Source organism: Arachis ipaensis, chromosome B10 (assembly GCF_059453495.1).
Source record: "Arachis ipaensis isolate K30076 ecotype BB chromosome B10, ASM5945349v1, whole genome shotgun sequence".
Taxonomy (NCBI): Eukaryota; Viridiplantae; Streptophyta; class Magnoliopsida; order Fabales; family Fabaceae; genus Arachis; species Arachis ipaensis.
In genome coordinates, this window is record NC_142435.1 from 24,272,335 (window position 1) to 24,416,513 (window position 144,179).

Below are 144,179 nucleotides of genomic sequence, written 5' to 3' on the forward strand. Positions count from 1 at the left end.
ATAGCAGTAGAGAAGATCAAGAGGCAAGCAATAGAGAGTGTTATGAGTTATCTGATTCAAAGGTAAGGTGGGGAGCTACCACCAGACAACGCTGCACGAATGAATCCTAATTCGTTACAAGATCTGTCATTTGAGTTTTATTTAAGAATAAAATCTTATTTTATATTTTTTAATAAAATAAAAATATTATCTCTTAGAAACACTGTTAAATGTGTGCAAGAAGGACAGTAGCTCTCATCGAACTCTGTGGAATGAGTTCTTGAGAGGAGAAGAATGTGAAAGTAAGATGAAAATAGAGATGTTGGAGATGCAGAGAAGATGAAGAGAAGAGAGAGAAAATAAAGGGAAATAGTTTTGTAAAGTGAAACAGAAAGCTTGAAGTTTTCTATTAGTCATGAGGCTAATATATATACATCAGGAAATGAATTCATCTGTAACAAACTTGTCAAGTGACCAAAAATATCTACAACTAATTACCACTTTGTTAGCTATCTCTAATTGCTTTGATTTACAAATTAATTATCTCTAACAAAATATTATTAACTTATTGGACTGAACCAATCAAGTCACAGCCTCCCGCAAGCTAGGACCATGGAGATCAAGCAGTCCTAGCTTGGACAAATTGGTGGAGAAAGGTTCTGGTGCCAAAGGTTTGGTGAGGAAGTCTGCCAATTGATCAGTAGAGGAAACAGGTAGTAAGTGCGTCAAGCTGCTTTGTAGCTTCTCACGAGTAATATGGCAGTCGACTTCAATGTGCTTAGTACGCTCATGGAAGATGGGATTGGCGGCAATGTGAATCGCAGATCTGTTGTCACAAAAATGGTAATCGGAGCCGTAAGTGGCATGCCAATGTCTTGGAAAATGAAAGAAAGCCACTGAGCTTCGCAAGTAGCATTTGCTAATGCACGATATTCAGCTTCAGATGAAGACCTGGAGGCGGTTGATTGTTTCTTGCTCTTCCAACTAATCAAAGCTGACCCAAGATAAAAATAGTAACCGGTGATTGAACGTCGTGTATCTACATAAGCAGCCCAATCAGAATTGGAGAAACCAGTTACTGAAAAGTCAGAATTAGAAGGAATGAAAAGGCCAAGTGTGGGACAACCCTTGAGATACCTCAAGACCCTAAAAGCTGCCTCGAGGTGAGCAATAGTTGGACAGTCAATGAATTGACTCAATCTGCCCATCACATAAGAGATGTCCGGACGTGTGTTGGCTAGATACATAAGGCGACCAACTAGTTGCCGGTAATTGGTGAAATCAGAGAGCAAAGTGCCATTTTCGGAAGATAGTTTCGCATGGTAGTCCATGGGGGTACTGACAGGTTTGCAATCCAAGAAACCAAAATCTTCAAGAATGTCAAAGGCATATTTTTGCTGACAAAGATGAATACCTTTGGCTGAACGTGCAACTTCCATGCCTAAGAAAAACTTCAAGTCACCAATGTCCTTGATTTTGAACTTGTCATGAAGAATTCCTTTAATTCGATTAATCTCCGAAATATCATCCCCCGTGAGCACTAAATCATCGACATAGACAAAGATAATGGTGATCCCTGAAGCTGTATTTTTGGTAAAAAGAGAGTGATCCGAAACGGACTTCTTGTATCCCGAGGTAATAAGTGTGGCTGTCAACTTTAAATTCCATTGTCTACTCGCTTATCGCAATCCATAAAGAGATTTCTGTAACTTGCACACCATCCCTTGCTGTTCATCCAAGCCCGGAGGGATTTTCATGTAAACATCTTCATTTAGATCCCATGTAAGAATGCCATATTGACGTCAAGTTGTTTCAAGTGCCACTTCTTAGCTACTGCCACTGCTAACACTAATCTCAAAGTAGTCATCCGAACCACAAGGCTGAATGTATCAATGAAGTCGACCCCTTCAATATGTGTGAAACCTTTCGCAACCAACCTAGCTTTGCGTCTTTCAATGCTACCATCCGCATGAAATTTGGTTCGGAAGACCCACTTGCAACCAATGGCTCGCTTACCAATTGGAAGCTTGCAAACTCTCCAAGTATCGTTTAACTTCAATGCCTCCAACTCACTTTGAATTGCCTCTCTCCAGCAATGATGAGCAGCAGCCTCCTTATAAGTGCGAGGATCAGGATTTGAAGAGACGGCCAAACAAAAAGACTTATAATTAAAATTCAGCTTATCATATGAAAGAAAGTTATAAATTGGATATCTTTGAGTAGAAGGAGGTGCTAAACCTGTTGTGGCCAACATACAATAATAGTCCTGTAAGTAGGAGGGTGGCTTGCGGTTCCTAATAGGTCTTGTTGATGCAATAGGAATGATGTCAGCAGAAATATGTGTGCCTAAATTCTGCTGAGATGCGGTGTGGTGTTGTGTTGTATTTAAATTCTCATGTGGTGTGTCTAATGAATGAGACTCATAATGATTTAATGAATGAGATGTGTTATTTTCTAATGAATGTGCTGCATTATTTTCCAATGAAATAGGAATGTCAGGGAAAGTTGCATTTGAAGAATGCGGCGATGCAGGTGAGTGATAAGTGCAGGAAGTAAATGGATCTAAATCTAGAAATTGAAGATTATTAGTCCTGCAACCAGCACCAATGGTTGAAGTGCAATTGGAATCATGCAACTTTGAAGAATGAGACAAGTAGGGAAAATAATTTTCATAGAAGATAACATGTCTTGAAGTAAAGATCTCCCTAGTGTTAAGATCAAGTAAAGTGTAACCTTCTGTACCATCTTTAAAACCCAAGAATACACACTTCTTAGCTCTAGGGTCCAATTTCATTCTGCCATGAGCAATGTACTAGCATAAGCCAAGCATCCAAATGCTTTCAAATTTTGTAAATTCGGCAAAGTTTGAAATAGAATCTGATAAGGACTGCAATGGTCTAAAAAAATACTTGGAATTCGGTTTATCAAATGAATTGCATGAGCTTTGGCAAATCGCCAAAAAATTTTAGGTATGTGAGACTGAAACAGTAATGCCCTTGCAACGCCAAGTATCTGTTGATGCTTGTGCTCAATGATACCGTTTTGTTGTGGAGTTTCTACACAAGAGGTGTGATGGATTATCCCACTCTTAGTGAAGAAATCTCTCAATAAAAACTCAGGTCCATTATCAGTTCTAATGCATTTTATTTGTGCATTAAACTAAACGTCAGCATATTGCACAGAATTTTGTAAAAGTATGGATGCTTCTGACTTTGTTTTCATGAAATAAACCCATGTGTATCTACTCTTGTCATCTACCACTGTTAAAAAATATTTGTGTCTGGAACTAGAAAGTGTGGATAGTGGTCCCCAAATATCTATGTGTACAAGATCAAAACAATTTTTAGATTTACTAATACTATGAAAAAATGGTAATCTCTTTTGTTTAGCGAAATGACATGGGTCACAAGGTGTGACTTTGATGTCTCTACATTTGATATAAGGAAAATCTTTCTGCAACATTGCAATTTTATTAAATGTAATATGTCCTAACCTTACACGCCAAAGATGTTCATCAGAAATAGAAACTACATCTAAATGCTTATTATTCTGACCTAATGAATTATTGGAAGAATGAAGTGTTAATGCTGCAGATTTTGATGAATCACTATGTATTGTAGGGCTGTTCATTGTATATAGTCCATCGGCACATTTAGCTACTCCAATCGTCCTCAATGTAGCTTGATCCTGAATTTCACATGTTTCATCATCAATAAGCATTTTGCATTTTAAAAGTGTTGTAAGTTTTGACACTGAAATCAATTTGAAATCAAAAGATGGAATGAAAAGAACATTTGTTAAAAATAGATTGTTAGAGAACATGATGATGCCTACAATGCTACTAGTTGTAAAGCTGCCATCAGGTAATTTAACAACCAAGGGCTTAACCCTTTGATAAGTTTTGAAATCGGTTAGATCAAAAGAAACATGATCTGTGGCTCCAGTGTCTATGACCCAAAGAGCAGATTTTGGTCTAACCAATGATAAAATTCTTGCACTGAATTGCAAAAAATGAATTTTAGCTTGACCTGAAATAGGATTGGATGATTTTTGACCCTGGTTTGCACCATGAGAGTGTTGCTGAGCACATTGTTCCTTGAGAAAGGACATCAAGGCTTGCCTTTGGTTCACTGTTAATGCAACACTTACAGGTTCACTCACTTCTTCTTGGTTCATAGCCAATTCATTACTATTGACTTCATAAATTTTTTGCTCAGTAGTTATCATTTGATTGATATTGCCTTGCTGCCACTGTCTTAAGTGTGGAGGCAATCCATGCTTTTTATAGCATGTGTCCACAATGTGTCCCATTTTTCCACAGAAGGTGCACTGCATCTTGGTGCCCCTACCTCTGCCTCTTCCATTTGTCCGACTACCTTTGTTTCCTTCTCTACCTCGGCCTCTATTTCCTGAGCCATCTAAGTAGTTTATCCTTGCATCATTCAGTAAAGTTTTGGAGTCAATCAAATCCAGATTGCCAAACTGCCTCTCTTGTTGAGTGAGCAAAGAAAATGCGGTGTTTATGTCAGGAATAGGGTTCATAAGCATGATGTGGGATCTGACATTCGAATATTGTTCATTGAGGCCTCTTAGAAACCTCACTGTGTAACGCTCTTCTCTGTATTCTCTCATTCTAGCCAAGCCACACTTACAATCCTCAGCACACATTACACAATTAGGAATTGGTTTGAATCCATTTAATTGCTCCCAAATAGCCTTCAACTATGTAAAATATGTTGTAATTATCAATTCGCCTTGTCTCATTTGGTACATCTCTTCCTCTAAATCAGCCACTCGAAACTGATCTCCCTGACAATATCTATGTTCCAAATCTCTCCACAGATCAGAGGCAACATTATTCCAAATCACACTTTCGGAAATTTCAAAACTCAAAGATAGATTAATCCACGAGACAATAAATGTATTGCATCTCTCCCATGCCTCAAACAATGCATTTGTTGGATCTGACTTCTTTATTGAACCATCTATGAATTTTAATTTATTCTTTGATTTTAATGCTAACAGCATTGCTCTACTCCAGCTATGGTAATTATTTGTATTTAGAGTAATTGATATCAGAGGCGAACCAGGACTCTCACCAGGATGTATGAAGTAGGGACTTGCGGGATTTGAAATCGGAGTTTAACCAACTTTGGAGATTTGAGCTTGTAATGTGGACAATTGATTAAGAAAGCTTGCAATTTGATGCACATCCATGGATCCCAGTTGCGCTCTACTAGAGGATCGATTGAAACCCTTTGGATTTTCTTCAGCCATCAAGAAATCACTACTGTTGAATATCTCACTTGATTAGGAGAATTTCAAAGTAATTCCTCAACCTATTCAACTTAATGACTTTGTTTTATCACAAATTCAAATCTTTCTCTCATGAACTCGTCGATCGGAACACCACTACCTTTTCCACGCTCACCGCACCATGTTAAATGCGTGCGAGAAGGACAGTAGCTCTCATCGAACTCTGTGGAATGAGTTCTTGAGAGGAGAAGAATGTGAAAGTAGGATGAAAATAGAGAGGTTGGAGATTCAGAGAAGATGAAGAAGAGAGAGAGAAAAAATAAAGGGAAATAGTTTTGTAAAGTGAAACAGAAAGCTTGGAGTTTTCTATTAGTCATGAGGCTAATATTTATACATCAGGGAATGAATTCATCTGTAACAAACTTGTCAAGTGACCAAAAATATCTACAACTAATTACCACTTCGTTAGCTATCCCTAACTGCTTTGATTTACAAATTAATTATCTCTAACAAACTATTATTAACTTATTGGACTGAACCAATCAAGTCACAAACACTTTTATATAAAATGACATTTTTCTGCGATTAATTTTTTTTATATAAAAAATATTGGTATTTTTGTTAAAAATAAGATTATTTAGTGCAATTACAAGTGGGTGGATTTTGTAGGTAGAGAGTTAACATGCAGGATGTGTATTGCAACATGCAGGATGCGTGTTGAACATGTGTCATCATCCTCGCAACATGCAGAATTCGTGTTGGACACATGTCAATATCCAAGCAACACGTAGAGTTTATGTTAAATATTTTTTTATACATCCACAATACTGTATTACATTTCAAATATCAATATTCAAATAAAACACTATCTTCATCTCTATATTAAAAATAATTTCTGTTTTTCTGCTTCTATATAAAATGGAGGGCATGGCTGCTACTTGCTTGTTGCTTCACCATCAAGTACGTAGATGGTTGAGTCAGTGTCATGTTATCAAGACTCAAGTGGGCAGTGGCCAAGTGGGGGTATAAGTGCGTCAGACTAGAGCAGGTTTTCTTTTATATTTTTTTTTAAAATTGCATCTAGCAATGAGAATGTATATAAGTCTGAATGAGGTGCACCTCGTGCAAATTATTAGACGCACGAGACATGCTGGACACAAGATAAAAATGTTTAACGAGCGTTGTGTCTAAAATGGTCCCTGCAATCTAGCCAACAAGGTAACAACTGTTAACCCTTTCCCCTTCTATTCATCAACTACTCAACTAGATTCAATCCTTATCCACTAGTGATATCCTTGACAATGATTGTAACAATTCCGACAATAAAATTATGAATTTTGCTAAATTATATTTTAAGAGTATATGTTAAATATATCATAAAAAAATATTTTCTAAAAATTATTGTAATTTTTTTTATGTTTTCAATGTATTGAATATGAAAATATAAAAAAATTTCTATTATTATATTTTTAAAATGTATTATTAAAACACAAATTAGTTAAATCCTAAAATTATTATGTTGATTTCCAAACAAAAAATTAAGAAATTTAAATTACCAATGTATGTTATTCTTCAAGGAACTATTGACCGGTGTTTTCTAAAGCAGTAAACACCGTTTACACTTTACAGATTTGCTTTTGAAAGCAAGCTATTCACTGCTATATTGCTGTACATATAGAATGCAAGACTAATTATCTTTCTTAACTTTAAAAGGTTCAAAGATTTTAACATTAATGTGGTCTTAACACACTCAATTTTAACTTAAATTTCTTGATTAGTCATAATAGACAAGCTTTCTATATTACGATTTATAAAAAATTTTTTTTTATGTTCTTATATTTCGTACATCGTAATAATGCTAACATAATTTAATGATAGAAACAAAATTCGACCTTAACAAGTGCTCAAATGAAATCTTTAGTGAGAGAACAAGCTTGACTATACCTGATAATTTTCATCTAGTGATGATGAAAAAAGAGAAACAAGTTACAACTGAAGAACCAAAAGACATAATAACTTCATTTTGATTCATTGATATTTTTATATAATGATATACTTCTATATACCCGGTCACACAGGTAAAGTTTGTCACTAAAGGGTGTGTTTGGTGAACCAGTCAAAATAAGAAAAACTCACCCTTATTTGTTACCCCCCATCATAGTCTAGTATCTTTCAGTGAGTTGTGGGGCAAACAGAACCTCCATCATGTATGGCTTTTACTTTCTTCCAACATAAGATCCCAACTTAGACAAATCTGGGACCCAAAATGATAGCTCAGAAGATCCGGTTGCGAACATGAGACTTCCTGGTGCCCATTTTATCACCGGTGGTCCAGTATCAGCAGTTGCACTCCTCCAGCTACCAACCTATATGGTGCACGAAATTACAATCACACTTTTGTAATTCTGCACAACTAACCAACAAGTGCACTGGGTCGTCCAAGTAATCCCTTACGTGAGTAAGGGTCGATCCCACGGAGATTGTCGGCTTGAAGCAAGCTATGGTTATTTTGTAACTCTTCGTCAGGATATCAATAATAATTCTCAGTTTTAATTGGAATGAGTTAAAGAACAGGGATTAAATAATACTTTTATAAATAATGCTTTCCTACTGTCTTCTTCTTCATGCACGCAAGGCTCCTTCCATGGTAAGCTGTATGTTGGTGGATCACCGTTGTCAATGGCTACTATCCGTCCTCTCAGTGAAAATGGTCCAGCTACGGGTTTCGTAGGGCTAATCATCTGTCGGTTCTCACTAGTGTTGGAATAAGATCCATTGATCCTTTTGCACACTATCACTGCGCCCAACATTTGTGAGTTTGAAGCTCGTCACAGTCATCCCTTCCTGGATCCTACTCGGAATACCACAGACAAGGTTTAGACTTTTCAGATCTCAAGAATGCTGCCAATTGATTCTAGCTTATACCACGAAGACTCTGATCTCACAAATTTGAATGCTCTGTTGTCAGGAGAGGTAATCAAACTCGTGAACCAGGAACCAAAGAGATACACACTCAATCTAAGGTAGAACGAAAGTGGTTGTCAGGCACGCTGAAAGAACTGAAGATTGATGGTTTAGAAGTTATAGTAAACTTTCGTTGTAAGTATAGTTACTAAACCAAGCAATCAACCTTTCTTACAAAAGTTTTGGTTGTCACAAGTAACAAACCCCTTTAAAATTGATAACCGAGTATTTAAACCTCGGGTCGTCTTTTCAAGGAATTGCAGGGAGGTATGTTCTTATTATTGGTTATGAGTCTTGTAAATTGGGGGTTTTGAAAGTAAGGAAGCAGTATGTTGAATGATAATAAGAATAAAATAAATAACTATAAAATAGACTCTTGGCAAGGTATGAAAACTGGAAGTCCTATCCTGGTTATCCTTATCAATTGTAATGAGAATTGGATTTTTCTCCCACTTTGTTAACCTCTAACTATGAAGGTAAGTTAAGTGGATGAATTCATTCTGATTCCTCAAGTCCTAGTCTTTCCTTGGGAAAAGTTAGAGTTATTGGAACCCGAATTAATTCTGGAAGAATTCCAATTTTCAATCAACCATGAGTTTGATAACTTAAGTGTCTCCAATGACTCAACCAAAGCCAAAAGGGAAAAATTCAAATTATTTATATCATAAATAAAAGAGAGCAATCATAAATCTGAAATACCTCAAGTTGCACTAATAAAGATGTCAAATATAACATGGAAGAGTTCATAAATTAAATTGGGAAAATAAATAAAAGGAAAATTGAACCTGATAAAAAGAAACAATCCTGAAAGCAAAGAAATCCTAAATCCTAATCCTAAGAGAGAGGAGAGAACCTCTCTCTCTAAAAACTACATCTAATCCTAAAATTGTAAATTTGAAAGCTTGTTGATGAATGGATGTATTCCCTCACTTTATAGCCTCTAATCTGTGTTTCTGGACCGAGAACTGGGTTAGAAACAACCCAGAATTCGCTGGTTTTGAAATCTGCCACGCTGGTTTTTCGTCACTGCGACGCATTCGCATGGAGCACGCGTTCACGTCACCTATCGTCAGGGAAACTATGGCATATTATATATCAAATTGAAGCCGCGGACGTTAGCTTTCCAACGCAACTGGAACCGCATCATTTGGACCTCTGTAGATAAAGTTATAGCCGTTTGAGTGCGAAGAGGTCAGGTTGGACAACTTAGCAATTTCTCCAACTTCTTGTATTCCTTCCACTTTTGCATGCTTCCTTTCCATCCTCTGAGCCATTCCTGCCCTGTAATCTCTGAAATCACTTAACACACATATCAAGGCATCTATTGGTAATAAGAGAGGATTAAACATAGGGAACTTAAGGCCAAAGAAGCATGTTTTCAATCAAAGCACATAATTAGGAAGGTAAATGTGAAACCATGCAAATAGTATGAATAAGTGGGTAAAGAGTTGATAAAAACCACTCAATTGAGCATAAGATAAACCATAAAATAGTGGTTTATCAACCTCCCCACACTTAAACATTAGCATGTCCTCATGCTAAGTTCAAGAGAAGCTATAAAGATGAAGAGGAATGGTAGAATGTATGAAATGCAACCTATGAATGCAATTACATGCTAAATGCTTTTACTTACTTGGTTAAGAGTAAATAAGTTCTCCAAGAATAAACATGAACTGGATTTCACTAATTCAAATCATAAAAATGAAGTACAAATAGACTTGTAGAAGAAAATTGCTCATGAAAGCCGGGAACAAAGAATCGAGCATCGAACCCTCACTGGAAGTGTATGCACTCTAATCACTTAAGTGTTTTAGGTTCGATTCTCTCAATTCTTCACTAACCTTGCTTTCTAAGGCTTGCTCTTCATCTAACAATCAATATAAATTTAATACACAGATACACATATCAAGAGGTCTTTTAAGGGTTGTAATGGGGTTAGGGTCAAGGTAGGATTGTATTTGGCCAAGTGGACTAAAATCTGAATCCTTAATTAACTTAAACTTTCCACCTAACTTTAGACAATCCATGTAATCATAATACCACATCTAACTATCCATTAACCATGTTTTCCACATATTCATGCATTCTAATTTCAAGTACAGTACATATGCATTGCTTTCACCACTTACTTTGGGGCATTTTGTCCCCTTTTTGCTTAATTGCTCTTTTTTTTTCTTTTCTTTTTCTCACTTTTTTTATATATTTTTTTTCTTTTCTTTTCATTTTTTCAATGCATATGATTAAATTATTGGATGCATGAATCATGTCCTAAACATTTTTTTTCACATTTTCAGAAATTTCTAACATACTCAATTCTCAAACCAAATGTTTCCAAATTCAACTTTTCCCATACTTAATTCATGAGCACTCTCACTAGTCTAAGCTAACCAAGGATTCAAATTAAGGACATTATTGTTTTTCGTTTAGAGTTAATGATGTGCTAAAGTAAAGAACAAAGGGGTATAATAGGCTCAACATTGGTTTGCAAAGAATAATGAAAGGGTAAGGCCATATGGGTATGTAAGCTCAGTGAAACAAAGGCCTCAATCATGTAAGTGTATGCATACATCAAACCATGGAAATATAGAATTAAGCAAGACAAAGATCACAATTTTAGAGAGAAAAACACACACTAAAAATAAAATATTGGTTGGTAAAATACAACCAATTCAAATAGGCTCAAAAATCTCACAGGTTTTGTGTGTTCGAGCTCTAAACCATGTTCCAGTATAATATTTCTTCAAACAAGTGTAACATTAAATTTTATTCAAATTAGTGAAATGCTCTTAAAAGGTTTCTTGAAAAAGAAAATATTACTTCAACCAAGTGGTAAAATATGCACAAAATCAAATAATCATGCAATCAAACATGCAAATGCAATAACTAACAAGGAAAATAAAACAATGGTGTTGGAAAGAAGAAAATAGCTAACCCATGGAGATCGGTATCGACCTCCCCACACTTAAAGATTGCACCGTCCTCAGTGCATGCTGAGATGTGCAGGTGGACGGGTTGTTCCAACTGATGCTTTTCTTCAAGAATTGTGTAGATGGACTTGTTTGTCTCCCTTTTTAGAAGTTTTTCCCTTTTTCCGTCTTTGGTGGCCAGCCTGAAAGAAGAGAAAAAGAAGAACAGTAACCCAGAGATAAAGATAAGAAAATAAATGAAGTATGGGTGGGTTAATGCCAACTGATAAGGGTCTCATTTACATGGAAGCTTCAACATGTACGTGAGAAAACAATAGAAGCACATGGCATACCAGTGGTGCAAAATTTGCAACAAAGGGGAGGAGTGTGGGTAATGAAAATATCAATATAAGTTCATGTCAATGCAAATGAAGTGCAAATATCATAAAATATTGACATTGGCAGATAATTAATATCATTCCACAGTGTAAAACAAGTCAATAAAAATAGTTCAAGAAAAGATGCAACAGTTGAATAAGAACATTTAACACCAATGGTAAAATAATAAATTTAGAAAAGAAAAATAAAAATATACACAAAATTAAAATGCAATGAATGAAATATACAAATAAATTGAGTAAAATAGAATGAAGGTGAAAAGGAATGAGAAGTGAAAGAAATAAAGTGAGAAAGAAAGAAGAAAAGATAGAAGAAATTAGGATTAGAAAAGAAAAGAGAAGATAATTGGCGCTGATTTGGATGAGTTGTGCGGCACAGGCGACGCAGACGCGTAGGTGACGCGGTCGCGTGGTGCGCGATAAGGTCAGGTGACGCGGACACGTGGGTCACGCGATCGCGTGGCCTGATTTGTGCGATTGGCGCGAGTGCAGCCTCGCGTTCGCACAACTCTCTGTTCGAAACTCTTTTCGCCAAATTTTTGGGTGTCGCGGTCGTGTGGTGGACGCAATCGCGTGAATGGCCTTATTTTCAATATGACGCGGACGCGTGGGTGACGCGTTCGCGTGGGAGGACTTGGGCTTCTAGCACAAGTCCAGCCCTACTCTAGTACAACTTTCGGCCATGCACCCCTTTGACGTCGATCTGTTGGAGCACGCGTTCGCGTGGGCGACGCGGACGCGTGGGAGGCTATTTTCCAAATGACGCGGCCGCGTCGGTGATGCGATCGCGTGGATCAATTTGTGCCAAAGGCACGCCTCCATCCACGCTCTCGTGTGACTCTCTGTCCACTTTTCTTTTCTTCCTAATGCACTTGTGACGCGGACGCGTCAGCGACGCTGCCGCGTCGCGTGCGTGTTTTTTTTTATGCAATATGCAGATGCAAAATGCAATGATAATATGGATGCTATGAATAATTCCAGGTTCAATGAAAACAGAATAAAATAAAACTCAAAATCAAACAAAATGAAATAAAATCAAAATTGAAGAAAGGAACGATTATACCATGGTGGGTTGTCTCCCACCTAGCACTTTTAGTTAAAGTCCTTAAGTTGGACATTTGGGGATTCCTTTGTTATGGTGGCTTGTGCTTGAACTCATTCAGGAATCTCCACCAATGTTTGTGATTCCAATGGCCTCCGGGATCCCAAATCTTGTTTCTACACCCATCTTCAAGTTGATTATTATGATTCCATCCAGGTGGTTCATCTTTAGAATTCTCAGTGAAGCGTCCAAACAACTTCCTAGACCCATTCAATTGAGCTCTACACCAACCTTTGCGTTTAAACTTAAAGCTTCCAACCATAATGAACCTTGCAGGATAATTCTTACCACTGACCATCTTCCTCTTACTCTTAATGCCACAAAGAGCTCTAAGTTGACCATCCATCTCCAGTAGCCCATATTCAAGTGGAATTAGAAAGCTAAGGGATATGAATTTTTCCCACTTGAATGTTGTGAAGGATGATGGCAACTTAGGTGGAGGTATTTCTAACAAATTTGTAGGCTCCACTTCCTTGTGCTCTTCTCTGACAACTTCCACCTCTTTGCAATTTTCTTCAATATCAACACTTTCCTCTTGGTAGCTTTCTTCCCGTTCAATCTCTTCTTCATTGCTCACCAAGGGCATGAGAGGTTGTGCTTCTTTTTCTTGAATCTCCATCTCTTGATCGACCTCTTCCAAGTCCTTAACCATGACATGCCTTGGGGGTTGTACACCCTCCTCAACATCAAATGCAACCGTCTTGGAAGGAGGCTCTATGTCTTGACTTTTCCATGGAGGTACAGCATCTCTTAAGTCTGCAACCACTTCTTCCTTTTTAATAATTGCTGCTTTGTCCAGTTGTTTAAGTATAAAATCGTACTCATCCTCGATGATTTTCTTTCCATGACAACTCCTTTCAACTACTCTTTCATCTTTAAGGGTCTCTCCTACCTTTACCCATAGGGCCTCCTCTAGCTCCTTATGAAGTATGGATTCGCAAAGATGATTCCTTCTTTCCTGTTCCATATCAATAGCATAATTGGGATCATCTTGCTCTTGGATTGATGGATGTGGGTGCTCTTCCATGGAGGGTGGTGATGGGATGAAAAGATCATTATGTGGTTGAAAAGAAAGTGCACTATAGCTTGAGCGTTGAATATTAGAGGTAGAGGGTTGGTTCATGCAGGATATAAGATTTTGAAGTGTAGAGGTGAGACCAATGATGTTAGAGATGAGTGTATTGTTATCCAATGGAGGTTGGGGTGGATCTATGTATGGTTCATTCGGTTCATAGGGTGGTTGGTATGGTGGATGTGTGTTAGGGTCATATGGAGGTAAATGGTGTAAAGGGGCTTGTGAGTTTGGTGGTTCAAAGGTATGTTGGGAAGGTGGTTCATAAGCACAGGGTGGGACTTGTTGGTAATTACAAGGGGGTCCACCATATTTATCATCTTGGTATGCATTGTAGAGTGGTCCTTGCCCATGATATCTTGGAGGGTGTTGTTGCCTAAAGGGTTGATCAGATCCTCTTAGCTCCATCCATCCTTGATTGCTTAGACCTTGATGCATATTCCTGTTATAGCTTCCACTCCTTTCAACAGATTTAGAACCAAACTCAAAGCGAGAGGGGTGAGAATTCATGGTAGCTAATAAAAATTAAAAACGAAAATAAAAACAAATTTTAAATTAAAAGGTTATTAAAATTTTGAATTTTTAATTTTTGAAATTTGAATTTTGAAATTTGAAATTTAAATATTGAAATTTGATTTTTGAAAAAGATATGATTTTTTTGAAAAAGATTTAAATTTTGAAATTTGAATTTTGAAAATTGAAATTTGAAATTTGAAATTTGAGTTTTAACTTTTGAATTTTTGAATTTAATGAGGAAAGGGAAAAACAATAAAATGACACCAAACTGAAAATTTTTAGATCAAAACGAAGAAAACAACTAAGAACAACTTGAAGGTCAAGATGAACACGAAAAACAAATTTTTGAAAAATTTTTAATAACTAAATAAAAACCAATAACCTCTTAATTTATGAAAAAGAAAAAATAAAAACAAATAAACAAGCAAAAAGCAAATATTTACAATAACCAATAATAAGGCACACATTTGCAATTCCCTGGCAACGACGCCATTTTGAAAGAACTGAAGATTGATGGTTTAGAAGTTATAGTAAACTCTCATTGTAAGTATAGTTACTAAACCAAGCAATCAACCTTTCTTACAAAAGTTTTGGTTGTCACAAGTAACAAACCCCTTTAAAATTGATAACCGAGTATTTAAACATCGGGTCGTCTTCTCAAGGAATTGTAGGGAAGTATGTTCTTATTATTGGTTATGAGTCTTGTAAATTGGGGGTTTTGAAAGTAAGGAAGCAGTATGTTGAATGATAATAAGAATAAAATAAATAACTATAAAATAGACTCTTGGCAAGGTATGAAAACTGGAAGTCCTATCCTGGTTATCCTTATCAATTGTAATGAGAATTGGATTTTTCTCCCACTTTGTTAACCTCTAACTATGAAGGTAAGTTAAGTGGATGAATTAATTCTGATTCCTCAAGTCCTAGTCTTTCCTTGGGAAAAGTTAGAGTTATTGGAACCCGAATTAATTCTGGAAGAATTCCAATTTTCAATCAACCATGAGTTTGATAACTCAAGTGTCTCCAATGACTCAACCAAAGCCAAAAGGGAAAAATTCAAATTATTTATATCATAAATAAAAGAGAGCAATCATAAATCTGAAATACCTCAAGTTGCACTAATAAAGATATCAAATGTAACATGAAAGAGTTCATAAATTAAATTGGAAAAATAAATAAAAGGAAAATTGAACCTGATAAAAAGAAACAATCCTGAAAGCAAAGAAATCCTAAATCCTAATCCTAAGAGAGAGGAGAGAACCTCTCTCTATAAAAACTACATCTAATCCTAAAATTGTGAATTTGAAAGCTTGTTGATGAATGGATGTATTCCCCCACTTTATAGCCTCTAATCTGTGTTTTCTGGGCCGAGAACTGGGTCAGAAACAACCCAGAATTTGCTGGTTTCGAAATCTGCCACGCTGGTTTTTCGTCACTGCGACGCGTCCGCGTGGAGCACGCGTTCGTGTCGCCTATCCTCAGGGCAAATATGGCATATTATATATCAAATCGAATCCCCGGACGTTAGCTTTCCAACGCAACTGGAACCGCATCATTTGGATCTCTTTAGCTAAAGTTATAGCCGTTTGAGTGCGAAGAGGTCAGGCTGGACAGCTTAGCAATTTCTCCAACTTCTTGTATTCCTTCCACTTTTGCATGCTTCCTTTCCATCCTCTGAGCCATTCCTGCCCTGTAATCTCTGAAATCACTTAACACACATATCAAGGCATCTATTGGTAATAAGAGAGGATTAAACATAGGGAACTTAAGGCCAAAGAAGCATGTTTTCAATCAAAGCACATAATTAGGAAGGTAAATGTGAAACCATGCAAATAGTATGAATAAGTGGGTAAAGAGTTGATAAAAACCACTCAATTGAGCACAAGATAAACCATAAAATAGTGGTTTATCACATGCATTCATAGGTTGAGAATGGTGATGAGTGTCACAGATCATCACATTCATCATGTTGAAGTGCGAATGAATATCTTAGAATAGAAACAAGCGTGATTGAATGGAAAACAGTAGTAATTGCATTAATCCATCGAGACACAGCAGAGCTCCTCACCCCCAACCATGGAGTTTAGAGACTCATGCCATAAAAGATACAAAATTTAGATGTAAAAGTGTCATGAGGTACAAAATGAATCTCTAAAAGGGGTTTTTATAATCAACTAGTAACCAAGGTTTACAGAAAATGAGTAAGCTAAGATAGATAGTGCAGAAATCCACTTCTGGGGCCCACTTGGTGTGTGTTTGGACTGAGCATTGAAGATTTCACGTGCATAGGCTATTCCTGGCATTGAACTCCAGCTTTTGTGCCAGTTTGGGCGTTTAACTCCAACTTTTATGCCAGTTCTGGCGTTTAACGCCAGAAAAGAGTAAGGAACTGGCGTTTAAACGCCAGTTCGTGCTACCAAATCTCGGGCCAAGTATGGACTATTATATATTTCTGGAAAGCCCAAGATGTCTACTTTCTAAAGCAGTTGAGAGAGCATCAATTGGACTTCTATAGCTCTAGAAAATCCATTTCAAGTGCAGAGAGGTCAGAATCCAATAGCATCTGCAGTCCTTTCTCAGCCTCTGAATCAGATTTTTGCTCAGGTCCCTCAATTTCAGCCAGAAAATACCTGAAATTACAGAAAAACACACAAACTCATAGTAAAGTCCAGAAATGTGATTTTTGCATAAAAACTAATAAAAATATAATAAAAAGTAACTAAAACATACTAAAAACTACATGAAAATATCACCAAAAAGCGTATAAAATATCTGCTCATCACAACACCAAACTTAAACTGTTGCTTGTCCTCAAGCAACTAGACAAATAAAATAGGATAAAAAAGGGATCAAGTTGCAATAGAATCCCAGTGTTTTAAGTGTAGCTCAAATTCTAATAAGATGAGCGGGGCTAGTAGCTTTTTGCTTCTGAACAGTTTTGGCATCTCACTTTATCCCTTGAAGTTCAGAATGATTGGCATCTATAGGAACTCAAAATTCAGATAGTGTTATTGATTCTCCTAGTTTAATATGTTGATTCTTGAACACAGCTACTTTATGAGTCTTGGTTGTGACCCTAAGCATCTTGTTTTCCAGTCATACTACAGGATACATAAATGCCACAGACACATAACTGGGTGAACCTTTTCAGATTGTGACTCAGCTTTGCTAAAGTCTCCAGTTAGAGGTGTCCAGAGTTCTTAAGCACACTCTTTTGCTTTGGATCACGACTTTAAACACTCAGTCTCAAGCTTTTCACTTGGACCTGCATGCCACAAGCACATGGTTAGGGACAGCTTGATTCAGCTGCTTAGGCCAGAATTTTATGCCTTTAGGTCCTCCTATCCATTAATGCTCAAAGCCTTGGATCCTTTTTACCCTTGCCTTTTGGTTTAAAGGGCTATTGACTTTTTATGCTTGCTTTTTCTTTTTCTTTTAATTTTTTTGCCATTTTTTTCGTAAGCTTTGTTCTTCACTGCTTTTTCTTGCTTCAAGAATCAATTTCATGATTTTTCAGATTATCAATAACATTTCTCTTTTTTTATTATTCTTTCAAGAGCCAATAATTTTAACAGTCATAAACTTCACTATAAAAAATATGCACTGTTCAAGCATTCATTCAGGAAACAAAAAGTATTGCCACCACAATTAAATAATTTTGAATTCTACTCTTAAAAACTCGAAATAATTGCATCTTTACTCAAAGGATCTACTATTTTATTCATGTTTAATGATGAAGAGAAAAATAAATTATAGCTTACTTGGAGATAAAAATAAAATTAAAAATAAAGACCCTAATTACTAATATTCATATAATTCTTAAGATAGGTTTCTAATAATAAAAATTATCACAGAGTTAAGATTAGGACTCAACAACCTTTATTTTGGGAGATGGATGTTCCTTCAATCTGTGGGGTGTCTGGTCCCTCAAGGGAGAGCCTCTGGCGCTTTAGCTCCTGTAGCTCACGCCCTTGCTTTTCTTGCTCCTTAAGTAGTTTGCAGAGCATGCTATTTTGATTTTGCTGTTCTTTTTTAAGTTGATCCATAGCTTCTTTCAGCTTGGTGACAGATGCTTCTAGGCGGGTCCAGTAGTTAATCTGAGGAATTTCTGGGAGAAACTCTTGTGACCTCCTTTTGATGGAGTTATCTTGCACTTGTTGTCCTTCCATTGACTTCTTGGTGATTGGGTGCTCGAATGGGATGAACTCATCTACCCCCATCTTCACCCCAGCATCTTTACATAGCAGAGAGATTAAGCTTGGGTAAGCCAATTTGGATTCAGTGGAGTTCTTATTTGCAATTGTGTAGATCTCACAAGAAATCAGATGATGAATCTCCACTTCGTTTTCCAGCATAATGCAATGAATCATCACCACTCTTTTGACAGTAACCTCAGAGCGGTTGCTAGTGGGCAGTATAGAATGCCCAATGAAGTCCAACCAGCCCCTAGCAACTGGTTTGAGATCTCCTCTCTTGAGTTGGTTTGGGACACCTTTTGAGTTGGTTATTGGTGCACGAAATTACAATCACACTTTTGCAACTCCGCACAACTAACCAGCAAGTGCACTGGGTCGTCCAAGTAATACCTTACGTGAGTAAGGGTCGATCCCACGGAGATTGTCGGCTTGAAGCAAGCTATGGTTATCTTGTAACTCTTAGTCAGGATATCAATAATTCTCAGATTTAATTGTAAAAAGTAAAATAACATGAAATAAATACTTGTTATGCAGTAATGAAGAACAGGTTGAGGCTTTGGAGATGCTTTGTCTTCTGAATCTCTGCTTTCCTACTATCTTCTTCTTCATGCACGCAAGGCTCCTTCCATGGCAAGCTTTATGTTGGGCATCACCGTTGTTAATGGCTACTTCCCGTCCTCTCAGTGAAAATGTTCCAAATGCGCTGTCACCGCACAGCTAATCATCCGTCGGTTCTCGATCATGTCGGAATAGGATCCATTGATCCTTTTGCGTCTGTCACTACGCCCAACACTCGCGAGTTTGAAGCTCGTCACAGTCATCCCTTCCCAGATCCTACTCAGAATACCACAGACAAGGTTTAGACGTTCCGGATCTCAGGAATGGCCGCCAATAATTCTAGCTTATACCACGAAGATTCTGATCTGAATCATGAGGCTAAGAGATATGCATTCAATCTAAGGTAGAACGGAGGTGGTTGTCAGGCACGTGTTCATAGGTGAGAATGATGATGAGTGTCACGGATCATCACATTCATCAGGTTGAAGTGCGAATGAATATCTTAGAATAGAAGCAAGCGTGATAGAATGGAAAACAGTAGTAATTGCATTAATTCATGAAGAACAGCAGAGCTCGTCACCCCCAACAATGGGGTTCAGAGACTCATGCCGTAGAGAATACAATATGAAACGTGTAAAGTGTCATGAGGTACAAGATGAATCACTAAAAGTAGTTTTTTATAGTAAACTGGTGACCTAGGGTTACAAAAAATGAGTAAGCTAGGGTGTTTAGTGTAAAATCCACTTCCGGGGCCCACTTGGTGTGTGCTTGGGCTGAGCATTGAAGCTTTCATATGTAGAGACTTTTCTTGGAGTTAAACGCCAGCTTTTGTGCCAGTTTGGGCGTTTAACTCCAGCTTTTGTGCCAGTTCTGGAGTTAAACGCCAGAATTCTTGAGCTGACTTGGAACGCCTATTTGGGCTATCAAATCTCGGGAAAAGTATGGTATATTATATATTGCTGGAAAGCCCAGGATGTCTACTTTCCAAGGCACTTAAGAGCGTGCCAATTGGGCTTCTGTAGCTCCAGAAAATCCACTTCGAGTGTAGGGAGGTCAGAATCCAACAGCATCTGCAGTCCTTTTTCAGCCTCTGAATCAGATTTTTGCTCAGGTCCCTCAATTTCAGCCAGAAAATACCTGAAATCACAGAAAAACATACAAACTCATTGTAAAGTCCAGAAAATTAATTTTTATTTAAAAACTAATAAAAACATAATAAAAACTGACTAAAATATACTAAAAATATACTAAAAACAATGCCAAAAAGCGTATAAATTATCCGCTCATCACAACACCAAACTTAAATTGTTGCTTGTCCCCAAGCAACTAAAAATCAAATAGGATAAAAAGAAGAGAATATACAATGAATTCCAAAAACATCTATGAAGATCAGTATTAATTAGATGAGCGGGGCTTTTAGCTTTTTGCCTCTGAATAGTTTTGGCATCTCACTTTATCCTTTGAAGTTCAGAATGATTGGCTTCTATAGGAACTCAGAATCCAGATAGTGTTATTGATTCTCCTAGTTAAGTATGTTGATTCTTGAACACAGCTACTTTATGAGTCTTGGCCTTGACCCTAAGCATTTTGTTTTCCAGTATTACCACCGGATACATAAATGCCAGAGACACATAACTGGGTGAACCTTTTCAGATTGTGACTCAGCTTTGCTAGAGTCCCCAATTAGAGGTGTCCAGAGCTCTTAAGCACACTCTTTTTGCTTTTGGACCACGACTTTAACCGCTCAGTCTCAAGTTTTTTACTTGACACCTTCACGCCACAAGCACATGGTTAGGGACAGCTTGGTTCAGCCGCTTAGGCCAGGATTTTATTCCTGTAGGCCCTCCTATCCACTGATGTTCAAAGCCTTGGATCCTTTTTTATTTCACCATTGCCTTTTGGTTTAAAGGGCTATTAGCTTTTTCTTCTTGCTTTTTCTTTTTCTTTTTTTTTTCTCTTTCTCTTTTTTTTCTGCAAGCTTTTCACTGCTTTTTCTTGCTTAAAGAATCAATTTTATGATTTTTCAGATTATCAAATAACATTTCTCCTTTTCCATCATTCTTTTAAGAGCCAACAATTTTTACATTCATGAATCAACAAATTCGAAAATATACATTGTTCAAGCATTCATTCAGAAAAACAAAAGTATTGCCACCACATCAAAATAATTAATCTGTTTTAAAATTCGAAATTCATGCACTTCTTTTTATTTTTCAGTTAAAAACATTTTTCATTTAAGAGAGGTGATGGATTCATTTTCATAGCTTTAAGGCATAGACACTAAGACACTAGTGATCATGTAATAAAGACACAAACATAGATAAACATAAAGCATAAAAATTCGAAAAACAGAAGATAAAGAACAAGGAGATTAAAGAACAGGTCCACCTTAATGATGGCGGCTAGTTCTTCCTCTTGAAGATGTTATGGAGTGCTTGAGCTCCTCAATGTCTCTTCCTTGCCTTTGTTGCTCCTCTCTCATGACTCTTTGATCTTGTCTAATTTCATGAAGGAGGATGGAATGCTCTTGGTGCTCCACCTTTAGTTGTCCCCTATTGGAACTTAATTCTCCTAGGGAGGTGTTAATTTGCTCCCAATAGTTTTGTGGAGGAAAATGCATCCCTTGAGGCATCTCAGGAATTTCATGATGATGATTTTCCTCATGCTCTTGTTGAGGTCCATGAGTGGGCTCTCTTGTTTGCTCCATCCTTTTCTTAGTGATGGGCTTGTCCTCTTCAATGAGGAGTCTTGGCCACAACTTCATAGAAGTGGTCTTGATGGACCTTTGAGATGAATCTCTCCATCTCTCATGACTCGAAGGTGGAAGCAATTGCCTTTCCATTCTTCTTTCTAGAGGTTTCTCTGGCCTTAGGTGCCATAAATAGTTATGGAAAAACAGAAAAAGCTGAGCTTTTCCACACCAAACTTAAAAGGTTTGCTCGTCTTCGAGCAAAAGAATAAAGAAAGGAGGAGAAGAAGAAGAGATGGATGAAATAGAGGTGTGTGAGTTATTCGGCCAAGGGGGGTTTTAGGTGGTTATGATGTGGAAAAGGAAGGAGTGATGGTTTGAATTTGAGTGGGTGGGTGTAGGTGGTTTGTATGATGGTCTTGGAGGAGTAATGGAGGTGGTTGGTGGAGGTTATTTGGGGAAGAGTATTATGAAAAGGTGTGAAGAAGTAAGAGAATGAGTTGAGATTGGTGGGGATCCTGTGGGGTCCACAGATCCTGAGGTGTCAAGGATTTCCCATCCCTGCACCAATTAGGCTTGCAAAATGCCCTTTGCTGCCAATCCTGGCGTTAAACGCCAGGTTGCTGCCCATTTCTGCCGTTTAACGCCAGCTTCTTGCCCTTTTCTGGCGTTAAACGCTAGTCTGGTGCCCATTTATGGTGTTAAACGCCCAGAATGGTGCCAGACTGGGCGTTTAACGCCCATTCTGCTGCCTTTACTGGCGTTTAAACGCTAGTAGGCTTCTCCTCTAGGGTGTGCTATTTTTCATTCTGTTTTTCAGTTTGTTTTTGCTTTTTCAATTGTTTTTGTGATTTCACATGATCATCAACCTACAGAAAACATAAAATAACAATGGAAAATAGAAATTAACATAGATAAGTAAAATTGGGTTGCCTCACAACAAGCGCTTCTTTAATGTCAATAGCTTGACAGTGGGCTCTCATGGAGCCTCATAGATACTCAGAGCATGATGATGGCCTCTTAACACCAAACTTAGAGTTTGGTTGTGGCCTTCCAACACCAAACTTAGAGTTTGAATGTGGGGGGTTTTATTTGACTCTGTATTGAGAAAAGCCTTTCATGCTTCTTCCTTTTCCTGTCTGCAAACCATGGTGCTTTCTAAATGGCGAAGAGTTGCTCATCCAAAAAGGTTTCAGAGATCTCAGTAGGAGGGTGGGACGCCCCTGCTACTGGTTCTATCCGGGACAGGTGATCAGCTACCTGGTTCTCTGTCCCTTTTCTGTCTCTTATTTCTATATCAAACTCTTGCAGAAGCAACACCCATCTTATGAGCTTGGGTTTTGAATCCTGCTTTGTGAGTAGGTATTTAAGAGAAGCATGGTCAGTATACACAATCAATTTTGAACCTACTAAATAGGATCTAAACTTGTCAATGGCATAAACCACTGCAAGTAACTCTTTTTCTGTGGTTGTGTAATTCTTCTGTGCATTATTTAAAACACGGCTAGCATAGTAAATGACGTGCAGAAGCTTGTTATGCCTCTGTCCCAACACTGCACCAATGGCATGGTCACTGGCATCACCCATTAGTTCGAATGGTAATGTCCAGTCAGGTGCAGAGATGACTGGTGCTGTGACCAGCTTGGCTTTCAGGGTTTCAAACGCCTGCAGACACTCTGTGTCAAACACAAATGGCGTGTCAACAGCTAGCAGGTTGCTTAGAGGTTTTGCAATTTTTGAAAAATCCTTCATGAACCTCCTATAGAATCTTGCATGTCCTAGAAAGCTTCTGATTGCCTTTACATTGGCAGGTGGTGGTAATTTTTCAATTACTTCCACTTTAGCTTGATCCACCTCTATTCCCTTGTTTAAAATTTTATGCCCAAGGACAATTTCTTCAGTCACCATGAAGTGACATTTTTCCCAGTTTAAAACTAGGTTGGTCTCTTGGCATCTTTTCAGAACAAGTGCTAAATGGTCAAGACAGGAGCTGAATGAGTCTCCAAATACTGAAAAGTCATCCATGAAGACTTCCAGAAATTTTTCCACCATATCAGAGAAAATAGAGAGCATGCATCTCTGAAAGGTCGCAGGTGCATTGCACAGACCAAAAGGCATCCTTCTGTAGGCAAATACTCCAGAAGGACATGTGAATGCTATTTTCTCTTGGTCCTGAGGATCCACTGTAATTTGGTTGTAACCTGAATAGCCATCCAAAAAGCAGTAATATTCATGACCTGCTAGTCTCTCTAGCATTTGGTCTATGAATGGTAAAGGAAAGTGATCCTTTCGGGTGGCTGTATTGAGCCTTCTGTAGTCAATACACATACGCCACCCTATAACTGTTCTTGTAGGAACCAGTTCATTCTTTTCATTATGAACCACTGTTATGCCTCCCTTTTTGGGGACAACGTGGACAGGGCTCACCCAGGGGCTATCAGAAATAGGATAAATAATCCCAGCCTCTAGTAACTTAGTGACCTCTTTCTACACCACTTCCTTCATGGCTGGATTTAGCCGCCTCTGTGGTTGAACCACTGGCTTAGCATCATCCTCCAATAGGATTTTGTGCATGCATCTCGCTGGGATAATGCCCTTAAGGTCACTTATGGACCACCCAAGAGCTGTCTTGTGTGTCCTTAGCACTTGAATTAGTGCTTTCTCTTCCTGTGGATTTAAAGCAGAGCTTATGATCACTGGAAAAGTGTCACCCTCTCCCAGAAATGCATATTTCAGGGATGGTGGTAGTGGTTTGAGCTCGGGTTTAGGAGGTTTCTCCTCTTCTTGAGGGATTTTCAGAGGTTCTTTTATTTCCTCTGATTCCTCCAGATCAGGCTGAACATCTTTAAAGATGTCCTCTAGCTCTGATTCAAGACTTTCAATCATATTGACCTCTTCCACCAGGGAGTCAATAATATCAACGCTCATGCAGTCATTTGACGTGTCTGGATGTTGCCTAGCTTTGACAACATTTAACTTGAACTCATCCTCATTGACTCTCAGGGTCACTTTCCCTTTTTGGACATCAATGAGAGTTCGTCCAGTTGCTAGGAAAGGCCTTCCTAGAATCAGAGTTGCACTCTTGTGCTCCTCTATTTCCAGCACTACAAAGTCAGTGGGAAAGGCAAATGGCCCAACCTTGACAATCATGTCTTCAATTATGCCTGATGGGTATTTAATGGAGCCATCAGCAAGTTGAAGACATATCCGGGTTGGTTTGACCTCTTCAGTCAAGCCAAGCTTTCTGATGGTGGATGCAGGTATTAGATTGATACTTACTCCAAGGTCATGTAGAGCTATCTTAGTACAAGCACCCTCTATTGTGCATGGTATCATAAAGCTCCCTGGATCTTGAAGCTTCTCTGGTAAGCTTTTCAGAATGACTGCACTGCATTCTTCAGTGAGAAACACTTTTTCAGTTTCTCTCCAATCCTTCTTATGACTTAAAATCTCTTTCATGAACTTAGCATAAGAGGGTATTTGCTCAAGTGCCTCTGCAAATGGGATCTTTATCTCAAGAGTCCTGAGATAGTCTGCAAAGCGGGAAAATTATTTATCCTATTTCGCTTGGCGGAGTTTCTGAGGATAAGGCATCTTGGCTTTATATTCTTCAACCTTAGTTGCTGCAGGTTTATTCCTTACAGAGGTGGTTGGAGAAGCCTTCTTAGAGGGGTTACTATCAGCACTTGCAGGTGTCTGATCCCTCATTGGCGTTTGAACGCCATGATTGGGTGCTGGATGGGCGTTTAACGCCAGCTTCCCACCCTTTTCTGGCGTTTGAACGCCAGAACTGGGCAGGGAATGGGCGTTTAACGCCAACTTTTCTCCCTTTTCTGGCATTTGAACACCAGAAGTGGGCATCCACTGGGCGTTTAACGCCAATCTTTCACCCTTTTCTGGCGTTTGAAAGCCAGAATTATTCCTCTCTGGGCTCTTGCTGTCCTTAGAGGGATTTTGGGTAGTGGTTTGGTCATCCTCTGTCAGTTGTTCCTTTCTTGGCTTTCTGCTACTTTGAGCTGATTTATTCAATGTCTTCCCGCTCCTTAATTGGACAGCTTGGCATTCTTCTGTTATCTGTTTAGATAGTTGCTGTCTTGTCTGATTCAATTGTGCTTCCATATTCTTGTTAGCATTTTTAGTGTCTTGGAGCATCTCTTTAAATTCTGCTAATTGTTTTGTCACAAGGAGTAATTGCTGATTAAGTTCAACAATCTGTTCTTGAGGATTAGGATCAGTAGTTACTACCCTAGCCTCTTCTTTTATAAAGGATTCACTGCTTGAGTACAGATGCTGATTTCTAGCAACCGTAACTATGAGTTCTTGAGCTTCTTCAATCGTCTTCCTCATGTGTATAGATCCATGGTGCACAAAATTGTAATGTCAATATTCACATTACTCTCTTACAACTTCGCACAACTAACCAGCAAGTGCACTGGGTCATCCAAGTAATACCTTACGTGAGTAAGGGTCGATCCCACGGAGATTGTTGGCTTGAAGCAAGCTATGGTTATCTCGTAACTCTTAGTCAGGATATAATATCAATAATAATTTTTAATTTGAATTGTAAAAAGTAAAAAGGGCAGAACAGAAATTATACTTGTATGCAGTAATGGAGAATATGTTGGAGTTTTGGAGATGCTTTGTCTTCTGAAATTCTACTTTCCTCTGTTTTCTGATTCACGCACGCACGTTCTCCTATGGCAAGCTGTGTGTTGGTGGATCACCGTTGTCAATGGCTACCATCCATCCTTCCAGTGAAAAGGGTCCAGGTGCGCTGTCACCGCACGGCTAATCATCTGCAGGTTCTCAATCGTACCGGAATAGGATTTACTATCATTTTGCGTCTGTCACTACACCCAGCACTCGCGAGTTTGAAGCTCGTCACAGTCATTCAATCCCTGAATCCTACTCAGAATACCACAGACAAGGTTTAGACTTTCCGGATTCTCTTGAATGCTACCATCAATCTAGCTTATACCACGAAGATTCTGATTTAGAGATCCAAGAGATATTCATTCATTCTACGGTAGAACGGAAGTGGTTATCAGGCACGCGTTCGTGGGGGAATGATGATGATTGTCACGTTCATCACATTCATGTTGAAGTGCGAATGGATATCTTAGATAGGAACACGCATGTTTGAATGGAAAACAGAAATACTTGCATTAATTCATCGAGACACAGCAGAGCTCCTCACCCCCAACAATGGAGTTTAGAGACTCATGCCGTCAAAGAGTACAAAATTCAGATCTAAAATGTCATGAGATACAAAATAAATCTCTAAAAGTTGTTTAAATACTAAACTAGTAACCTAGGTTTACAGAAAATGAGTAAACTATGATAGAGAGTGCAGAAATCCACTTCTAGGGCCCACTTGGTGTGTGCTGGGGCTGAGACTAAAGCTTCTCACGTGCCTGGGCTGTTTTGGGCGTTCAACGCCAGGCTGTAACCTGTTTCTGGCGTTGAACTCCAACTTATAACGTGTTTCTGGCGCTGGACGCCAGACTGCAACATGGAACTGGCGTTGAACGCCAGTTTACGTCATCTATCCTTGAGCAAAGTATGGACTATTATATATTGCTGAAAAGCCCTGGATGTCTACTTTCCAACGCAATTGGAAGCGCATCAATTGGACTCCTGTAGCTCCAGAAATTTCTTTTCGTGTGCAGAGAGATCAGGATCCAACAGCATCAGCAGTCCTTTTTCAGCCTGAATCAGATTTTTGCTTAGCTCCCTCAATTTCAGCCAGAAAATACCTGAAATTATAGAAAAACACACAAACTCATAGTAAAGTCCAGAAATATAAATTTTTCCTAGAAACTAATGAAAATAAACTAAAAACTAACTGAAACATACTAAAAACTATATGAAATTAACCCCAAAAAGCGTATAAAATATCCGCTCATCACAACACCAAACTTAAACTGTTGCTTGTCCTCAAGCAACTAGATAAATAAAATCTAATATACATGATTCAAGAAACAATAATATCTCAGAGTTTTTGAGTGAAGCTTAGATTCTAATTAAATGAGCAGGGCTAGTAGCTTTTTGCTTCCGAACAGTTTTGGCATCTCACTTTATCCATTGAAGCTCAGAATGATTGGCATCTATAGGAACTTAAAATTCAGATAGTGTTATTGATTCTCCTAGTTCAGTATGTTGATTCTTGAACACAACTACTTTTATGAGTCTTGGCCGTGGCCCTAAGCACTTTGTTTTCCAGTATTACCACCGGATACATAAATGCCACAGACACATAATTGGGTGAACCTTTTCAGATTGTGACTCAGCTTTGCTAAAGCCCCCAATTAGAGGTGTCCAGGGTTCTTAAGCACACTCTTCTCTTTGCTTTGGACCTTGACTTTAACCGCTCAGTCTCAAGTTTTCACTTGACACCTTTACGCCACAAGCACATGGTTAGGGACAGATTGGTTTAGCCGCTTAGACCAGGATTTGATTTCCTTAGGTCCTCCTATCCACTGATGCTCAAAGCCTTGGATCCTTTTTATTACCCTTGCCTTTTGGTTTTAAGGGTTATTGGCTTTTTCTGCTTGCTTTCTCTTTTTTTTTTTTTTTTTGCAAGCTTTGTATTCACTGCTTTTTCTTGCTTCAAGAATTATTTTTATGATTTTTCAGATTACCAATAACATGTCTCATATTTATCATTCTTTCAAGAGCCAACATATTTAACATTCAAGAACATCAAATTCCAAAGACATATGCACTGTTCAAGCATTCATTCAGAAGGCAGAAAGCATTGCCACCACATGTAAACAATTAGAATTTGTTTTATTAAAAACTCGAAAAATATTGCCTCCTTATTCTAAAGAAAATCTTCTATTTTATTCATGTTTAATGATGATGAGAAAAATAAATTATAGCTTAATTGGGGATAAAATCAAAATATAAATACTAATTACCACTATATGACTCCTAAGGTAAAACTCAAATAATAATAATAAAAAAAAGTTATCATAGGGTTAAGGTTAAGATTAGAACTCAACAACCTTGACTTTGGGAAGCGGATGCCTCTTTAGTCTGTGGGGTGCTTGGCCCTTCAAGAGATAGTTTCTGATGCTTTAGTTCTCTTAATTCACGGCCTTGCACCTCTTGTTCTCTGAGCAGTTTGCAAAGCATGCTGTTTTGATTTTGCTGTTCTTCCTTCAATTGGTTCATGGTTTCTTGCAACTTAGTGACAGATGCCTCAAGATGCTCCCAGTATTCAAATTGAGGGAGTTCTGGTAGGAATTCTTGCGCCCTCCTCTTGATGGGGTCATCCTGCATTTGTTGTTTTTCCATTGTGATTTTAGTGATTGGTTGCTCCACTGAGATATACTCTGTTATTCCCATCTTTACTCCAGCGTCTTTGCAGAGCATAGAGATTAGGCTTGGATAAGCCAACCTGGCATCCTTGGAGTTCATGTTGGCAAGTATGTAGAATTCAGATGGGATTAGTTGATGAACTTCTACTTCTTTTCCCAACATAATGCAATGGATCATCACTGCTCTTCTAATATTGACTTCAGAACGGTTGCTGGTGGGCAATATAGAACGCCCAATGAAGTCCAGCCATCCTCTGGCGACTGGTTTGAGATCTTCTCTCTTGAGTTGATTTGGGGCACCCCTCGTGCTGGTGGTCCACCTGGCTCCAGGGACGCATATATCCTCTAGAATATTATCCAGGCCCTTGTTTGTTCTCATCATTCTCCTATTGAAGGAGTCTGGGTCATCTTTCAGCTGAGGTAGCTTAAAGATCTCCCTGATTTTGTCAGGGTAGATGTGAACAATCTTTCCTCTGACCACAGTCCTATAGTCATAGAGGGCAGCTCCAGATATTCTCTGCCTGTCTGTTTGCCACAGATTAGCGTAGAATTCCTGAACCATATTCCTTCCCACTTTCGTTTCAGGATTAGCTAGGACTTCCCAGTTCCTGTTTCGAATCTACTCTTGGATCTCCGGATATTCATCTTCTTTCAGATCGAACTTGACTTCCGGGATCACAGATCTTAGACCCATTATTTTGTAGTAATGGTCTGAATGTTCTTTGGTTAAGAACCTCCCTTGATTCCAAAGTGGTTTTGGAACACTCTCTTTCTTGCCTCTTGGAGTAGGTTGTTTTCCTTTAGGAGCCATGATCTTAGTGGGTATGGTTTAGTGATCACGAATAAACACACCAAACTTAGAGGATTGCTTGTCCTCAAGCAAAAGAAAAGAAAGGAGAGGGATAGAAGGAGAGTTAGTGTTGAATGGTGGATAAGAGGAAGGAGGCCGAATGTGTTTTTAAAAGGGAGGGGGGTGGGTTTTCGAAAATAGGGAGAAAGATAAGATAGAAGATATAATTTAAAAAGAGATAAGTATGATAAGAAAAGATATAATTTAAAATTGAAAAGATATGAAAGATATTTGAAAAAGATAAATTTGGATTTTTGAAAAAGATAATATGGATATTTGAAAAAGATATTGATTAGTTGAAAAGATTTTTGAATGAAAAGAGATAGATTTGTTTTGAAAATTTTGAAAAAGAGTTGAATTGGATAAAAAAAAAAGATTTGTGCTTATGGATTAAGATACATTTGATATTTTTAAATTAGGGTTTTTAGAAATTAGGGATTTTAGAAATTAGGGTTTGTAACATGTTTATGCAAGAAGTCATGAATTGAAACATGAAAATTAAAATTAAAATGAAAAATATGAAGTGAAAATGAAATTACCTCCTCCCCACCATCCTGGCGTTTGAACGCCCAAACCCTGCATGTTTTGGGCATTCAACGCCCAACTGCTGCTTCTCCTGGGCGTTCAACGCCCAGCTGTTGCTTCTTTCTGGCGTTGAACGCCAGGAACTCCTTTGTCACTGGGCATTTTTCTGAACGCCCAGGATGCTGTAAATCTGGCGTTAAACGCCCAGAAGGAGCTTCTTTCTGGCGTTTAACGCCCAGATGGCTATCCTTACTGGCGTTCAACGCCCAGTGGATGCTTCTTTTGGGCGTTGAACGCCCAAAACAAACTTTTACTGGCATTTTCTTGCCAGTGAGCTCTTTTTCTCTGTTTTGTGTGCAGAATCCTTTTGTAACCCTGTAAACTTATACAATTGACTTTTTACCTTAGTGTCAATGAACTTTATATAAACAAATAAAATCAAGAATAGGGCAAAATGCTTAGAGGAAGTGATGCCCCATGGCTGGGTTGCCTCCCAGCAAGCGCTTCTTTATTGTCTTTAGCTGGACCTTGCTGAGTTTTTAATCTAGCCTCAGCCTTGAGCATTCTTGCTCAACATTGCCTTCAAGATAGTGCTTGATTCTTTGTCCATTAACAATGAACTTCTTATCAGAATCAATATCTTGAAGCTCCACATAACCATATGGTGATACACTTGTAATCACATATGGTCCCCTCCACCGGGACTTCAGTTTCCTGGGAAATAGCCTGAGCCTAGAGTTAAACAACAGAACCTTTTGTCCTGGTTCAAAGATTCTAGACGACAACTTTCTGTCATGCCACCTTTTTTATTTCTCTTTGTAAAGCTTGGCATTTTCGAAAGTAGTAAATCTGAATTCCTCAAGCTCATTCAGCTGGAGCAATCTTTTCTCTCCAGCTAATTTGGCATCAAAGTTAAGGAATATGGTTGCCCAGTAGGCCTTATGTTCCAGTTCCACGGGCAGGTGACAAGCCTTACCATACACAAGTTGGTAAGGAGAGGTCCCTATGGGGGTCTTGAATGCTGTTCTGTAAGCCCACAGAGCATCATCCAAGCTTCGTGCCCAATCCTTTCTATGGGTACTTACAGTCCGTTCCAGAATTCTTTTTAGTTCTCTGTTAGAGACTTCAGCTTGCCCATTTGTCTATGGATGATATGGAGTCGCCACCTTATGGCGAATCCCATACCGGACCATGGCAGAGTAAAGCTGTTTGTTGCAGAAGTGAGTGCCCACATCACTGATTAGTACCCTAGGGACACCAAACCTGCTGAATATATGTTTCTGGAGGAACTTCAGTACTGTTTTAGTATCATTGGTAGGTGTGGCAATGGCCTCTACCCACTTTGATACATAGTCAACCGCCACCAGAATATAAGTGTTTGAGTATGATGGTGGGAAAGGCCCCATGAAATCAATTCCCCATACATCAAACAACTCAATCTCCAAGATTCCTTGTTGAGGCATGGCGTAACTGAGAGGTAAATTACCAGCTCTCTGGCAACTGTCACAATTACGTACAAACTCTCGGGAATCTCTGTAAAGTGTAGGCCAGTAGAAACCACATTAGAGGACCTTGGTGGCTGTTTGCTCACCTCCGAAATGACCTCCATATTGTGACCCATGGCAATGCCATAAGATCCTTTGTGCTTCTTCCTTAGGCACACACCTACGGATTATGCCGTCTGCACATCTCTTAAAGAGATAGGGTTCATCCCACAAGTAGTACTTTGCATCAGTAATTAATTTTTTCTTTTGTTGCCTGCTGTACTCTTTGGGAATGAACTTTGCAGCTTTGTAGTTTGCAATGTCTGCAAACCATGGTAATTCCTGAATGGCGAACAAATGCTCATCCGGAAAGGTTTCAGAGATCTCAATAGAGGGGGAGGACGCCCCTTCCACTGGTTCTATCCGGGACAGATGGTCAGCCACTTGGTTCTCTGTCCCTTTTCTGTCTCTTATTTCTATATCAAACTCTTGCAGAAGCAACACCCATCTTATGAGTCTGGGTTTTGAATCCTGCTTTGTGAGTAGATATTTAAGAGCAGCATGATCTGTGTACACAATCACTTTTGATCCTACTAAGTATGATCTAAACTTGTCAATGGCATAAACCACTGCAAGCAATTCTTTTTCTGTGGTTGTGTAATTTTTCTGGGCATCATTCAAAACACGGCTAGCATAATAAATGACATGCAGAAGCTTGTCATACCTCTGCCCCAGTACTGCACCAATGGCGTGATCACTGGCATCACACATTAATTAGAATGGTAATGTCCAGTCTGGTGCAGAGATAACTGGTGCTGTGACCAGTTTAGCTTTCAGAGTTTTAAACGCTTGCAGGCACTCTGTGTCAAACACAAATGGCGTGTCAGCAGCTAGCAGATTGCTTAGAGGTTTTGCAATTTTTAAAAAATCCTTTATAAACCTTCTATAGAATCCTGCATGCCCCAGAAAGCTTCTGATTGCCTTAACATTGGCAGGTGGTGGTAATTTTTCAATTACCTCTATTTTAGCTTGATCTACCTCTATTCCCTTGTTTGAAATTTTATGCCCAAGGACAATCCCTTCAGTCACCATAAAGTGACATTTTTCCCAGTTTAAAACCAGGTTGGTCTCTTGGCATCTTTTCAAAACCAGTGTCAGGTGATCAAGACAGGAGCTGAATGAGTCTCCATATACTGAGAAGTCATCCATGAAGACTTCCAGAAATTTTTCCACCATATCAGAGAAAATAGAGAGCATGCATCTCTGAAAGGTTGCAAGCGCATTACACAGCCCAAAAGGCATCCTTCTGTAAGCAAATACTCCAGATGGACATGTGATTGCTATTTTCTCTTGATCCTGGGGATCTACTGTAATTTGGTTGTAGCCTGAATAGCCATCCAAAAAGCAGTAATAATTATGACCTGCTAGTCTTTCTAGCATCTGGTCTATGAATGGTAAAGGAAAATGATCCTTTCTGGTGGCTGTATTGAGCCTTCTGTAATCAATACACATGCGCCACCCTGTAACTGTTCTTGTAGGAACCGGTTCATTTTTTTCATTATGAACCACTGTCATGCCTCCCTTTTTGGGGACAACTTGGACAGGGCTCACCCAGGGGCTATCAGAAATAGGATAAATAATCACAGCCTCCAGTAATTTGGTGACCTCTTTCTGTACCACTTCCTTCATGGCTGGATTTAGCCGCCTCTGTGGTTGAACCACTGGCTTAGCATTGTCCTCCAATAAGATCTTGTGCATGCATCTAGCTGGGCTTATGCCCTTAAGGTCACTTATGGACCACCCAAGAGCTGTCTTGTGTGTCCTTAGCACTTGAATTAGTGCTTCCTCTTCCTGTGGATTTAAAGCAGAGCTTATGATCACTGGAAAAGTATCACCTTCTCCCATAAGTGCATATTTCAGGGATGGTGGTAATGGTTTGAGCTCGGGTTTAGGAGGTTTTTCCTCTCCCTGAGGAAATTTCAGAGGCTCTTTCAATTCCTCTGAATCCTCTAGGTCAGGCGGAACATCTTTAAAGATGTTTTCCAGCTCTGATTCGAGACTCTCAGCCATGTTGATCTCCTCCACCAGAGAGTCAATGAGATCAACTTTCATGCAGTCTTTTGGTGTGTCTGGATGCTGCATGGAATTGACAGCATTCAACTTAAACTCATCCTCATTGACTCTCAGGGTTATTTCCCCCTGTTGGACATCAATGAGAGTTCGTCCAGTTGCTAGGAAAGGTCTTCCTAGAATGAGAGTAGCACTCTTGTGCTCCTCCATCTCCAGCACTACAAAGTCAGTGGGAAAGGCGAATGGCCCAACCCTGACAATCATGTCCTCAATCACGCCTGATGGGTATTTAATGGAGCCATCAGCAAGTTGGAGACATATCCGGGTTGGTTTAACTTCTTCAGTTAAACCAAGCTTTCTGATAGTGGATGCAGGTATTAGGTTGATGCTTTCCCCAAGATCGCATAAAGCTGTCTTGGTGCAATTTCCCTCTAATGTGCATAGTATCAGAAAGCTTCCGGGATCTTTAAGCTTTTCAGGAAAGCTTTTCAGAATGACTGCACTGCATTCTTCAATGAGGAGAACTCTTTCAGTTTCTCTCCAATCCTTCTTATGACTCAAGATCTCTTTCATGAACTTGGCGTAAGAAGTTATTTGCTCAAGTGCTTCTGCAAACGGAATCTTTATTTCAAGAGTCCTGAGATAATCTGCAAAGCGAGCAAGTTGCTTATCCTGCTCCTCTTGGCGGAGTTTTTGAGGATAAGGTATCTTGGCTTTATATTCCTCAACCTTGGTTGCTGTAGGTTTATTTCCTACAGAAGTGGTTGAAGAAGCCTTTTTAGAGGGGTTGTCATCAGTACTTGTGTGTGTCTGATCCCTCACTGGCATTTGATTGCCAGGGTTGGAAGCTGGAGTGACGTTAGATGCAAACTCCTCAGCTGTTCCTGGCGTATGAACGCCAGAATTGTGCTTCCTTTGGGCGTTCAACGCCAGTTCCTTGCTTGTTTTTGGCGTTGAACGCCAGTCCTGAGCATGGTCTGGGCGTTCAGCGCCAACCTTCCATCCAATCTCTGGCGTTTTAGCACCAGAATTATTTCTCTCTGGAGTCTTACTGTCCTCAGATGGATTTTGGGTAGTTTGCTCATTTCTTGGCTTCCTGCTACCTTGAGGTGGGGTATTTAATGTCTTCCCACTTCTTAATTGAACTGCTTGGCATTCTTCTATTATTTGTTTTGACAGCTGCTGCTTTGTTTGCTTTAATTGTACTTCCATATTTATATTAGCCATCCTTGTCTCTTGTAGTCTATCCTTGAATTCGGCTAACTGCTTTGTTAGAAAATCCAATTGCTGATTGAATTCAGTAGCTTGTTCAGCAGGACTGGGTTCAGTAGTTACTGTTTTAGCCTCTTCTTTCATGAAAGATTCGCTGCTTAGGTACATATGCTGATTTTTGGCAACTGTATCAATGAGCTCTTGAGCTTCTTCAATTGTCTTTCTCATGTGGATAGATCCACCAGCTGAGTAATCTAGAGACATCTGAGCTCTTTCTGCAAGTCCATAATAGAAGATGTCTAACTGAACCCACTCTAAAAACATTTCAGAGGGGCATTTTATTAGCATCTCTCTGTATCTCTCCCAGGCATCATAAAGATATTCATTATCTCCTTGTTTAAAGCCTTAGATGTCAAGCCTTAGCTGTGTCATCCGTTTTGGAGGAAAGTATTGATTCAGGAATTTCTCTGTCAGCTGTTTCCATGTCTTTATGCTAGCCTTAGGTTGGTTATTTAACCACCTCTTGGCTTGGTCTTTTACAGCAAATGGAAACAGTAATAATCTGTAAACATCCTGATCTACTTCCTTATCATGTACTGTGTCAGCAATTTGTAAAAACTGTGCTAGAAACTCTGTAGGTTCTTCTTGTGGAAGACCGGAATACTGGCAGCTTTGCTGCACCATGATAATGAGCTGAGGATTCAACTCAAAGCTACTGACTCCAATGGAGGGTATGCAGATACTACTCCCATATGAAGCAGTAGAGGGGTTAGCATATGACCCCAGAGTCCTTCTGGACTGTTCATTTCCACTTAGATCCATGATGGAGAAAGGGAGATGATGTAATATAAAAAATTATTTTTATTTATTTATTTATTTATTTATTTATTTCGAAAATAAAATAAATTAAAATAAAATAAATAAAAATGGGTGAAGATTTTCGAAAAAATAAGGAGAGAGAAAGTGGTTAGGAAGTTTTGAAAAGGATATGATGATTTTTGAAAAAGGTTTTAAATTTTGAAATAAAAATCTGAATTTTAAAGGTAAATTTTGAAAATTTGCTTTAAAATAGAGAGAAAAGATATTTTTGAATTTAAAGAGGAGAGAGAAAAACAATAAGATAGCACAAGATTTAAAATTTTTAGATCTAATGCTCCTTGTTTTCGAAAATTTTGGAGGGAAAACACCGAGGAACACCAAACTTAAAAATTTTAAGATAAAGACACAAGGAAAACTCAAGAACACTTTGAAGATTCACAAGAACACAAAAACATGAAGAAAGAACACCAAACTTAAAATTTTTAGAAAACCAAAATAAGATTTTCGAAAACCAAAGAAAAATCAACAAGAAAACACCAAACTTAAAGTTTGGCACAAGATTTAATGTAAAAATTATTTTTGAAAAAGAATTTTAAAAAGAAGGTACCCAATTACCAAGAACACAGACCAACGCTCTAGCCAAATGGGCAGTAAATGTAACACTTGTTTTAAAAAAAATATTTTTAATAACTAAGAAAAAATATTATTTTTATTTTTTTAAAAATAATATAAAAGACTTTGACCCAAAAGACAAAATTTTCCTAATCTAAGCAACAGGATTCACCGTCAGTTGTTCAAACTCAAACAATCCCCGGCAATGGCGCCAAAAACTTGGTGCACAAAATTATAATGTCAATGTTCACATTACTCTCTTACAACTTCACACAAGTAACCAGCAAGTGCACTGGGTCGTCCAAGTAATACCTTACGTGAGTAAGGGTCGATCCCACGGAGATTGTTGGCTTGAAGCAAGCTATGGTTATCTCGTAACTCTTAGTCAGGATATAATATTAATAATAATTTTTAATTTGAACCGTAAAAAGTAAAAAGGGCAGAACACAAATTATACTTGTATGCAATAATGGAGAATAAGTTGGAGTTTGGGAGATGCTTTGTCTTCTGAAATTCTGCTTTCCTCTGTTTTCTGATTCACGCACGCACGTCCTCCTATGGCAAGCTATGTGTTGGTGGATCACCATTGTCAATGGCTACCATCCATCCTTCCAGTGAAAAGGGTCCAGGTGCACTGTCACCGCACGGCTAATCATCTGCAGGTTCTCAATCGTACCGGAATAGGATTTACTATCCTTTTGCGTCTGTCACTACGCCCAGCACTCGCGAGTTTGAAGCTCGTCACAGTCATTCAATCCCTGAATCCTACTCAGAATACCACAGACAAGGTTTAGACTTTCCGGATTCTCTTGAATGCTGCCATCAATCTAGCTTATACCACGAAGATTCTGATTTAGAGATCCAAGAGATATTCATTCATTCTATGGTGGAATGGAAGTGGTTGTCAGGCACGCGTTCGTGGGGGAATGATGATGATTGTCACGTTCATCACATTCATGTTGAAGTGCGAATGGATATCTTAGATAGGAACACGCATGTTTGAATGGAAAACAGAAATACTTGCATTAATTCATCGAGACACAGCAGAGCTCCTCACCCCCCAAAAATGGAGTTTAGAGACTCATGCCGTCAAAGAGTACAAAATTCAGATCTAAAATGTCATGAAATACAAAATAAATCTCTAAAAGTTGTTTAAATACTAAACTAGTAACCTAGGTTTACAGAAAATGAGTAAACTATGATAGAGAGTGCAGAAATCCACTTCTGGGGCCCACATGGTGTGTGCTGGGGCTGAGACTAAAGCTTCTCACGTACCTGGGCTGTTTTGGGCGTTCAATGCCAGGCTGTAACTTGTTTCTGGCGTTGAACTCCAACTTGTAACGTGTTTCTGGCGCCGGACGCCAGACTGCAACATGGAATTGGCGTTGAACGCCAGTTTACGTCATCTATCCTTGAGCAAAGTATGGAATATTATATATTTCTAGAAAGCCCTGGATGTCTACTTTCCAACGCAATTAGAAGCGCATCAATTGGACTCCTGTAGCTCCAGAAATTCTATTCCGAGTGCAGAGAGGTCAGGATCCAACAGCATCAGCAGTCCTTTTTCAGCCTGAATCAGATTTTTGCTCAGCTCCCTCAATTTCAGCCAGAAAATACCTGAAATTACAGAAAAACACACAAACTCATAGTAAAGTCCAGAAATATGAATTTTTCCTAGAAACTAATGAAAATAAACTAAAAACTAACTGAAACATACTAAAAACTATATGAAATTAACCCCAAAAAGCGTATAAAATATCCGCTCATCAATGCACCAACTGAGTGATCTAGAGACATCTGAGCTTTTTCTGTAAACCCATAGTAGAAGATGTCTAACTGTACCCACTCTGAAAACATTTCAGAGGGGCATTTTCTCAGCATCCCTCTGTACCTCTCCCAGACATTATAAAGGGATTCATTATCCTCTTGTCTAAAGCCTTGGATGTCCAGCCTTAGCTGTGTCATCCTTTTTGGAGGGTAAAATTGATTCAGGAATTTGTCTGTTAATTGTCTCCATGTTTTTATGCTTGCTGTGGGTTGGTTATTTAACCACCTCTTAGCTTGATCTTTTACAGCAAATGGAAACAGTAATAATCTGTAGACATCCTGATCTACTTCTTTATCACGTACTGTGTCAACAACTTGTGAGAACTGTGCCAGAAACTCAGTAGGTTCTTCCTGTGAAAGACCGAAATACTGGCAATTTTGCTGCACCATGATAATGAGCTGAGGATTTAGCTCAAAGCTGCTTGCTTTGATGGGAGGTATACAGATGCTACTCCCATATGCAGCTGTAATGGGGTTAGCATATGACCCCAGAGTCCTTCTGGACTGTTCACTTCCACTTATGTCCATGATGGAGAAAAAGAAAATTGATATGAATTATTTTTTTTATTTAAAAGTAACCGAAAATAATAAGTAAAATAAATGGAAAATAAAATAAAATTTTGAAAATAAAAAGAAAAGAAAATAAAATAAAAGAAAATTGAAAACTAAATTAATTAATTAATTAAAAGATTTTGAAATTAGCAATTAAAAAGATATGATTGAAAATTATTTTGAAAAAGATATGATTTAGAAGATATGATTGCAAATTAAAAAAAAAAGATATGATTGAGAATTATTTTGAAAAAGATATGATTGAGAAGATATGATTGCAAATTAAAAAAAAAGATATGATTGAAAAGATATGATTGAAGAAATTAAAAAGATTTGATTTTTGAAAAAGATTTGAAAAGATCAATTTTTTTAAATTAGAATATTGACATGACAAAAAAAAGATATGATTTTGAAAATCTTTGACTAAATTAATGCAAAATTTCGAAATTTATGAGTAAAATAAGAAAAGGATTTTTTTTTTATTTTTGAATTTTAATGCGGAAAGAGAAAATAACAAAATGACACTAAACCTAGAAATTTTAGATCAAAACATAGAGAACAAACAAGAAAACTTTGAATGTCAAGATGAACACCAAGAATACTTTGAAGATCAAGATGAGCACTAAGAACAAATTTTTGAAAAATTTTTAAGTAAATAAAAGCACAAAAACACACCAAACTTAAAATTTTTAGAGAATCAAACAAAAATTTTCGAAAAATTAAAGGAAAACACAAAGAAGACACCAAACTTAGAATTTTTAAAAATCAAGAAAGAACTGAGGACATGCAATTTCGAAAAATTAAAAGAAAATAAAAGCATGCAATTGACACCAAACTTAAAATATAAAACTAAACTCAAATAAAAGACTCTAAACCAACAAAAATAATTTATTCCTAATCTAAGCAACAAGATAAACCGTCAGTTGTCCAAACTCGAACAATCCCCGACAACGGCGCCAAAAACTTGGTGCATGAAATTACAATCACACTTTTGCAACTCCGCACAACTAACCAGCAAGTGCACTGGGTCGTCCAAGTAATACCTTACGTGAGTAAGGGTCGATCCCACGGAGATTGTCGACTTGAAGCAAGCTATGATTATCTTGTAACTCTTAGTCAGGATATCAATAATTCTCATATTTAATTGTAAAAAGTAAAAGAACATGAAATAAATACTTGTTATGCAGTAATGAAGAACAGGTTGAGGCTTTGGAGATGCTTTGTCTTCTGAATCTCTGCTTTCCTACTATCTTCTTCTTCATGCACGCAAGGCTCCTTCCATGGCAAGCTTTATGTTGGGCATCACCGTTGTCAATGGCTACTTCCCGTCCTCTCAGTGAAAATGTTCCAAATGCGCTGTCACCGCACGGCTAATCATCTGTCGGTTCTCGATCATGTCGGAATAGGATCCATTGATCCTTTTGCGTCTGTCACTACGTCCAACACTCACGAGTTTGAAGCTCGTCACAGTTATCCCATCCCAGATCCTACTCAGAATACCACAGACAAGGTTTAGACGTTCCGGATCTCAGGAATGGCCGCCAATAATTCTAGCTTATACCACGAAGACTCTGATCTGAATCATGAGGCTAAGAGATATGCATTCAATCTAAGGTAGAACGGAGGTAGTTGTCAGGCACGCGTTCATAGGTAAGAATGATGATGAGTGTCACGGATCATCACATTCATCAGGTTGAAGTGCGAATGAATATCTTAGAATAGAAGCAAGCGTGATAGAATGGAAAACAGTAGTAATTGTATTAATTCATGAAGAACAGCAGAGCTCCTCACCCCCAACAATGGAGTTTAGAGACTCATGCCGTAGAAAATACAATATGAAACGTGTAAAGTGTCATGAGGTACAAGATGAATCACTAAAAGTAGTTTTTTATAGTAAACTGGTGACCTAGGGTTACAAAAAATGAGTAAGCTAGGGTGTTTAGTGTAAAAATCTACTTCCGGGGCCCACTTGGTATGTTCTTGGGCTGAGCATTGAAGCTTTCATGTGTAGAGACTTTTCTTGGAGTTAAACACCAGATTTTGTGCCAGTTTGGGCGTTTAACTCCAGCTTTTGTGCCAGTTCTGGAGTTAAACGCCAGAATTCTTGAGCTGACTTGGAACGCCTGTTTGGGCCATCAAATCTCAGAAAAAGTATGGACTATTGTATATTGATGGAAAGCCCAGGTTGTCTACTTTTCAACGCACTTAAGAGCGCACCAATTGGACTTTTGTAGCTCCAGAAAATCCATTTCGAGTGTAGAGAGGTCAGAATCCAACAGCATCTGCAGTCCTTTTTCAGTCTCTGAATCAGATTTTTGTTCAGGTCCCTCAATTTCAGCCAGAAAATACCTGAAATCATAGAAAAATACACAAACTCATAGTAAAGTCCAGAAAATTGATTTTTATTTAAAAACTAATAAAAACATAATAAAAACTGACTAAAATATACTAAAAACATACTAAAAACAATGCCAAAAAGCGTATAAATTATCCGCTCATCAGTTATCCTCTTAGTTCCAGGGAGGCATATGTCCTCTAGAACTTGGTCCAACCGCTTATCTACTCTCACCATTCTCCTATTAAAGGATTCTAGATCATCTTACAGTTGAGCTAGCATGAAGACCTCTCTTATTTTGTCAAGGTGGAAGTAAATAATCCTCCCTCTGACCATAGTTCGAAAGGTATGGAAGGCAGTTCCAGTCATTCTCTACTTATCTATCAGCCACAGATTTGAGTGGAATTCCTAAACCATATTTCTTCCCACCTTTGTCTCAGGATTAGCTAGAATTTCCCAGCCTCTGTTTCGAATCTGCTCTTGGATCTCCGGATATTCGTCTTTTTTCAGATCAAATTTAACTTCCGAGATCACTGACCTCAGACCCATTATTTTGTGGTAATGGTCTGCATGTTCCTTGGTTAAGAACCTCTCTTGATTCCAAAGTGGCTTTGGAGTATTCTCTTTCTTGCCTCTTGAAGTGGTTTATTTTCCCTTAGGAGCCATGATCTTAATGAGTCTTAGCTCGGTGATCACGGAAAAACACACCAAACTTAGAGGTTTGCTTGTCCTCAAGCAAAAGAAAGGAAAGGAGAGGAATAGGAGGAGAGTCAAATTCGAGTTGTGGAGGAGAGGGATGGCCGAACATGTATTTAAAAGTGGAGGGGTGGGGTTTCGAAAATTTTGAAAAAGATATGATAGAAAGATATGACTGGTAAAAAAAATAAATCATGATATGAAAAAGATGAGATTTTAAAATTCAAAAGATATGAAAAAAGAAAAGAAGTTAAATCTGAAAATTTGTTGATGCATTTAAGAATTAAGAGAATACATGATGAGTTGGAAAAGATTTGGAAAGGAATTGAAAAGATAAATGAGTTTTTGAAAAAGATTTGGATAGGATTTGAAAGAAATTGAAAAGGGATTTACAAGATTATTAAATTTTTGAAAATTGAGTGTGAGTGATGAAAATTTGTAACATGTTTATGCAGAAAATTATGAATTAAAACATGAAAGTTTGAAAAAAATTTGAAGTGGAAACAAAATCTCCTCCCCCTACCTTTTCTGGCGTTAAACGCCCAGAATGGTATCCATTCTAGCGTTTAACGCCCATATGTTGGACAATGTGGGCGTTTAACGCCCAGCCAGGTACCCTGGCTGGCGTTAAACGCCAGAAATCCTTTGTCACTGGGCATTTTTCTGAACACCCAGGATGCTGCAATTCTGGCGTTAAACGCCCAGAATGGTACCCATTCTGGCGTTTAAACGCCCAGAATACCCCTTACTGGCGTTTTCGTGCCAGTGAGCTCCTTTTCTCCACTTTATGCTCTGAATCCTTCAGTAACTCCGTGAACTCTTGCAATTGATAATTAACCTTGAAGATGATTTGTATCAAAATCCTATAATTATTATTTAAATAACAAATAAACTTTGCTAATGGCTGGGTTGCCTCCCAGCAAGCGCTTCTTTATTGTCTTTAGCTGGACTTTACTGAGCTTTAATCTAGTCTCAGTTTTGAGCATTCTTGCTCAACATTGCTTTCAAGATAATACTTTACTCTCTGTCCATTAACAATGAACTTTTTGTTAGAGTCAATATCCTGAAGCTCTACATATCCATATGGTGACACACTTGTAATCACATATGGTCCCCTCCACCGGGATTTTAATTTCCCAGGGAATAATCTGAGCCTAGAGTTAAACAGCAGAACCTTCTGTCCTGGCTCAAAGACTCTGGATGACAGTTCCTTGTCATGCCATCTTTTTGCTTTCTCCTTGTAAATTTTTGCATTTTCAAAAGCATTGAGTCTGAATTCCTCTAGCTCATTCAATTGGAGCAATCTTTTCTCTCCAGCTAACTTGGCATCAAGGTTTAGGAATCTGGTTGCCCAGTAGGCCTTGTATTCTAGTTCCACTGGCAGGTGACAAGCTTTTCCATACACAAGCTGGTATGGAGAGGTCCCTATAGGAGTTTTGAATGCAGTTTTGTATGCCCATAGAGCATCATCCAGACTCCTTGCCCAATCCTTTCTACGGGTACTTACAGTCCATTCCAGGATTCATTTTAGTTCTCTATTTGAGACTTCAGCCTGCCCATTTGTCTGTCGATGATATGGAGTTGCCACTTTGTGGTTAATTCCATATCGGATCAGAGCAGAGTCAAGCTGTTCATTGCAGAAATGAGTCCCTCCATCACTGATTAGTATTCTAGGGACACCAAATTTGCTGAAGATATGCTTCTGAAGGAACTTCAGCACTGTCTTAGTATTTTTAGTGGGTGTGGCAATTGCCTCTACCCATTTAGATACATAGTCTACTGCCACCAGAATGTAAGTGTTTGAGTATGATGGTGGGAAAGGCCCCATGAAGTCAATACCCCATACATCAAACAACTCAATCTCTAAGATCCCTTGCTGAGGCATGGCGTAACCATGAGGCAGATTACCAGCTCTCTGGCAACTGTCACAGTTACGTACAAACTCTCGGGAGTCTCTATAGAGGGTAGGCCAGTAGAAGCCACATTGGAGAACTTTTGTGGCTGTTCGCTCACCTCCGAAATGTCCTCCATATTGTGATCCATGACAATGCCATAGGATCTTCTGTGCCTCTTCTCTAGGCACGCATCTGCGGATCATTCCGTCTGCACATCTCTTAAAGAGATATGGTTCATCCCACAAGTAGTACCTTGCATCAGAAATTAATTTTTTTGTTTGCTGTCTACTGTACTCTTTGGGTATAAATCTCACAGCCTTATAGTTTACAATGTCTACAAACCATGGTATTTCCTGAATGGCAAAGAGTTGCTCATCCGAAAAGGTTTCAGAGATCTCAGTTAGGGGAAGAGGTGCCCCTGCTACTGGTTCTATCCGGGACAGGTGATCAGCTACTTGGTTCTCTATTCCTTTTCTGTCTCTTATTTCTATATCAAACTCTTGTTGAAGCAACACCCATCTTATGAGCCTGGGTTTTAAATCCTGCTTTGTGAGTAGATATTTGAGAGCAGCATGGTCAGTGTACACAATCACTTTTGATCCTACTAGATAGGATCTAAACTTGTCAATGGCATAAACCACTATAAGCAGCTCTTTTTCTGTGGTTGTGTAATTCTTCTGTGCGTCATTTAGAACACGGCTGGCATAGTAAATGGCGTGCAGGAGCTTGTTATGCCTTTGTCCCAATACTGCACCAATATCATGGTCACTGGCATCACACATTAGTTCGAATGGTAATGTCCAGTCTGGTGTAGAAATAACTGGTGCTGTGACCAGCTTAGCTTTCAGAGTTTTAAACGCCTACAGACACTCCGTGTCAAAGACAAATGGCGTGTCAGCAGCTAACAGATTGCTTAGAGGTTTTGTGATTTTTGAAAAATCCTTTATAAACCTCCTATAGAATCCTGCATGCCCCAGAAAGCTTCTGATTGCTTTAACATTGGCAGGTGGTGGTAATTTTTCAATTACCTCTACCTTAGCTTGATCCACCTCTATTCCCTTCTTTGAAATTTTGTGCCCAAGGACAATTCCTTCAGTCACCATGAAGTGACATTTTTCCCAGTTTAAAACCAGGATAGTCTCTTGGCACCTTTTCAGAACAAGTGCTAGATGATCAAGACAGGAGCTGAATGAGTCTCCAAATATTGAGAAGTCATCCATGAAGACTTCCAGAAATTTTTCCACCATATCAGAGAAAATAGAGAGCATGCATCTCTGAAAGGTTGCAGGTGCATTGCACAGACCAAAAGGCATCCTTCTGTAGGCAAATACTCCATATGGACATGTGAATGCTGTTTTCTCTTGATCCTGAGGATCTACTACAATTTGGTTATAACCTGAATAGCCATCCAAAAAGCAGTAATAGTCATGACCTGCTAGTCTTTCTAGCATCTGGTCTATGAATGGTAGAGGAAAATGATCCTTTCTGGTGGCTGTATTGAGCCTTCTGTAGTCAATACACATACGCCACCCTGTAACTATTCTTGTAGGAACCAGTTCATTTTTTTCATTATGAATCACTGTCATACCTCCCTTCTTTGGGACGACTTGGACAAGGCTCACCCAGGGGCTATCAGAAATAAGATAAATAATCTCAGCCTCTAGTAATTTAGTAACCTCTTTCTGCACCACTTCCTTCATGGCCGGATTTAACCGCCTCTGTGGTTGAACCACTGGTTTAGCATCATCCTCCAATAGGATCTTGTGCATGCATCTGGTGGGGCTAATGCCCTTAAGGTCACTTATGGACCACCCAAGAGCTGTCTTGTGTGTCTTTAGCACCTGAATTAGTGCTCTCTCTTCCTGTGGATTTAAGGCAGAGCTTATGATCACTGGAAAAGTGTCACCTTCTCCCAGAAATGCATATTTCAGGGATGGTGGTAGTGGTTTGAGCTCGGGTTTAGGAGGCTTATCCTCTTCCTGAGGAGTTTTCAGAGGTTCTTTTGTTCTCTCTGGTTCCTCCAGATCAGGCTGAACATCTTTAAAAATGTCCTCTAGCTCTGATTCGAGACTCTCAGTCATATTGACCTCTTCCACTAAGGAGTCAATAACATCTATGCTCAGGCAGTCTTTTGGTGTGTCTGGATGCTGCATAGCTTTGATAGCATTCAACTTAAACTCATCCTCATTGACTCTCAGAGTTATCTCTCCTCTTTGGACATCAATGGGGGTTCGTCCAGTTGCTAGAAAAGGTCTTCCTAGAATGAGAGTTGCACTCTTGTGCTCCTCCATTTCCAGCACTACAAAGTCAGTGGGGAAGAAAAATGGCCCAACCTTGACAATCATGTCCTCAATTATTCCTGATGGATATTTAATGGAGCCATCAGCATGTTGGAGGTATATTCGGGTTAGTTTGACTTCTTCAGTCAAGCCAAGTTTTCGGATAATGGATGCAGGTATTAGGTTGATACTTGCTCCGAGATCACATAGAGCTGTCTTGGTCCAAGTACCCTCTAATGTGCATGGTATCATAAAGCTTCCGGGATCTTTAAGCTTCTCTGGTAAACTTTTCAGAATGACTGCACTGCATTCTTCAGTGAGGAAAACTTTTTCAGTTTCTCTCCAATCCTTCTTATGACTTAAGATCTCTTTCATGAACTTAGCATAAGAGGGTATTTGCTTAAGTGCCTCTGCAAATGGGATCTTTATTTCAAGAGTCCTGAGATAGTCTGCAAAGCGGACAAATTATTTATCCTATTCCGCTTGGCAGAGTTTCTGAGGATAAGGCATCTTGGCTTTGTATTCCTCAACCTTAGTTGCTGCAGGTTTATTTCCTACAGAGGTGGTTAGAGAAGCTTTCTTAGGAGGGTTACAATCAGCACTTGCAGGTGTCTGATCCCTCATTGGCGTTTGAACGCCAGGATTAGGGGTTGGATGGGCGTTTAACACCAAAATTTCACCCTTTTCTGGCGTTTGAACGCTAGAAGTGGGCATCCATTGGGCGTTTAACGCCAATTTTTCACCTTTTTCTGGCGTTTGAACGCCAGAATTATTTCTCTCTGGGCTCTTACTATCCTCAGAGGGATTTTGGGTAGTAGTTTGGTCATCCTCTGTCAGTTGTTCCTTTCTTGGCTTTCTGCTACCTTAAGTTGAATTATTCAATGTCTTCCCACTCCTTAGTTGAACAGCTTTGCACTCTTCTGTTATCTGTTTAGATAACTGCTGTCTTGTCTGATTCAATTGTGCTTCCATATTCTTGTTAGTATATTTAGTGTCTTGGAGCATCTCTTTAAATTCTGCTAACTATTTTGTCATAAAAAGTAATTGCTGATTAAGTTCAGCAGCTTGTTCTTGAGGACTAGGATCAGTAGATACTGCCCTAGCCTCTTCTTTCATGGAGGACTCACTGTTTGAGTACAGATGTTGATTTCTATCAACTGTATCAATGAGCTCTTAAACCTCTTCAATTGTCTTTCTCATCTGTATAGATCCACCAGCTGAGTGGTCTAGAGACATCTGGGCTTTTTCTGTAAGCCCGTAGTAAAAGATGTCTAATTACACCCATTCTGAGAACATTTCAGAGGGGCATTTCCTTAGCATTCCCCTGTACCTTTCCCAGGCGTTATAAAGGGATTCATCATCCTCTTGTTTAAAGCCTTGGATGTCCAGCCTTAGTTGTGTCATCCTTTTTGGAGGGAAATATTGATTCAGAAATTTGTCGGATAACTGTTTCTAAGTTTTTATGCTTGCTGTGGGTTGGTTATTTAACCACCTCTTAGCTTAATCTTTTACAGCGAATGGAAACAGTAATAATCTGTAGACATCCTGATCTACTTCCTTGTCACGTACTGTGTCAGTAATTTGCAAGAACTGTGCCAGAAACTCAGTAGGTTCTTCCTGTGGAAGACTGGAATACTGGCAATTTTGCTGCACCATGACGATGAGCTGAGGATTTAGCTCAAAACTGCTTGCTTTGATGGGAGGTATACAGATGCTACTCCCATATGCAGCCATAATGGGGTTAGCATATGACCCCAGAGTCCTTCTGGACTGTTCATTTCCACTTAGGTCCATGATGAAAAAAAAGGGAATTGATGTGAATTGCAGATAAAATATATTTTTATTTTTATTTTATTTAATTAAAAACAAACCGAATTAAAAAAGAAATAAGATAAAATAAAATAATTAGAAATTAAAATATAAATTTCAAAAACTAAAAGAAAAAGGAAAAATAAATTCTAAAACTAGAATAATTACTTAACTAAGAAGATTTGAAAAACTTTGGATATGATTTTTGAAAGGGATTTTGAATTTAATGAGGAAAGAGAAAAACAATAAAATGACACCAAACTTAGAATTTTTAGATCAAAACAAAGAAAACAAACAGGAAAACTTTGAATATCAAGATGAACACCAAAAGCAACTTTTGAAAATTTTTTAAGAAAACTAAAACAATAAAAGGACACCAAACTTAAAAATTTTTATACTTTGAACACTAATAATTCGAAAAAAATTGAAAGAAAAATAAACTTATGCAATTGACACCAAACTTAAAATATAAAACTAAACTCAAACGGAAGACTCTAAACCAAAAAGAAAATTTTTTTCCTAATCTAAGCAACAAAATAAACCGTCAGTTGTCCAAACTCGAACAATCTCCGGCAACGGCGCCAAAAACTTGGTGCACAAAATTACAATCACACTTTTGTAATTCCACACAACTAACCAGCAAGTGCACTGGGTCGTCCAAGTAATACCTTACGTGAGTAAGGGTTGATCCCACGGAGATTGTCGGCTTGAAGCAAGCTATGGTTAGTTTGTAACTCTTAGTCAGGATATCAATAATAATTCTCAGTTTTAATTGGAATGAGTAAAAGAACAGGGATTAAATAATACTTGTTATACAGTAATGGAGAACAGGTTGAGGTTTTGGAGATACTCTGTCTTCTGAATCTCTGCTTTCCTACTGTCTTCTTCTTCACGCACGCAAGGCTCCTTCCATGGTAAGCTGTATGTTGGTGGATCACCGTTGTCAATGGCTACCATCCGTCTTCTTAGTGAAAATGGCCCAGCTACGGGTTTCGTAGGGCTAATCATCTGTCGATTCTCACTAGTGTTGGAATAAGATCCATTGATCCTTTTGCACACTATCACTGCGCCTAACATTTGTGAGTTTGAAGCTCGTCACAGTCATCCCTTCCCGGATCCTACTCAGAATATCACAGACAAGGTTTAGACTTTTCGGATCTCAAGAATGCTTCCAATTGATTCTAGCTTATACCACGAAGACTCTGATCTCACAGATTTGAATGCTCTGTTGTCAGGAGAGGCAATCAAACTCGTGAACCAGGAACTAAAGAGATACACACTCAATCTAAGGTAGAACGGAAGTGATTTTCAGGCACGCGTTCATAGGTTGAGAATAGTGATGAGTGTCACGGATCATCACATTCATCATGTTGAAGTGTGAATGAATATCTTAGAATAGAAACAAGCGTGATTGAAGGGAAAACAGTAGTAATTGCATTAATCCATCGAGACACAGCAGAGCTCCTCACCCCCAACCATGGAGTTTAGAGACTCATGCTGTAAAAGATACAAAATTTAGATGTAAAAGTGTCATGAGGTACAAAATGAATCTCTAAAAGGGGTTTTTATAATCAACTAGTAACCTAGGTTTACAGAAAATGAGTAAGCTAAGATAGATAGTGCAGAAATCCACTTCCGGGGCCCACTTGGTGTGTGTTTGGGCTGAGCATTGAAGATTTCACGTGCATAGGCTATTCCTGGCATTGAACTCCAGCTTTTGTGCCAGTTTGGGCGTTTAACTCCAACTTTTATGCCAGTTCGCACTACCAAATCTCGGGCCAAGTATGGACTATTATATATTTCTAGAAAGCCCAAGATGTCTACTTTCCAAAGCAGTTAAGAGAGCGTCGATTGGACTTCTGTAACTCCAGAAAATCCATTTCAAGTGCAGGGAGGTCAGAATCCAACAGCATCTGCAATCCTTTCTCAGCCTCTGAATCAGATTTTTGCTCAGGTCCCTCAATTTCAGCCAGAAAATACCTGAAATTACAGAAAAACACACAAACTCATAGTAAAGTCCAGAAATGTGATTTTTGCATAAAAACTAATAAAAATATAATAAAAAGTAACTAAAACATACTAAAAACTACATGAAAATATCACCAAAAAGCGTATAAAATATCCGCTCATCACAACACCAAACTTAAACTGTTGCTTGTCCTTAAGCAAATAGACAAATAAAATAGGATAAAAAAGGGATCAAGTTGCAATAGAATCCCAGTGTTTTAAGTGAAGCTCAAATTCTAATCAGATGAGCGGGGCTAGTAGCTTTTTGCTTCTGAACAGTTTTGGCATCTCACTTTATCCCTTGAAGTTCAGAATGATTGGCATCTATAGGAACTCAAAATTCAGATAGTGTTATTGATTCTCCTAGTTTAATATGATGATTCTTGAACACAACTACTTTATGAGTCTTGGCTGTGACCCTAAGCATCTTGTTTTCCAGTAATACTACAGGATACATAAATGCCACAGACACAACTGGGTGAACCTTTTCAGATTGTGACTCAGCTTTGCTAAAGTCCCCAGTTAGAGGTGTCCAGAGTTCTTAAGCACACTCTTTTGCTTTGGATCACGACTTTAACCACTCAGTCTCAAGCTTTTCACTTGGACCTGCATACCACAAGCACATGGTTAGGGACAACTTGATTCAGCCGCTTAGGCCAGGATTTTATGCCTTTATGTCCTCCTATCCATTAATGCCCAAAGCCTTGGATCCTTTTTACCCTTGCCTTTTGGTTTAAAGGGCTATTGGCTTTTTCTGCTTGCTTTTTCTTTTTCTTTTATTTTTTTCACCATTTTTTTTCGCAAGCTTTGTTCTTCACTGCTTTTTCTTGCTTCAAAAATCAATTTCATGATTTTTCAGATTATCAATAATATTTCTCTTTTTTCATCATTCTTTCAAGAGCCAACAATTTTAACAGTCATAAACTTCACTATAAAAAATATGCACTGTTCAAGCATTCATTCAGGAAACAAAAAGTATTGCCACTACAATTAAATAATTTTGAATTCTACTCTTAAAAACTCAAAATAATTGAATCTTTACTCAAAGGATCTACTATTTTATTCATGTTTAATGATGAAGAGAAAAATAAATTATAGCTTACTTGGAGATAAAAATAAAATTAAAAATAAAGACCCTAATTACTAATATTCATATAATTCTTAAGATAGGTTTCTAATAATAAAAGTTATCACAGAGTTAAGATTAGGACTCAACAACCTTTATTTTAGGAGATGGATGTTCCTTCAATCTGTGGGGTGTCTGGTCCCTCAAGGGAGAGCCTCTGGCGCTTTAGCTCCTGTAGCTCACGCCCTTGCTTTTCTTGCTCCTTAAGCAATTTGCAGAGCATGCTATTTTGAGTCCATTTCGAGTGCAGGGAGGTCAGAATCCAACAGCATCTGCAGTCCTTTCTCAGCCTCTGAATCAGATTTTTGCTCAGGTCCCTCAATTTCAGCCAGAAAATACCTGAAATTACAGAAAAACACACAAACTCATAGTAAAGTCCAGAAATGTGATTTTTGCATAAAAACTAATAAAAATATAATAAAATGTAACTAAAACATACTAAAAACTACATGAAAATATCACCAAAAAGCGTATAAAATATCCGCTCATTACTATACAAGCAGGGTATAACTATAAACGTTGAAGTTCGGTTGGAATTACATATAGCATTGGAGAGATTTACATTTAACTGTCATTCAATAAGATTCTGATGCCAAACACTATTTTAGGTGTGAGTTTGTATATAAGTGATTGATTTGACTGCAAATATTACATTTTAGTTTTTGTAATGAAAAAAATATTTAAATTAAATTTTATATGTGATTTCAATATTTGGTGTTTTCTAGGAAATAAATCGAAGGAGAAAAAGATGACAAAGAGCAATTATTAGTTAATTAATTTAAGAGAGCTATCTTCCACTTAAATATTTGTTGCGGCTATCATAGCACATTCCATAAGGTTCTTAGCAAAAAAGAAAAGGAAAGAGAAAACTAAAAGTATGGCTGGACACGGATCGAATAGGATATCGAGTAAATCCGCGTAATTAAAAAAAAATCGTTTTAAGGCCCTGTTTGGCTTTTTCACAAAAAATGTCCAGAAAATCCATTTTTTCACCTGTTTAAGCCTATTTACTCCTAAATATTATCAATAAAAATTCTCTTGAATAGCAAAAAAAATAATAATAACACAAGATCTAAGTTTAATTATTCTAAGTTGAAGTACGACATAAAAAATAAAAAAACAATATATCATAAACTATGCTATTTATATGAGACATGCGGATATGCGGATCGGATCTGCGAATATCACTGCCGAATTCGCAATCCGATCCTACCATAGTGCAAATAGGATCCGATCCGATCCGATACGATTGCTCTGCGGATCGGATAATATCCACAAATTTGGATCGGATGCGGATAATTACCGCTGATATGCTGATATTATCCGATCCATGTGCAGCCCTAACTGAAAGAACATGCTTTATCATGTAAAGTTGAACATATATGACGCAATTAAGCATATGATTTTAGATTAACTATCTGTACACTAGTTAAATCCTGTAGCTAATCTTTACCTCTTTACCACTTCGAACACTTCATGCATAAATGCTGCCATCCCTAGAACCTGTAAAGGTCCAGTAGAATGTAAATTTAGCATAATAACCATCATTCAGCATAAGCAGTAAGCAGAGAATAACTAGATCCCATACCAAGCTAAGAGGATTGAAAAAGTTGGTTGAAAATAAATGGCAGGATGCAAGACATTTTAAAGTTATATTGCTTCTAAATTTTCTAGTCTCTTCAAAACACAATTTAAAGCAAGAAAGAAACAAGTAAATAAAACTTCAGAATTCCTTCAATCTGATTAAGGTTAGCAGAGCTTAAACCACTTTGTGCAAGAATTAATGCACGAACAGGTGAATAATGAACTGACAATTTTCCATTGATGCAAAAAGTGCTTACCTGATATTACAAACATTCCCTCTAAACTGAAAGAAGCTTCTAACGTGGAGTTGCACGAGACAGGTGTGACATTATACGTTGATAACTATATACATATGACAGAAGAATAGTCACACAGAAACCCTATCAAGGCATATATAAATAAAACATAAGTAGAAATGAACTGAGTTTAAGTAACAAAGATACTAACAAGTGTGCCACGAAATGAATCAAGAACATGAATATGCCCATCTGCAGTTGTTAAAAGCATAAGTCTCCCATCGTTACTAAATTTTACTGTATTTGCATCAGAAATATCTCCCCCAACAAAAAAGATCTCAAAGGAACCCTGTAGAGTATATCACAATTAATACTCCAAATTATAAAACCAATGTAAGAACCAAATTTTATACATATTCTTGTACACCTTCTCTTCTCTGTTTTCCTGTTGTATCCCTGCGAATGTAAAACATTTTCAACAGTGAAGAGACGAGCAAGCAAAGTAGAAACAAAAGTTGTTACATTTGAAACCTACAAATTAAAACCACAGCATGTTCGACATACCGCCCATTTTTTTGGAGCGAAGAAACATTGGGTTTCTGAGAAGGATTAGAAGGAACCTTTATCCAACCACGACAACTGGTGATGTCTTCGATTTGTCGGGAAAACGCAAACAAAATCACCGGACTCAGAGGCAGAGCTCAACGGATTGTGAAATTACCGCCATAACCTTTGTTGGGTCAAATTTCAGGGCCCAATTTGGATTCCAATATCGGCTTCTTCAAGCCCTAGTATTGGATCCTCAAAATTCGATAAGTTGTTCTTCAAGCCCTGGTATTGTATTCCAATATTGGCTTCTTCATGACCAAAAAAAACAAAGAAAGCCTGGTATCAAGGTTGCGGGAACCAGACCGGTCAATGAACCGGTCAATCTACTGTACAGATCAATCTATATATGTATTACCTATATAGTTAAAGGTCAATCTACTGTACAGATCAATTTCCATACAGATATACAGATATTCTCTCTACTTACATCTCCTTCCCACACGTGTTGCTTAATTTTGTAGAATGGAGCAGGCTCTGAGCAGAATATGGGAGCTCATGGGAAGGGTTCCCTGAGCCGAGTCGATGGGTTGAACAAGGAACGGGATTTCATTATAGTGGGTTCCGTGAGTCCAGCTTCATGGGTTGTGCCTTATTGGTGGTTGGGAGTAGTTTCAGAAAATAAAAATGATTAAAATAGGTTGGATTGGGTCTTCAATTCTCTCTCCTCCTCTCACCATGCCCAGTTCTTTCTGGATATGTATTACATTTTGGATATGTATTATATTTTGGAAGTTAGGTTTTTTATGTTTTAAAATTTAAAATATGTATAGTATGTGAACTTATTACTTAATCTATATAATTTTTTACTATATAATATGAATAGTTTCTATAAATGAATATAAAGTATTTGACTATCTTTTTTCATCTCTTGTATTAACAATTAAATTAGTATGGTTATTTTTTTTAAAACAAAAATATTAATATTAGATATGAGAGTTTCTCTAAAATATATTGAGTATATTGAATAATTTCATTTTTTAAAATGTTAACAAAGCTTTAATCCCGTACTTTTGCACGGGTCTTCACGCTAGTTAATACATACATAGTATTACCTCGTTATGTATTAATATCTAAGTGTCTATTACCTATGTATTAATTAATACATACATAGCTAATTATGTAATAATACTTAATTATGTATTACTTATATATTAATTAGTATTACTTATGTTATATATGTATTAATACATATGTAATACATAATTACTATGTGTGTATTAATGTATAAATACATTATTCATAATTAATTATGTATTACGTATGAATTAATTAATATATACTTAAGTATTACATAATACATATGAAATACGTAATTATTCATAAATACAAAATTATTTATTAATACATAGCTTCAACTTGAATCTTGGATCAAAACTTATAAATCCCACAATAACTCCAATAAGACAAATTATTGACCAGATAACTGGATGCCACAACACCTATTTTTGTGATGTTGATTATAATGCAATTTCATTTAACTGATTATTATTCTCTGGTCCTGCTCAATAGGTACTAATGGTAGATTAAAATATGTACATACTCCTCTTTGCTAAATGATTATGTAATTTATGTGATGTATTTTTACCATGCTTTGTTAGACATGAATTAACTTTAGCAATAAAATCGAATATAGGGAGAGAGAGCTCTTCCCCCGAATTTTGTTTCAACTTATGAAGAAGAATTAGAGTCAACCATCTATGTCATTGATGAGCTCGATAATTTCTTGGTGCTACAGCTGAAACGAAACAATGATCAGCTGCTTATAACTAACAGCTCCTTTGAACAAATTAGAGTTTTCTATTTTGTCAATAGAAGGGCAACTATTCAATTCAGATATGTTGGTTTTGGAATCTTTTTTATTTCACTATGGAAAATCATGAACCAACCGATTCAGATTCCCCCTAATCATAACTCTTATGTGACTAACCGTATGGACTAAGAAACACTTAATAACATATATAAAGTGTTCAACATAAAATATAACAAGAATTATGAGCCTTTATCATCTGATGTGATGGTGTTGTCTGAGTCTGAACTATTTGATGATGAGTTCTCATCAAACGGTGATGAAAATGATGATGAAGGTGACACACTGGAAGGGGATGATCCTCATAATCCCATAGATTTATCTCGTGCAACGAATTCATCAACGAAGGTCAACAAAGAAAGTAATGAAACAACAGAATTGTCAAATAACGGGTGAGGCTAAATGCAACTTTTTTTCTTATGTTTTGCATTTTAATATCGTGGTACATATAAATATCTTTAAATGTGGTGACTAACATGTTTAAATATTCCGAATAAGATACAATCCAGATGCTTATTATCAGAAGACCATCACAAATTCGGATTTGAGTCAATTTAGGCTGACAAGTTGATTTTAAACGAGTTATTTCTTTTTTTTCCAAACTTAAAATATTGGTTCTGTATCTATTATTCATTATATAGAAAATTACTCTCTTTACCCTAACTATGAATCATTCATTGCATTATCTGCCTTAAAAATTTGCTGCATATCTTAAACTCTCAAGTGATGGTTCGGTTTGGAAGATCATTGGTCCACCTTCTAGTGTAGGAAAGAATATTTTCTTTTTTCACCTACTGAAAAGTGTATGAAGAGATGGAGAATGGAAGTTTGTGGTTGAATGGAAAGAATGTTGTAAAATATACAATTTAAAAGGAGGGGACAAGATTACCTTAAAGCTGGACTCCCTGCCTAACCGATAGATAGAGTTGTTGATTCAAAGATCTTAAAGCTTATAAAAAAATGCCTCATATGTATTACTTTGTGTGACACATATATTGAACAATATGTTGAACTGTGTTGGACATAGTTTGTTTTCTTATTATTGGCAAAGTAATTATTTAGGTAGTTTAAAACTTTCTGGATATGTATTACATTTTGGATATGTATTACATTTTGGAAGCTAGGTTTTTTGTGTTCTAAAATTTAAAATATGTATAGTATGTGAACTTGTTACTTAATCTATGTAATTTTTTTCTATATGATATGAATAGTTGCTGTAAATGATTATAACGTATTTGACTATCTTTTTTCTTCTTTTGTATTAACAATTAAATTAGTATGATTATTTTTTTAAAACTATAATACTAATATTAGATATGAGAGTTTTCTCTAAAATATATTGACTATATTTAATAATTTCATTTTTCAAAAAATTAACAAAACTTTAATCCGTGCATTTGCACGGGACTTCATGCTAGTTAATACATACATAGTATTACCTCGTTATATATTAATATCTAAGTGTCTATTACCTATGTATTAATTAATACATACATAATTAATTATGTAATAATATTTAATTATGTATTACCTATTTATGTATTAATACATAATTATGTATTACTTATATATTAATTAGTATTACCTATGTTATATATGTATTAATACATATGTAATACATAATTACTTTGTGTGTATTAATGTATAAATACATTATTAATAATTAATTATGTATTACGTATGTATTATTTAATATATACTTAAGTATTACATAATACATATGTAATACATAATTATTTATTAATACATATCTTCAACTTGAATTTTGGATCAAAACTTATAAATTTCACAATAACTCCAATAAGACAAATCATCGACCAGATAACTAGATGCCGCAACACCTATTTGTGTGATGTTGATTATAATGCCATTTCATTTAGCTGATTATTGTTCTTTGGTCCTGCTCAATAGGTACTAATGGTAGATTTAAATGTGTACATACTCCTCTTTCCTAAATGATTATGTAATATTATGTGATGCATTTTTACCATGCTTTGTTAGACATGAAATAACTTTAGCAATAAAATCGAATATAGGATTAGAGAACTCTTCATCTAAGTTTTGTTTCAACTTATGGAGAAGAATTAAGGTCTACCTTCTATGTGATTGATGAGCTCGATAATTGCCTGGTGCTACAGCTGAAAACAAAATAATGATCAGCTGGTTATAACTGACAGCTCCTTTGAACAAAATTAGAGTTTTCTATTTTCTCAATAGAGGGGACAACTGTGCAATTCAGATATGTTGGTTTCAAAATCTTTTTATTTCACGGAGGAATCACATGAACCAATCAATTCAGATTCACCTCGATCGCAACTCTTATGTAACTGACCGTATGGACCAAGAAACACTTAATAACATATATAGAGTATTCCACATAAAATACAACAAGAATAGTGAGTCTTCATCACCTGATGTGATAGTGTTGTCTGGGTCTGAACCATCTGATAATGAGTTCTCATCAGTCGGTGATGAAAATGAAGATGATGACACACTGAAGGGGGATGATCCTCATAATTCCATAAATGCAACGAATTCATCAACGGAGGTCAATGAAAAAAGTAAAGAAACAACAGAATTATCTGACAACGGGTAATGCTAAATGTAATTTTTTTCTTATGTTTTGCATTTTAGTATCGAGGTACATATAGATATCTTTTAATGTGGTGACTAACAAGTTTAAATATCTTGAATCCGATACACTCCAGATGCTTATTATTAGAAGATCATCACAAATTCGGATTTGAATCAATCTAGACTAGCAAGTTAATCTTAAAAGAGTTATTTCTTTTTTTTCAAACTTATTAAATATTGGTTCTGTATCTGTTATTCATTATACATAAAATTACTCTTTTTACCCTAATTATGAATCATTAATTGCAGTATCTGCCCTTGAAATTTGCTGCATATCTTAAACTCTCTAGTGATAATTCGGTTTGGAAGATTATTAGTCCACATTCCAACATAGGCAAGAATATATTCTTTTTTCACCTTCTGAAAAGTGAAGGAAGAGATGGAGAATGAAAGTTTGGGGTTGAATAGAAAGAATGTTGTAAAGTATACAATTTAAAGGAAGCGGACAAGATTACCTTGAAGTTGGACTCCCTAACTAACCAGTAGATAGAGTTTTTGATTCAAAGATCTTAAAGCTTATAAAAAGGCCTCCTATGTATTACTCTGTGTGACACATATTTTGAACAATATGTTGAACTGTGTTGGATATATTTTGTTTTCTTATTAATGGGAAAGTAATTATTTAGGTGGTTTGAATCTTTCTAGATATGTATGACATTTTGGATATGTATTACATTTTGGAACCTAGATTTTTTTTGTTCTAAAGTATAAAATATGTATAGTATGTGAACTTGTTACTTAATCTATGTAATTTTTTGCTGTATGGTATGAATAGTTGCTGTAAATGAATATGAAGTATTTGACTATCTTTTTTCTTCTCTTGTATTAACAATTAAATTAGTATGGTTATTTTTTTAAAATTATAACATTAATATTAGATATGAGAGTTTTCTCTAAAATATAATGAGTATATTGAATAATTTCATTTTTCAAAATTTTAACAAAACTTTAATCCTGTGCATTTGCACGGGTCTTCACGCTAGTTAATACATATATAGTATTACCTCATTATGTAATAATACTTAATTATATATTATCTATTTATGTATTAATACATAATTATTTAATACTTATATATTAATTAGTATTACCTATGTTATATATGTATTAATACATATATAATACATAATTACTATGTATGTATTAATATATAAATACATTATTCATAATTAATTATGTATTACATATGTATTAATTAATATATACTTAAGTATTACATAATATATATGTAATACATAATTATTTATTAAAACATAGCGTCAACTTGAATCTTGGATCAAAACTTATAAATCACACAATAGCTCCAACAAGACAAATCATTGACCAGTTAACTAGATGCCGCAACATCTAACTTTGAACCCATGTTTCGAACATGTTGGGTCTGTTGTGGTGATCGAGGGCTAAAGCGGCGTTATCACTTTTCATATTGCAAAGTTACGAAATTTCTGTTTTTCCTGGCTGAAGGAAAGGATGATTCACAAATTAGTCAAACTATAGAATCATTACCTCTCGATTCACACCCCTTCTCTCGCGCTTTCCCCCTCTGACAGTGATCCATGCATTCGTTTTCCAATTTGATGAGCGGATAATTTATACGCTTTTTGGCATTGTTTTTAGTATGTTTTTAGTAGGATCTAGTTACTTTTAGGGATGTTTTCATTAGTTTTTATGCTAAATTCACATTTCTGGACTTTACTATGAGTTTGTGTGTTTTTCTGTGATTTCAGGTATTTTCTGGCTGAAATTGAGGGACTTGAGCAAAAACCAGATTCAGAGGTTGAAAAAGGACTGCTGATGCTGTTGGATTCTGACCTCCCTGCACTCAAAGTGGATTTTCTGGAGCTACAGAACTCGAAATGGCGCGCTTCCAATTGCGTTGGAAAGTAGACATCCAGGGCTTTCCAACAATATATAATAGTCCATACTTTGGCCAAGAATAGACGACGTAAACTGGCGTTCAACGCCAGCTCTCTGCCCAAATCTGGCGTCCAGCGCCAGAAAAGGATCCAAAACCAGAGTTGAACGCCCAAACTGGCACAAAAACTGGCGTTCAACTCCACAAATGGCCTCTGCACGTGGAACACTCAGGCTCAGCCCAAACACACACCAAGTGGGCCCCGGAAGTGGATTTATTCATCAATTACTTACTCATGTAAACCCTAGTGACTAGTTTATTATAAATAGGATCTTTTACTAGTCTTTTTGACCATCTTTGATAAGTTGTATGCTATCTTAGATCACAATAGGGGGCTGGCCATCTCGGCCATGCCTGGACCTTCACTTATGTATTTTCAACGGTAGAGTTTCTACACTCCATAGATTAAGGTGTGGAGCTCTGCTGTTCCTCAAAGATTAATGCAAAGTACTACTGTTTTCTATTCAATTCTTCTTATTTCTCTTCTAAGATATCCATTCGCACCCAAGAACGTGATGAAGGTGATGATTATGTGTGACGCTCATCACCATCTCCCCTATGAACACGTGCCTGACAAACACTTCCGTTCTACATGAAATAAGCTAGAATGAATATCTCTTAGATCTCCTAACCGGAATCTTCGTGGCGTAAGCTAGAATGATGGCGGCATTCAAGAGAATCCGGAAGGTCTAAACCTTGTCTGTGGTATTCTAAGTAGGATTCAATGATTGAATGACTGTGACGAGCTTCAAATTCGCAAGTGCTGGGCGTTAGTGACAGACGCAAAAGGAGGGTGAATCCTATTCCAGCATGATCGAGAACCGACAGATGAATAGCCATGCCGTGACAGGGTGCGTGAGCATATTATTCACTGAGAGGAGGGGATGTAGCCACTGACAACGGTGATGCCCTTGCATAAAGCCAGCCATGGAAAGGAGTAAGACCGATTGGATGAAGATAGCAGGAAAGCAGAGGTTCAGAGGAACGAAAAGCATCTCCATTCGCTTATCTGAAATTCTCACCAATGAATTACATAAGTATCTCTATCCCTATTTTATTATATTAAATTCGAAAACACCATTATCACTTTATATCTGCCTGACTGAGATTTACAAGGTGACCATAGCTTGCTTCATACCAACAATCTCCGTGGGATTCGACCCTTACTCACGTAAGGTATTACTTGGACGACCCAGTGCACTTGCTGGTTAGTTGTATCGAAGTTGTGACAATTATGAATTAAGATCAAAGCACCAAGTTTTTGGCGCCGTTGCCGGGGATTGTTTGAGTCTTCGGCAAGCTTTTGGTCCGGTAACATCAGTGCCAGATTCCCTTTTGATCCGGCAACAGCACCAAGTTTTGGCGCCGTTGCCGGGGATTGTTTGAGTTTGGACAACTGACGGCTCATCTTGTTGCTCAGATTAGGTAATTTTCTTTTTATTTTAATTTCAAAAATTTTTCAAAAATATTTTCAAAATTTTCTCATCTGTTTTCGAAAAAAAAATGTTTTCAAAAATTTGATTCAAAATTTTAAGAATGAATTCTAGTGTTTCATAGAGCATGTAAAGCCTGGCTGGCTGTAAAGCCATGTCTAAATTCATTTGGACTGAGGCTTGCAATTTGTTATCAAGAGCAAATTAGTTGTTGCTCATCCACCCGCTGCTGATCCATGATCACCTGCTGAAGCTTGGCTGGCCATTGGCCATGTCTAGTGTTTTGGACTGGAGCTTTCTTTGAAAGCTTGGCTGGCTAGTGAGCCATGTCTAATTCCTGGACTGAAGCTTTAGACTAAGAATGCAAGATTCCTGGAATTCATATTAAAAATTTTGGAATCCTTATTTTTCTTTTTCATATAATTTTTGAAAAATATAAAATAAAAATCCAAAAAAATTAGAAAATCATAAAAATCAAAAATATTTTCTGTTTCTTGTTTGAGTCTTGAGTCACATTATAAGTTTGGTGTCACTTGCATATGCATCTTGCATTTTTTCGAAAATATCATGCATTCATAGTGTTCTTCATGATCTTCAAGTTGTTCTTGGTAAGTCTTCTTGTTTGATCTTGATGATTTTTTGTTTTGTGTCTTTTCATGTTTATCATATGCATTCTTGAATTCTTAGTGCCTAAGCATTAAAGAATTCTAAGTTTGGTGTCTTGCATGTTTTCTTTGCATTAAAAATTTTTCAAAAATATGTTCTTGATGTTCATCATGACATTCAAAGTGTTCTTGGTGTTCATCTTGACATTCATAGCATTCTTGCATGCATTCATTGTTTTGATCTAAAAATTTCATGCATTGCATAATTTTCATGTTTTCATAAAAATTTCAAAAATCAAAAAAATATCTTTCCCTTTTTCTCTCATCAAATTCGAAAATTGAGTTGACTTTTTTAAAAATTTTTAAAATCAAATTGTTTCTCATGAGTCAAATCAAATTTTCAATTTGAAAATCTTATCTTTTTCAAAATCTTTTTCAAAAATCAAATCTTTTTTCAAAATTCTTAGTTATTTTCGAAAATTCCAAAAATATTTTTCAAAAATCTTTTTTTTATTTCTATACCAAATTTTCGAAAATAACATAAACAATTAATGTTTTGATTCAAAAATTTGAAGTTTGTTACTTGCTTGTTAAGAAAGATTCAAACTTTAAGTTCTAGAATCATATCTTGTGATTTCTTATGAATCAAGTCATTAATTGAAATTTTAAAAATCAAATCTTTTTCAAAAAACTAACTTCAATCATATCTTTTCAAAAATATCTTCTTATCTTATCTTTTTCAAAAATATCTTTTCAAAATATCTTCTCTAACCTCCTAACTTCTTATCTTTTCAAAATTTGTTTCAACTAACTAACTAACTTTTTGTTTGTTTCTTAACTTTTTCAAAACCACCTAACTAACTCTCTCTCTCTAATTTTCGAAAATATCTTCCCTCTTTTTCAAAAATTTCTTTTTAATTAACTAATTATTTTTTATTTTTAATTTCAAAAAAAAAAATAAATAAAAAAATACTAACACTTTTTCAAAAACCATTTTTCAAAAATCACTAACTCTTTTTCAAAATAATTTTCGAAAATTATCCCTCCCCCATCTCATTCTATTTATTCATTCATATCCTAACATCTCATCTCACATCTCTTCCATTGGTACAGTTGTGTTTCTTCCCTTACATCACATCCTTTATCTCCCCCTCTTCTTCTACTTACAAAGGGATCCCTATACTGTGGTATAAAGGATCTCTATTATTATTATTATTTTTCTGTGCCTTCTTCTTTGTCATATGAGCAGGAGCAAGGATAAGAACATTCTTGTGGAAGCAGATCCAGAACCTGAAAGGACTCTGAAGAGAAAATTAAGAGAAGCTAAAATACAACAATCCAGAGATAACCTTTCAGAAATTTTCGAACAGGCAGAGGAGATGGCAGCCGAAAATAATAATAATGAAAGGAGGATGCTTGGTGATTTTACTGCACCTAATTCCAATTTACATGGAAGAAGCATCTCCATTCCTGCCATTGGAGCAAACAACTTTGAGCTGAAACCTCAATTAGTTTCTCTGATGCAGCAGAACTGCAAGTTTCATGGACTTCCATCTGAAGATCCTTTTCAGTTCTTAACTGAATTCTTGCAGATATGTGATACTGTTAAGACTAATGGAGTAGATCCTGAAGTCTACAGGCTCATGCTTTTCCCTTTTGCTGTAAGAGACAGAGCTAGATTATGGTTGGATTCTCAACCCAAAGACAGCCTGAACTCTTGGGATAAGCTGGTCACGGCTTTCTTAGCCAAGTACTTTCCTCCTCAAAAGCTGAGCAAGCTTAGAGCTGATGTTCAAACCTTCAGGCAGAAAGAAGGTGAATCCCTCTATGAAGCTTGGGAAAGATACAAACAGTTGACCAAAAAGTGTCCTTCTGACATGCTTTCAGAATGGACCATCCTGGATATATTCTATGATGGTTTATCTGAGCTATCAAAGATGTCACTGGACACTTCTGCAGGTGGATCCATTCACCTAAAGAAAACGCCTGCAGAAGCTCAAGAACTCATTGACATGGTTGCTAATAACCAGTTCATGTACACTTCTGAAAGGAATCCTATGAATAATGGGACGCCTATGAAGAAGGGAGTTCTTGAAGTTGATACTCTGAATGCCATATTGGCTCAGAATAAAATATTGACTTAGCAGGTCAATATGATCTCTCAGAGTTTGCATGGAATGCAAGCTGCTTCCAACAGTACTCAAGAGGCATCTTCTGAAGAAGAAGCCTATGATCCTGAGAACCCTGCAATAGCAGAGGTAAATTACTTAGGTGAACCTTATGGAAACACCTATAACTCAACATGGAGAAATCATCCAAATTTCTCATGGAAGGATCAGAAGCCTCAACAAGACTTTAATAATGGTGGAAGAAACAGGTTTAGCAATAGCAAACCTTTTCCATCATCAACTCAGCAACAGACAGAGAACTCTGAACAAAATGCTTCTAATTTAGCAAATCTAGTCTCTGATCTATCTAAGGCCACTGTAAGTTTCATGAATGAAACAAGGTCATCCATTAGAAATCTGGAAGCACAAGTGGGCCAGCTGAGTAAAAGGATCACTGAAATCCCTCCTAGTACTCTCCCAAGCAATACAGAAGAGAATCCAAAAAGAGAGTGCAAGGCCATTGACATAAGCGCCATGGCCGAACCTGTGAGGAGAGGAGAGGACGTGAATCCCAAGGAGGAAGACCTCCTGGGACGTCCAGTGGTCAATAAAGAGCTTCCCTCTGAGGAACCAAAGGACTCTGGGACTCATCTAGAGACCATAGAGATCCCATTGAACCTCCTTATGCCCTTCATGAGCTCTGATGAGTATTCCTCTTCTGAAGAGAATGAGGATGTTACTGAAGAGCAAACTGCCAAGTTTCTTGGTGCAATCATGAAGCTGAATGCCAAATTGTTTGGCATTGATACTTGGGAAGTTGAACCTCCCTTGTTCATCAATGAACTAAGTGATCTGGATCAACTGACATTGCCTCAGAAGAGACAGGATCCTGGAAAGTTCATAATCCCTTGTACCATAGGCACCATGATCTTTAAGGCTCTGTGTGACCTTGGTTCAGGGATAAACCTCATGCCCCTCTCTGTAATAGAGAAACTGGGAATCTATGGGGTGCAAGCTGCTAAAATCTCATTAGAGATGGCAGACAGCTCAAGAAAACAGGCATATGGACAAGTAGAGGACGTTTTAGTAAAGGTTGAGGGCCTTTACATCCCTGCTGATTTCATAGTCCTGGATACTGGAAAGGAAGAGGATGAATCCATCATCCTAGGAAGACCTTTCCTGGCCACAGCAAGAGCTGTGATTAATGTTGACAGAGGTGAAATATTCCTTCAATGGAATGAGAACTCCCTTGTATTCAAAACTCAAGGATCTCCCTCTGCAACCATGGAGAGGAAGCAGGAAAAGCTTCTCTCCAAGCAGAGTCAACCAGAGCCCCCACAGTCAAACTCTAAGTTTGGTGTTGAACTCCCATATCCAAAATCTAAGTTTGGTGTTGGAGAGTCTCAACAAAGCTCTGCACATCTGTGAGGCTCCATGAGAGCCCACTGTCAAGCTATTGACATTAAAGAAGCGCTTGTTGGGAGGCAACCCAATGTTTATCTAATTCTTATTTTTATTGTTTTTCATGCTTTCTTAGGTTAATGATCATGTGGAGTCACAAAATAAATATAAAAATTGGAAACGGAATCAAAAACAGCAGAAGAAAAATCACACCCTGGAGGAGCATCTGTCTGGCGTTCAGCGCCAGAACAGAGCATGGTTCTGGCGCTGAACGCCCAAAATGGGCAGCTTCTGGGCGCTGAACGCCAGAACAGGCATGGTTCTGGCGTTCAACGCCAGAAATGGCACACAGATGGGCGTTGAACGCCCAAAATGGCCACCAACCTGGCGCTGAACGCCCAGAGTTGGGTACAAAGGCATTTTTACATGCCTAATGGGTGCAGGGATGTAATTCCTTGAACACCTCAGGATCTGTGGACCCCACAGGATCCCCACCTACCTCCACTCACTTCTTCTCACCACTCTCTTTCACACAACCCCACAAACACTCTTCCCTAAAAACCCATCACCAATCACCTCAATCTCTCTTCCCCACTAAACCTTCACCACTCACATCCATCTCCTCTTCCCCATAAACCTACCTCATAAACTCCACCTACCATCAAAATTCAAAACCAATTTCCCACCCAAACCCACCCATATGGCCAAACCTTTACCCCCCCTCCCTTCCCTATATAAAGACCTCCATTCTTCATCAAATTCACACAACACACCCCTCTACACTCTCCTTGACCGAAACCACATCTCCCTCTCCCTCTCCATATTTCTTCTTCTTCTTCCTCTATTCTTTTGTTTATTGCTCGAGGGCGAGCAATATTCTAAGTTTGGTGTGGTAAAAGCATAGCTTTTTTGTTTTTCCATTACCATTGATGGCATCTAAGACCGGAGAATCCTCTAGAAGAGGGAAAGGGAAGATAAAAGCTTCCACATCCGAGTCATGGGAGATGGAAAGGTTCATCTCCAAAGCCCATCAAGACCACTTCTATGATGTTGTGGCCAAGAAAAAGGTGATCCCTGAAGTCCCTTTTAAACTCAAAAGAAATGAGTATCCGGAGATCCGACATGAAATTCAAAGAAGAGGTTGGGAAGTTCTAACAAATCCCATCCAACAAGTCGGCATCTTAATGGTTCAAGAGTTCTATGCCAATGCATGGATCACCAAGAACCATGATCAAAGTAAGAACCCGGATCCAAAGAACTATGTTACAATGGTTCGGGGGAAATACTTAGATTTTAGTCCGGAAAATGTGAGGTTGGCGTTCAACTTGCCATACATGGAAGAGAACGCACGCCCCTACACAAGGAGAGTCAACTTTGATCAAAGGTTGGACCAAGTCCTTATGGACATATGTGTAGAAGGAGCTCAATGGAAGATTGACTCCAAAGGCAAGCCGGTTCAACTAAGAAGATTGGACCTCAAGCCTATAGCTAGAGGATGGTTGGAGTTTATTCAATGCTCAATCATTCCCACTAGCAACCGGTCTGAAGTTACTATAGATCGGGCCATCATGATCCATAGCATCATGATTGGAGAAGAGGTGGAAGTTCATGAGATTATACCTCAAGAACTCTACAAGGTAGCTGACAAGTCCTCCACCATGGCAAGGTTAGCCTTTCCTCACCTCATTTGCCACCTATGCAATTCAGCTGGGATTGTCATAGAGGGAGATATCCTCATTAAAGAGGACAAGCCCATCACTAAGAAAAAGATGGAGCAAGCAAGAGAGCCCAGTCATGGAGCTCAAGAGGCGCAAGAAGCTCATCACCATGGGATTCCGGAAATGCCTCAAATGCACTTTTCTCCACAAAACTATTGGGAGCACATCAACACCTCCCTAGAAGAATTGAGTTCCAATATGGGACAACTAAGGGTGGAACATCAAGAGCACTCCATCATGCTCCATGAAATAAGAGAAGATCAAAAAGCAATGAGGGAGGAGCAACAAAGACAAGGAAGAGACATAGAAGAGCTCAAGGACATCATTGGTTCCTCAAGAAGGAAACGCCACCATCACTAAGGTGGATTCATTCCTTGTTCTTGCTTTCTCTGTTTTTCGTTTTCTATGTTATGTGCTTATCTATGTTTGTGTCTTCATTACATGATCATTAGTAGTTAGTAACTTTGTCTTAAAGATATGAATGTCCTATGAATCCATCACCTCTCTTAAATGAAAAATGTTTTAATTCAAAAGAACAAGAAGTACATGAGTTTTGAATTTATCCTTGAACTTAGTTTAATTATATTGATGTGGTGACAATGCTTCTTGTTTTCTGAATGTATGCTTGAACAGTGCATATGTCTTTTGAAGTTGTTGTTTAAGAATGTTAAATATGTTGGCTCTTGAAAGAATGATGACTAGGAGACATGTTATTTGATAATCTGAAAAATCATAAAAATGATTCTTGAAGCAAAAAAAAAAGCAGCAAAGAACAAAGCTTGCAGAAAAAAAAAGGGCGAAAAAAAAAGAATAGAAAAAAAAATAGAAAGAAAAAGAAAAAGCAAGCAGAAAAAGCCAATAACCCTTAAAACCAAAAGGCAAGGGCAAATAAAAAGGATCCCAAGGCTTTGAGCATCAGTGGATAGGAGGGCCTAAAGGAATAAAATCCTGGTCTAAGCGGCTAAACCAAGCTGTCCCTAACCATGTGCTTGTGGCGTGTAGGTGTCAAGTGAAAACTTGAGACTGAGCGGTTAAAGTCAAGGTCCAAAGCAAAAGAAGAGTGTGCTTAAGAACCCTGGACACCTCTAATTGGGGATTTTAGCAAAGCTGAGTCACAATCTGAAAAGGTTCACCCAATTATGAGTCTGTGGCATTTATGTATCCGGTGGTATTACTGGAAAACAAAGTGCTTAGGGCCACGGCCAAGACTCATAAAGAAGCTGTGTTCAAGAATCATCATACTGAACTAGGAGAGTCAATAACACTATTCGAAATCTGAAGTTCCTATAGATGCCAATCATTCTGAACCTCAATGGATAAAGTGAGATGCCAAAACTATTCAAGAGGCAAAAAGCTATAAGTCCCGCTCATATGATTGAAGCTCTGTTTCATTGATAGTTTGGAATTTATAGTATATTCTCTTCTTTTTATCCTATTTTGATTTTCAGTTGCTTGGGGACAAGCAACAATTTAAGTTTGGTGTTGTGATGAGCGGATAATTTATACGCTTTTTGGCATTGTTTTTAGTATGTTTTTAGTAGGATCTAGTTACTTTTAGGGATGTTTTCATTAGTTTTTATGCTAAATTCACATTTCTGGAATTTACTATGAGTTTGTGTATTTTTCTGTGATTTTAGGTATTTTCTGGCTGAAATTGAGGGACTTGAGCAAAAACCAGATTCAGAGGTTGAAAAAGGACTGCTGATACTGTTGGATTCTGACCTCCCTGCACTCAAAGTGGATTTTCTGGAGCTACAGAACTCGAAATGGCGCGCTTCCAATTGCGTTGGAAAGTAGACATCCAGGGCTTTCCAGAAATATATAATAGTCCATACTTTGGCCAAGAATAGACGACATAAACTGGCGTTCAACACCAGCTCTCTGCCCAAATCTGGCGTCCAGCGCCAGAAAAGAATCCAAAACCAGAGTTGAACGCCGAAACTGGCACAAAAACTGGCGTTCAACTCCACAAATGGCCTCTGCACGTGGAACACTCAGGCTCAGCCCAAACACACACCAAGTGGGCCCCGGAAGTGGATTTATTCATCAATTACTTACTCATGTAAACCCTAGTGACTAGTTTATTATAAATAGGACCTTTTACTAGTCTTTTTGACCATCTTTGATCAGTTGTATGCTATCTTAGATCACAATAGGGGGCTGGCCATCTCGGCCATGCCTGGACCTTCACTTATGTATTTTCAACGGTAGAGTTTCTACACTCCATAGATTAAGGTGTGGAGCTCTGCTGTTCCTCAAAGATTAATGCAAAGTACTACTGTTTTCTATTCAATTCTTCTTATTTCTCTTCTAAGATATCCATTCACACCCAAGAACGTGATGAAGGTGATGATTATGTGTGACGCTCATCACCATCTCCCCTATGAACACGTGCCTGACAAACACTTCCGTTCTACATGAAATAAGCTAGAATGAATATCTCTTAGATCTCCTAACCGGAATCTTCGTGGCGTAAGCTAGAATGATGGCGGCATTCAAGAGAATCCGGAAGGTCTAAACCTTGTCTGTGGTATTCTGAGTAGGATTCAATGATTGAATGACTGTGACGAGCTTCAAACTCGCGAGTGCTGGGCGTTAGTGACAGACGCAAAAGGAGGGTGAATCCTATTCCAGCATGATCGAGAACCGACAGATGAATAGCCGTGCCGTGACAGGGTGCGTGAGCATATTATTCACTGAGAGGAGGGGATGTAGCCACTCACAACGGTGATGCCCTTGCATAAAGCCAGCCATGGAAAGGAGTAAGACCGATTGGATGAAGATAGCAGGAAAGCAGAGGTTCAAAGGAACGAAAAGCATCTCCATTCGCTTATCTGAAATTCTCACCAATGAATTACATAAGTATCTCTATCCCTATTTTATTATATTAAATTCGAAAACACCATTATCACTTTATATCTGCCTGACTGAGATTTACAAGGTGACCATAGCTTGCTTCATACCAACAATCTCCGTGGGATTCGACCCTTACTCACGTAAGGTATTACTTGGACGACCCAGTGCACTTGCTGGTTAGTTGTATCGAAGTTGTGACAATTATGAATTAAGATCAAAGCACCAAGCTTTGGAGCCATTACCAGGGATTGTTCGAGCCTGGACATCACAATTTCGTGCACCACAATTGTTAGCCACTGTTCTTCAACCCTTTCTATCGTTAATCCAGGTTTTATTTTTCTGAATTTCTAATTATTTCTTTTTATTTCTTGCTTGAATTAGATTATTTGTTCTTCTTGGTTCTGTTGAAATCTTCTATTAGAATTCAGTTGATTATCATACTCTGTTTTTCAGTAAAAGCCAAAATCTTCAGTTTGTTCTCCAATCTTTATACGAAGTCTAACAATCTGATAAGGCTGAATGACTTTGCATACAGACAGAGAAGATCCAAACAGGTAAGGTGCTGAACATTAGTAGAAAATTCGTCAGTTCCAACAATCTTAGCTGGGTCTCATATGTAACGATTTTACCCCCTTCTTACCCAAAGTTGTTGGAATTAATTAACATGCATATCCCTTTTCTGAATAACGAGAACAAAATGAGTGAATCTTTACTGAAGGAAATGATCATATTCACTTTGGTTTTGTCATCAAAAAATTGTTTTGGTTTTAAGTTAGATATTCTCTCTTTTTTTTTATAAAAAAAAAACAACGGCCATGAATGAGTTGAGAAAACAAAAGAAAGAAATGGTTCAAGAACAGGATCATTGAGTTTTCAATCTCTATCCTTTGAAAGCAATTTTTAAGTTACAACTATTTATATGTGTAAAAATAGTTTAGACTAAAATTTTGTTGTCATACAGTGAGCATTAAAACACCTCCTGGAATACAGGGTTAGCTTGATCTCTTCATTGTTTGGATTATGTTATTATGGTTAATATTTTCCTTTATTTTTAAAAATAAATTTCTGAAAACCATCAATCTTTGTAATTTTATTTATTAACTTGATACTTAGGTTTGTTTTCTTTGCTGCATTTTGCATTTCATTGAAATATGATCTACCTTTCTATTCAATGTATTTCACATTAAATTCTGAAAATTTTAATGTCTGTTGAATTTCCATGTTATGCCATCTATAATTTTCCTTAAATGTTTTGTTAGATATTTTTCATGCTCTAATTCAATTTTATTGCCTTTTCATTTATATCTAGGCCACATTTCATAAGTTTCCATAATCTCTAAAATGTGTTATATAGTAGTTTAGTGAAGTGGTTTCTTGGACTTTAGTTTGAGGAATCGAGCATTATTATAGAAAGGATAGGGTAATAAGTTGCATTCCCTGTGATATTTAATCCTGTTGATAGCTTCATGTTTGTTTGGATTTCAGAAGTAACTAATTAAAGAGTGGTGATGCTTTTTACTCATATTTGGTATTGTTAAAAATCAGTAGTCAATGAGGGATGAAGCTTTTGGTAACAATTTATAATGTTCATTAATTGGTTTCTTTTTTTTTATACTTAGTTACTTGGTTCGTTGCTTAAAAGTCTCAATTTTAACCTCTAATGATACGATTATGTGCTAATAGGAGGTTTGTAGTAACCCAAGAATATTGGCACAAAGGAAAAGAACGGATTTTCAGATTTCGTCTTTTCAATTGGTAGGTAATTAAATATATCATACAATGTTATATCATGCAAGTTAAGCCATTAAAGAGGTGGATTAAGTGTTTAACTTCAAATGCTTTGTTTTTAGTTTATACTCAGTTAGTGGCCTTTCTATTTTCCTCCTCTTGCTACTTTCTTTTGCGTGTTAGATAACTTTGATTAGCTAACTTTGAATACCTGATCTTTTTAATCTGAAACATGTGTAGACTACAACAACACTAATAGACTTGCGAAATGCTTATAAAAGATTAATTTTGATAAATTATCAATGTACATTCAAAATAAATAAATAAATATTTACTAATCCTATATATAATGATCATGACTCTAAAAATCATTACCTTTAAAATAATGATCATGTTAATTAAGGTTTACCTTCTATGTGATTGATGAGCTCGATAATTGCTTGGTGCTATAGCTGAAAAAAAAAACAATGATTAGCTGCTTATAACTGACAGCTAATTCGAACAAATTAGATTTTTCTATTTTGTCAATAGAAGAGCAACTGTGCAACTCAGATATGTTGGTTTTGAAATCTTTTTTATTTCACTATGAAATCATATGAACCAACCAATTCAAACTCATCCCGATTGTAACTCTTATGTGACTGACCGTATGAACCAAGAAACACTTAATAATATATATAGAGTGTTCCATATAAAATATAACAAGAAAATGAGCTTTCATCACCTGATGTGATGGTGTTGTCGGTGTCTGAACCATCTGATGATGAGTTTTCAAAAGACGGTTATAAAAATGATGATGAAGATGACACACTGGAAGGGGATGATCCTCATAATCCCATAGATTTGTCTCGTGTAACGAATTCATCAACGGAGGTCAACGAAAAAAGTAATGAAACAATAGAATTGTTTGACAATGGGTAATGCTAAATACAACTTTTTTTCTTATATTTTGCATTTTAATATCGTGTTATATATAGATATCTTTTAATGTGGTGTCTAACAAGTTTAAATATCCTGAATCAGACATACTCCAGATGCTTATTATCAGAAGACCATCAGAAATTTGGATTTGAGTCAATCTAAATAGGCAAGTTGATCTTAAAAGAGTTATTTCTTTTTTTTTCAAACTTATTAAATATTCATTCTATATCTGTTATTCATTATATAGAAAAATACTCTCTTTACCCTAACTATGAATCATTCATTGCAGTATCTGCCTTGGAAATTTGCTGCATATTTTAAACTCTCTGGAGATGGTTCGGTTTAAGAGATCACTGGTCCACCTTCCAGTGTAGGCAAGAATATATTCTTTTTTCACCTACTGAGAAGTGGAAGAAGAAATAGAAAATGGAAGTTTGGGGTTGGATAGAAAGAATGTTGTAAAGTATATAATTTAAAAGAAGGGACAAAATTACCTTGAAGTTGGACTCCCTACCTAACCAATAAATAGAATTGTTGATTCAAAGATCTTAAAGCTTATAAAAAAAGCCTCCTATGTATTACTCTGTGTGACACATATTTTGAACAATATATTGAACTGTGTTGGACATATTTTGTCTTCTTATTAATAGAAAAGTAATTATTTAAGTGGTTTGAAACTTTCTGGATATATATTACATTTTGGATATGTATTACATGTTGGAACCTAGTTTCTTTCTGTTCTAAAATTTAAAATATGTATAGTATGTGAACTTGTTACTTAATCTATGTAATTTTTTGCTATATGGTATGAATAGTTGCTGTAAATGAATATGAAGTATTTGACTATCTTTTTCTTTTCTTGTATTAACAATTAAATTAGTATGGTTATTTTGTTTAAAACTATAATATTAATATTAGATATAAGAGTTTTCTCTAAAATATATTGAGTATATTGAATATTTTCGTTTTTCAAATTCTTAACAAACTTTAATCCCGTGCATTTGCACACGGGTCTTCACGCTAGTTAATACATTCATAGTATTACCTTGTTATCTATTAATATTCAAGTGTCTATTACCTATGTATTAATTAATACATACATAGTAAATTATGTAATAATACTTAATTATTTATTACCTATGTTATATATGTATATGTATTAATATATATGTAATACATAATTACTATGTGCGTATTAATGTATAAATATATTATTAATAATTAATTATGTAGTACGTATATATTAATTAATATATTCTTAAGTATTACATAATACATATGTAATACATAATTATTTATTAATACGTAATTATTTATTAATACATAGCTTCAACTTGAATCTTGGATCAAAACTTATAAATCGTACAATAGTTCCAATAAGACAAATCATCGATCAGATAACTAGATACCGCAACATCTAACTTTGAACCCATGTTACGAACATGTTAGGTCTGTTGTGGTCATCGGGGGCTAAGGCGGCGTTATCAATTTTCATATTGCAAGGTTACGAAATGTCTATTTTTTCTGGCTGAAGGAAAGGAAGAACCACAAATTAGTCAAAATATAGGGTAAAAGATATTCAATTCAGTTATTCTAATTGAAAATGAAGTTACGCTAACAAAAAAATTTACATTGCTGATTGATTCTGATAAACCTTTTTTCCAATAACGTCATAATTAATACATACAAAGATATGTATCACCTATGTATGTAATAATTATGTATGTATGTATTACCTATGTATGTATTAATACATAACTAATACATATATAGTTAATTATGTATGAACGTATTACTTATGTATGAATTACCTATGTAGTTAATATATAATTATGAATTAATACATACATAGTTAAATTAACATCAACGTCTAACTTCTTCAAGCCAAACTCTAGAGACAACCAAAAAATTTTGTAAACGTAGTTGTTAGCCTTAGCATACCCTAACTCCTTATAATATCCCTTCACAAAAATAACATATATTGTATCTATTTCAATACTCATTAACACTTTTGTGTAATCTGATTCATAAGTCATTCTTCCACTTTTATCGGTTTTAAACTTTCCACCGTGGTAAAACATAAATGTCATTGGAGGTCCTTCTATCTACAAAAAATAAAGATAAAACTCAGCCTAAACCAAAAATGACAAACAACTCTGTAATGTACATTATCTTTTTACAAGAGTTTTGACAACATAAAAAAAGTTTAATTCATTAGTAATAGTATACAAGGAAAATTATCAATTATATTCTCTAAGAGGATTACTAAGTAATATCATACAAGTAAACTTATAGATGGAGACATTATACATTGTTGTTTCACATGAATGTGCCAAGAATTATTTTTCATGCTACTTAGAACGTAATCAATTTTTTATCTCCATATTTTATCTCATGACAATGCATGATCTTATTCGTGGGAAGCAGATCAATATAAGTAATTGAAAAAATTGATGTCTTTGTAACTGTTCATACCCTGGGTCGAGCTGTCCGACCCGGGATGATTAATGACAAGGCGACCGACCTCTTCAGGTCCGACTATCCGACCTCTTCTCAAAGAGATCGGCCAAATTGACAGGAAAGCCTAACAAAGGGCCCAAATAAAGGAACACGACCCACATCCAAAGGCAGTCCAAACCTATAGAGATAAAGGCGGTTCCCTTAAAGATAAGCTGACCTCACCCAAAGATAAGATAAGATAAGATAAGATAACTAACTTATCTTACCTAAAAAGGTCAGTCCACAACCATTATAAATACACTACAGCACCCAGGTATAACTCATACTCTGATTCCAATAAAAACCTGTTTAATACCCATGCTAACTTAAGCATCGGAGTCTCTTGCAGGTACCCCCCACCCTCCGGTGATGAAGGATCAGCAGTGCAGCCAGTCCCACAAGTCGAACATGACAGCTCTGGCCGCCGCCCACCAGCCGGACATGTCATCTCCGACCAGTACAGAAGATCTCGTCCGAGATCGACCTACAGTTTCAGGTAACCCTCGGAACATTGGCGCCGTTGCCGGGGACCTGGAAGTCATCCCATCACCATGGTGGACGACCATGACAACGACCACGATTCAGATCTAGAGGATAGAACACCGCACAAAAATGCGGACACTACACTGAAAGATACCCCGGAATCTAACAGGGACAAAAACTCATCAAATCCGGGAGGGATAGAAGCGCTTCAAGATCGTTTAAAGAAACTTGAAAAAGAAAGCCAACATCAACAAGAAGTCGGGAAGGATCTACAAAAAGAGGTAAGGCGACGCCGAGAATTAGAAGATAAACTTCTAAAACTCGAAGCCGATCTCAAAGTTAAAGCTACTCGGTCCACTCCTGAGGACAACTCTCGCAAGGATCAAGATCCATTCACTAGGGAGATCATGAAGACCAAAATCCCTAAGGACTTCAAACTTCCGGATATGGCTTTGTACGATGGCACTACAGATCCCAACCATCACCTCAGAAATTTCAGAAGTAGAATGTACCTCACCGACACCTCAGATGCAGTTCGCTGCAAAGCCTTTCCAACAACTCTTACAAAGACAGCAATTAGTTGGTTCGACAATCTACCTCCGAGGTCCATCTCAAGCTTTGACGACTTAGCCAAAAAGTTTCTGGCCAGATTCTCCATCCAAAAAGATAAGGCTAAGCACGCCCCCAGTCTATTAGGAATCAAGCAAGGAGATCGAAAAAGTTTTCGCAACTACATGGAAAGATTCAACAAAACATGCCTAGACATACAAAACCTACCAACAGAGGCCGCCATCATGGGCCTCATCAATGGCCTACGAGAGGGACCTTTTAGCCAATCTATATCAAAGAAATACCCCACATCTCTGAACGAAGTGCAAGAAAGAGCGGAGAAATACATCAACATGGAAGAAAATTCTCGATTAGGAGAAACCTTGAAATCCGGATTCACCTACCCCCCCCTCCCGAGACAAGGATAAAGAGTCCAAAAAGAAGGAAGATCGACATGGGGAAAAAATTAAAAAATATCATAATTATACCCCTCTTTGGGTGTCCCTTGTGGATATCTATAAAGAAGTCTGCCACATAGAAAAATACCCCCAACTTGACCACTCAAAGGCAAAAAAGGAGGAGGAAACCGGAACGAATATTGTGAATACCATCGAGTCCGTGGGCATTCCACCAACGAATGTTTTGACTTAAAAAATGTCATAGAAAAATTAGTAAGAGAGGAAAAACTAGATCGGTATCTGGCCACCCGGGACGATGAGCAAAGAAAAAGGAGAAGGGACGAGGATGTTGGACGAACCGAGCGATCACCTTGTACACCAGAAAGACATGTCCATATGATACACGGAGGGTTCGCAGGAGGAGGAATCTCCAAATCATCTCGCAAAAGATATCTCAAAGAAGTATATCATGTCGAAGGAAAGGAGGAAGCGCCCGACATCCCTGCAATTACGTTTACCAAAAAAGATGCATCCGGTGTCATCTCGGGACACGACGATCCCATGGTCATCACCATTATACTGGCAAATGCAAATCTCCACCGCACACTAATAGACCAAGGGAGCTCCGCCGACATCTTATTCAAAACTGCCTTCGACAAGCTCGGCTTAGAAGAAAAAGAGCTTAGAGCATATCCAAATAGCTTGTTCAGACTGGGAGACACCCCAGTGCAACCACTGGGATACATCTCACTACACACAACCTTCATAAAAGGAAACCAATCCAGAACACTCAAGATAGACTACATCGTGGTCGACGTGAGTTCAGCCTACAATGCCTTAATAGGTCGGACAACATTAAATCAACTCGGCGCAATAGTCTCAACTCCACATCTATGCATGAAATTCCCAACTACAGAAGGGATAGCTACGATAAAAGCAGATCAGAAGATAGCGCGCCGCTGTTACAATGAAAGTCTAAACCTCAGAGGCAGAGGAGAAGAATTCCACACAATCGAACTTGGTGGAGTTCAGAGGCGAGAAGAACTCCGTCCACAACTTGAAGGTGAAGTAGAAAAAGTCCAGATCGGAGACATCCCAGACAAAACAACCAATATTGGCACGATTCTAAGAGGAGACATAAAAGAATCACTCGTACAGTTCTTACGAGATAACGTCGATCTCTTTGCATGAAAAGCTGCAGACATGCTAGGCATAGACTCCAAACTAATGTGCCACAAGTTGGCGGTCCACCCAGGATCTCGGCCAGTACAGCAGAGACGAAGAAAACTTGGGCCAGAACGATCCCAAGCTATGGAAGAGCTGGTACAAGCCCTACTGGAGGCAGGATTCATAAGAGAAGTCAAGTACCCACTATGGCTAGCTAACGTCGTCTTGGTGAAAAAGTCAAATGGGAAGTGGCAAATGTGCACTGATTACACTGATCTCAACAAAGCCTGCCCAAAAGATCCTTATCCACTCCCAAGTATCGATGCTCTGGTGGATGCCTCATCCGGATATAAATACCTCTCATTTATGGATGCATATTCTGGATACAATCAAATCCCAATGTATCCACCTGATCAAGAAAAAACCTCGTTTCTAACACCAAAAGCAAACTACTGCTATATCGTAATGCCTTTTGGTCTTAAAAAAGCGGGAGCTACTTATCAAAGGTTAATGAATAAAGTCTTTTCAGATCATATCGGAAAAATCATGGAAGTCTATGTGGACGACATGTTGATAAAGACACAAAGCGAAGAGACATTATTGTCCGACCTGGCCCAAGTGTACGCCACTATAAGAAAGCATGGCATGCGACTCAATCCTGCAAAATGCACATTTGCAGTAGAAGCTGGCAAATTCTTGGGTTTTATGCTCACACAAAGAGGAATCGAGGCAAATCTGGATAAATGCCAGGCCATACTCGACTTGAAGAGCCCAACTTGTGTCAAAGGGGTACAACAACCCAACCGATTTGAATATGAATCACCTTCTAAGAGCTATTGAAGATTTGGGGATGAGACATATGGAAGGACAAGAGCAAATATTGAACTGGATGAGTCAACAAGAAGAGTGGAAGAAACAACAAATGGAGCAGCAACAGGAACAATACTCCCAGCTCACTCAAACCATCCACTAAGTTACTGAGAGGCAAGAACGTCAAGATAAGCATTTGCAGAAACTGAATCAGCGACGAATAGCCCAGATGAAAGAATTCAATGAGTTCACTATACTTAATGAAGGACGGCAACTACATCGGGAGGAGTTCAACGTCAACACTCAAGCCAAGTTGAACTACATGTCCAGTAATATGCATCATCTACACTATGCCATCCCTACATATGATGAGGTCCAAAAAGAACTTGTAGAACAAGAAGAGAGGAAGGTGAAACAGCAAAAGGAAACACTCAAGAAGAAGATGGAAGATGGTGGTTTCTAGAAGAAGCTTCTTGGAAAAGGCAAGGGAAGTGGGAGCACAAGCAATCAAGAAGGAGAGCATGGACATCCACAAGAGTAAAAGGTGGTGGAGTTCCCTCTTTGGTCCATCTTTTTCTATGTTTTGAATAAGGAAGATCTTGTATGAAATAGAACATGCTTCCATGTTAGTTACACTTTTTAAATCCTATCTTTAAAATTTCTTTCCGAGAAGGTCTCTGTGTGCTAGTTTTTATGTTACTGCATCATTCCTTTACTTACTTGTATGCTTGTCCATTTAAATCAAATGAAAAGAGAATGATTGTTCACAAAAGACCAGAGAGGAGTTCATACTAGGGAGTAAGTCCATGAGTTTGTGGTGTGGTCATAAGTTAGCTAAGTTGGTTCAACCATAAGGTGGGAAGACAACTATCTGTCATGAATACTATGCTTGAGACACACCCCATGAGATTAGATAAATAAGAAGATCCTAACAAGAAAAAGGGAAAGAACAATCAAAGTTGAGGAATAAAAGAAAAATAGTAAGTAATAAGGCTAGGCACCAATGGTTTTAATCTTGAAGCATGTGTCTGTGGTGCTCCTGTGTGAGGGATCTACTTGGATGAATAAGCTCTTAGGGGTGCCTTATCACTTGGTAACTTGGGTTAACTAACCCGGGATTATTAGCTGAAAGTCCACTATCAAGAGTAACCCTCACCACAGAGCATTTAGTAACCCAAAGAGGTGCTGGACACCAAGGACTCAAGAAAAGAAAATAAATAAACTATGTGCCTGTGGTGTGTATGTATGGGGGAGAGACTTGAGCAAGTAAGTCCTTAGGGGTGCTTCAACACCTAACAACTTGAGCCAACTGGCTCGGGAGTGTTGGCTGAAAGCTTATTTTAAAGAGTTGCCTCCTTACAGAGCACTTAGCTTAAGAACAGAAATAAACCCTGAAATAACAACAAAAGGATCAATAAATAAAAGTCTCATGGGATGCAATCACAGTGAATATTCTAGGACATGATAAAGGTCTGAAAGCCAGGAATGAACCTAAGTTGCTATGCATGAAACCACCATAAAACCAGGGACATGATTTCCATAAGAATGACTCATTTCTCTTAGCATTCCTTTCATCATTCTCTTGTTCCAGTACTTGCTTAGGGACAAGCAAGCTTTAAGTTTGGTGTTGTGATGCCAGGGCATTTTGGCCAGTTTCACTGACTTTTTCTCTACTGTTTTTAGGGTAGTTTCATGCATTTCCTTAGGAAATAAGCTAGTTTTGGGTAGATATTCACTTACATCTTGATTCAAGCATACATTGTGCACTTTACATGATTTCATGAGGATTTTGCATAAATTTAAGGACAAATTGGATGTTTCATTTCCCATGACTTGGACTAGAACTTTGATGCACTTTATTGCTTGATTTCAGAACAAAGGAAGCAAAGAAGAACCGCATTAGAGGCTACGTTAGTTACACTAACGTTAACACTAACGTGGAATGGGAGTAACTTGCAAAGTTAATGAGAAAAGTGATTGCCAATAACGCTCTCGAAGCCATCAGTGCCCACGTTAAGAGTCACGTTAACTAAGTTAACGTGAACTCTAACGTGGAAGTAAAGAAATGGAGCCAACGTTAGTGACATTTAACATTATCACTAACGTTGGACCAAGATCATGAGTGGCCACGTTAGAGTCCACGTTAACTTAGTTAACGTGGCCTCTAACGTTAAGAAGAGAGGGGGAGCCAACGTTAGTGACACTCAACATTGTTACTAACGTTGGCCAAAGCACATTAAGCCACGTTAACTCCCACGTTAACCTAGTTAACGTGGAAGCTAACGTGAAGGAACAAAGTGGTCGACAACGTTAGTGACACCCAACATTGTCACTAACGTTGTAAGAACACAAGCCCCCAATGAGCCACATTGACTCCCATGTTAACCTAGTTAACGTGGAAGCTAATGTGAAGAAAGAAGGTGGTCGCCAATGTTAGTGACACCCAACATTGTCACTAACGTTGGAAGGAGCCACACATGCCACCATGAGCCACGTTAACTCCCACGTTAACTTAGTTAACGTGGAAGCTAACGTGGATAAGGGAAAGATGAGCCAATGTTAGTGACACTCAACTTTTTCACTAACGTTGGAGATGGCTAGCAAGGCCACGTTAGAAGCCACGTTAATCTAGTTAACGTGGATTCTAACGTGGAAAATAGGGGCAATTTGGAACGTTAGTGACAATGGTAAGTGTCACTAACGTTCTCGAAGGATGGCAAGCCTACGTTAAAAGAGCCACGTTAACTAAGTTAACATGGAGTCTAACGTAGGAAGGGGGAGGCTTCTCAACGTTATTGGGAAAGTTGAGTCCCAATAACGTGTGCGAAGGACATAGTGGAAATGTTAGTGGCAACGTTTGTGCCACTAACGTTGAGGTTAACATGGCTTTTAACTTTGGTGAGGAACGTTAGTGAAAAAGGTGATTGTCACTAACGTTCTTGAACCCATATTTTCACTGAACGTTAACACCACTAACTTCTTGAGCCAAAGGCCCTGCCCACTTCATACTTTCTCTCTGCAAGTAAAAGCTAAGCCCAATGAAGAAGAGAACTACTTCAAACTCAAGATCCAAAGGTCCAAGACTTGAAGAATCAACTAGAAGAACAGAAGAGTAGTATATATAGGAGTAGCTTTGAAATATTTTAGAGAGTTGAAAATTATAGGGAGACTCTTAGCATAGAACTACTCTCTGTATTTACTTTCTCTGCACTTCTAAGTTTTCATCATGTATTCTCCATATTTGTTTTCATTTTTCAGAGCTATGAACAACTAAACCCCTGTCATTGGGTTAGGGAGCTCTTTTGTAATTTGATGGATCAATACTAGTTTTCATTATTCTTCTTCTATCTTTTCTCTTGATTTTACTTGAAAGCTTTCGATCTTCATCCAATTGAGTAGTTATCTTGAAAGAGAAGCTTTTCATACTTGGATCTCTTCTGAACCTTGAAAGAGGAATGAAGAGATCAAGCTAGAAATGCTTTCTCATGCTGGACCAAATTGGGTTTGGATGGATATGTGACTATAATCCTCTCAACACTTGGTTTGGGAAATGCATGTGGTATAATCAGTGACCATACTTCATCTCTTCTCATGAGAAATTGACCAAGGAATTGGCTATTGATCAAGATTTGAGAGATTGAATTACAAGAAATTGTAATTCAATCACTTAAGATTGCCAAGGAGATCAATGAGTGCATTGATTGAGGAAGAGATGAAAATGAAATTGATCCAGAAAATGCAACATCTCCTAAGCCCAATGAACTCCCCATTTCTGATCTTACCTATTCTCTTTAATTTCTGTTATTTACCTTAATGAGCAATTCCCCCATTCCCATTTACAATTCTGCAATTTACCTTCCATCATTTACTTTCAGATCTATAATTCTAGCATTTACTTTCCTGTCAATTTCCTTCCCGCCATTTTATTTTCTGCAATTCTCAACTCAAATTCTGGATTCGCTTAACTAGAGCAGTCCTCTAATTAAAGTTGCTTGATCAATCAATCCTTGTGGGATTTGACCTCACTCTATTGTGAGTTTTTACCTGACGACAAATTCGGTACACTTGCCGAAGGAAATTTGTTGTGAGACAAGTTTTCCATGCATCAAGTTTATGGTGCCGTTGCCGGGGATTGATTGTGCATCAACAATGATTAGATTGGAGGATAACTAGATTGAGCATTTTATTTTTGTTTGATTTAAATTTCTGTTTAAGTCATTTACTTTCTGTTTTAGATAACTTCTTCCCTTCCCCCTTACTTTTTCTTTGTTATTTACTATTCATCTCACTAACCCACTAACTGTTTGATATATTACATCACTCACACTAACAGTAATTCTGACAGATATACTTTCTGCACCTATTCTCTTTGCTTGTACTTGTTGGTTGTATGACAGGGAGAAGAAGCGGGGCTTCAACTTCCTTTGATTCTGAACCTGAGAGAACCTTCCTTAGACTAAGGAGGGAGGCAAGAGAAAAATGTATAGTTGGTGGTGAAGAAGAGGAGGAACACTTTGAGGAATACTTTGAACCAAACATGGAAGAAAACATGGAAAACCATCATGAAGAAGAGGCTCACAACCATGGCAGAGGAGGTCGAGCAAATCATGCTGGGGAGGATAGAAGAGTTTTAGGCTTTTACATCAATCCAAACCCAGGAAACTGTGGAAGTAGCATTCAAAAGCCAACCATCCATGCCAACAATTTTGAACTGAAGCCACAGCTCATCACCCTTGTGCAGAACAACTGTTCGTTTGGAGGGAGTGTCCAAGAGGACCCAAATCAATATTTAACCACTTTCCTGAGAATATGTGACACAGTAAAATCTAATGGTGTTCATCCTGACGCCTATAGACTGCTCTTATTTCCATTCTCACTCAGGGATAAGGCAGCTAAGTGGCTGGAGTCTTTCCCAAGGGAGAGCTTGACAACTTGGGAAGACGTGGTGAACAAATTCTTAGCAAGATTTTACCCTCCTCAACGAATCAATAAGCTGAGAGCTGAGGTCCAAACTTTCAGGCAACAAGATGGTGAGACTCTATATGAAGCATGGGAGAGGTTTAAAGACTTAACAAGGAGGTGCCCACCAGATATGTTCAACGAATGGGTGCAGTTGCACATTTTCTATGAAGGACTCTCTTATGAGTCAAAGAAGGCCGTAGACCATTCATCCGGAGGATCTTTGAACAAGAAGAAGACTATTGAGGAAGCCATAGATGTCATTGAAATAGTAGTAGAGAACGACTACTTCTATGCTTCCGAAAGAGGGAACACAAGAGGAGTAATGGAGCTAAACAATGTAGATGCTCTGCTGGCCCAAAACAAGCTCATTACCCAGCAGCTGGCTGACCTCACCAAGAAGATGGAGAGGAACCAAGTAGCAGCAGTCTCCACTTCATCAACAACCCAAGAAGGAGTGAATGAAGAAGCAGAGGGTAGTCAGAAGCAAGCCAACTACATTGGGAATTCACCTAGGCAAAACCATGATCCATACTCCAAGACCTACAACCCTGGATGGAGGAATCACCCAAACTTTGGATGGGGAAATCAACAAGACCAAAGCCTTGATCAAAGACGCCCAAATCCAAACAATGCAGCCACCCAACACTTCACATCTAGACCATATCAACACCCCCATAACAACAACTCCCCACATTCATATCAAGGCCAGAATAACCCTACTCAGCCTGACCTGTCATCATTTGATGAAAGAATCTCAAAGATTGAGAATCTACTTGAAGGCCTAAGCAAGGAGATTCAAGACAACAAGGTCTTCAAGGAGGAAGTGCGAGCCAGTTTCAAGAACCAGGGAGACACAATCAAGAGGTTGGAATCTCAAGTAGGATATCTCTCTGAGCAAATTCCCAAACCCACAGATGGATTCCCAAGTGACACAGAGAAGAATCTGAGAGGTGAAACAAAGAAGGTAAGATGGGAAGATTGCAAGATGGTCACTATAAGTGATAAGGAGACTGAGGACAAGCCAAGCAAGCTGTCAGAACAACCTGAAGATACCTCAGTAGAGGAGGTGGAAAAAGATTACCAAGAACCAGAAATCTCAAAACAGGAGTTGCTGAGACTCTATGCACCTTTTCCCCAACTGCTCAAGGGAGCTGTGGAGAGGAGAATATACTCAAGATTTCTTGACTTATTTGCATCTCTGCATGTGAACATACCATTCATCAAGACTATCCAACAAATGCCTGCATTCATCAAGTACATGAAGGAGTTGCTTCCTAGGAAAAGCTCACTCAAGGGAGGCCAAACTATAGTGATGAACAAGGAGTGCAGTGCCCTCATTCAAACGCAGTTGCCTACAAAAAGAAAAGATCCAGGGAGTTTTCATGTCCCCTGTGCCATAGGAGAAACAATGTTTGATAGAGCACTCTGCGATTTGGGAGCAAGCATCAACTTAATGCCTCTATCCCTGGTGAAGAGGCTGCAGATCAATGAGATATTGCCCACAGATGTAGTCATCAGGCTGGCTGACAAAACTCAAAAACAAGCAAGAGGGGTGTGGAAAACGTGTTGTTAAAGGTGGGGAAATACTTTCTTCCCACAGACTTTGTCATCTTGGACATGGAAGAGAGTCACACTCACCCAATCATATTGGGAAGACCATTCCTAGCTACAGCCAGAGCACTCATAGATGTGGAGCGAGGGGAGCTAATATTGAGGATCCATGATGAACGACTCAGCTTTAATGTCTTCAAACTCTCACAAGAAGCAGACCAAGAAAACAAAGAACCAAGCAATAATCATAATGAGATGCTGACAGAGGAAACAAGCACTGAAGCACAACTAACACATCTGAGAACCCCACTGAATGAGGAATAAGGCAAACAGCAATTGTCACAGCTCAAGGAGAAGTTGGAGGAACCTAAACCACCAGAAACATCTGAACGCAACAACAAAATTCCCTTAAAAGAAGAAGTCACCAAGAGCAAGGCAACATCAAAAGGGACAAAGAAGAAGGTACCAAGGGGGTGGAGGAACAAGAAGATCCCTACGGAAGGTTTCTCTCCAGGAGATAAAGTGATCTCAGCTTACTTCCCAGATATCCCCCCTAATCTCCCCACTGTACCATCTCAGTTACCTAAGGTCTTCACTATCAACAGAGTTCTTTCCTTGGAACATGTAGAGATCATTGATACAACCAATGGATATAAGTCCAAGGCAAGAGGGGAGGACTTGAAGCATTATCAACCACCCTGATGAAGGAGAAACGTCAAGCTAGTGACGCTAAAGAAGCGCTTCATGGGAGGCAACCCATGTTTTATTAGCTTTTACTAGTGAATAAGTCAATATTCATAAATTCCAACCAAAACTTGGTGAAGTCCTTATATTGCAGTATATAGTGAAGAACAAGTTTGGTGTTCAAAGCATACCAAGAAAGCATGAATGCAACAGAGAGCATGCTAGTCTTGGAGCTTTGAACAGAACTTTTCATCACAGTGTTCCAAACTAAGTTTGGTGTCACCCCATGGTGCCACCAATGTGCATATAAGGATACACAGTTAGTTAGTTAGTTGGAGTTCATGAATAAACAAATTTTTTTCTTATTCTAGCCGTAAAAACCTAAACTGATTTTTTTTATGATATTTCTTACTTTTCTCATTTGATCTTTATAGGGAAAGGAAAGGAGCATTGAAAGAGATAGATTGGACAATTTAATGGGAAAGGTTCGGCCACTTCATGAAGAGGGTACTACACACGTGCCTCAAGGGGGAATGCATTGGGAATGGTTGCCATGCAACATTAGAGGAAGAACAAACTTGGAAAGTGAACCAACTCTATCATAAAGTTGAGAATCCTCGTGCTTACTCCATACAAAACCCCATCCGTTCATCATACACCAACCCCATCAATCCACACCTTTCATCTCTTTATCACTTCTATATATAAGTGGATCAAATTCACACCATCTCCACATTCGAAATTCATACCCCTTGCACTTCAATTTCTAGCAACCAATTCTTCAACTTCCCAACTCTCTAAATCCCACATCTCTTCCCCTCACTACACCCTTTTCGCTTGAACTTCATTCATGGCATCATCAAGCTCCAAGAGGCAGAAGAGGAAGGAACCAATGGAGAACATTCCCTTCGACGAGAAGAGATTCAAGACTGCCTTCCATGAACAAGAATTTGAGCGGATAAAGCTCAAAAAGATACTGCCTGAGTTAACCTTCCAAATCAACGAAGACGAATGCCCACAAATTCGGGAGAAGATTGAAGGAAGAGGGTGGCAATTGCTCACCAATCCAGAAGGGAAGATCAATGCAAACCTCATCAAAGAGTTCTACACAAATGTGGTCAGAGAAGACAAAACCAGGGCCCCAACCTTCAAAAGCTATGTAAGAGGAAAGGAGGTAGACTTCAGCCCGAATGCCATAATAAGAACTCTTCACCTGAAAACACCACACTTTGATGAGCCTAGATATCATGCAAGGATAAGTAAAAGCCAAGACAATGATGAGCTCACTGAGATAGTGACTGACATCTGTGTTATAGCAGCTGACTGGGAGAGGTATGGAGACGGGAGACCCCGGTTCATCAAGAGGGGAGACCTTAGCCCAGAAGCCAAGGGGTGGTTTGAACTCGTGAGGAGGTCTATTCTCTCAGCTGCAAATAATTCAGAGGTAAATATTAATCGAGCAACTATGGTACATTGCCTAGTACAAGGTGGAGAAATCAACGTGCATGAACTTATAGCTGAGGGAATTCAAGATTCAGCTGAGAAGCTTGAATCAGGTGCCAGGCTTTGGTAAGCACCATTCTCCAATTGTGCACAAAGGCCAAGGTGGTCTTTGAGGATAGCAATCCAGACTGGGTGAACCCAGAGAGGCTAATGACAACCCAGCGTATGGCCTATACCACACCTGCTCAGCAACAAAGAAGGCCACAAATAGGGAAACTAAAAGCAAAGGAAGGAGCTCACCAAGAGGAGTCTCATCAGGAAGAATATCAACAGGGAGAATATCCTTACCCAACCGATTTGAATATAAATCACCTTCTAAGAGCTATTGAAGATTTGGGGATGAGACATATGGAAGGACAAGAGCAAATATTGAACTGGATGAGTCAACAAGAAGAGTGGAAGAAACAACAAATGGAGCAGCAACAGGAACAATACTCCCAGCTCACTCAAACCATCCACTAAGTTACTGAGAGGTAAGAACGTCAAGATAAGCATTTGCAGGAACTGAATCAGCGACAAATAGCCCAGATGAAAGCATTCAATGAGTTCACTATACTTAATGAAGGACGGCAACTACATCGGGAGGAGTTCAACGTCAACACTCAAGCCAAGTTGAACTACATGTCCAGTAATATGCATCATCTACACTATGCCATCCCTACATATGATGAGGTCCAAAAAGAACTTGTAAAACAAGAAGAGAGGAAGGTGAAACAGCAAAAGGAAACACTCAAGAAGAAGATGGAAGATGGTGGTTTCTGGAAGAAGCTTCTTGGAAAAGGCAAGGGAAGTGGGAGCACAAGCAATCAAGAAGGAGAGCATGGACATCCACAAGAGTAAAAGGTGGTGGAGTTCCCTCTTTGGTCCATCTTTTTCTATGTTTTAAATAAGGAAGATCTTGTATGAAATAGAACATGCTTCCATGTTAGTTACACTTTTTAAATCCTATCTTTAAAATTTCTTTCCGAGAAGGTCTCTGTGTGCTAGTTTTTATGTTACTACATCATTCCTTTACTTACTTGTATGCTTGTCCATTTAAATCAAATGAAAAGAGAATGATTGTTCACAAAAGACCAGAGAGGAGTTCATACTAGGGAGTAAGTCCATGAGTTTGTGGTGTGGTCGTAAGTTAGCTAAGTTGGTTCAACCATAAGGTGGGAAGACAACTATCTGTCATGAATACTATGCTTGCGACACACCCCATGAGATTAGATAAATAAGAAGATCCTAATAAGAAAAAGGGAAAGAACAATCAAAGTTGAGGAATAAAAGAAAAATAGTAAGCAATAAGGCTAGGCACCAATGGTTTTAATCTTGAAGCATGTGTCTGTGGTGCTCCTGTGTGAGGGATCTACTTGGATGAATAAGCTCTTAGGGGTGCCTTATCACTTGGTAACTTGGGTTAACTAACCCGGGATTATCAGCTGAAAGTTCACTATCAAGAGTAACCCTCACCACAGAGCATTCAGTAACCCAAAGAGGTGCTGGACACTAAGGACTCAAGAAAAGAAAATAAATAAACTATGTGCCTGTGGTGTGTATGTATGGGGGAGAGACTTGAGCAAGTAAGTCCTTAGGGGTGCTTCAACACCTAACACCTTGAACCAACTGGCTCGGGAGTGTTGGCTGAAAGCTTATTTTAAAGAGTTGCTTCCTTACAGAGCACTTAGCTTAAGAACAGAAATAAACCCTGAAATAACAACAAAAGGATCAATAAATAAAAGTCTCATGGGATGCAATCACAGTGAATATTCTAGGACATGATAAAGGTCTGAAAGCCAGGAATGAACCTAAGTTGCTATGCATGAAACCACCATAAAACTAGGGACATGACTTCCACAAGAATGACTCATTTCTCTTAGCATTCCTTTCATCATTCTCTTGTTCCAGTACTTGCTTAGGGACAAGCAAGCTTTAAGTTTGGTGTTGTGATGCCAGGGCATTTTGGCCAGTTTCACTGACCTTTTCTCTACTGTTTTTAGGGTAGTTTCATGCATTTCCTTAGGAAATAAGCTAGTTTTGGGTAGATATTCACTTACATCTTGATTCAAGCATACATTGTGCACTTTACATGATTTCATGAGGATTTTGCATAAATTTAAGGACAAATTGGATGTTGCATTTCCCATGACTTGGACTAGAACTTTGATGCACTTTATTGCTTGATTTCAGGACAAAGGAAGCAAAGAAGAACCACATTAGAGGCTACGTTAGTTACACTAACGTTAACACTAACGTGGAATGGGAGTAACTTGCAAAGTTAATGAGAAAAGTGATTGCCAATAATGCTCTCGAAGCCATCAGTGCCCACGTTAAGAGTCACGTTAACTAAGTTAACGTGAACTCTAACGTAGAAGTAAAGAAATGGAGCCAACGTTAGTGACATTTAACATTATCACTAACGTTGGACCAAGATCATGAGTGGCCACGTTAGAGTCCATGTTAACTTAGTTAACGTGGCCTCTAACGTTAAGAAGAGAGGGGGAGCCAACGTTAGTGACACTCAACATTGTCACTAACGTTGGCCAAAGCACATTAAGCCATGTTAACTCCCACGTTAACCTAGTTAACGTGGAAGCTAACGTGAAGGAACAAAGTGGTCGACAACGTTAGTGACACCCAACATTGTCACTAACGTTGGAAGAACACAAGCCCCCAATGAGCCACGTTGACTCCCACGTTAACCTAGTTAACGTGGAAGCTAACGTGAAGAAAGAAGGTGGTCGCCAACGTTAGTGACACCCAACATTGTCACTAATGTTGGAAGGAGCCACACATGCCACCATGAGCCACGTTAACTCCCACGTTAACTTAGTTAACGTGGAAGCTAACGTGGATAAGGGAAAGATGAGCCAACGTTAGTGACACTCAACTTTGTCACTAACATTGGAGATGGCTAGCAAGGCCACGTTAGAAGCCACGTTAACCTAGTTAACGTGGATTCTAACGTGGAAAATAGGGGCAATTTGGAACGTTAGTGACAATGGTAAGTGTCACTAACATTCTCGAAGGATGGCAAGCCTACGTTAAAAGAGCCATGTTAACTAAGTTAACGTGGACTCTAACGTAGGAAGGGGGAGGCTTCTCAACGTTATTGGGAAAGTTGAGTCCCAATAACGTGTGCGAAGGACATAGTGGAAACGTTAGTGGCAACGTTTGTGCCACTAACGTTGAGGTTAACGTGGATTTTAACTTTGGTGAGGAACGTTAGTGAAAAAGGTGATTGTCACTAACGTTCTCGAACTCATATTTTCACTGAACGTTAACACCACTAACTTCCTGAGCCAAAGGCCCTGCCCACTTCATACTTTCTCTCTGCAAGTAAAAGCTAAGCCCAATGAAGAAGAGAACTACTTCAAACTCAAGATACAAAGGCCCAAGACTTGAAGAATCAACTAGAAGAATAGAAGAGTAGTATATATAGGAGTAGCTTTGAAATATTTTAGAGAGTTGGAAATTATAGGGAGACTCTTAGCATAGAACTACTCTCTGTATTTACTTTCTCTGCACTTCTAAGTTTTCATCATGTATTCTCCATCTTTGTTTTCATTTTTCAGAGCTATGAACAACTAAACCCCTGTCATTGGGTTAGGGAGCTCTTTTGTAATTTGATGGATCAATACTAGTTTTCATTATTCTTCTTCTATCTTTTCTCTTGATTTTACTTGAAAGCTTTCGATCTTCATCTAATTGAGTAGTTATCTTGAAAGAGAAGCTATTCATACTTGGATCTCTTCTGAACCTTGAAAGAGGAATGAAGAGATCAAGCTAGAAATGCTTTCTCATGCTGGACCAAATTGGGTTTGGATGGATATGTGACTATAATCCTCTCAACACTTGGTTTGGGAAATGCATGTGGTATAATCAGTGACCATACTTCATCTCTTCTCATGAGTAATTGACCAAGGAATTGGCTATTGATCAAGATTTGAGAGATTGAATTACAAAAAATTGTAATTCAATCACTTAAGATTGCCAAGGAGATCAATGAGTGCATTGATTGAGGAAGAGATGAAAATAAAATTGATCCGGAGAATGCAACATCTCCTAAGCCCAATGAACTCCCCATTTCTGATCTTACCTATTCTCTTTAATTTCTGTTATTTACTTTAATGAGCAATTCCCCCATTCCCATTTACAATTCTGCAATTTACCTTCCGTCATTTACTTTCAGATCTATAATTCTAGCATTTACTTTCCTGTCAATTTCCTTCCCGCCATTTTATTTTTTGCAATTCTCAACTCAAATTCTGGATTCGCTCAACTAGAACAGTCCTCTAATTAAAGTTGCTTGATCAATCAATCCTTGTGGGATTCGACCTCACTCTATTGTGAGTTCTTACTTGACGACAAATTCGGTACACTTGCCGAAGGAAATTTGTTGTGAGACAAGTTTTTCATGCATCAATTGCAGAATTTACAGACACCCCAAACCCCCCCACCCACAGAATGGAATCTCTACGTGGACGGTTCCTCAAATAAGACTGAAAGTGGCGCAGGTGTGATAATTGAAAGCAATCAAGGAACCCAAATCGAACTTTCCCTCAAATTTGGGTTCCCTGCCTCAAACAACCAGGCAGAATATGAGGCACTACTAGCTGGTTTGAAGCTGGCTAAAGAGGTCGAAGCTCAAAGACTCATTATCTTCAGCGACTCACAGGTGGTTACTTCACAAATAACAGGGAGCTACTAAGCCAAGGATCCCACTATGAAAAAGTAGCTGGGTAAAACTAGGGAACAGCTCGGACAACTCCGGGAATATGAAAATACACCACATACCCCGCGAACAGAATGCTCGAGCTGACGCACTCTCAAAGCTAGCCAGCACCAAACCAGGGGGCAATAATAGAAGCCTCATCCAAGAAATACTGCAGAGTCCGTCAATCTCGGAAGAAAAAAAGTCCTAGCCATAACAAGTCAAGATCAAGGATGGATGACCCCCATAATTAACTACCTCAAAGCAGAAGCACTCCCTACAAATGAAAAGGAGGCAATGAGGTTAAAACGAGAGGCACAACATTACACCATCATAAACAATACTCTATACAAGAGAGGGATTTCAATACCTCTGTTAAAATGTGGGCCGACTTCCAACACAAAGGAAGTTTTATAAGAAGTACACAGTGGCATTTGTGGCAATCATCTCGGAGCACAAGCTCTCACTAAAAAAGTACTTCGGGCGGGATTTTATTGGCCAACTCTACAAAAAGAAGCTATAGAGTTTGTAAAGACATGTCTACCATGCCAGAAACATGCCAACTTACACATCGCCCTGCCAGAGGAACTCATCAGCGTGACCTCACCATGGCCATTTGCAAAATGGGGACTCGACCTTCTCGGACCCTTCCCTCAGGGATCGGGACAAGTTAAATTCCTTATAGTAGGGGTAGACTACTTTATAAAGTGGATCGAGGCAGAACCCCTAGCTAATGCCACTGCTCAAAGAAGTCAAAAATTATTATATAGAAACATTGTCACAAGGTTCGGGGTCCCATACTCCATCACCACAGATAATGGCACCCAATTCACAGATGCAGGCTTCAGAAATTTAGTGGCCGACTTGATTATAAAACACCAATTCACTTCCGTAGAGCATCCTCAAGCCAATGGACAAGCTGAAGCTGCCAACAAAGTGGTATTGGCTGGACTAAAACGAAGATTACAGGACGCAAAGGGAGCCTGGGCTGAAGAGCTCCCACAAGTCCTATGGGCATATCGAACAATGCCACATTCTACCACAAAGGAATCACCCTTCCGGTTAGCATACGGAATGGAGGCAATGATCCCAGTAGAGATCGAAGAAGGGTCACCTAAAGTGGTCCATTACAATAAAGAAGCCAACTCCCAACTTCAAAGGGAAGAGCTCGACCTACTTCCTGAAATTCAAGAGAGAGCTCGGATCAGGGAAGAAGCACTAAAACGTCGAATGGCTTCCAGATATAATCAAAAGGTAGTGCCACGAGGTTTCGCGGAGAATGATCTCATCCTAATCCGAAATGATATCGGAACAACTCAACCTGGAGAAGGAAAGCTGGCAGCAAACTGGAAAGGACCCTACCGAGTCATAGAAGTACTTGGGAAGGACTACTACAGACTGTCCAAACTCGAGGGGCGAGAGCTTCCCAGGTCGTGGCATGCCTGCAACCTAAGAAGGTACTATAGCTAGGGATGGTAAAGGATCTCAGCATAGGATGCACTCTTTTTCCTGAAAAAGTTTTTTAATGAAGCACCAAGTTAAGATCCACAAATTATCCGACTTAAAAGGATAAAAACTCCACATGTACATATTTGCATTTTCTTTTAAATAAAATATATTAGATGTTCTACAAGTTTTCAAGATGCATTAATCTGAAACATTCATCGCCCGATTATAAAGCAACAGATCGGCAGAAAGTGAAAAATAAATTCACTGCACGATCACGATAAAGACCAACAGAGATGAAAACTAAATTCATCTAAAGGTCGACTAAACAAGGATTGAACCCACCTTCTACAAATCGGCAAAGATGAAAATAGAATAATGCAAGAAGTTATCAAAAGTGATCCGGAGAAAGGACCTGACGAGGTCTTGATAAGATGGATTGCTAAATAATAACTTAAAGACTGGCCGACGTTAAGAAGTCAGACCAAGTCGACCAAAGTTATAAGTAAACCCTGGAAAGAGGTCTGGCCAACCCTATAAAGAGGATTACTATAACTTAGAAGGGCTCGACATGACGAAGTCAGCCCAAAACGTAAAGTTATAGAAGTAATCCCTGAAAGAGACCTGCACAAGGTCCAAAAAAAAGGATTACAAAAATAACTTAGAAGGGCCCGACATGACGAGGTCGGCCCAAAGCGTAAAGTTATAGAAGTAATCCCTAAAAGAGACATGCACAAGGTCCAAGAAAGAGGATTACAAAAATAACGTAGAAGGGCCCAACATGACGAAGTCGGCCCAAAAACACAAAAGTTATAAAGGTAATCCCTGAAAGAGACCTGCACAAGGTCCAAAAAAGAGGATTACAAAAATAACGTAGAAGGGCCCGACATGATGAAGTCGGCCCAAAGCGTAAAGTTATAGAAGTAATCCCTGAAAGAGACCTGCACAAGGTCCAAGAAAGAGGATTACAAAAATAACTTAGAAGGGCCTGACATGACGAAGTCGGCCTAAAAACATAAAAGTTATAGAAGTAATCCCTGAAAGAGACCTGAACAAGGTCCAAGAAAGAGGATTACAAAAATAACTTAGAAGAGCCCGACATGACAAAGTCGGCCCAAAATAAGAGATCACAAAAGTAATCCCTGAAAGAGACCTAAACAAAGTTCAAAGAGGATCACTAACAACAACTCGGACGAAACCGACACGGCGAAATCGGCCTCCAAAAGACCTTAAGTGTTATACAAGGTAATTCCTAATAAAGACCTGAGCAAGATCCAAACAAAGCGAATTACTGGAAAAAACATCAGGCAAAGGAATCAAGCCAATCCAAAGAGGTCAGACAATGAAAGGTTCCAGCATTCACAAAACCTAGAAAGGTGCCAAGTCGAGAGCAGACAGACATGATATAAAAACATAAAGTTATAACAAGCTTCAAAGGCCACCAAAATCAGCCCCAAAAGATTGGAAACTACTTTATTTTTCAAAATAAAGTTGCTAAACAAGCAACTAAAAGAGAGTCAACAGTCAGCAAACATCATTTACAAAATAAAGAGTTTAAAAAGCCCACAAGACGGGCTATCTACACAAAGCATTCACATAATCAGGGAAGACCCGAAGGCTTCTCGACAGCATGAGGTGAAGAAGGGCGAGTCTGAATAGGCACAGCATCCACAGTCCCATCATCCCGATTCAAGATTTGACAATTAGGATCTGACACGGGATGATCAACCTCAGCTGAAGGAGCAAAAGAAGTCAGCACTTCGGAGGCTTTGGCAGCATGCACAGGGGGAGGTTCAACATCATCGTCATCAGGGTCGTCAGGGACAATCTTGCCATCCTTTACAACATTGTCCAGACTAAAGAGAGTAAGGTCGACCTCGGGAGTAAGAACTCGAACTTGTTCCTTCAGGTTCTCATAAGCAGCATTTACGCTGCCTACAAGGTGACCCTGGAGCTCAGCATAATCAACTCGGGCAGACTCCAACTCCTCCCTGAGACGCATCACTTCCCTATAGCTGTAACATAGCTATCCTTGTGCCTCAAGGCGGTATCCTCAGCCAACCTCACAGAAACCGCCAAGGCAACAGAACTAGCATTTTCGGTCTCCAGCTCCTTCTCGAATTTGGTCACTTTCACTTGGAGCTCCTCCTTCAAACCCTTCATACGGTCGAACTCTTGCTTAGCCTCCTCCATAAAAGCTTTGGTAGCATGAAGAGGGAGGTCTTGGGCAGTTCGGTGCAGGACAGCTCCCATATGTGCCATCTTGACGCTACTCCGAGTAATAAAATCCAAGTGGCGAAGGAGAAAGACATCGTCGGTAGGAATGGTACCGTAAGGACCAATATGCTGATCGACAAACTCAACCGCGTTATAGTCAGGGGCATCAAGGTTGAAAGACTCAGTTGTTTTTTGTTTTTTGTTTGGAGGAGCACCAGAAGTAGCAACAGAAACTTGAGGAGGATCAGCCAAACGAACCCGGGGAGTAGGGATTACCTTCCTCACCCCCGGCGAGTTCGGTATGGCCGGCTTCGACTGAACCTGAGATGATCCCTCACCAGCTGCCTTAGCTGAGACGTTTTGAGCTGCAGTGGCCTTTCTTGCCCTCTTAAAGGCCTTCATGGATTCCTTATTCTTAATCATCTCTGCAAACAAAACACCACAGTAGGAAACCAAGTTACAAATAAAAAAAGAGCTCGTAAAGAAATAAACTCAACAAAACAAGGAAAGCCAAAATTGAACACTACCCAGCTCATTTTGAAGGAGTGAGGGGTCCCCTAAGAATTTCTTGGTATCAAGATAGGGAGGCTCCCCCCAATTCTCCTCCAACATAGTCACAAAGGCCTGCTCGACCTCGTCCAACATCTCCCAGGAATACCTCGACACAACAACGTTCTTTTGCCACTCTAAAGGAAAAGTGGGCTCATCATTCTCATCCAGAAAAAAGGGACGAGCTCCTTCAACAGCTCGGACCTTGAAGAAATAGTTCTTAAAATCACGAAACAACTCGTCATACATAGAAAAAACTTTCTTCCCTTGCGAAGCTCGGAAAGAAACCCAGGCGGCCTTTTTCTTCACTACCCCAAGTTTTGTCAAGACAAACAAATAAAAGAAAAGGGATTGCGAAGCAGGGACGTCAAACTCACGACACAGCAATTGAAAGATCTTTATAAAACCCCAAGAATTGGGGTGAAGTTGGAATAGAGCTACATTGCAAGACCACAACAGATTGGTCTCAAAAGGAGTAAAAGCAATGGTGATATTCATCTGGCCAAAAAAGTAATCGTATGCATAGAAAAAAGGACGGTCTCTAGCAACTCGAGTAGAGAAACAAACTCTCTCTTCAGGAATGGGGGGTACAAGCTCATAATTCTTTTTCTCACTACCACTACTACAAACCCTATGAAATTACCTAAGCTGCTGACGAAATTCGGAATCAACCAAAGAAACACACAAAAGAACCATCGAATCCACCCAATCAGCCATGCCCTCAGGGACTTGGGAAGATGTCTCAACAATGTTCTTGCGAGAAGACATGAGGTCAACTAGTCCTACAGCAAGAAAAGAAGAAAATAGATTACTAACCCAAACATCTCCGATAAAGTCAAAAACAAACCATATCAGAACAGCTCGGACAAGAATGACACAGAACAATACAAGCAACAAAAGGAAATCCCAGGACCCACACTAAAGATCCAGGGGAACCTTTTGGAGGCAAGTTATGGAACAAGGATTTAGGAAAACCTACAAGCTCACATACATCCTAACAGAAAAACAATAAACCTCTCTTTTATGATCTGCAACCAAAGCGACACTCCGAAAAGAAAAGCTGCGAGCCACAAATCGAGCAAAGTCATCAAAATAAACTACCTTCCAGACTCGCCACCCCAGTTTCAATCAACAAACGAAGCTACTAAGCAACAAAATATCATCAAAGACGGCACCCTGTCCTCAGAGAAATAAAATCCCCCCAAATGAAGTAAAGTCAAAACAAGCACCGATCTTCTCTTACAAAAGTTTAGCAGTAAGAAAAAGATACCAATAGGGAAAAAATCAAGGGGAAATCTTTGCAGAAGTAAACAAATGCAGTTTTCGAGTATCAAAAAACAACCAGAAGCAAGCAACAAAACATGCAAAGCCCTAAAAAGACTCTACAGAAGTACTAGGAGTACGCATAAAGATGAAAAGGAGGCCAAAAAATACATCACAATGACGAACAAACACAAAGACCACAGAAAGGTTCAAACTTTTCAACATATATTCATAATCAAAGTTTTACCAGAAAAATGATGAGAACAAGAAAGTAAGAAAAAACCAACCTGAAAAAAGCAGAAAGCCTCGAGAGAAAGTTAAAAGAAGAGCAGAATCTGGAATCGCCCTTCCACAGCCAGGAGGAAACAATAACCAAGCAATGTCGCAAGAAAATAGGCAAAAGCTACAAATCCTAGGCGAAAACAAAAAGAGAGAAAGAACAGGGAGGTTATGGAGAAGAGAAACCGTTTTTCTAAAATATGAAAATCAAAATAAAAAGGCTAAGAGAAACGGGGCAATTAAAACCAATTAATGAGGGCATTAAACCCTCGCACGTTCCCAAGAACAGAGCGCTAATATAAAAGCACGCGCTTTCAGAAGAAAACGTTCCACATTCAAAAAGGAAGATTCTACAAAGAAAGAAGTCGACAAATGCTCGAGTTCGGCTTCACCCAAGAAGGATCGAAGTCCTAAGACTAAGACTCGATCTCAAAAAGAAAAGACCGAGCTCGAGCAGGGGCACTGTTCATACCCTGGGTCGAGCTGTCCGACCCGGGATGATTAATGACAAGGCGACCGACCTCTTCAGGTCCGACTATCCGACCTCTTCTCAAAGAGATCGGCCAAATTGACAGGAAAGCCCAACAAAGGGCCCAAATAGAGGAACACGACCCACATCCAAAGGCAATCCAAACCTATAGAGATAAAGGCGGTTCCCTTAAAGATAAGCTAACCTCAGCCCACAACCATTATAAATACACTGGAGCACCCAGGTATAACTCATACTCTGATTCCACTAAAAACCTGTTTAATACCCATGCTAACTTAAGCATCGGAGTCTCTTGCAGGTACTCCCCACCCTCCGGTGACGAAAGATCAGCAGTGCAGCCAGTCCCACAAGTCGGACACGACAGCTCCGGCTGCCGCCCACCAGCCGGACACGTCATCTCCGACCAGTACAGAAGATCTCGTCCGAGATTGACCTACAGTTTCAGGTAACCCTCGGAACAGTAACCATAATTTCAAATTCAAAAAAATTAGCATTCATATTCTTTGCAGTACGTAATTGGAAACAATACATTTCGTTAACTCTGTTTTCAAAAAAGTAGCGTAATATATATTTACCTCCACCGATCACAGTTCATAAACCCTAACCAAATTCCAAAAATAACAACGCTAAACCATAAAACACCTACAAAATCGAGCCTAAACACATTCAAAATAAGTTTATACATCACAACAAAATCACTAGGGCACAAAATCACTAGGACATAAATCACCTGCCCTATCGAATCTTAACGAGAAAGATCAAGAAGTTATCCAGCATTTACGATGTCATTTGGTTGCGTACATCAATTATTGGAGTGACAAGATTTCAGAGACAATGATGGAAGACCAAAACTTTATCATGGATAGGACTTGCATGAGATCGATGAGCCATTTTGAAATGAACAATTGGTTGGTGATGATGTACACTAGAAGTCAAAAAGAGTTTTTGAAGATATGCAAATCCGAGTTGAAATCGGACAGATCCACAGCCCAGATGAGTATGATCAAGAAGTGTATTAAGTAATTTACCATAGTATTCAAGATACTAATTCCCAATGAACGGGTATTCTATCAACAAATCTTTGGCCAATCCTCTCCCATCTTCAAAGTATTTTTATGCAATATTTGCTCGCAAGTCAAGCAAGATTTTATGAGTTCTATCAAAAATGAGATGCCTACACTGATGAATTTGTCTGAAATTTTTCTAGTGTTTTGAACAATGCATGACCTAATTGTTACGTTTTGGTCACTGTTTCCTGATGATAATAGTGGTTGAATGCTATATAGCCATCTCTGCCCTCATTATGTATTAATTTTTAATTATGTATGACCTATGTATTAATTAATGCATACATAGTTAATTATGTATTATCTATATATTAATTAATATATAAATAGTGTAGTGACCCGTGTAAAACTCACAAAATTAGTAAATAATTAGCTAATAATTTAATTATTAATAATAAAAATTAGAAAATGAAATTTTATAGTTTAATAAGATAGAGCTAATTAAAATAAGAATTTTGACACTAATTTTAAAAAATTTGGCACTAAATTGGGCCGAACCAAACAAACCGGACCCGTATTGGGCCAAAGGCCTAGCCCAACATACTTAAGCACAAGAGCTTCAGCTCATTTCCCTTCTTCTTCATCATTTCTACACTGGGAAACATGAAAGGGGGGAGATAATCAACGCCAAATCCTTAGGCGAGTTGACTGTATGATAGGATGAATATGTGAATTGTTGTGATTAGTAAATAATGAAGATAATTGTTAAATTTGATGTATATGGGTGTTGAATTGGTTGGTTGGAATGATTAGTTATTGTTGGAGCATGAGATGTGGATTTTTGATGTTTGATATTTGTTCATACCCTGGGTCGAGTTACCCGATCCGGGATGATTGGTGACAAAGCGACCGACCTCTTCAGGTCAGACTACCCGACCTCTTCTAAAGAGCTCGGCCAAATCGACAGGAAAGCCCAATAAAGGGCCCAAATAGAGGAACACGACCCAAATCCAAAGGCAATCCCAGCCTATAGAGATAAAGGCGGTTCCCTTGAAAATAAGCTGACTTCATCCAAAACAGGATAAGATAAGATAAGATAACTAACTTATCTTATCAGAAAGGTCAGCCCCCACTACTATAAATACACTGGAGCACCCAGGTATAACTCATACTCTGATTCTACATAACATCTATTTAATACCCATGCTAACTTAAGCATCAGAGTCTCTTGCAGGTACCCCCCACCATTCGGTGACAGAGGATCAGCAGCACGTCCAAGTCCAAACAAGTCGGACGTACCAGCTCCGGCCTCCATTCACCAGCCGGACACGTCGGTTTCGACCATCACTGAGGATCTCGTCTGAGATCGACCCACAGTTTCAGGTAACCCTTGGAACATTGGCGCCGTTGCCGGGGAACCTAGAAGTCATCCCAACACCATGGCGGACAACCATGACAACGATCACGATTCAGATCTAGAAAACAGAACGCCGTACAAAAACGCGGGCACCCCACTAAAAGACACCCCGGAATCCAACGGACAAACCCGGGGGCGATAGAAGTACTTCAAGATCGCTTGAAGCAACTTGAAAAAGAAACCCAACAACAACGAGAAATCGGGAAGGATCTACAAAGAGAGATATGACGACGTCGAGAATTGGAAGAAAAATTACAGCAATTGGAAGCCGATCTCAAATCAAAGGCCCCTCGGATCACTCCTGAGGAAAGCTCACGTAAAGAACAGGATCCATTCACCAGAGAGATCATGAAAACCAAAATCCCAAAGGACTTCAAACTCCTAGATATGACTTTATATGATGGCACCACAGATCCCAACCACCATCTCAGCAATTTCAGAAGCAGAATGTACCTTACCGACGCCTCAGACGCCGTTCGCTGCAAAGCTTTCCCAACAACTCTCACAAAGACAGCAATCCGATGGTTCGACAACTTACCTCCAAAGTCCATCCCAAACTTCGACGACCTGGCCAAAAAGTTCCTGGCCAGATTCTCCATCCAGAAAGATAAAGCCAAGCACACCCCCAGTCTACTGGAGATCAAGCAAGGAGATCGGGAGAGCCTCCGCAACTACATGGAAAGATTCAACAAAACATGCATGGACATACAAAGCTTACCAACAGAGGCTGCCATCATGGGACTCATCAATGGCCTACGAGAGGGGCCATTTAGCCAATCTATATCAAAGAAGTACCCTACCTCATTAGACGAAGTACAGGAGCGAGCAGAAAAATACATCAACATGGAAGAAAACGCTCGATTAGGAGAAACCTCAAAATCTGGAAACCCCCTACCGAGATAAAGACAAAAAGAAAGAAGACCGACAAGGGGAGAAAATTAAAAAATACCATAATTATACTCCCCTCAGAGCATCCCTAGTCGAAATATACAAAGAGGTCTGCCATACAGAAAAGATTCCCCCAGCACGGCCCCTCAAAGGAAAAAGAGGAGGAGGAAATCGGAAGGAATATTGTGAATATCATCGGGTCAGAGGACACGCCACCAACGAATGCTTCGACTTGAAAAATATCATAGAAAAATTGGTGAGAAAAGGAAAATTAGATCGATTCCTGGCCACCTGAGATGATGATCAAAGAAAAAGACGAAGGGATGAAGATACCGAACGAGCAGAACGATCACCTCGGACACCAGAAAGACACGTCCACATGATACATGGCGGATTCGCAGCAGGAGGGATCTCCAAATCTTCCCGCAAAAGCTATCTCAAAGAAGTATCTCATGTCGAAGGAGAGGAGGAAGCACTCAACATCCCAGCGATAACATTCACTAAGGAGGACGCGTCCGGCATCATCACAGGACACGACGATCCCATGGTCATCACCATCATATTGGCAAACGCCAACCTACACCGCACCTTAATAGACCAAGGGAGTTCTGCCGACATATTATTCAAGACAGCCTTTGATAAACTCGGCTTAGAAGAAAAAGAACTTAAGGCATATCCAAACAGTCTGTTCGGGTTAGGAGATACCCCAGTTCGACCACTAGGATATATATCACTACATACAACCTTCGGAAAAGGAGACCAATCCAAGACCCTCAAAATAGAATACATCGTAGTCAATGTAAGTTCAGCTTACAATGCTCTCATAGGTCGGACAACACTCAACCAACTCGGCGCAATAGTCTCGACCCCACACCTATGTATGAAGTTCCCAACGCCAAAAGGGATAGCCACGATAAAAGCTGACCAAAAGATGGCACGTCACTGTTATAACAAAAGCCTAAACCTCAGAGGCAAAGGAGAAGAGTTCCACGCAATCGAGTTGGGCGGAGTTCAACGACGAGAAGATCTTCGCCCCCAACCAGAAGGTGAGATAGAAAAAATTCAGATCGGGGACACCTCGGAAAAAACAACTAATATCGGCACAATCCTCAAAGGAGGATTAAAAGAATTGCTAATACAATTCTTACGAGATAATGTCAATCTCTTCGCATGGAAAGCCACGGACATGCCAGGCATAGACCCTAAGCTAATGTGCCACAAGTTGGCGGTCTATCTAGGATCTCGACCGGTGCAGCAGAGACGAAGAAAGCTTGGGCCAGAGCGATCCCAGGCTGTGGAAGAGCAAGTACAAGCACTGATGGAAGCCGAATTTATAAGAGAAGTCAAGTACCCACTATGGCTAGCCAACGTCGTCTTGGTGAAAAAGTCGAATGGGAAGTGGCGAATGTGCACCGATTACACCGATCTCAACAAAGCTTGTCCAAAAGACCCATACCCACTTCCAATCATTGACGCTCTGGTAGATGCTTCCTCTGGATATAAATGTCTCTCGTTTATGGACGCATATTCGGGATACAACCAAATCCCCATGTACCCACCAGATCAGGAAAAGACCTCGTTCTTAACACCAAAGGCAAACTACTGCTACATCGTGATGCCTTTCGGTCTCAAGAACGCAGGAGCTACTTATCAAAGGCTAATGAATAAAGTCTTCTCAGATCACATCAGAAAAATTAAGGAAGTTTATGTGGACGACATGTTGATAAAAACGCAAACCGAAGATACATTATTATCCGACTTGGCTCAAGTGTTTGACACCATAAGGAAACACAACATGCGACTCAATCCCGCAAAATGTACCTTCGCCGTAGAAGCAGGCAAATTCTTAGGTTTCATGCTCACACAAAGGGGAATTGAAGCAAATCCAGACAAATGTCAAGCCATACTCAACATGAAGACCCCAACCTGTGTCAAAGAAGTACAACAACTCAACGAGAGATTGGCCGCCCTATCCCGATTCTTAGCAGGAGCTGCGATAAGATCTCTCCCCTTCTATGCCACTCTAAGAAAGGGAAAACAGTTCGAATGGACGACAGAATGTGAGCAAGCCTTCAAAGACTTCAAGGAATTCTTAGGACGGCCACCTATCCTATCTCGACCACGAGAAGGAGAACCGCTCATATTATATGTCGCAGTAGGAAGCCGGGCAATAGCCTCAGCACTAGTCAGAGAAGACGAAAATGGGCAACAACCCGTCTACTTCATTAGCAAGGCACTACAGGGATCCGAACTGAACTACCAGAAAATAGAAAAATTTGCCTATACTCTTATCCTAACATCTCGACGACTCCGCCCGTACTTCCAGGCTCACACCATTAAGGTTCAAACTAACCAGCCCATAAAAGGAATATAGCAGAAAATAGATTTAGCAGGCAGAATTCTACAATGGGCAGTCGAGTTGTCAGAGTTTGACCTCAAATATGAAGCTCGGACGGCCATCAAATCACAGTATCTGGCCGATTTCATCGCAGAATTCACAGATGCCCTAGAAACCCCCACAGAATAGAATCTTTACGTGGACGGTTCTTCAAATAAAATCGGAAGCGATGCGGGCGTGATAATAGAAAACAACCAAGGAACCCAGGTTGAGCTCTCCCTCAAGTTCGGGTTCCCGGCCTCAAACAACCAAGCGAAATATGAAGCGTTATTAGCTGGTTTGAAGCTGGCTAAAGAGGTCGGAGCTCAAAAACTCAACATTTACAGTGATTCACAAGTGGTCACATCACAAATAACAGGGAGCTACCAAGCCAAAGATCCCACCATGAAAAAGTATTTGGATAAAACCAAGGAACAGCTCGGACAAGTTGGGGAGTATAAGATCTGCCACATACCCTGCGAACAAAATGCCCGAGCTGACGCACTCTCAAAACTAGCCAGCACCAAACCAGGGGGTAACAATAGAAGCCTCATCTAGGAAATGTTGCAGAACCCGTCAATCTCGGAAGAGGAAAAAGTCTTGACCATAACAAGTCAGGACCAAGGATGGATGACCCCTATAGCCAACTACCTCAGAACAGGAACACTCCCCACAGAAGAAAATGAGGCAAAGAGGTTAAAAAGGGAGGCACAGTACTACACCATCATAAACAACATCCTGTACAAAAGAGGAATCTCAACACCTTTACTAAAATGTGTGCCAACCTTCAACACAAAGGAAGTGCTAGAAGAAATACACGGCGATATTTGTGGCAATCATCTCGGAGCACGAGCTCTCGCCAAAAAAGTACTTCGGGCGGGATTTTATTGGCCAACTCTACAGAAAGAAGCCACAGAATTTGTAAAGACATGTCCACCATGTCAGAAACATGCCAACTTTCACATCGTCCCGCCAGAAGAGCTCATCAGCGTGACCTCGCCTTGGCCGTTTGCAAAATGGGGACTCGATCTTCTCGGCCCATTCCCACAGGGATCAGGACAAGTTAAATTCCTTATAGTAGGGGTAGATTACTTTACAAAGTGGATCGAGGCAAGCCCCTGGCCAATGCCACCGCTCAAAGAAGCCGGAAATTCTTATATAGAAACATTGTCACAAGGTTCGGAGTTCCATATTCAATAACCACAGACAATGGCACTCAATTCACAGATGCAGGCTTCAGAAAACTAGTAGCCGACTTGAATATAAAGCACCAGTACACCTCCGTCGAACATCCACAAGCCAATGGGCAGGCCGAAGCTGCTAACAAAGTCATATTGGCCGGATTAAAACGGAGATTACAAGATGCAAAGGGAGCCTGGGCAGAAGAGCTTCCACAGGTCCTGTGGGCATATCGAACAACGCCACATTCCACCACGAAGGAATCCCCCTTCCGATTAGCATACGGAATAGAGGCGATGATTCCAGTAGAGATTGAGGAAGGGTCGCCCAGAGTAGTTCACTACAATGAGGGAGCAAACTCCCAACTTCAGAGAGAAGAGCTCGACTTGTTACCCGAAATCCAAGAAAGAGTTCGGATAAGGGAAGAAGCTCTAAAATGCCGAATGGCTTCCAGATATAATCAAAAGGTAGTGCCGAGAAGTTTTGCAGAAAATGATCTCATCCTAATTCGAAATGATATCGGAACAACTCGACCAGGAGAGGGAAAGCTGGCAGCAAACTGGAAAGGACCCTACCGAGTTGTAGAAGTACTTGGAAAGGGCTACTACAGACTGTCTGAACTCGATGGACGAGAGCTTCCCAGGTCATGGCACGCCTGCAACCTCAGAAGATATTCTACAAAGATTTCAAGACACATTAATCTGAAGCATTCATCGTCCGATTATAAAGCAACACATCGGCAGAAAGTGAAAAACAATTTCACTGCACGATCATGATAAAGACAACCGTCCGATAAAGATGAAAACGCGATTCACCCAAAGGACGATCTAGAGACGACAACCACTTTCTACAAATCGGCAAAGATGAACACAGAATAATGTAAGAAGTTATCGAAATTGATCTAAAAAAGAACCTGACGAGGTCTTACGGATTGCTAAAATAATAACTTAAAGACTGGCCGACGTTGAGAAGTCGGACCAAGTCAACCCAAGTTATAAGTAAACCCTGGAAAGAGGTCTGGCCAACCCTATTAAAGAGGATTACTTTAACTTAGAAGGGCTCGACATGACAAAGTCAGCCCAAAATGAAAAGTTATAAAAGTAATCCCTGAAAGAGACCTGACAAAGGTCCAAGAAAGAGGATTACAAAAATAACTTAAAGGAGACCGATGTAACGAAGTCGGACTCCTACTACTAACAAGTTATAAAAATAATCCCTGAAAGAGACCTGACAAAGGTCCAAGAAAGAGGATTACAAAAATAACTTAAAGGAGACCGATGTAACGAAGTCGGACTCCTACTACTAACAAGTTATAAAAATAATCCCTGAAAGAGACCTGACAAAGGTCCAAGAAAGAGGATTACAAAAATAACTTAAAGGAGACCGATATAACCAAGTCGGACTCCTACTACTTAAAAGTTATCAAAATAGTCCCTGAAAGAGATCTGACAAAGATCCAAGAAAGAGGACTACAAAAAATAACTTAAAGGAGACCGGTATAACCAAGTCGGACTCCTACTACTTAAAAGTTATCAAAGTAGTCCCTGAAAGAGATTTGACAAAGATCCAAGAAAGAGGACTACAAATAACTTAAAGGAGACCGACCTAACGAAGTCGGACTCCTACAACTGGAAAGTTATAAAAATAATCCCTGACGGAGACCTAGCAAAGGTCCAAGACACAGGATTACGAGAATAGCTTAGAAGGGGACCAACGTTAAGAAAGCATACAAAGCAAAGAAAACCAAAGAAACAAGTTGGACCCCCACAACCACGACCTCAAAGGATTCAAGCTACAAATAACATAACAAAAACAACCCAAGGAGGTCGAGCCACAAGATTTCGACATCAGCAGAAAACAGAAAATATGCCTAGTCAAAAAACTACTTTTTACAGAGTTATAAGGCCTCGAAAGGCCACCAAAAACTACTATAAAAAAGATAGCGAGCTATTGTTTGTCTTTCAAAATAAAAGTTGCTAGATAAGCAACTAAGAAGTATCAGCAAATAAATAAAAGAGTTCTAAAAAAGCCCACAAGCCGGGCCAACTACACAAATTTTAAGAAAAGATCAACAAGCATCAGGAGCCTTCTTGGCAGCATCAGGACAAGGAGAAGGAGGGCGAGTCTGGATCGGCACAGCATCCACAGTTCTATCCTCCTGATTTAGGATCTGGCAATCCAGGTCGGGCACAGCGGGAGGAACCGAAGAGGTCGGCACTTTGGTAGAAGACACAGGAGGAACGACATCATCATCATCACCCTCATCATCAGGGACAATCTTGCCATCCCTGACAATATTATCCAGGCTAAAAAAGGTGAGGTCGGCCTCAGGAGCAATGACCTGAACTTGCTCCCTCAAGTTCTCATAAGCAGCAGTCACGCTACCAACGAGATGACTTTGGAGCTCAGCATAATCTTCCCGAACACTGTCAAGCTCCCCCCTCAGGCGCATCACTTCCCGATAAGATGAAAGGTAACTCTCCTTGTGCATCAAGACTGCGTCCTCAGCCAACCTCAAAGAAGTCGCCAATGACTGAGAGCTCGCCTCCTCATTCTTCAAGTCCTTCTCCAGCTTGGCTACCTTCGTCTCAAGCTCCTCCTTTAGCTCCTTCATCCGATCAAACTCCTGTTTCGCCTCCTCCATAAAAGCTTTAGTAGCGTGGAGAGGGAGATTCTGAGCAGTCTGATATATGGCAGCCGACATGTACGCCATCTTCACATGATTTCGGGCCATGAATTCCAAGTGATGGAGGATGGACACATCGTCCATGGAGAGAGTGCCATAAGGACCGATTTGTTGATCCATGAATTCAATAGCATTAAAATCAGGAGCATCGAGGTTAAAGGGCTCAGCAATCTTTTGTTTTTTATTGGAAGGAGCAACAGAAGGAGCAGCAGAGGTGACGTGAGGATCTACCAAACGAACTCGGGGTGTAGGGATCACCTTCTTCACCCGGGCGGAACTCTGCACCGATGGCTTCTCGCGCACTTGGGAAGATCCCTCCCCAGCCGCCTGGGCAGCAGCATTTCTGGCAGCAGTTGCCCTCTGCGCCCTCTTATAAGCTTTCATGGATTCATTATTTTTCATTGCCTCTGCAAACAAAACAGAAAACTCAGCTACAAGTCGGATAAATCGGAAAGGACAGCTACAAGCAACATAAACAAAATAATAAAAGAAACACAAGATACCCAGTTCAGTTCGAAGAAGAGTAGGATTGGTTAGAAATTTTTTTGTGTCAAGATGGGGAGGTTGACCCCAGCGTTCTTCCAAGATAGTCACAAAGGCTCGCTCAGCCTCATCCAACATCTCCCACGAATACCTGGAGACCCTCACATCTTTTTACCATTCCAAGGGAAAAGCAGGTTCGTCATTCTCATCTAGAAAAAAGGGCCGAGCTCCTTCAACAGCTCGGACCTTGAAAAAGTAGTTTTTAAAATCACAGAACGACTCGTCAAACATGGAAAAAACCTTCTTCCCCTGGGTAGAACGAAAGGAGACCCAGGCCGACTTCTTTTTTACCACACCGGGCTTAGTCAAGACAAACAGATAGAAAAAGAGAGATTGGGAAGCAGGAATACCAAAACCATCGCACAGCAATTGGAAAATTTTAATAAAACCCCAGGAATTGGGGTGAAGTTGAGAAGGGGCAACATTACAAGACCATAATAGGTCGGTTTCGAATTTGGTAAAAGGAAGGGTGATACCCAGCTGACCAAAGAAAAAATCATAAGCATAAAAGAAAGGGCGACCATCAACAACTCGAGTCGAAAAACAGACTCTCTCGTCAGAAGAGGGAGGGACAAGTTCATAGTTCTTCTCATCACCAGAATTACTACAGACACTGTGAAACTGCCTAAGCTGAGTACAAAATTCAGAATCAACCAGCGAGACACACATAAGAACCATGGAGTCCACCCAATCAGCCATACCCGCGGGAACCTGGGAAGGCATTTCGACAACGTTATTTCGGGAAGACATGAGGTCAACTAAATCCTACAAAAAGAAAAGAAGAATGGATTACTCAAAAACATCTCGGACAGAAGGCAAAACATCTCGACGGGCAGATAAACAAAAAGGGAAAACCCCAAGACTCAAGACAAAGGTCTTGGGGCATCCCTTGGAGGCAGTAAACAAGCAAGGTTTTCAAGTTATTTCTACGGCCTACATCCCAGCACTCATCAAAATAAAATCCAGAAAGAAAACAAAAAAGCGAAAATGCACAAGGTCCACTCTCATACAATTTATCAGATGAAAGCACTATTTCTACAGTTTATCAGAAATGGCCAAGCGGAAAGGCACAAACTTTTTCGAAATCAAGCAAAAAATCATCAGCAAAGAACAAGCACCAACACCGAGCATACCAAACAGAAATCATCAAAGACACAGCCTTTTTTCCAGAATCAAACAAATTATCATCAAAAGCACAAACGAGAAATAACATGCAGAAGCCCTAAGCACATTAAAGCAATAGGAAAGGCGAAAAGATTCATACAAAAGGATGAAGAAACTTCAGAGCACGCATTACGACAGTAACCAGGCACAGTAAAAGCAGAAAGATCCAAACTTCCCTCAAAGCAAAATCGCAACTTAATCACAAAAAGCCAAAGCAGCGAAAGAGAAAGAAAGTACGAATGGAACTCACCTGGAGAAGAGAAAAGCTTCAAAGGAAAGAAGGAGATGTAAAAATGAAAGTTGTCCCGAGAATCGCCAAGCGACGCCGTAACGCAGGAAAAGAATAAACGTAGGCGAAAAACAGAGAACGAGAAAAACGGAGGAAAATGGTGAAGAAGTTACGGAAGAGCAAAGAAGAGAAACCGTTTCTGAGTTTTCAAAAATCAAAATAAAGAGCCAAAGGAAAAACAGGGCAATTAATACTAATTAATTAGGGTATTAAACCCTCGCACGTTCCCCAGGACAAAGCGCTAATACAAAAGCGCGCGCTTTTAGAGAAAAACGTTCTACATTCAAAAGATTCTACAAAAGGAAGAAATCGACAAAATGCTTGAGTTCGGCTTCGTCAGAGAAGGACCGAAGTCAAAGACTCGACCTCAACAAAAAGACCGAGCTCAAGCAGGGGCACTGTTCATACCCTGGGTCGAGTTACCCGACTCGGGATTATTGGCGACAAAGCGACCGACCTCTTCAGGTCAGACTACCCGACCTCTTCTAAAGAGCTCGGCCAAATCGACAGGAAAGCCCAATAAAGGGCCCAAATAGAGGAACACGACCCAAATCCAAAGGCAATCCCAGCCTATAGAGATAAAGGCGGTTCCCTTGAAAATAAGCTGACTTCATCCAAAACAGGATAAGATAAGATAAGATAACTAACTTATCTTATCAGAAAGGTCAGCCCCCACTACTATAAATACACTGGAGCACCCAGGTATAACTCATACTCTGATTCTACATAACACCTGTTTAATACCCATGCTAACTTAAGCATCAGAGTCTCTTGCAGGTATCCCCCCACCCTTTGGTGACAGAGGATCAGCAGCACGTCCAAGTCCAAACAAGTCGGACGTACCAGCTCCGGCTTCCATTCACCAGCTGGACATGTCAGTTCCGACCATCACTGAGGATCTCGTCTAAGATCGACCCACAGTTTCAGGTAACCCTCGGAACAATATTAAAATTAATGAATTGTTGATAATGATAAACCATGATGATGATAGCTTGATGAATAATGAGGTTTGTTATATAGATTATACTGCACTTAAGGTGAGAATGATGATAGTTGAGTATATGATTGTGAACTGAATATGAATTTTGAGGTTGAGTTTGATTAATTGAGTTAAAGTTGTTACGCCTGTTTGATGTATCTGTATCCTACTTGTGTTTGCTTTGTCTGTGTGGCTTGTCTGTGTACTAGGGATTTGGAGGATTGGAGGAAGGCGAAAATTAAGGTTTAAGTTAGAAAGGAATTAGAAATAAGAACCTTAGATAGCCTACCATATTTATGATTTTAAATTTTGCTTTAGGTTTGAATCTATTGCCGGAAGTTCTAGGATCGCCTTTGGCTTTCCCGTGACTTATATGTTAGTTATGTGGGCACCGTTACCATGTTGAGAACCTCCGATTCTCACTCTATACATATTTTGTGGTTTTCAGATGCAGGACGTGAGGCACCTCGTTGAGGCATACTAGGAGCTTCTGAAAGCGAAGAACTCTACCCATTTGGGGTTTCATTTTGGTTTTAGATGCATATGTACATAGTTATATATCTCTACTATATATATATATATATATATATATATATATATATATATATTTATGTTTTGGTTTTGTCCCTCTTAGAGGTTGACCTGGAGAAACAGGTTTCGTAAATAGTATTTAGGGTATTTTGAGTTTCTCATGTATATATGCTTTGACCGGTTTTAATATATATATATATATATATATATATATATATATATATATATATATATATATATATATTTTGCTTTACTCTTTTCTCTTTTTGGTTACACTTATCGCTTTCGTGAGTAATGCGCTTTTCTGCGTAACGCTTTTGTTTTAACTTTTGTTCCAAAGGCTCCTAGATAAAACTCCTTCTTACCTATATTATATATACTATATTATACTTTTAGAGATCATAATACCTCGCCACCTCTGTTTTATGACCTAAGCATAAGATTCTATATGGTAGGGTGTTACAACCTGTGGAAACAGACATGGCACAAAAATAATAAGAAAAACATTAAATATATATTAATTAAAATAGTAAGGCATAGAACTAGTATTTAATTAGATTAAATACACGTAATGTTGGTTTAATTAAAAAATATTAACCAGTATATATAAATATATACAATATATAATACCAAATTTTTAAAATACATAAAATATATTTCTATAAAAATTTGATTTACATCATTTTACAATGGTAGATAAACTATTAAAAAACATACCAAAGACTCTGGTTCTCTTCAAATGCAACATATATTGCCTTTAGCTAATTTGTTTTGCTTCAAGCTCTAAAGATTTAGTTTTGAAATTTGTATAATCTAAACTCTATTATTAAATACAAAAAGAAAAAATTCTATAGTGATGTAAACTATTCCTTTCATCTCCAAAATTCTCAACAATATAATGATCTTTCAGTATAACAAAAATATATTAGAATAATAAGTAATCTTTCAACTATTAGATAAAATGTAGTATTCAAATCAACTAAGAAAAAAATCCAACAGCAGTTGCACTCTACTTTTGGAACCGGTTCAGTCCCGTGATAGTCTTTTAGGCTACGTTTGTTTCTGAGAACAGGACAAGACAAGACATTGAGAACAAGACATAAAAGATAGAGACACAAAATTTTGTGCTCTTGTATCCTATTTGGTGATAAATTAGAACAAATTATGAACATCTAATTTATTCTCATGTTTTTTCATTCAAAAATTTGAGACAAAAGATATAATAATAAAAAATATAATTATAAAAAATTAACAAGAATAATGACAGAAAAAAATAAAAAATAAGTTGTGTCCTTTGTTAATGTCTCCGTGTCCTTCCTGTCAGGATGGACACAAAATACATTAATTCAGTGTCCCTGGACATATTGTCTCTGTCCATGTCTCTTCTGACAAACACGATTTTGTGTTTCTGTGTCCCGCTTTCAGTGTGTTGTCTCTGTAAACAAACGCAGCCCTCGTAACACCCTACCACACAGAATCTTATGCTTAAGTCATAAGACAGAGGAGGTGAGGTATTACGACCTCTAAAAATAGAAATATATATATATAATATTGTTGAAAAAGATTTATAACTAGGAGCCTTTGAAGGAAAGTTTAAAACAAAAGTCGTAACGATCACGTAAAAAAAAACTTGCGTACGCAATAAACGTAAGATATATATATATATATATATATATATATATATATATATATATATAATAAAAAGGGAGTGTTAAAGATACAAATATTCAAGCTCCAGGCTCAACCTGCGAAGCCAAGGTTGGCCGGAGAATATTTACATAAATATACATAGCCCAAAATATTCCAAAGCAAATAAAACAACAACATGTTTCTCCACATCAACCTCTAAGAGGGACAAAATAAAGTTAAATATATAGAGGATAATCTAAATACAAAATAATAAACATACAAGCTCAAAAATACGGAGTTCTAAGATATAACACTTCGCTTGCAGAATGAACTTCAGATGCTTACCGAGGTGCCTCTCGACCTGCATCTGAAAAATAACAATATCGTATGGGATGAGAACCGGGGATTCTAAGTATGGTTAAGGTGCCCACATACTTAATAAATAAGGTATCGGAAAGCCAAAGGCAATCCTAGAACTTCGACACTCAGATATAAACTTAGAGGAATAAACTGAACCATAAATTTGGTAAAACTCTCTAAGGTACCCAGGTCACAATGTAACTCTAACCCCGCAATTTACTTTCTGTCTCATTTAACTCTAACCCTTGCTTTCACTTTCACCTAACATAATATTCTATACATTTTACCACTTACTAACAAAATCATTGTTAACCAGCTCTTACCACTAATCCAACCAGTCTCGGCCTATGGCCCAAATCAAACCAGCTCGGCCTCTAGCCCAAATAACTCAACTCGGCCTCTGGCCCATTTCAAAACAAATCATCATTATTATCAATCCACCGCCAAAGTACTCAAAACAAAAAGACAATCATAAACACAAGCAAATACAAGGCAAACATATTTAAGAACAGTTACAGCAAGTATCACAGTTACTAGTTATACAGAATTTATCAGATAGGAAAACCAAAACAAGTATGCACACTCAAACAATGCAAACAAATGAAACATGATGCATGCGTGTCCTACTGGCCGTGAGCTTACGTGTCGGTTAAATCGCCAAAATTCGACACATCTGGTAGCTAACCCAGACATTTGTCTCTAGGTTGCACATCTCCAGGAGGATCATAAATGAAGGAGAGTTCCTTTCCACATCGAAGGAGTGTGCCTTTCTACCTTCTCCTGGAGGATATACAAAGGAGAGTGCCTTTCCACATTGAAGGAGTGTGCCTTTCCACCTTGCAACCAGAGAAGAATATGGGGGAAACAATACAAAGGAGAGTGCCTTTCCACCTTTCCCACATCCACATCACGACAAGAGAGAGAATCCTCCGTCCTCAACTTGCCATCCGATAAGATTTTCAGCTTAACACGCAAGCGGGATCACACCTAGACCTTGCCATCTCGACCGTTCCGGCCATACTCGGTCGTTGCAAATCTCAACATTTTCTTCTCAATACAGTCACATCGCGAATCAAATCTTATCATTCTCAACTCTATCTATAATCTTACATCATCATCAATCTATTTTACCAACACCAACTACATTCACGTTAATAAATCATCAATCTAACCATACCTCATCATTTTAACATACATTGAAAAGTAAAATCATTAAACATACTCCAAACACAATTCAACTTATCCTATAGTCATCTAGCCTAAGTTTTCACGATACCATACATGTTATATACAAGAAACCAAAACCATACCTTGGCCGATTACTCGTAAAACCCAGAACATTATAATTTTTCATCGTTCCATGACACCCAAGATTCCAAAGTGTCCCAAACGGGTCTCCGGCTCCCCAATGTCCAATACCAAGTCTCCAACACCGCCAATTTGTTTCCAGAATACACAATCCAAACTTATCGATGGAAGTTTGGGACAAAACCCAGAAAATCCAAAAGCTAGTTTGCTCCAAATTATTTAGTGGGTTTTGAAGAAGATTCCAAGACGAACGCGTGGCCGCTGACGGATCATCAATCGGAGCTCCGGATCAAAAGTTATGTGAGATTGAAATCTAGCCAAGGGTTTTGCATGTCCCTTCTCCCCTTCATCCATTTCCCAGCGTGTTTCATTATGAAACAAGGAAGAAGAGCTGAAGCTTTTATTAATTGTGGGCTTGGGTTGAGCCTTGGGCCTGGTTCACCTGGTTCGGCCCGTTCGGCTCAATTTTGGGCCAAATTCTTTAAAATTAGTGTTAAAATTCTTATTTTAGTTAGTTTCACCTCACTAAACCATAAAATTCTATTTTCTAATTTATTTGATTAATAATTAATTTATTAACTAATTATTCACTAATTACTCGGGGTTTACATTCTACCCCCTAACAGAAATTTTCGTCCTCGAAAATTTGCTCTCAATTCTCCATATACGCTCCCTCAGATTCAACTGATCTCTTACCATTCATTTTGTCATTCTCCAACATTAATTTAACACCCTATTCCCATTTCAAGCCTGCTAAACCTGTCTATTTCATGCTTAGTTTCGTCTAACTCTTTCTTGTTGACTACAAACTCCCTTATCCTCCAAGGATCCTATCTAAACCAAATCGATCTCTAATCCTTCTCAACTATCTCAAACACTAATCAATTTTCCAATCTCTTAGTCTAATTCAATCTGTTATAGCCTAAATCACACACACTTTTCACTCCTCGATCCTACACTGATTCCTCAAGACACTCTCATATCCTAAAACTCCTTTCTCACGTCGATACAATTCTAAAGCCACCAAAATCACCACGCTTCCACAACGTCACTCTGATTATCAACTATTAAGAACTTAATCCTTCTCTTGCTTCCACCAAACATCTTCTTGTATCTTTCTACCTTTTTAACTAATGCCATTGACTTTTACTCTAGCTGCACAAGTTTTGAGTCCTTGATTTTCTCCACTATGAGGTTCTTTACCATCTCTGTCACCATTTCTAGTTTGTTCTCCCATTTCTTCAGTAGAAGCTTGCACAGCAACAGTCAAGAATCAACTGTATTAATATCTCACTCGCGTTCACGATATGCCATTTAGGTCTTGTCCACACCGAACAATTAATATTAAGGTGATCAGTCTTAATATCTAAAGTCTAGTACTTCAAATCTTTAAAAGTAATGCTCATGAATATTTATGCTATATATGTCAAGAAAACATCCTAAATAGCATGTACACACAAACAGAGTATACTCAGAAGCATAGTCAGTCCATTCCCCAGGCTCCACAGGAACGAACTGCTCTGATACCATAATGTAACACCCTACCACACAGAATCTTATGCTTAAGTCATAAGACAGAGGAGGTGAGGAATTATGACCTCTAAAAATAGAAAATATATATATATTATTGAAAAAGATTTATAACTAGGAGCCTTTGAAGGAAAGTTTAAAACAAAAGTCGTAACGCTCACGTAAACAAAAAACTTGCGTACAAAGAAACCTAAGATATATATATATATATAAAAGGGAGTGTTAAAGATACAAATATTCAAGCTCCAGGCTCAACCTGCAAAGCCAAGGTTGGCCGGAGAATATTTACCTAAATCTACATAGCCCAAAATATTCCAAAACAGATAAAACAACAACCTGTTTCTCCACATCAACCTCTAAGAGGGACAAAATAAAGTTAAATATACATAGGAGAATCTAAATACAGAATAATAAACATACAAGCTCAAAAATATGGAGTTCTAAGATATAACACTCACTTACAAAATGAACTTCAGACACTTACCATGGTGCCTCTCGACCTGCATCTGAAAAACAACAATATCGTATGGGATGAGAACCGGGGGTTCTATGTATGGTTAAGGTGCCCACATACATAATAAATAAGGTCTCGAAAAGCTAAAGGCAATCCTAGATCTTCGACACTCAGATATAAACTTAGAGGAATAAACTGAACCATAAATTTGGTAAAACTCTCTAAGGTACCCAGGTCACAATGTAACTCTAACCCTGTAGTTTACTTACTATCTCATTTAACTCTAACCCTTGCTTTCACTTTCACCTAATATAATATTCTATACATTTTACCACTTACTAACAAAATCATTGTTAACCAACTCTTACCACTGATCTAACCAGTCTCGGCCTATGGCCCAAATCAAACCAGCTCGGTCTCCAGCCCAAATAACTCAACCCGGCCTCTGGCCCATTTCAAAACAAATCATAATTATTATCAATCTACCACCAAAGTACTCAAAACAGAAAAACAATCACAAACACAAGCAAATACAAGGCAAACATATTCAAGAACAGTTACAACAAGTATCACAGTTACCAGTTATACAGAATTTAACAGATAGGAAAACAAAAACAAGTATCCACACCCAAACAAAGCAAATAAATGCAACATGATACATGTGTGTCCTATTGGCCATGAGCTCACATGTCAGTTAAATCGCCAGAACTCGACACATCTGGTAGCTAACCCAGACATTTGTTTCTAGGTTACGCATCTCTAGGAGGATCATAAATGAAGGAGAGTGCCTTTGCACATCGAAGAAGCATGCCTTTCCACCTTCTCCTGGAGGATATACGAAGGAGAGTGCCTTACAAAGGTTAGAGTTAAATGAGACAGAAAGTAAACTGTAGGGTTAGAGTTACATTGTGACCTAGGTACCTTAGAGAGTTTTACCAAATTTATGGTTCAGTTTATTCTTCTAAGTTTATATCTGAATGTCGAAGTTCTAGGATTGTCTTTGGCTTTCTGATACCTTATTTATTATGTATGTGGGCACCTTAACCATACGGAGAATCCTCGGTTCTCATCCCATAGGATATTGTTGTTTTTTCAGATGCAGGTCGAGAGGCACCTCGGTAAGCGTCTGAAGTTCATTCTGCAAGTGAAGTGTTATATCTTAGAACTCCGTATTTTTGTCGCTTGTCTATTTATTATTCTGTATTTAGATTATCCTAGGTATATTTAACTTTATTTTGTCCCTCTTAGAGGTTGATGTGGAGAAACAGGTTGTTGTTTTATCTGTTTTGGAATATTTTTGGCTATATATATTTATGTAAATATTCTCCAGCTAACCTTGGCTTCGCAGGTTGAGCCTGGAGCTTGAATATTTGTATCTTTAACACTCCTTTTTTATTATTCATATATATATATATATATAGGTCATAATACCTCACTTTCTCTATCTTATGACTTAAGCTTAAGATTCTGTGTAGTAGGGTGTTACATTATGAAACAAGGAAGAAAAGCTGAAGCTTTTATTAATTGTGGGCTTGGGTTGGGCCTTGGGCCCGGTTCATCCGGTTCGGCCCGTTCGGCTCAATTTTGGGCCAAATTCTTTAAAATTAGTGTCAAAATTCTTATTTTAATTAGTTCCACATCACTAAACCATCCGAGCATCTTTTGAAGAGGTATGGTTCATCCCATAAGTAGTACTTTGCATCATGCATGAGTTTTCGAGCTTGCTATCTACTGTATTCATTGGGGATGAACCTTATGGCTTTGTAGTTAGCAATGTCTGCAAACCAAGGGGCTATCCAAATTGCAAAGAGTTGCTCATGAGGAAATGTTTCAGATACCTCAGTAGAGGAAAGTGCAGTCCCTGCTACTAGCTCAATCCGAGATAAGTAGTCTGCCACTTGGTTCTTTAACCCTTTCCTATCTCTGATTTCTATATCAAACTCTTGTAGGAGTAGTATCCATCTTATTAGCCTAGGCTTAGAATCTTGCTTGGTGAGAAGATACTTGAGAGCAGCATGGTCAGTGTATACAATGACCTTAGATCCTATTAAATAAGATATGAACTTGTTAATGACATAAACCATTGCGAGTAGTTCCTTCTCTATGGTAGTATAGTTCTTCTGTGCATCATTTAGAACACGACTGGCGTAGTAAATGACATGTAGGAGCTTATCATGTCTCTGTCCCAGGACTGTGCCAATTGCATGGTCACTGGCATCACACATCAGTTCAAATAGCAAGTCCCAGTTGGGTGCAGAAATGATGGGTGCAGTGATAAGCTTGGCTTTCAGAGTTTCAAAGGCATGCAAGAACTCCTTATCAAAAAAAATGGAGTGTCAGTGATCAACAGGTTACACAGGGGCTTTGCAATTTTCGAAAAATCCTTTATGAACCTCCTGTAAACCCTGCATGTCCTAAGAAACTTTTGATTGCCTTTACATTAGTGGGTAGTGGTAATCGCTCAATTACTTCCACCTTAGCTTGATCCACCTCTATCCCCTTGTTTGAAATTCAATGTCCAAGAATAATTCCTTCAGTTACCATGAAGTGGCATTTTTTCCTATTTAAAACTAGGCTTGTTTCTTGGCAACGTTTCAGAACTAGGGCTAGATGGTCAAGGCAGGTTTCAAATGAATCTCTAAAGACAGAGAAGTCATCCATGAAGACTTCAAGGAACTTCTCCACCATATTAGAAAAAATGGAGAGCATACACCTTTGGAAGGTGGCAAGTGCATTGCATAAGCCGAATGGCATTCTCCTATAAGCACACACTCCATATGGGCATGTAAATACTGTCTTTTCTTGATCTTGTAGATCCACTGCAATTTAATTATAACCAGAATAACCATCTAGGAAATAATAGAATGCATGCTCGGCTAGCTTCTCTAGCATCTGATCTATGAATGGTAAAGGAAAATGATCCTTTCTTGTGGCGTTATTGAGTCTCCTGTAATCATTACACATACGCCACCCTGTAACTGTTCTCGTGGGAATCAGTTTATTTTTTTCTTTGTGAACTACTGTCATTCCTCCCTTCTTGGGTACAACTTGGACAGGGCTCACCCAGGGGTTATCCGAAATAGGATAAATAATCTCAGCCTCCCAGAGTTTTATAACTTCCTTTTGCACTACTTCCTTCATAGCTGGATTCAGTCGTCTTTGTGGTTGCACCAGAGGTTTGGCGTCATCTTCCAATCGCATTTTGTGCATGAATCAAGTTGGACCATTGCCTTTGAGGTTACTTATAGTCCACCCAAGAGCTGTCATGTGCTCCTTTAGCACTTGAATCAACACTTCTTCTTCCTGTAGTTCTAAAGCAAAGCTTATAATCACAGGATAAGTGCCCGCATCTCCTAGAAATGCATATTTCAAGGATGATGGTAATGGCTTGAGCTCGAGTTTAGGAGGCTCACCCTCTTCTTTAGGAGCCTTTTAAGGTCTCCTTCCTTTCTTCTGGTGCTTTTAAATCAGGCTCGACATCATAAAGGATGTCCTCTAGTTTTTCTTTGAGTCCATTGACTATATTCACTTCTTCCACTAGAGAATCAATGATATCAATGCTCATGTATTCCTCTAGGGTGTCTGGATGCTGCATAACTTTAACAGCATTCAGCACGAATTCATCCTCATTGACTCTCAGAGTTACTTCCCCTTTTTAAACGTCAATGAGGCTCCATCCCGTGGCTAGGAAGGGTCTTCCTAAAATGAGGGATGCACTTTTATGCTCATCAATTTCTAGCACCACAAAATCTGTGGGAAAAGCAAATGAGCCAACCCTGGTAATCATGTCTTCCACCACACCTAGTGGAAACTTGATAGAGCCATCAGCTAACTGAAGGCATATGCGGGTTGGCTTGACTTCTTGAGTCAAACAGAGCTGCTTTATTAATAATGCAGGAATTAGGTTAATGCTTTCTCCAAGATCACATAGGGCCATCCTTATGCAGGCGTCCCCTAGGGTGCATGGTATCATGAAGCTCCCAGGATCCTGAAGTTTCTCTAGTAAGTTCTTCTGGATTACTACACTGCAATCTTCAGTGAGGACGACTGTTTCTACCTCTCTCCAATCCTTCTTGTGACTTAATATGTCTTTCATGAACTTAGCATAAGAAGGTATCTGTTCAAGAGCCTCTGCAAAAGGAATCTTGATTTCTAGTGTCTTGAGATAGTCTACAAAGCGGGCAAACTGTTTATCTTTTTCTACTTGACGGAGCTTCTAGGGAAATGGCATCATGGTTTTGTACTCATCAATCTTAGTTGATGTAGGTTGAGTGCCTACAGTACTAGAAATGGGGTTATTGGCTTGCTTAAGAGAGGTGTTATCAGCACTTGTATGTGTCTGATCACCCCTACTTGGGTGTTCAACGCCCTTGCTACCCCCTTCTTGGCATTCAACGTCAAGAGCACTACCCCCTCCTTGGCGTTTAACGCCAGGAGTACTTCCCCCCTTGGCGTTCAACGCCAATGGCCTTCCTTCTGGGCGTTCAATGCCCTCAGAGGTGTCCTGGGCTGCCGTTTGCTTATCTTCTGTCAACCTTTCCTCCCGTTGTCTTCTACTGTTCTGAAGCTTGGTGTTTAAGGTTTTTCCACTCCTTAGTTGGATAGCCTGACACTCTTCTTTTATCTGTTTAGATAATTGCTACCTAGTTTGACTCAACTGTGTCTCTATATTCTTGTTGGAAGCCTGAGTTTCTTACAAAGCCTCTTGCAGTTCCAACAACTGTTGTGCAAGAGCCTGTGGCTGCCGAGTCAATGGGCCATTTTGTTTTGGAGGGTTGGATTCTGTAGATACTGCTTTTACCTCTCCTTTTATAGATGTCTCACCAAATGAGTACAGATGTTGGTTGGTGGCAACTGTCTCAATGAGTTCTTGAGTCTCTTCAATTGTTTTTCTCATGTGTATAGAACCACCAGCAGAGTGGTCTAGAGACATCCTAGCCACGTTTGTGAGTCCATAATAGAAGATGTTTAATTGCACCCATTCTAAAAACATTTCAGTGGGACATTTTTGTAACATCATTCTGTACCTCCCCCAAGCATCATGAAGAGATTCATTATTCTCTTGTCTGAAGCCTTAGATGTCTAGTCTTAGCTGGGTTAACTTCCTTGGAGGGAAGCATTGATTCAAAAACTTGTCTACTAGTTGCTTTCAAGTTTTCAAACTAGATTTGGGCTGGTTGTCCAACCCCTCTTTGCTTGGCATCTCACAGCAAAGGGGAAGAGTAGCAATCTGTAGACATCCTGATGTACTCCTTCAGTGTGTATTGTGTCAGCAATCTATAAGAAATTTGCCAGGAATTCAGTAGGTTCTTCTTGTGAAAGTCCAAAATACTGGCAGTTTTGCTGTACTAGAGTGATTATCTGAGGGTTTAGTTCAAAATTGTTTGCTCGAATTGAGGGTATGCTTATACTTCTTCCATAAAAGTCAGGTATGGGTGTTGTATAAGATCTAAAAGTTCTTTTGAACTGTTCATTCCCATTTGGGTCCATGGTGAACTCTTCCTATTCCTGTACACTCAGGCAAAAAAACAAGGGAATAGGAAGGTAGGTCTCTCTATATTAGGGTATAGAGCACTTCCAGTGAGATGTCTTGAGAAGACAAGAAGAATGGAGGTAGGGAGAGATGGAATTCGAAAATTAGAAGTAAAAAGGGAAACTAGAATTAAATTTTTTTTGTTTTTATTTTATTTATTTAAATAATTTTGAAAAAAGGAAAGAAATTAGAAGCTAAGATAACTAATTAACTAAGAAGATTTGAAAATTAATTGTTGTTTTTCGAAAATAGGGGAGAGAAAAAGTAATTAGGAAGTTTTTGAAAATAGAAGAGAAAGAGAGAAGAAAAAGAAAATAGAAAGAGAATAAGGTAAAACAAGTAACTAACTTAATAAACAAGAATTGAAAACAAAGTAAAAGATTTGAATTTGAATTTGAATTTTAAAAAGAAGGTAGAGATTTGAAATTTAAAAGTTTTAAAATTTAAAAGTAGATAAGATAGGAAGGACTCAAAGCAAGAAGATGTGATAAAGAATTGAAAAAGATTTGCAAAGATAAGATTTGAGATTTGATTTTTGAAAAAGATTTGATTTTGAAATTTGAAATTTGAATTTTAAATTTTGAAATTTTGAAGAAATTTTTTTTTAAATTTGAGATTAAAGTAAGATAAGATAGGATTTTTGAAATTTAAAGAAAGATAAAAGATAAGATAAAGATTTGAAATTCAAAATTTAAACTTTACTGACAAGAATACATCAAACTTAAAATTTTTAAATCAAGATAAGAAAAAATAGTTAAGATTTTCGAAAAATTAAAGAAAGATAAAAGAAATTTTTTTTTATTTTCAAATTTTAAGGAAAAAGAAAAACAACTAAGAGACACAAAACTTAAAATTTTAAGATCCATGGACACCATTTTTCAAAAATTTGAAAGAAAAACACCAAAAGACACCAAAATTTAGAATTTTTGAAATCAAACAAGAAAAATTACCAAGAACAATTCTGTTCCGGAGGTTACCTGAAACTGGAGGTCGATCTCGGACGAGATCTTCTGGAATGGTCAAGGCTGCTGTGTCTGATTTGTTGGAGCAGGGGGTGCTGATGATCCTTGGTCACCGGAGGGTGGTAGTACCTGTAAGAGACTCCGATGCTTAAGTTAGCAAGGGCTTTAGGCAGGTTTTTTGTAGAGTTGGAGAGTGAGTTATACCTGGGTGTTCCAGTGTATTTATAGTAAAGCTTGATGACCTTCCTTTGAGATAATTTGGTTATCTTATCTTATCTTTTGTGGAAGAGATCCTTATCTTTTTGGTCAGCCGCCTTCTAGTGGGCAGTGATCCTTCGTTCTGGGCCTTCTTGGGCCTCTGTTGCGATCTTTCGAACTCTTTGTGAAGAGGTTGGTAATGGGCCAACCTTCCAAGAGGTCGGTCCTGTTGTCTTCGGCCAACTCGGACCTTGTAGCTCGGACTGGTGTATGAACAAATTCGAATACTAAGATGAACACTCAAGAACAATTTCGAAAATTTAAAGAAAAGATGAACACAAAAAGGGACACCAAACTTAAAAACTGACACAAGACTCAAACAAAGAAAAAGATTAATAAAGAAACGAAAAGGTTTTTGAAAAATTTTTGAAAAAGAAAACAAAATACACAAACAAAAGAGTAACTAAACCTTAAAAAGTACCTAATCTAAGCAACATGATAGTCCGGTAGTTTGTCAATCTCAGAACAATCCCCAGCAACGGCGCCAAAAACTTGGTGCGTGAAATTGAACTCTGCACAACTGAACCGGCAAGTGCACCGGGTCATCCAAGTAATACCTCAGGTGGGTGAGGGTTGAATCCCACGGAGATTGTCGGATTGAGCAAACAATGGCTATCTTGTAAATCTTAGTCAGGAAATTAGAAAAGATTGTTGTTTGTTAAGGAGCATAAACGAAAAGTAAATAACGAAATACCATATTAGTGTAAAAGCAATGATAGATATTCAGTTAAGGCTTTGGAGATGCGTATTCCTTCTGGATTAACTTTTCTTACTGTCTACTTCAACAACGAATGATTCATTCAATGGTAGCCGTAATTGACTAACTCATGTAGCATCCTCATCAAGTTAGTCTCTTCTAAACTATAGCAGTCCACCATATCCGAGCAACCCATGTAGCATCCTCATCAGATTAACTCATGGCTTCACGCTATAGCTGAAGGTAAAGACCTAAGCAATCCACTCCCTTTGTGATCCTACCCAAAACGCCACAGACAAGGTCGGATCTTTCGCATCAGAGAATGCTGCTTCTTATATGTCACATATCCAAAGTTGTCCAGGCATGCTCTTGGAATCTACAGTGCATTCTCTAGCTGTGGTTCAATGTTATCCGAGTCAAGACTCACACGGAACCCATGTAGAACAAGGATGATTGTCACGGGTCATTCTCAATTCATGAGATGAAGAACAAAAATGTACAAGAGAATGGAACCAAAAGTGTATTGAAATAGAACAGTAATATTATTAATTCATGAGAATCGGCAGAGCTCCTAACCCTAACTTAGGAGGTTTAGTTGCTCATGCTTTTATAGAAAGTAAAACGTGTAAAGAAAAAAGTGAGGCAGAAGATCCTAAACATGGGTGTTCTTCTCCTATAAATAATAACCTAATAACTAAGAAGTACAGAAATATGATAGAATAGACTAGAGGTGTGAACATCCATCCTTGGGCCCACTTTGGTTGAGTACTTGGGCTGAGCTTGGCATCCAACTCTGAGGAATGGGTGTTGAATTCCCATTAGGGGGTGATGGGAACTGCCTTGTGTCTTGGTGGGCGTTGAACGCCAGGAATAGGGTGGTTCTTGGGCGTTCAACGCTGGCTTGTCTCTTTGGGGTGTTGAACGCCAGCCAGGGGGTAGCTCTTTGGCGTTCAACGCCCAATATGGGCATGCTCCTTCGAAGAAAAGTATAAACCATTATATATTGTTAGAAATCTCTGGAAGTTAGCTTTCCAACGTCGTTGAGAACGTGTAATGTGGACCTCTGTAGCTCCAGAAATGCTTGTTTGAGTGCACAGAGGTTAGATCCTAACAGCATCTGCTATGCTTTCCTTACCTCTGAATTAGACTTTGCCAAAGCTCCTCAATTCCAGGCAGAAATTACCTAAAATTATCATAAAACACAACAACTCAAAGTAGAATCCAAAAATGTGAATTTTTCACTAAAACCTATGAAAATATAATAAAACTTAAACAAAATATAACTAAAACAATATAAAAATGATGCCAAAAAACGTATAAAATATCCGTTTATCAATTAACTTTTAAATTTATTTTTATAGTGAAGGTTCGTGTTACACACGAGAAATGGTCATGATTTCCTGGTTTAAAACTATGATTGTATTTTGATTAGAATGGATACTAACATCATGAGGGATGCTTCATCTATCATTGATGAATCATATGATTTTATTAACTCTCTTGCTTATGTTCACCCTCTTCATCATTTTAGAGAAAATATTTCTTGGTTACATTATCTTTAGTTAATTTGATAAGAAAATATATTAGGTGAATGGCAAGTGTACTTTGTAAGTTTATATTCCCGTAAAACTTGGAATTTAAACACTTGATATACTAATACACTCCGATGACTTTGCTGGTAGTGTTCCTTCTTTGAGAAGTGGAAATTCATCTTCTTAAAAAATCAGATGTCATTGTGTTAAGCTCTTGAACTCTAAAATCTTGTGTGTCTGGTATGCTTTGATTTTATAGTCAAATTATGCAATGGTTTATGATGTCTTAGGGTAGATTTTAAATTTGATGTCCTTAGCTTTGTATTCAGAGAGATATATGTCCTGTGATGTAAATACTTCCATATTCAATTGTAATTTACTTTTGTTTTTTTTATTTTATCAGGACCTTCAATTATAATTTTGACTATTAAAGTATGGGTTTATCTATCTGGTGTAATAAGAATACATGCTAAGATTACAAATTGAAAAAAAAAAATTATTGAAAATAAAAAAATTTTAAATTTTCAATACATTTGTTTTATATTTATTAAATGAAAAAATTAAAACCTTCCACTAACGTAAACTTATTATTATATGTCCTAAGGGTTTTTTTTTTTTGAAACAAAGGAAGCTCAACACATTAAAGTGGAGCAAATAAAAGAAAGAAGAAGACACATAACCAGCTACCAACAAATAAACCAACCCCTACTATCCCCAATACTCTCATCCTCCCCCAGGATCACCACCACTCCATTCCGTGTAGCTCATCAACGTCCTTGTGTGTATGACCTCCAGGCTTGCTCTTGCATTCTTGAAGATTCGTGCATTCCGTTCCAACCAGATGTTCCAAATCACTGCAAAGAACACTGACATCCACATCTTCTTCCCCTGTTGTCTATTATGCATTCCATGCCAACTCTCAAACATTTCTTTAACATTCCATGTCCTAAGGGTATATGTTATATTTAAACCCTTAAACTATTAAATTATTCTTTCATGTTTATGGTTGGAAGGGATCTGTTGGGAAAGAACAACAATGTGATTTTGGTTATTGGAGATGGAGCAATGAGTGTAGGGCAAGCTTGAGGCCATGAACAACGCAGGGATCTCGTTATGTTATTGCTTATTAATTCATTCATCTTGACTCAAGTTATGCATAATTTCTTATAATTGAACAAAAAAAATATCTGTTGTGTGTGCTAACTTTTCGGTGTACCTCCTTATTATTTATAGCGTTAAATAAATGAAAATCATCAATTAAACAAATGCTCAAAATTATAGTCAAGAATATAATGATCAAGATATATCTAGTCAAGATATATTTCAATAATCCAGAATATAATGATCTTATTTTCGTTGTTCAAAATATTAGAATTGGCTATATCAATTTATAACTGTTTTTACTAAAGCTCACCTAGAAGAGAAAAAAAATTCGTATACAATAACCAAAATAAATAAATAAAGTTCACCTCTACAACCTAGCTCAGCTTGGACAATGGAAGAGAAGCAAGAGGCAGAGTCAAACAAAAACTTTATCTTTAGTTTCTGGCCGGTTCAATAGTTCACCATCGGTTTTTTTATCAACGATCTTAGGAGACTAACCGGATCATGATTGCTACTAGTTCATGGTTAGAATCGGTCGGATCGGCTGGTCCAATTCGATTTTTCAGAACTATAGTTATATCAATATATCCCTAATTGTTAAAATCGAAAAATCGAGCTAGTGATCAAATCGATCAGGCTACTAGTTTACTAATTTATTAGTTTAATTGGTGGATCACTAGTTAAACTGTTTAAATTATAATCAATAAATATACATTTTTAAAATATAATTTAATTTATATATGCTATCTATTTAAAAAAAAAAGACAAATGTAATGAAGAACCAGTTGCTAGTTGCCACTATACATGTAAGAAGACGCAAGTTCAAACCTAAATATGAGTTTTTTTTGTTAATTGTTGATTTGCTGTTCTGATTGGTTCGCACCAGTTCTATCTAGTTTTAATCGATTTTCTTTTTCAAACGGTCAGAATACTAAACCAGTCCGATTTAGAACTTAATTCACCAGTTTTTTCAATCAAACTGACAAATCCAATTTGATTTTAATAATTATGGTTATATTTCTGTTTTTATATTTTATTCTTATTCTTGATATCTTATCTTATTCTCATTAAATTACTAGTAAAATGATTAGTTAATAATTATACCTTAAGCATTCTTTCTTCTTTTACTCTACTTATCTGAATGTTATTTACATAAAATAATATCTTTTGAATCATATTTCTCCAAAAAAAGAGTGTAATTTTTGTTACGGATTTTGATATGGTTATCTTTTTAAATATTATATAAATATATATACACTAAAGATTTAAAATTTTTTAAAGTGAGAAGTTAAAAACTTAATTACCCTTAAATTAAGATAATAGAATTCACACGAGTAACACCTAATCAAATTTACAAATTCAACACGAATTAGTGATTAATTATCTATTGTCATTTTACAAATTTTTTTTTTCATAATTTTTTTCCGTATATTAGTACTAGGACAACTATTTGTCGAGGTTTCGTTCCTTCATCATAATACCTTTTGTGGACATTTTATTCCTTAAATTGGATAGTAATTTTCAAAAGTAATTTATTAAAAGTAGTTTTTAAAAAATAACATTTTAAATATTATAATGGAATGAAGATAAATGGATTAACTTGCTCCATATTAAAGACAAACATAAACAAGTGTATGCAAACCAAATCCGTAACATACTCGAGCAATTCGACTTTGAAGAGAGTACAGTTCTTAGAAAATCCATAAACTATTATATATAGGAGGGCTCCATATAAGATTTTTATTGTATATATATTAAGCAACTAAAAACGCAGGCTCTTTACACAAATGCGTGTTTCAACATAGCCCGCTTTTCGCATAAGGGAGTGATTTGAACTTCCCTCTAACAATTCTATGTAATAATGGGGTGAAGATCTTTCATAATGCCTGATATAGTTAAGCACATTATATTAGTCTTTCAAAGATATATGAAACATTGTACCAAGCCACGTAACAATTTGTTACGAAAGAATTGTTGCTGATCGCCTCTAATCCTGCAAACCACGATACAATTGCTATTATTATTCAACTCAAATCTATTTCTTTCGAACTATCGAACTGATTGGTAAGTCATCCATTAGTGTTATTATGTGACTTGGATGTATAATAAAAGAAGACTAAAAAATTGATAATTCATAAAATATGAACTGGGAAAGTGAACATACGTGTTGAGAATGAGACTATCATAAGCCTCCTGAATGGTAATCCCTTCTTTCCGCCGCCAGTAGGACAAATCCTATTTGCTTTGATGTGTGGACATCTTCAAACTACCTAGCTTGTCCTGCAACAATGGATTTGTAAATAGAGCTGAGATCCGATCCGCACTAAAATAATTGGATCGGATCGGCTCAAATATTCGCAGTTTTTAAGTTTGGATCCGATATTGAATATCGGATATATCCACAAAATATAAAAATATTTTTAAAAGCTTGTTTTTGTTAAAAAGTATCAATAAAATTTATTTTTTCTATTCTTTTAAATATGTTTACTCTTAAAATAATATTAAACATACTTTTCTTAAATAATAAATTAAAATAATACAACATATATGATAATGATTAGTTGAAATAAAATATAAAAAGAATAATTACTTATTTATTTCTTTATTTTTGCAGATACAGGAATATGCGGATCGGATATGTGGATACCTACACAAAATCCGCAATCTGATCATATTAATGTGCGGATCGGATCCGATCCGATAACCTTGTGGATAGGATCTATATCCGCAATTTTCGGATCGGATTCGAATAAACACCGGATATATGCGGATTGGATCCGATCCATGAACACCCATATTTGTAAAAGTCATATAAAGCAAATGCATAATCTAAGTCTAATATATAATGGTTTTTAAATACACTTAACATTAAATTATCAAGTGAGTGATTACAAGAAATCAATAGATGGAGTGCACTTCTTCAGTGATTCGGCAAAGAAGATTTAGTCTAATTATTACAAGTTGAGATAAAAGTAAAATAATTTTGGATTTAACCGTGCCAATTCCACATTTAAATATCAAGAAATTTGATTCCATACAGTGTATTGGGAGATCTATATTTGCTATATGAACATCAAACTTCCAATCTCAATGAATGCATCTGATAATATAGAGAATCGTCAAAACGTAGGCGATCGTATACTATAAGCTTCATGTAAATAGCTTCTGAAGGCTATAGGCAGATACGAAACCCATTTCTTCTATGCTTTTGACCTAGAGATGCACAAGTTTACAGTGAGGTTTCCTTTTGCAGACATTAATATTTTGATGAACGAGGAAAATTATTTACTAGAAAACATTTATATTCACTTTCAAAGCCGATAAAGAACATGTATCTATGTTTGTCATGTTTGCGATTATGGATTATTGAGATGATCAACATCTCAATACTTTTCATGTATGAAGAGATAACACCCAAAAATGAAAAAGGTACAGTACCAGGAAAATTAAGGTAAATTTCATGAGGAATATCCTTGAAAATATCACCAGGAACATCCTTGAATTGAACTCGTAGCTCTGTTTTTCTAGAATTTAAGGCCTTCCCTGCTTTTAGTATGAAAGGAACACCTGATGCCGAAAAAAAAAAATCATGAAATGCATGACAAGATAATTATGTTTATTTTCCCTAGGGAAGAAAATGCTAAAGATTTTATCATACCTTCCCATCTTTCGTTGTGTATGCGCAGAATAACAGCTGCAAACGTTGGAGTGTTCGAATCATCAGGTACGGTTGGGTCATCTCTATAGCCTTAATATTGTCCAAGAACAATCTCATCGTCGCTAATAGGTACTACTAATTCAAGAACCTGCATTTTTTGTGACCAATAGAAAACACTTTAGACTTCGATTGGATACTATGGAATATCTCAAAATCTAGATAAATATTGAAGTGCAACTATGAAAATATCTCATTGATTCAATTAAAATTTGCAAGTATGAAAACCCGATTTAAAAGGAGAACAAGGATTTTCTGCTGATATTGATGGCCTCATATCAGAAAAGTCGAATGAAATAGCAGCATAACATGATAATTTCTACATAAATTGAAGGGAAAATGCACAAACCTTCACTCTCTCATCCCGAATGTGCTCGAATTGAGAGAAACAGGCTTTTCCATAGCAACCAAGCGGAGAACCTAAGTGGTAGAAAAGTGATGAGAAAATTCAACATATTCGATATCTTATGAGCTATGATTTAACAAAAGCATCCACTTGACAAGACAAAATAATTATAACAATGTCAAAGTGTATTATTCCATATCATTATGAAAATGAAGAGCTCGCCTGAAGCATATGGTTTTGAATAATGCTTAGGATAATTTATTAAACTATTCTTCCACCTTAGTCCATGACAATAATAAAAAGTCTCACGGCCCACAAACTCAGCCCAATAGAATACATAAATTTAGTTACAATTTTAGTCTTTATAATCTTATCTTATCTTTATGTTACATTCTTATCTTATCTTTACTTTTATCTTCATATATATATATATATATATTTACCTTCATAATTCAATCAATTAACAATCAATCAAGAAATACAAAGTATAACATTTTCATTTTTTTTATTCTTTCATAGTTTTATCATGGTATCAGAGCTCATCCATAGATAAACCAACCAATTTAGATCCTAAAATCCCTTTAACCTCCCCTCCCACTATGAATAATCAACCTTCCAATTTAGCTCAAAGCTATCTTCTTCGAATTGCCGAGCTGCCTCCCTACTCTATCCTAGGTCAAGGAGAAAGGGCACATGATGAATCCATATTTTATGATATATTTTGGTTTGATTTGAGTGGATTTCATCACATAAACCCACATTTATTCATCTAATAAATAGCATACTTTTGAGATTTCTTCCTAAATTATGCTTAAAAGTGAAAACATACTTTTTTGCACTTAATTTTAATAAATTCTATTCACTTTAATCCCATTTGGTGCCTTAATGTATTTGTTAAGTGATTTTAGATTTCCAAGGCAAGCATGGGTTGGATAAGTGAGGAGAAGATCATGCAAAAGGGAAGAAACCATGAAGAGATGGGATTTGGAAAGCTGCCAGTCCTGACCTCTCGATACTAAATTGATCATAACTTGAGCTACAGAGGTCAAAATGAGGCGGTTTTAGCGGCATTGGAAAGCTAACGTCCGGGACTTCGAAATGATATATAATTTGCTATAGTGGACATAAGTTGAAGTGTGCGTACGCAACACACCAACAACTTCATCAAAAGCCTCTTTTGGACTTCTCGTCAGCCCAAAATTTTTCTTTCATGGCACTTTCTTCCAATAAAGATACTTGACGTGCGGAAAATTGTTGATTAAGAGTTTATAATGAACTAACATTGCGAGTATAGTTCTTAACCAATGAAAATTCCGCGTATCAATTTAAAAGAGTTTGTCACAAATTTAAGAATAAAATACTGGGAGTAGAAATCCCAGGTCGTCTCCCAACGAGTTACTAAGAGAGTGTTAATTATTGGTCAGGATGTTGCTCAGAGATTTTAGAGTTGGAGAGTGGGAAAGTAAATGATTATAAATTCAATAAGATAAAAAGCCTTGACCAGGAGAAGATTAATCGGAAGTTCTATCCCTGTCGGATTTTCCCAAGATTAATTAGTAATAGGTTATTGTTTCTACTTAGTTAACCTTTACCGAATAAAGGAAAGTCAAGTAGTTGAGCCAACTTCTATTGTCCTAACCCTCTCCCTTGGGAAGGATTAGCGTTAGTGACTAGAGAGACAGCCAACAACTCCCAATTACGAATTAACTCTTGAGTTTTCCAACTCAAGGGTCTCCTATTAATCAACTCCAAGGTCAAGTTGGAAGTCTACTCCATTGACATGGATGCCATTTCCACATACACATACAAGGGGTAAAAGGAAGACATAGTAATCAAATTAATTGGAGGAAAGCAAGCAAATAATGAAACTAAATGGAAAATTGTTCTTTGCATTAATAAATCCCAAAATCAGAAATATCCAAATGTGACTCTGAATAAGATAAATGGAAATTAAAAGAGTAAGGAAATAGGAAACAAACTATAATGATAAAGACTCTAACGGAGGTAGTAACTCTCTTCAATATCCAATCCAAAATGTAGAACTAGAAGGGGTATGACTATGAAGAACCCTGGAGGAAGTAGTGTTTCTCACAGATTCAAAAACTAAAAACTAAAAACTGAGAATGTGTGAATGTGTCTTGAGTCTCTGCTGTTCCCTGGCTCTAGTCTGTGTTTCTGAGCCGAAAACTGGGTCCAAACTCAGCTCAAAATCGCCCCCAGCAGTTTCTGCAGTCGCAGAGTATTACGCACGTCACGCGTACGCGCTAGGCACGCGTACGCGTCGATGGTCTTCTTCGCGTGTCACGCGCATGCGTCAAGTACACGTGCACTTCGCTGTTGAGTGCGCCAAGTTGCGCATCTGCGTCAGGTACGCGTGTGCGCCGACCCTCACTGGTCAGCTCCTTAGTTTCTTGTGTTCCTTCCATTTTTGCGAGCTTCCTTTCCATCCTCAAAGCCATTCCTGCCTTATAAATCCTTAAAACACTTAACACACAGATCACGGCATCGAATGGTAAAAAGGGGAATTAAAATTTGACAATTTAAGGTTTAGGAAGCAAGTTTTCAACCATAGAACAAAATTGGGAAGGATTTGTAAAACCATACCTTCTCAAAAACAAGATTCCGTTAGTCTTCCAGTTGGACCCTCACCCATACCCATTGATCCACTTCCATCCAATTTTTTCTTTTCTCCAACAACCCATTTTTCTTCCTTACTACGTGTCCTAACCAACTTGAATTCATGACCCCGGAATCTATTTCAAGTCATACAACCTCCTCTCTTTCTGCAATAGACACTAACCCACCATCTCCTCTTCATCCCACGTCACCTTCCTCGCCACCTGAGCAATCTTATCCTCGTCATTTCGACCGACCTCACCGACCTTCAGCATATCTCTCTGATTACTTGTGTAATTTCTCTCTCACTTCCACAAATCTCTCTCCCTCAAAATGTCGTTATCCTCTATCTTCAGTTATGTATTTTTCTTCTCTTTCATCTTCTCATCATAAGTTTCTTTTATCTCTACATTCCGATGTTGAGCCAAAGCCTTTTAAAGACGTCAATCAACATTCTAATTGGCGTAGTGCTATGAAAGATGAGCTGGATGCTCTTGAGTTGAATAAAACTTGGCGTCTTGTTGATTGCGCTACAAGCATTAAGCCAGTTGGATATAAATGGGTCTATCGCATAAAAAACAAGCCTGATGGTTCAATTGATCGATATAAAACACGCCTTGTGGCTAAAGGGTTCACTCAGATTGAAGGTGTTGATTTCTTGGAAACTTTCTCCCCTGTTGTCAAGCCTGCCACCATCAGATTAATTTTAGCATTGGCCTCTATGAAGTATTGGCCCATACATCAGTTGGATGTCAATAATGCTTTCTTACATGAGGATCTTTTTAGGATGTTTACATGACTCTGCCACCCAAGTTTACATCTCCTCAACCGAATCAATACTGCAAGCTGCTGGAGTCACTATATGGTTTACGACAATCTAGTTGTATGTGGTATGACATACTTTCTCATCTTTTGCTATCTCATGGATATCAGCAGACCTTATCTGATTATAGTCTATTTGTTAAATTCAATGGAACTCAAATTTCTATCCTTCTAGTCTATGTTGACAACATTGTTCTCACTAGTAATTCTATTTCTGGAATTGCTGCCATTAAGTTTATTTTGCACCAACACTTTCGAATTAAAGACTTGGGTCCATTAAAATATTTTTTGGGTATTTAGGTCACTCAATCAGCGAAGGGAATTCGCTTATCTCAGAGAAAATATTGTCTTGATCTTTTGGAGGATTCTGGTTTATTAGGTGCTAAAATTGCCTCTGTTCCAATGGATAGTACCACAAGACTATATCAAGACAAAATTCTCTGCTATCTGACCCTTTTATATATTGCTGTTTGGTTGGGCGTCTTATCTATCTCACTACTACTCGATCAGACATCATGTATGTCACTCAATAATTAAGTCAATTTATGGCATCTCCTACTGAATCTCATTTTCAAGCTGCCAAGCATGTGTTATGATATCTGAAAACTATCCCCGGCAAAGGACTTTTCTTTCTAAGAGAATAAAAAATTCAGCTTCTCGACTTCAGTGATTCTGATTGAGCCGGATGTCCTAACACTTGACAATCTTTAACAGGCTATTGTTTCTTCTTAGGCAGCTCTTTAGTCTCTTGGAAGACCAAGACACAAACTACCGTTGCCCGCGCATCCACTGAAGCAGAATATCGTGCACTTGCCAACACAACTTGTGAACTTCAATGGATACTGAATGTGTTACAATTTTTACGCATCTCTCCTATCCGCCCACCAATTTGATATTGTGATAATCAGAGTGCTCTTCATATTACTACTAATCTAATTTTTCATGAACGGACCAAATATTTAGAGGTTGATTATCACTTGGTTCGATAAAAAGCTCAAGTTGGAGCGATGAAACTTCTCCTCATACCCTCTTCTAGACAGCTAGCTGACATCTTCACCAAACCTTTATCTTTTCAACTCTTCCATCTTAATCTCAATAAACTTGGTGTTCTTGACATCTTTCATCCTCCAACTTGCGAAGGTGTATTAAATCATTCTTCCACTTTAGCCCATGACAACAATAAAGAAGTCTCACGGCCCACAAATTCATCCCAACATAATACATAAATTCAATTACAATTTTAACCTTTATCATCTTATCTTATCTTTATGTTACCTTCTTACCTTATGTTTACTTTTATCTTTCGTAGGCAATGACTCTCTCTCTCTCTCTCTCTCTCTTTTTACCTTCATAATTCAATCAATTAACAATCAATCAAAAAATATAAAGTACAATATTTTTCATCATTTCTTTTCTTATTCCTTCATAATTTTATCATAATTCTGCCAAATTAAAAGTTGTATACTAATGATTTATACCTCCACACGCGTAATAAGAGAAATTCTATACAAAACGAATAATAGATATTTAATATTAATGCATGTAAAAAAAATGAAAAATCAAGTTCAACTTTCAATATCATCAGTGAAAGTAAAATTGCTATACAGAAATTCTTTTCATTAGTATCCCTTTTATTATCTATTCGCATCACTTGTCATTTGAAAGCATCATTGAATAATTTGACTAAATCAAAATTCTACACATACCCCCATATTGGTCAAAATATCCACCATGGACTTTAGTTCTAAAATCCTCTTTGAAAATTATCTGCAATGAAATCAGCAGCAAAATGTTCATTTGGTGTGCACATAAAAAAAAATGTTGACAAGATTAACCCTTAAAAGTTACAACCTTGGGTGAAACCATTAAGCCAATTTCGTAACTTTGACTTAAAAAAAGAATCTCACATGTACATTGTCGATGTTGCACGGTTCCAAAGAGACAAAAACAATTGATTTGTGAAATGAAGTACCAACTGCCGATATGAATAAAATGAAAAGGGTTTAGACAGAGCTCATGGAGCAAACAATAAGTATTAAGTACATCACCATAGATTGTAACTCTTACATTTATTCATGCTACAAGTCTTGATCATCTTGCAAATAGATGGATATACCGAAGGAGGAAGTTCAAGATAGAAAAGCCGCCGAAACGAACCCTCTCCGCTGTCTTTTGAATATTCATGCTCTGAAATCTTTGTCCAACAAGCGAAAACCTTTCTCAGAATCGTAAGAGCCACTTATGTATTTGATCTAAATGAAAGAGAAAAAATGAGACAGAATGAACATTTTAGGATGATAAGAAGTGTTTTTTAGTGAGACTAAAATGAAATTTATATACAAGTACAACAACGCAAACAAGGGAAATGCTAACCAGATTCAGAAAAGAATCTTTGGCAGGAACAAGATACCTGCACGAGTCATGTTTGTTATGCTTACAAAACTTCATATCATTGAAAAAAATAATTCTAAAGATATAAATGATAAATAAATCTCCAAACAATAAAATTAATTAAATATTAGATATGTATATTCAAAAGGAGTTAAGAATTGAACTTTGCAAATATAAATGAAAAACTAAAATCTTTTCATGTTTAAAACTTAGAAACTTCTACATCAAATTATTTTTTTTAAGAATAAAACTTTACATCCAAGTAAAATCCTTATCCAAGTCTATCCAAGTTATTGTAACAACTTTTCAAATCACGCACTCTTTTTCCGTTTCTTTCTCCTTCTCCTTCTCCTCCTTCTCCTCCTCGTATTTCTTCTTCTTCTTCTTCCAAATTCGTGCAGGTTCTTCTTCTTCCCTTCTCCTCCTCTTTCTTCTTCTTCTTCTTCCAAATTTGTACACGCAAATTTTTCTTCTTTCCTTCTTCTTCCCCTCCTCTTAGAGATTATCAATTCACTTCAATTCATAATGAACCAAACATATTATTAAGGTGAAATAATTTTATAATACTAAATGAACGGAACGTTATCCATTATATAAAATCAAATTCAGAATATCTTTCTACATAATGAACCGAACCGAACACGTTATTAAAGTGAAACAATTGTATAATACTAAATGAACAGAACATTATCCATTATACAAAATCAATTTCAAAATACTTGTGTCTACAATTTAGAGATTATCAATTCAATTCAATTCAATTTAAAATACCTGCATCCATTCAATTCAATTCAATTCATAATGAACTAAACATATTATTAAGGTGAAATAATTGTATAGTACTAAATGAACAGAATATTATCCATTATATAAAATCAAATTCAGAATAACTTTTTGCATAATGAACCAAACACGTTATTAAGGTGAAACAATTGTATAGTACTAAATGAAGGGAACATTATCCATTATATAAAATTAAATTCAAAATAGCTTTTTGCATAATGAAGCGAATACATTATTAAGGTGAAACAATTGTATATTATTAAATGAACAGAACATTATCCATTATACAAAATCAAATTCAAAACACCTGTATTTACAATTTAGATATTATCAATTCAATTCAATTCAATTCAATTCAGAACACCTGCGTCCATTCAATTCAATTTAGCAATTGCAACCATTCAATTCGATTAAAAAAATAATCTATTAGCAAAATTTTGGTGTTGTTGGTGATGACGATAACGAAAGAGAAGAAGAAGGAGGAGAAGTAGAAGAAGAATATGCGTGCGCGGAGAAAGAGGAGGAGGAGGTATGCGTGAATTTGAAAGAAGAACAAGAACAAGAAAAAGAAGCGCGGGAGAGGAGAAGAAAAAGCGCGTATAATGACGCTTTTTTAATGAGAGTGGTTTTTGTTAGTGTTGGACCTATTTAAATAAACTTGGATGAAAAAATATTTAAATGTGTAGTAATCCTGTTTTTTTAAATAGTCAACATTAATTTCAAAAATTAAAAGACCATTTTAACATTAATATTAAACATGTCTTAAATTCTAAACTATAAATTCGAAGTATTAAAAGACCTTTTTTTAACATTAATTGTTTAATAGTCTAAATTTCTAATGAGTTGAATTGTTTAGTTATATACCTAAATTTTAGACACTTGAATTTCAATATTTCAATTCATAGTAGAAAATAAAAAATAATGTTATCGTATTTAACAAAAAAGTAAATTTTTATTTTTTTTAAATTAATTCTGTAATAATATTTCAGAAATTATTAAATTATGGAATCTTAAAATAATGAATTAATATTAATATAGTATTTTTTATTTCTATCTATTAAACTTATCTAAATAATTAAAGAATTATTTTATATTTTTTTCAATAGTACATCATTGTTTTTTACAATTCAAATCAATAATAATAATAATAATAATAATAATAATAATAATAATAATAATAATAATAATAATAATAATAATAATACTTTTTATCAATAAAAATAAAGTAATAGATTGTGCAATGTCTTTTAAATCAGTAATTTAAAAGACAATCCTTCTCCGATTTTTAGTCTACTTGAGGGACTAAAAAATTAAATGAAAATATTGAAAAGTTAAGATAATTTTTTGTATTTTTTAAAAAATGTGATTATTCACAATTAAAATATTTTTAAAAACATTCACTTGCTATAATGAAATTATTAAATTTTAAAGATGAAAATATTTTTTTTAATAATAATTATAAAAATTTGCATCAAAATTTAATTTTAAAATTTTTTTAGAATATATATTTAATTATAATCATACTTTAAGACGGTAATGTCCACCTGAAGGTTCCAAAATGTATGAGTCGTAATTTTTAGCTATAGATATTCAAAATATATACTATTTGATTTATTTAAATATTTAATAATACTCTTGTCATAATTATTTCATCTTATATATTCCCTCAAATAAATTATCTAAAATATTTTCAAATACATTCAACTTTAGTGTAACAACATCAATTTATTATATATACATTCTGATATATAATAATTAATAAAATTTATTTATAATTTTATACTATTTTTTTGTATTCTCATTTTAATTATTTTTTCTAATTATCTCCAAACACCAACAACTAAAGAAAATCTCAAAATTATTTTTTCTAATTCGACCCTTAAATAATACAGCATTTTTAAATTATTATAAGATAATTAGTTTAGCTTCCTATGTATTTCTTAATCTAGTGTTAGATAAAGATAATTGACATAGGAAAATCAGAATCACCTTTTTTTTAAAGACATACTTTTCATATATTTTTATCATTTATAGAATTTAGATTCACCATAATTTATAATTTATTATATGGAACTAAATATGTATCATTTTAACTTTTAGCACCTCATGATCGTACTTAAAGTTCGAGTGCTACTTACCTCTAAACCTTTTTATTATATACTAACTTTAATATTGAGCCTTCGCGAATACAAACCGAAACTTTAATTAAGAAAAGGAATATTCTTTATGTTAAACCACTTAATCACAAAAGTATATATATATATATTCACATAGCAACTTATACATAGACTTATTCCAATATTCTGAAAAATAAATCCTACCCCTCTAAAAACCAAAACAATAAACAACGAGGGAAAAATAAAATCTAAGATAACTTAACTCGTAAACTCAATCTTCTATGCTCCTGTAACTCCACACTAAACCTTCACACCTGTAGCTGAAAGGGGTGGAAATAGGGAGTAAGAACTGGAGAGTTCTTAGTATGGTCAAGATAGTTAGTTAAGTTCGTTATCCAAATTTGAAACTCATATTTTCCTTATAAAAATTTCAAGCAAATTGACATTTCATATATTTCACCGCTTACTAAGAAACTATTTTAATCAAAGCCTACCGTTGGTCCTTCCAATCACGGCCTTTGTCTCAAATCAAATCAAGTCGGCCTACGGCCCAATTCAACACGAATCACCATCAAAACTCAATCATAAAACAGAATCAATCATAGGCACAAACAATACAAGACAAACATAAATCAGAGAGCAATTATAGAATATAGAATCCAATCACAAGCACACACAATCATGAAAACATAATCACAACAAGAATGAGCGAACAAGTATAATACATGTCTAGTCCTATACAAGTCATGAGCTCATGTGTCGGTTTGTCGCCCGATTCCCGACATTGGTCCTGAGATAAGCATTTCGTACCGCCGTCCTTATCTCAGCCAACGTCCCCTCCATGAGCGTTTGATGGGTTGAAAATGGATTCCAACACCTAAACTTACCGGCAAGTGTACCGGGTCGCATCAAGTAGTAATTACTCACAAGAGTGAGGTCGATCCCACAGGGATTGATGGATTGAGCAATTTTAGTTAGATGGTTGATTTAGTTAAGCAAACAGTTGATGATTTGAGTGAATTGTAACCAACAGAAACTAAATTGCATGAAACTAAAAGGGAGAGGGAGAATTGACAGTAAATTAAAGAGCAGAAGAAGTAAAATAACTGAATCTTAAAGTGCAAGTAATGTAAATAACTGAAACTTAAATTGCAAGAAATGTAAATTGCTTGAATAATAAAGGGGTGTGGGATGCTGGGATTCAGAATTTAACAACAGAAAGTAAAGAAGATGAAGTAAGTGCAGTAGATCTAAACAGAATTGGAAAATTACAGTGAAGATCAAAACAGAAAGTAAATTCAACTCAATTGCAAGAGCTAGGAAAGAAATTCAAGAGCTCAGAGGCTCAATGAGACTAGAAAACAAGTCTAGATCTCAATTCCTTCCTTGATCCAACAGAGAACAATTTGCAGAAGAAAAGAAGATGAAAATAGTAAAAGAAACTCAGATTCAATTATTGGAACAATTGAGAAGAGAGGTAAAGATGATTCTCAAACTTAGAATCAATGAAGCTCTTCAATCTCAATTCAAATTCCAAAACAGAAAGCAAAAGTAGCAGAAGAAATGAAAATGAAAATAGAAAGCTAAATCCAATTCCCAAATCTTAGAATTATGCAGAAGAAAACAAAGATGAATTGTAGATCAATGATTGAAACAGAATTCCTTCAATCTCAATCCACAATTCATAAACAGGAAGTAAGAAATTTCAAAAGTAAGAACAAGGAGGAGAGAACTCAGCTCTCAGTCTCAATTCCCCAATTCAAGCTAAAAACTCCAAAAAAAAATGAGAATTCAAAAGTGAAAGTAAAGGTAAAACAAAAAGGTTCCTCTCTAAATCAAACTAAGTCCTATTTATACACTTTCTATTTTTGATCTTCAGAATTTGGAGTGGGCTTTTCATTTGGTGAAGAATTGGATCCAAAATGGTAATTGAAGTGAAATTGGCCCATGGTGCACCTCCCAGGGAAGCGTTCAGTTAACTGAACCAACTGAGCGCCCAATGTTTGTAAAATTGATCATGGTGCTGGCTCTAGGCATAGCACTGAGTTGAGTGTTTTAACTCAGTGCTCAATGCTTGTGTCCTTGGCCCAATTCCCTTGCAAAGTGAAGTAGCACTCAGTTAAGTCAATTAACTTAGCGCCCTTGCTGTTTGAGTGAGGCTCCTACTTCGATTTCCAGTGAAGCCATTGTGTGGCAAATTTTCTTGGCCAATTTTCTTTTCACAAGGTAGCGCTCAGTGAAGAAGTTTCACGCAGCGCCCTTGCTTTGGTATTTGAGGCTCCCTTGTTCGAACCCTGCTTGCAGCATTTGTGACTAATTTCTTGCAAGTAGCGCTCCTCTTGGTTCTTGGGTGCTTGGTTCGAACCCTGGTGGCTTCCTTTGCTGTGTTGCGCCTTGCTTTTCTTTTTGGATGAAACACGAAAAAGTTAACAAATTTAACTTAGCGCTTGGCTTCCTTTGATTCCTTGTATGAGCGCTCAGTTCATACAATTAACGTAGCGCTATGCTTGAGTGCTTTGCTTCCTTGTTTTCATTGCCAACTTGGTGCCCATGAATGCTAATGCTCATTCATTTATTCATTGGCTATTAATAATCATGCATGCATTCATTAATTAATGCCAATGCATTACGTTAAAGCATGATTGGTTCCTTTGCTAACTAGCTTTAACGGCATTCATGCATGCTTTAAGTAATGCCGTTTTGCATTGCATTCATTGTATTCTAATTAATAATGCCAATTGAAAAATAAATGTATGGCTTTAATTAATAATGCTATGCATTAACGTTAAAGTATTCATCCATTTAATTCATTGGCTTTAATAATTTTCGTGCATGCATTCATTTTCAATTAGCATTAGTAATTAAAATGTTTCATGCATGCATTCTTTTATTGGTTCGGTCATTAATAATTTATGCATGCATGATAATTCATGAAGCTAATGCCAAGGCTCCATAGTCATAGGCCACGCTTTTAAAAGCATGGCTTAAGGTTTCAAAGTGTGCTTTAACTTTAAAAGCGTATTGAAGATTCCTTTTTCCACCATTTCTTTACCTACAAGTAATCAAAACAACCAATCAAAGCTTCAACAATTCACAAGGTCTACAAATCATTCAAAAACCAACTAATTTTAGCTCAAACCTCATGATTTAGTGTCAAATAAAGGATAGTTGATTGATTTAACAAAACCATACAAAACCACTCCAAATTACTTACTTCTATTGCATGAAAGTGTATAAAACCTAATGAAATAAGTGAAAAATGCTTAAAAAGCTAGCATAGGATGACTTGTCATCACAACACCAAACTTAAACCTTTCTTGTCCCCAAGCAAGAAAAGAGTTATGCTCAAAGGTTCTTTCAATTGGAATGGATTGAAGAATAACTTGTAATATCCTGTGAGTGAAGTGATTAAGTGACAGTGGGGTGAACTCTAAATTATATGCTCATGCAAGGGCTTCAGTGCTTACTATCCCCACATCTTGGAAGTCTTAGATCCTTGGACTTTCATCCAAATGATATCATGGAGATCTCTCTATAGGTAATCACCTTGAAGCAGCTTATAGTTTCTGTGTTTTGGTCTTGACTCTAAGTGTCATGTCTCAAACCGGCTCTTTAGATAAGCTTTCAATCAATACTCCTAAACCAATTGGTTTTAAGATATTAGGTGTTAAAGCACCCCTAAAGATTTACTTGCTCAAGCCTCTCTCTTTGACACAATTCGACCACAAGCATTTACTAGGATAATAACTCTTTGAGTTCTTGTTTCTTTCTTCTTTTCTGCCTAGTAATTGATGCTCAGAGCCTTGGGCCATGTTCTTTTGTTTTTGTATTTTCTTTATTTTCTTTTGTTTGCTACTCCTTAGATCAATAAATGTTTGAGAATCTCCACACTACTTCTTTGAACTCTATGTCCTGCCTATGAGCTCCCATACAAGTTTTCATAAGCATGCAACCTCAATACAAAATTATACAACTAGAACCACCATTTCTCCTAATCTTTTGCTTGCCTCAAAACTTTTTAATTCCTCAATCCTTATTTTCAAAGAACTATCCTTTGATGCCTTTTTGAAATATTGAGTGCAAGCAAGTTTTGAAGAGTATAGTGTTGTGAACTATCAAGCATCTCAATTATTGAATTACAGAGAAATTATACTAGACAAACAGACAGGGGTACAATATCACTTCCAATCATAGCAGTGTCTGATGCAAAATAATCACTTAACAATACAACCTTTTGGAGTTTACTTGCTTTACTCCTCATCATCATCATTGCCAGTCTTCACATTCCTCTTTATCTCTTTGGTTGATGATGCTTAATCCTTTCAAAACTTGGATGATCCTCTGCAATGATATTGAAAGTTGCTTGTTCCCCCAAGCACTTGAAAAGTGGTTAGCATGCATGTATGTTTGTAGACTTTTGAACTTAGATTGGTGTGTGAATACCAAACTTAGTTCCTTGCCTTATACAGCAGTTTGTACATATGCAAAAAACCACATGTGCTCTTAGTAAGAAAGCATACTATAAACTACAAAAGCAAACTATGAACCAGAAAATAGACTACGAACTAAAAACTAAACAATTGATAAGTAGCTTCTCTGGTGGTTTGGAGCTGGCAACTGATTATGCAGAAGGTGAAAATGTATTTTCAAATGAGATTTTTGGTGGAACACCAAACTTAGCACCCTTCACTCTTCCTCAAATTGTTTTGGTGTGAAACACCAAACTTAGCTCCTTGCACTACAGATAAAACTACTCTACCTTTTTATTGAAATAGCTATGAAAAGATAACTACCTCAGGTTGGGT

At 37.8% G+C, this 144,179-nt stretch overlaps 2 protein-coding genes, 2 non-coding genes and 1 pseudogene across 4 annotated transcripts; all 5 read right to left on the bottom strand.

Annotated features, from left to right (window-relative positions):
* Window positions 1-704: 704 nt before the first annotated feature.
* LOC148579439 (uncharacterized) lies at window positions 705-5,494 on the bottom strand (annotated as a pseudogene).
* A 1,957-nt stretch (window positions 5,495-7,451) lies between these two features.
* Window positions 7,452-53,349, bottom strand: LOC110268517 (protein ANTHESIS PROMOTING FACTOR 1-like). The gene is made up of 5 exons (XM_088490047.1): window positions 53,290-53,349; window positions 53,088-53,225; window positions 52,898-52,982; window positions 52,270-52,400; window positions 7,452-7,601 (listed from the first exon to the last, which is right to left on the bottom strand). The coding sequence occupies exons 1-5, from the start codon at window positions 53,347-53,349 to the stop codon at window positions 7,452-7,454; spliced, it is 564 nt and encodes a 187-aa protein (XP_088346173.1).
* Window positions 53,350-63,654: 10,305 nt separating this feature from the next.
* LOC148579440 (small nucleolar RNA R71) lies at window positions 63,655-63,762 on the bottom strand. The gene has a single exon (XR_015896749.1). It is a non-coding gene; the product is annotated as a small nucleolar RNA R71 (small nucleolar RNA).
* Window positions 63,763-83,507: 19,745 nt separating this feature from the next.
* Window positions 83,508-83,614, bottom strand: LOC148579441 (small nucleolar RNA R71). The gene has a single exon (XR_015895719.1). It is a non-coding gene; the product is annotated as a small nucleolar RNA R71 (small nucleolar RNA).
* A 46,021-nt stretch (window positions 83,615-129,635) lies between these two features.
* LOC107621891 (glucose-6-phosphate 1-dehydrogenase 6, cytoplasmic-like) lies at window positions 129,636-136,359 on the bottom strand. Its single transcript, XM_088509769.1, has 7 exons — window positions 136,151-136,359; window positions 135,991-136,058; window positions 135,790-135,850; window positions 130,649-130,719; window positions 130,243-130,390; window positions 130,023-130,151; window positions 129,636-129,797 (listed from the first exon to the last, which is right to left on the bottom strand). The coding sequence occupies exons 1-5, from the start codon at window positions 136,176-136,178 to the stop codon at window positions 130,334-130,336; spliced, it is 285 nt and encodes a 94-aa protein (XP_088365895.1). The 5' UTR covers window positions 136,179-136,359; the 3' UTR covers window positions 129,636-129,797; window positions 130,023-130,151; window positions 130,243-130,333.
* Window positions 136,360-144,179: the final 7,820 nt, after the last annotated feature.

Coding starts and splice junctions, on each gene's coding strand:
- LOC110268517 (XM_088490047.1), bottom strand. CDS start 53,349: ATGTTTTACATTCGCAGGGATACAACAGGAAAACAGAGAAGAGAAGGT. Junction 53,226..53,289: donor GAGAAGGTGTACAAGAATAT/GTATAAAATTTG, acceptor TATACTCTACAG/GGTTCCTTTGAGATCTTTTT. Junction 52,401..52,897: donor GGGAATGTTTGTAATATCAG/GTAAGCACTTTT, acceptor ATGTTCTTTCAG/TTAGGGCTGCACATGGATCG.
- LOC107621891 (XM_088509769.1), bottom strand. CDS start 136,178: ATGATCAAGACTTGTAGCATGAATAAAT. Junction 136,059..136,150: donor GACTTGTAGCATGAATAAAT/GTAAGAGTTACA, acceptor TCATATCGGCAG/TTGGTACTTCATTTCACAAA. Junction 135,851..135,990: donor GCAACATCGACAATGTACAT/GTGAGATTCTTT, acceptor ATTTCATTGCAG/ATAATTTTCAAAGAGGATTT.